Consider the following 144179-nt stretch of genomic DNA (forward strand, 5'->3'; position numbering starts at 1 on the left):
TTCACCAACCCTACATCTGACAAAGGTCTAATATCCAAAATATATAAAGAACTCAAGAAATTAAACACCACCAAACCAAATAACCCAATTGAGAAATGGGGCTTGGAACTAAACAGAGAATTCTCAACAGTGGAATATCAAATGGCTGAGAAACACTTAAAGAAATGCTCAACCTCCTTAATCATCAGGGAAATGCAAATCAAAACAACTCTGAGATTCCATCTTACACCCATCAGAATGGCTAAGATCAAAAATTCAAGCGACACCACATGCTGGCGAGGATGTGGGGAGAGAGGAACACTCCTTCATTGCTGGTGGGAATGCAAACTAGTACAACCACTTTGGAAATCTATCTGGTGCTATCTCAGAAAAATGGGAATAAGGCTTCCTCAAGACCCAGCTATTCCACTCCTTGGAATATACCCAGAAGATGCTCCAGCACACAACAAGAAAATTTGCTCAACCATGTTCATAGCAGCCTTATTCATAATAGCCAGAACATGGAAACAGCCTAAGTGTCCATCAGTAGAAGAATGGATAAAGAAACTGTGGTACATATACACTATGGAATACTATTCAGCTATTAAAAACAAGGAATTCCCGAAATTTGTGGATAAATGGATTGAGCTAGAAATGATCATAATGAGTGAGTTAACCCAGAAGCAGAAAGACTCAAATGGTATACACTCACTTATATCTGCATATTAGCCCAAGGGGCATGTCCCACAAAAGCCTTCACTTACCAGGAAACTGAGACAGAGGGGAGGACATTCTATTGGGACTCTAGATGAGGGAAGCATGGGAGAATGGCAAAGTAGAAGGATCCAGAGGGTCCTAGAAGCCTACAAGTAGAACATTATGATAGGCAGATTTGGGCCCAGGGGTCCCGCTCAAACTAAGGCACCAGCCAAGGACAATACAGGCGGTAAACCTTAAACCCCTACCCAGATCTAGCCAATGGACAGAACACTCTCCACACTAGAGTGGAGAGTGGGATATTACTTTCTCACATACTCTGGTGCCTCACCTTTGACCATGTCCCCTGGAGGGGGAGACCTGGTGGCACTCAGAGGAAGGACAGCAGGTTACCAAGAAGAGACTTGATACCCTATGAGCATATACAGGGGGAGGTAATCCCCCTCAGGAACAGTCATAGGGGAGGGGAATAAGGGGAAAATGGGAGGGAGGGAAGAAAGGGAGGATACAAGGGATGGGATAACCATTGAGATGTAACAAGAATAAATTAATAAAGGAGAAAAAAAGTAAAAAAAAAAAAAAGAGAGAGAGAGAGAGTCAAGGCTGTAAATACCGTCATTTATTTTCCTAATTGAAAACGTGAACATGCACAGCACAAGTAAGAGACATGAGGCAGGATGCAGATATGAAAAGGGCAATTAAATCAGATCATAAGTGGGGCTTGTTTTAAGATTCGAGAAGGGAACGTGTAAAGAAGTTGGGACATACCAGGAAGACTTAGTCCCTTCAGCAGGGACTTCATAGAGGAAGGCTGTTACCACATTTGGTCTGGTTGGGGACAAGATGCGTGCACAGCTGTGTCCATAAGCTAACGGTGGGTGCTATGGTTTTGGTATAGTTTGAGTGTGAAACCCCAGAGATTCACATCATTAAAAGCTTGGCCCCTATAAAACCCTATATAAAGGTCCTATAGTGATAGGGACCTTTCAAAGGTGAAGTATAGTGAGAAGTTGAAGTTGGCCCCTCCCTGTTCTCTGGTGTCCTGTGTCACCTTCAACTGCCACAAGCTCACATTGTATCATGAGCCCATTGGCCATGCTATGCTTTTTTGGACTTAAACCTCCCAAACCATGAACTAAAGAAATGTTTTCTTCTTCTTCTTCTTCTTCTTCTTCTTCTTCTTCTTCTTCTTCTTCTTCTTCTTCTTCTTCTTCTTCTTCTTCTTTTTCTTCTTCTTCAGACTGAGCAGGTTGTATTTTGTATTTTCAGTGTTTGTATGTGTGTGTATATATATATATATACATAAACATGTGTAACAACAATAAACAAAGAGACCATGAATTTGAAAAAGATCAGGGTGGAGATGGAGGTACATCTGAGGTTTTAAAGATAGGAAAGGAAAGGGGAGGAATGATGTAATTATTATAATTACATTATAATCTCCAAAAGAAAAAGTAAACAGAAAACAACATTTCCAATGTGTTCCACAACAGCCAGAGGAGCTATGTCTTTTCCTCTTCCCCATCACCCACTGGAGAAAGAGAGAGAGAGAGAAGCCATTTAGTATGATGTTTGGGAGCCGAACCCAGTGTAACCAAGGGAGCATTTGAAAGGCTCATAGTCCTTGAAAGTTTGGTTGAGAACCTAAAGGAAGGGAATGAAAGAATTACTTTGGACAAATGAATCCTAGTTTTCTTACAGCTCTAACACTGATCAGAGGAACACTGCCACACTCATGATGACTTTTGCCATGTGGATTCTGAACTCCAGCTTATCTTTTGTTTTCTTAGATTAACCAGAGACTACACATGGTATATACCCACTTATAATTGGGCATTTACCAGGAGATTGGGATAGATGTGAGGACATCCTACTGGGACTCTAGGTAAGAGAAATACAGGAGATGGGAAAATAGAAGGACCTAGAGGGTCCTAGAAACCTACAAGAAGAACATTGTGACAGGTGGATTGAGGCCCAGGGGGTCTGCTCAAACTATTGCACTAACCAAGGACAATACAATAGTAAACATCGAACCCCTACTCTGATCTACCCAATGGACAGGACATTCTCCATAGTTATGTGGAGAGCGGGGACTGACTCCAACATGAACTCTGGTGCTCCATATTTGACTACCTCCCCTTGGTGGGGAGGCCTGGTGGCACTCAAAGAAAGAATAAGCAGGCTACGAAGATGAGACTTGACAGCCTATGACTATATAGTGGGGGAGGAGGTCCTCATCAGTCCTAGACCTAGAGGAGGGGAATAGGGTGAAAGTGGGAGGGAAGGAGAGAGGAATGGGAGGATACAAGTGATGGGATAACAATTTAGTTGTAATCTGAATAAATTAATAAAATTAAAATTAAATTAAAAAAAAACCAATTAACCAGAGACTAAAGAACAGTGGCTGGATGTCTTGCAGTAGTTAGGAAACTGAGCCAAATCAAAAGGTCTTGAAGTAGTTATGCAACTGAGGCTACCCAAGACCTCGGGCTACCTAGAGTGACAAAGACACTCAATGTATTCTTTCCAAAGACTGAAAATCTGTGCTGTAATTGTACACACACATTTATTCCGTGAATTAAGGCAAGCAGCCCACTAAAAGTGACTTTGCATAGTCAGAGTTAAGGTGTACAAGGAGTGGTTAGGTGAGCCCAAGATCCATACCATTTTTATAGAGAACGGAAATATTTCCTGCCTTAGAGAAATCTTATGTAAGCCATCTCTCCTGAGACCCAATTCTCAGTGGGATTTTTAGTTTGCTCTTGCCTGGTCTGCTCCCTAAGGATTAACTGCTGCATCCCATTTGTTTTCCTTTTACAGATTCATTGCACAGTATAAAATTAGCAGGGAATTCACAAATCCTCCCTTCTGGGGTTCTCTGTAGTCCTAAATTATTGGAACAGATCACAGCCTCTACATTGTTGGCTAAGCATGGAGTATAGGGGGTGTTCACTTTGAACAACATGTCCTTGAGTGTGCTGTCTAGCAAAACTTTCCTCACTCTGTATGTGGACATATTTCAAAAGAAAATAGCTAGCCTGGCTTTTCAGAGAGTGTTCTGGGAAATAGAAGACTTTTACCTTAAAATTTGTGGTCCAGACTTCTTATGTGTATGTGTGTGTTGTTGTTGTTGTTTTGTTTTGGTTTTTTGGTTTTTCAAGACAGGGTTTCTCTGTGTATCCTTGACTGTCCTGGACTCACTTTGTAGAACAGGCTGGTCTCGAACCCACAGCAATCTGCCTGTCTCTGCCTCCCGAGTGCTGAGATTAAAGGCGTGCACCACAATGGCCAGTGTGTGTATGTGTGTGTGTGTGTGTGTGTGTGTGTGTGTGTTACAGTTATTTTTTTTTCAATTTTTATTTTTATTTATTTATTTTTTATTTTTTTACTTTATTAATTTATTCTTGTTACATCTCAATGGTTATCCCATCCCTTGTATCCTCCCATTCTTCCTTCCCTCCCATTTTCCCCTTATTCCCCTCCCCTATGACTGTTCCTGAGGGGGATTACCTCCCCCTGTATATGTTCATAGGGTATCAAGTCTCTTCTTGGTAACCTGCTGTCCTTCCTCTGAGTGCCACCAGGTCTCCCCCTCCAGGGGACATGGTCAAAGGTGAGGCACCAGAGTATGTGAGAAAGTAATATCCCACTCTCCACTCTAGTGTGGAGAGTGTTCTGTCCATTGGCTAGATCTGGGTAGGGGTTTAAAGTTTACCACCTGTATTGTCCTTGGCTGGTGCCTTAGTTTGAGCGGGACCCCTGTGCCCAAATCTGCCTATCATAATGTTCTACTTGTAGGCTTCTAGGACCCTCTGGATCCTTCTACTTTGCCATTCTCTCATGCTTCCCTCATCTAGAGTCCCACTAGAATATCCTCCCCTCTGTCTCAGTTTCCTGGTAAGTGAAGGCTTTTGTGGGACATGCCCCTTGGGCTAATATGCAGATATAAGTGAGTGTATACCATTTGAGTCTTTCTGCTTCTGGGTTAACTCACTCATTATGATCATTTCTAGCTCAATCCATTTATCCACAAATTTCGGGAATTCCTTGTTTTTAATAGCTGAATAGTATTCCATAGTGTATATGTACCACAGTTTCTTTATCCATTCTTCTACTGAGGGACACTTAGGCTGTTTCCATGTTCTGGCTATTATGAATAAGGCTGCTATGAACATGGTTGAGCAAATTTTCTTGTTGTGTGCTGGAGCATCTTCTGGGTATATTCCAAGGAGTGGAATAGCTGGGTCTTGAGGAAGCCCTATTCCCATTTTTCTGAGATAGCACCAGATAGATTTCCAAAGTGGTTGTACTAGTTTGCATTCCCACCAGCAATGAAGGAGTGTTCCTCTCTCCCCACATCCTCGCCAGCATGTGGTGTCGCTTGAATTTTTGATCTTAGCCATTCTGATGGGTGTAAGATGGAATCTCAGCGTTGTTTTGATTTGCATTTCCCTGAGTGTTACAGTTATTTTACCTTCCCTCCTTTGAGTACATTTAGCTTGTGTTGTGGTTTGAATGGGAAATGCTTCTGACTGGATCATGTGTTGGATTCCTGGTGCCCATTTGGTGGTTCTGTTTTTAGGAAGTTGTTTGGCCTGATTAGCATAGGGGCCACAAGGCGAGATCTCTGCTCTCCTTGCTTCTCTTTGCCACCACTTGAGGCCCCATCAAGATGGACTCTACCCTCTAAGCCCAAATAAGTCGCTTCTCTCAGGTGTTTTGTTTTGTTTTGTTTTGTTTTAATCGGAACACAAGAGTAACAAATACATTCTATATGGTTGTGATCTTTTTCCCCCAACTTGGCAAATTGGAGAATGCATTATCTTTTCTTAATGGAGGTCTTTTGGGACTGTGGTAGTTTGAATAAAAGCAGCCCTCATAGATCCATTGGGAGTGGCCTTGTTGGAGGATGTGTGTTACTCTGGAGGCAGGCTTTAAGGTCTCATATGCCCAAGCTAGGGACAGTCTCCTGCTGCCTGTGAATCAAGATGTAGAACACTCAGCTCCTTCCCCAGCACCATGTCTGCCTGTACACTGCCATGCTTCCTGCCATGATGATAGTAGACTAAAACTCTGAACTTGCAAGCCAGCCCCAAGTAAATGTTTTCCTTTATAGAGTTATCATGTATTATGGGGCTTTTGAGGTTCCTCTTGAGGTTTAATAATAATAAAGACACAGAGGCATTTATAGTTTAAAGCTATTGGCCTTTTGGCTGGGGCAGTCTCTCAGCTGGCTTCTGACTTAACCCAACTTCTCTTCCATCGGCTCTCTACATTTGACTCTCACTGCCCTGCCTCCCTGCCTAACTACATTTCTCCTTCTGTCTCTGGTGCCAGTCTCTCTGCCTAGTCAGGTGGCTCTGCAAGACTTCTTGCCCAGCCCTGGTAGCCAGTTCCTTATTATGCAAAAAGCCATGCTCCTTATTCAACCACTTGGTTCGGGGCTGGGTGATCTTTCCTAGGGCAGCTTGGCTTCCTTTCCCTCTTTTTTATTAAATAAAATAAACTACATACTTCTGTCCATACAAAGAGCAGAGGAGCAGCCTTAATTGTTCTGTGCATTCTGAACACCTCATACAATTATAATTTTACAACTGTATAATGCTTGTGAAAATTATATGTTTTCAGAACAAAAGAACCAGACTCACTGACACTGGATCAGACCTGATAGGATTCATTCCTCTCAGTATGCTGGACACTGATATCCTGAATCTTTCATGTTCCAGCCTCAGGCGCTTCAGTTGCTGTTACCCATCAGAACAGGACAGCTTCCAGGACAGCTTCATAGAAAGCTTCTAATCCCAATTGGTCCAGCATTTCAGACTGTCCCACACAGGACTCCTATTAAGCCTGAAATTTCTCATCATTTAGAAACTGGACCACAAATGCTATCCCTGGCTTGCTTAACCATTTCCCCAATTTTATTTGGGTGCCTTCAAAGGTATTACTTGCCCTAAATCAGCCTGAAAAAAACTTTAAGAGAATGACATCCAATTTCCTCCAAGGGGAGTTGGGTAGATTTCTGTTTGCTTTCTTGGTCAACAGATGCTTATTTTCATCAGTAGTTGGTTTTACGTTATTGGTCTTATTCAGAGAGAAAACTTGACTGGAATCAGGGACATCTCTCTTTTCCTTTATCTTTCTTTCATAGATAAAAATATGGGAGCTAAAAAGAAAGAAAGGGGGATATAGAAATATATAGGGATGATAGAACAAAAAGTGGATTATTGAATCTACTCTTCAACTTAAGGCCTTGTTACTCACAAATAAGGTTATTTTTAATTCATTGGTATAGAATTTTGTATATTGATGCAAAATATAGTTAACTCTGATACATTGGTATAAAATTAAAATTTAAGATTATTCTTCACACACATTATATATTTTTCTACCTTAATATGAGATATTGTACCTATCCAAATCAATCATAATACAATGTTTACTTCCAATACCTTGAAAGTGCTATTGCAGGCTGTTTAGTACGAAAATTAAGTAATACAAGCTAATTGTTAGTTGAGCAAATCATGGCCATGTCAATTGCTAGTCTATCTTTATCATAAGAATATATATCCTGGGCCTAACAGATAGATATAGTTCTATGCATATATAAGGTAAAATAGTTATATGAGGTCTTCAAAGGCCTCAGAGACCTACAGAATATGACATTTAAAGCTGTTTTTATTATTCTAAAGATTCTTTGACAACAAGACACATTGACTCCTGGGAACACCCAGCCCATGTCAAAGGTTGGCTTTCTTTTAAAGGCAGGTGAGGAAGTGCCAAACACTTACATAGCCTGCTAGCCTGGTTCTAGCTCAGCCTAACAATTGAGAACACAGGGAAATGCTTTTTTATAAGTAAATACAATATTTGTGGGTCATCCCAACAGCCTTGATCATGGTGTCTCTTTACAGCAATAGAAAGCCTAACTAAAACAGGATCTGATTGTAATTGTAGACCTATGACTGATAAATAGATGGTATTTTATTGCACTGTAGCTTTGCTAGAATATGCCTTGGGGGTGTGAAAAAGTTAATTTAATTATTGCAGTTGTTGAATTATACTTCTATTGCAGGATAAAAAAGATTAAGAATATTCTTAGCTGTATTCTTTTATGCTACTTTATGGTGACAAGGGAAAATTGTGTGGAATCCTATGACGGTTCGGAGGACAAGCAAGACCCATTCCATATTTTCTCATAGAAAGTCTGGAGAGGAGAGAGATGAGGACACAAAATGGGGCCCAAAATAAAGCCAGATGGGAAGGCTCTACTAAATGGCTACCACCATTTCATTCTGGCAGGATTGAAACTGGGGCGCCCTAAACAAAATCGAGGCTCCCTTTGAAAAAAATTCTCACAAAATAGAAGTCTACGAAAATGCCCATTGAGACTCTTGAATGTGGAGAGAAAACTTACAAGGCTTACCACTATCATACAGCTGTTAAGCCAGGAAGACCAGATAATTGAAATATGATAAATACGACTGTCAAGGCAAAGTACCCCAAGATGAATGAAAGAAATGATGAACAACTGATGCTGATTTCAGAATGAACAAGCTTCTTTTAATTAGCAGTTGTTACATATAAGGTTTTTCACAACAAAGAGCAATGCTTAAAGCCGGAAGTCAGATGCCACTGGTTTCCTTTGTCCTGGCATCTGGAGGGAATGGAAGAGGGCTCATTCCCCCGTGCCCCTCCTCCCCACCCCTTCTGCCCCCCCCCCCCGTGTGTGTGTGTGTGTGTGTGTGTGTGTGTGTGTGTGTGTGTGTGTGTATGTGTGTGTGTGTGTAGTACCGGATGTCCTGGAACTTGCATTATAGGCCAGGCTGCCCTTGAACTCACAGAGATCCAACTGCCTTTGCCTCCCGAGTGCTGGGATTAAAGGTGTGTACCACCAAGACCCTATTTTGTTTTTGTTTTAGATTCTATATGAGTGAAAATATAAACAAACCTTCCTACTATGAAGACCTGATTCTCAGAAGTCCTTCCTTTTATTGGCCTCTATTCCTTACGGGTTCACTGCCTACTGAAAACTGTGCCTTACACATGAACTTTATACTAATCCTACACAAGAATATACAAACCCTCCCCTTCTAAGCTCCTCCTAGCCCCAGGCTATGAAAAAAAGGTCCCATATGGAAGGATAATTGCTGGAAGTATTGTGTACAAATTACACAACCACCAGACACCAGTCACAACATCTGCACAGAAACTTGCCACTAATGTTTTCTTCAGATCTTGTTTACCTCAACTCTGTGGCCGATGTGAAGGAGATAAAAGAAGAATCCTTCAAAAATAAGCCTGTTTGAAACAGAACTGTGGGCACCTCCCTGCTATCGTCTTGAGACCCTGGCTGGTTAGTCAAGCTTTCATGACACACTCTCTTCCCTTCTTTTACCCCCTTCACTCTGCCATTTCATTCATAGACTCAGTAGTCAACAGTGACACGAATCTTCTGTGACTACACTAGTTAGTTCCTATGCTTGTATCTAAGAAACATGTTTTTGGCTTACCATGGGCAAATCTGAACGCAGTGTCTGTTGTGTGTTTCTTGAGTGTTGTATGGATGACCCAGATAGACCTATCCCAAAAACCATACTCCAGCATTCATAAATACCAATTCTCAGGAATGATGCGGACACGAATCAACCTTGCAATCCATGTCATATAGAAGTAAATAATTTACTTCTATATTCACACACACACACACACACACACACACACACACACACACACACACAACTTGGCTGTACTCATGTGCATAAACCTTCCATCCTTCGTACCTGCTAGTGTTACATGCATTAACTTTACTGTTTCATTACCCCATGTGTTCTAATTTGCATTCTAATGCTGTAATAAACATCAAAAGCAACTTCAGGATCACAGTTCTTCACTGAGGAAATTCAGGGAAGAAACTCAGGGTAGGAAGTTGAGGCAGGAAATTGGATAGGAACCATGGAGGAACTCTGCTTGGCGATTCACTCACTGGCACATGCACAGCTGGATTTCTTGTACAGGCCTTGGGATTGGACCACTCAGTTGGCTGTGTCATCCTACAACCGTTAGGAACCAAGACAAAAAATTCTCACAGTGTGGCCACAAGCCAGTCAAATGGAAGCAGTTCCTTTCAAAGGAATCCAGGATGTACTAAGCTGGGAACAAAACTATGCAAACACAGAATTATGGCCTTTATAAAATCATTAACAAACGATGCCCAATTTGTTATTTCAGTCACTTGTAGTGAATATTTTTAGCATACAAATATCAAAATAAGTTATTTATATGATTTTCAGTCTTTGCAACCTGAGGAGGGCTTTCATTTTTATTTTTCCAATAAGCCAAAGTCTTCTTGGTTCTTAATAACTGTCCATTAAGGTGTTGATGTCTCTTTCTTTCCAACTCTCACCTACGCTTATGTGTTTTCCTCTGAGATCATATGGTAGTAAGGGGTTTTGGCGACATAAAAAAGAAACCTTCTTTGGAAAATCTTTTATCTGGGAGACTGGCAGGCAAATGGTGGAAGGTGTTCACTCCAAAGGCAATGACATGAGGAAAAAAGATCAGTGATCCAGTAGGGTCACAGGGGTCCATAGAACAGCAGGAGTCAGTCCTAGTCACAGTGGCACTGGGACAAGTTCCTTCTAGACAGGACAAGGAGGGGTGTGAGAGAGAGGTGGCAGGAGGAAATGCACTGGAGAAAGACACCAGGAAGGAGCGCTGGAACACTTAGTTGTGAGTGTATGAGCTTCAGAGAGGTGAAGCCCTTCAAAACTCAGGGTCCACTTCGCCAGTGAGCCTCAGGGCCTTCTCATAGCACAGCAGGGCCTGCTCCACTTGCCCTTTCAGCTTGTAGACTAGCCCGAGGAGGCTGGTGCTCTCCACCACTCGAATATTCTGCTGAACACGTTTTTTAGCCACTTTCTCCAAAGCGTTGAGTAGGTTCCTCCGGGCAAAGGACTGCTCTTCTACTCTCAGACCCTTTAAGTAGAGGGCGATCGCCTTGTCTTCTGACTTCCGGTGCCGTTCTTGGAAGCAGCCATAGCGGAAATGAATATCCTGCTCTATGTGAGCCGCCAGATTCTTCATGGTCAGTGCCTTCTGGAAGTTTCCCTCTGCTGTTTCATATTGGCACATTTCTGCCTGCACTTCGGCCATGCAAACGTAAGCCATCTCGAATGTGGGCCTCAGTTTCAAAGTCTTTTGAAAATCGCAAATGGCTTTCTGTGCCAAATCCTGCACATTGTCCTGCGCTCTGGGCTGTCTGTTCCTGGATGTCTTCCTCTTCAGTTGAGACATTTGTTTCTTGTAGCAGAGCCCTCTCTGGTAATATAGGATGGCAGAGGTCGGTGAGGCCTGCAAGGTCCTGTGTAGGAGATGGAGAGCTTTGTCTAGGCAGCCTTTCCTGCGGTAATATTTGGCGGCATAGCGAAAGACATAGGGTTGACAGGATGTGCTGCTGAGGGCTTCTTCAATGTGTGTTTCTGCTTCAGCTAGTTCTCCTACATCCTGAAGCTTTAGGGCAAGGAGAACTTTAGTATACGGGTTTTCTCGATTTAACCTGACAGCCTTCCTTAGCGGTTCTAGAGAAATATTATTGTCATCCATGTCCTGGCGATAGGCTACGATGGCATAGCCAGTGTTGTACTCAGGGTTTTCAGGCTCCACTTCCAGAGCCTTTGCAAAGCAGGCCATGGCTCGTGTATAGTTCTTTCCTCCACACTTGAGCAAGGCCCAGCCTTCCTCAGAGTCCATCTCAGCACACTCCATCCTGTAGCGGAAGGGACTTGCAGACTCCTTGCAGGCGTTCTCCACCTTGTCCAGGTAGGTCTGGGCTTCTGCCAAGTTGCCCATGTGGTAATGCACCCAGGCACAGTTGGCCCAGGTCACCAGGCTTCTCTTGTCCAGCTGCCCTCTCTGGACTAAGGCTTCAGCTTCCTCCAAGCTCTGCAGGGCTTCCTTGTCATGGCCTTTCAGATGTCTCACGTAAGCCATCAGATTGTGCATCCCCCTTGGGTTCTTGATGTCAAGGAACTGGACCTGCTCTGAGATTCTCATTTCCAAATCAGGTAAGTCATCGTCTTCGAAGAGCAGCCTCCATGTGAAGTGACATCTCAGCTGAAGCAGATTCTCCTTGACCTGGTTGTGTGTACCGTTCTCTCTGTGAGATGGAAGTGGAAAGATTTCTCAGGTGAGAAACTGACACCAAGCAGAACACGTTGTACAACAATCTTGCTTGCTTACTTCCTTGAAGCCTCACATTTACTCTACCTTTTAGATTTCCTTGATATTTTTTTTCACACCAAAATGTCTAATATCCTTGTGTGGAAGGCCAGAGACTCCTTGTGCGTGCATGTCCATGTACTTGTACCTACAGCTTTAGGTTGTAAGTGAACCATTTCCATCAAGGCTGCTCATGGCCACAGAGATACAGACACACCAACATACATGCCAGGCTCCTTCTCTGAGGTTTGGAACTCTAAGACACGATTTCCTCCTTTCTTACTGTCTTTGAGGACTCTGTGTCCCCAAGTGCATGCTGCCTGAGCTGACATAAATAGGACCATCTGTTGGTTAAGCACTGCATATTGAGGGAGAAAGGCTTGTCCCTTTTTATCTCAGACACAAACAAGGAGATGGTATGATGTTCTCCAGAAGCAGACTGACTCAGAACAAATGGACATGCTCCCTTCCTTCTGACCATAGGGACAAGACTGTTCTCTGATCCTTTCGTATTTGAGTGCTGTAAGCTCAATTTTTAAAAAAATTTATTTTATATATACAAATGTCTGCATGTATGTCTGCATGTTAGAAGAGGGCATCATATCACATTACATATGGTTGTGAGCCACCATGTGGTTGCTGGGAATTGAACTCAGGACCTCTAGAAGAGCAGATGGTGCTCTTAACCATTGAGCCATTCTTCAGTCCATAAGCTCAATTTTTAAAAAACAATTATATTTGATTATGAATTTATAATGAGCCTACCTCCCTTACAACCTGACTAACCCAAACAATAGGAAAAGGATATTAAAGAATACAATAATGAAACATTAAGGATATTAGTTCCAAGGAATGATTCTCCTGGCATAGTCAGCAGGACCTCAGCAAAGTAGCAATCCCTCAGCAAAGTTGCTGCTGGAACCTGGAGCAGCTGCTGGAACCTGAAGCCTCAGCTGGAGTCTAAAACCTTGATGCTTTCCCTGGAGCAGTTCTCTCTATGAGTGTCTCTTGAAGTGTTGCAATCAACAGCCAAAACCTCTTGTTTGGGAGATCTCTCCCCCCCACCCCTCTCTCTATATATATCCTCTCAGAGTCTCTGCTAGCATGTTTTCAGCTGGCAACATCCAAGCTCCCTCAAAAAGTAGCTCGACTTCTAAGGGGATAAACATCCTTCTCTCTCACAAGTCTGTCCCCTATCTCACATTTGGGATCAACACAAAAACATGTTTATCTCTCCTACAGAGTGCCTTAGTTGGGGGAGGGGGCTTCTAGAGAGTCTGTTCTGACTACAAGGAGTCCCTTTATTTTAAGGATACATATACAAGCAGAATGCATTTTCTTCTCTCCATATAGTACTTTCCAGGTGTGTATCATTGCACACCTCAGTGTCATATGGTACCCCATCTGTGAAATGGGAAAAACCTTAGTGTTTCCCATTCTGGGCTTTTTAGGGAACCTAAAGATGTATAGCATGTGACATATATTATAAACCCCATAAGAGTTCCCTTCTGGGCTGTTAGTGTTGACAAAAACCTACAGGATCTTGTCACTCATATTTTGGGTAGGGACCAAAAAGCAATCAGCTTTGAGTCTTGTCCATGCCCAGAAGGTAAAAAGGCCTTTGGTCCTATTGGTACTTGTCTCTGCCAGACCAGAGGTGCCACAGTGCTTAAACCAGATATCTTTAGTTTTCACCTGGCTATGCCAAGAGTAGTAGAATACACAGAGGTGGGATACCCTGTTAGGTCGTTCCCATAATGATGCACCCTAGCACTGTACCCATAAGGGTTGGCCAGTTGAAACAGACAGCCATCTAGACAACCCATGGTTCAGCCAATTTGACTGGTTACGTCACCCATACCTCATCCCTCCATCCATAAATGCAAGAACAGTGTCTTGGGTGCCACTGATGGCCCCCACTTCTGGGTCCCAGTTTTACGATAGTACAGTGTTTCTCAACTTTCTAATGTTAATACAGTTCTTCATGTTGTGGGGACACCCCAACCATAAAATTGTTTTGTTGCAACCTCACGACTGTTTTGAATTCTAATGTAAATATTCGCTATGCAAGCCCCAGAGGCATGAGACTTGCAGATTGAGAACCAGTTGACCATAGGAGCTTTGTCCTCTTTCTTTCAGCTGAGTTCCCACTTGTAATCCCACAGTAAGTCTTTCTGACACACCCCTTCTGCGGTGTGCTAACATCAATTCCAGATACTGCAAGACCAGATCATAGCATCAGTGATTCAATGGAAGCTCTGTGTGTGACTGTGAACTTTGTCAACACTAACAAGTTAAAGTTCACCTTAGTCCAGAAGTCTGGCTCTTAGGGGTCTGGCTTATTGAGTGAGACAATGTTAATTGCAGAACTTCTTTAAGAATGATTGACTTGAGGAGCACCTTGTGTGTGGAACAGGAAAAGGAATATGACGGAAACGACACGATGCTTGTCTAATATTCTTTCTTCAGCTTTTTTTTTACATGTAGAATCTATAGGTTCACACAAAGCTGCCCAGATAGTGCAAAGCTCATCTTTCTCCATCACCTAGGTTCTTTCAATATGTATATCTTATATAACAGTAGTAAATTAACAAGTTAGAAAGTTGAGGTGGTTTCCAACCAGGAAAGGAAAGCTGTCCATTGTTCCCTTAATGATCAGAACTCTGGAACTGTCAGCTCTGCAGACACCAGCTCCTCCATCACTGCTGCCTCCGTTTCCTGCTATTTTTTACACCTGGTACACCTGGAGCCTCCAGCCCCACACATTTTTAACCTGGGGCAACTGTAAGCTTTGTCTCTATCACTGTAATTAGTCATTTCAAGAATGTAATGGAAGTGGAAAAGGAAAACACAAAAGGCTGTTGAATTCATGGAAATCGGTTGGTGCAACAGAGAACGTGGGAGAACGTAAGAGAAAGATTCACTTTTGCATATATTATGCATAAAAGCTGTGCATAATGGACAGCGAAAACTAATATTCATTACGAGAGATTGAAACAGAAATAAATGGAATGATAACCCATGGTCATGAAGTGGAGGGGCATTCAGAGTCTCACTAAAGGCCCATGAGGGCCACTCTAGCTGTATTTTTGCTTTCTTATTCCTCTGCTGAGGCTCTCCCCATCCCCACGCCCAGCCATTGGCTGCTTGTACACCACGTGGCTGTTCTTCATGAAGGCTCGACTCAATATCCATAGAGTCGATGGATATCCTCCTCTTCCTCTTCCTTCTCCTTTTCTGGGCATCTACTGAGATTGACAGCTTGCCTGCCCTAGGGCTTTCCTTCTAAATTCCAATAAAGTATCCTGGTGTTTCAGTCCATTTCTCAATTCTTTTAAAATAGGACTAAGAACTGCTGAAGTTGTGTGTGTGTTTTTTTTTAATAAAACAGTGTTTGTTTCCCTCTTAGCTTATTTCTTAACTCGGCTATCACAGAAATAATAGAGACTCTTTTATAATACAAGGCTTCACAGTACAACTTGAGCAGTTTGAGTCTCTTCTTAACACTGTATGCTATTTTGTCTTACTCCCAGCAAACATCCCAGTGATACTTGCACTTCTGTAGCTTTCCTGGGCTCTACTTCCTTCCTGCTCTTCCTTGGATGTCTCCTGAAGTCCTGGTAGCCCACTCCTCTGGCTTCTCCTCCCGACTTCTCCTGCCCTGGCTGGCAGGAAGTCCAGCCCTGTTCTCTCTTCTGTGCATTGATTGGCTTTAAGCTGCTTTAGTGACATAACAGGGGGATAATTGGGGAGCAAAGTTTATACAACATTTAGACAGAAAATCAGAACTTAAACTACACAATAGCCTTATGCCTACAAAGAACTCTAAGAGGGGACCCAGTTTCCTCTGCTCAGTAAGACTTCATAGTGCTAAGATGATAAAACTATCCAAAGAATCGCAGACTTAGTGCAATTCCTATAGAAGGCCCATGGCATTTTAGAAATGAAATGTTTAAACCCCAAAGTCTATGAAATATTTAAGACACTCCAATAATAAAATCAAATATGAAAACATAGTATTGGACTCACTGTAAATCTAAAATAATCAACACATTATGGTGCTAGCATGAATAGCCCTGAAAGAAAAAAGGGGCATACATACCAAGGGGATGGAGGCACAAAAAGTCCAGGAGACCGAACACTGAATGCATGACTAAGCCCTTCTGCCTAGGCTGCCATAGGAAAGCACTATGGACTCCATGGTGTACTCAACCGAACTTCGTTGTTTTGTAACTTAGCAGACTATCAACCTCAGAGTGATTTGCCTGCCTGTTTCTCTTTCTAATCTTGTTCTGGCACAGTTCACTGATGCTGAACAAAAACACTTGGGTATTTCAAAAGCGCCTCTGGGAAAGTTTGGCGTTATTTCTGGACTCAGGTCTTTAGAAGACCCAGCCAAGAGGGAGACAAAGAACCTAAGCACTTTCTATTCTCTCTGTCTCGGTCCAAATGAACCAAGTGCATGATCATTCCCTCTTTTCCAGGGCACTTAAAAATGATGGAGGGATTTCTATAGCAAGATTAATTACGGCCCAGGGACATCAGATTCAATCCTGCTTTTCTTTGCTTTTCCTGAACCAGTAGCCCACAGCTGACTTGGATTTTGCCCACACTTTATGGGAAATAAAGACATTGGCAGGGCAGCTAAGACACTCTGAAAACTGGACAGCAGCTGACCAGGAAGGTCTACCTGAACAGGAGGCTCACAGGGATCCTGCTGGGGCCCTTGTGGCCTGAGGGAGAGCCACATCCACTTGTGCAGAAGCAATTGCAGCAGGAGAGCTAGGCAGCACAGAGGCAGCAGACAATGGTGGGCAATGGGGACAGAGAGCAGCCAGAATCCCATTGCCCATGTGGTTTTCAGCATCCCCTATACAGCTGGAGGTCCCTAGCCTTTCCAACACTCAGACACTCAAGTGCAAACCACAGTCCTAGACACCTGCTAGAGTGATGGGAACTGGACACCCAGGCACAGCTTGGACACTGACCCCATGGCCACGACTGTCATATGACAGGTTCTACTTTCTTCTATGCTCTAGTTAATTTAGCCCCACACTTTTCTACCACTGTGTTCTCTGTGTTCTGTTTCATCATACCCAACAGTGCCCAGCTCTCTCCTAGTCACTTGTGCTGGTCCTATGCTCAAGGATAGAGGAATAATTCCCCAGCTGGGTGGTGGGGACACATGCCTGTAATCACAGCTTTCAGGAAAACAGAGGAAGGCAGATCTCTGTAATTCAAGGCTAGCCTTGTCTACAGAAGCAGCCTGGGATAGCCAAAGTACACAGAGAAACCTTGTTTTGAAAAACCAAAACAACAACAATGACAAAACAACAAAACAAAAACCTAAAACAAGCTTCTTGTCACTCACCCAGCCCCATGCCCAGAGCACTCCCATTAAGCAAAATCCTTGGAACCCTGAGGACGATTAGCATCTTGGGTCCCTTTTTGGCAATTCAAGAGAAGCGAGAGGAGACAATACAGGAATATAAGTCAACTCAGTCAGACCCTAATCAGAAGCAAAAGTGTCCTGGGTTCACTCAACTGCAGAGCAGGGAAATCCTTACCCCATGGCTGCTGAAGGTAGCAGTAGTTCTCTGGGTTTTCAGCAGAGCAGGACCCCTCAGAAACCTGCCTCGACTCTCTGCTGTCTTGTGGACTCTCCCAGCAATTATATCCTCAGCCAAGGATGGGAAACAGCTCTCTGAGCTGTGGGTGTGTTCTTGCTGTGAGCAAGAGGAAACTGAAACTGGAAAGTGAAACTAAAGCCCGCAGCACAGGGAAAAGGGGATTAATTAGCCTTTCTGCTCTTGCCTCTGAACTGCTGGGGAAAAGGCTGAGAAAGAGGCATATGACAGATCTTCTCTGCTGTCCCAGCAGACAGTAACTTGTTGAAGTTTCTTCCACGCAGTTGTGCTAATGAAAAGAGACAAGACGACAAAAGAAGCTGGGTGCAGTGGCGCATGCCTTTAATTCCAGCACTCAGGGAGGCAGAGGCAGCTGGATCTCTGTGAGTTCGAGGCCAGACTGGTCTACAAAGTGAGTCCAGGACAATCAGGGCTTCACAGAGAAGCCCTATTTTGGAAATCAAACAAATAGCAAAAGTCAGAATAGCCTCTGAGTAATGTAGGCTCAATTTTCTTAACAAATACAGTTTATTACGAGCTTATTAACCGAGTGTACCTGACTTATAACCCGACCAACCTAAACAACAGGAAAAGAAAATTAAAGAATACAATAATGACACCGTAAGGATATCAGTTCCAAGGAACAATTCTCCTGGCGTAGTCAGCAGGATTTCTTCTGTTGGAACCTGGAGTAACCAGATCCCAGAGCCCCAAAGCCTTCCCTCAAGCATTTCTCTCTAGGAGCATCTGTCTCAAAGTGGAGCAGTGAGCAACCAAAACTATCCCAAGTCTCCAAAGGCCCCACCTCTTGTTTTTGGCTCATTTTTATACCTCCTCTTAGAATGTTCTTCAGCTGGTTAATAACCAATCTCCCCCGCATGGTGGTTCGACTTCTAAGGGGATAAACATCACCTGCTCTCTCATAAACAACTACAACTTGTGATCTAAACAAAAAACATGTTTGTCTCTCCTTCAGTGGAAAGCTAAACAGCTGTGGGGTGGGGGAAAAGATAGGGAGGGAGGGAGGGAGGGGAGAGAGAGAGAGAGAGAGAGAGAGAGAGAGAGAGAGAGAGAGAGAGAGAGGCAAAAAGCTCCTAGGGTTGGAGTGTAGGTCAGCAGATGAAAGCACGTAGGAGCTTGCTGGGATTCTGAGCCCAACAGGGAACCACCTTAATCATTTTAACCAATGCAAGAAGTTAAAGGATTTATGTTCACCATTTTGGGCTACAACTCTCATGGAGATATGTGAAGGAGACAAGACTTAGTAAAAATATAACACCCCAGATATATAAAGTACCCAGTGTGCCCTCCACCCCTGTCTGCCTAGAAACTCATGACATCATCCTTGCAGAGCATGGAAATCCTTACTGTGAAGGTGGCAACAGTCTCTGGGTTTTCAGCAAAGCAGGACTCCTCAGAAACCTGCCTTGGGGCTGGGTGGGTAACAGAAAACTAGTTTTCGGTTTTTGTGTAGGCATAAGGCTATTCTGTAGTTCAAATTCTGACTTCCTCTCTAAATATTGTGTTAACTCTGCTCCCCAGTTGTCTCCCAGTTAGGTCAATAAAACAGCTTATAGCCAATTGATGAGCAGGGGAGAGAATGAGGGTGGAGGACTTGGTTGAGGAAGTAGGAGATTCAACCAGAGGATTCAGCCATATGGAAGAGCAGGGGGAAAGAGCTGGAGCCAAGAAAAGCTAGACAGTGCAGGTATCACTGGGATGTTTTCTGGGAGTAAGACAAAATAGCAGAGAGGGCTAAGAATAGGCTTAAATTGCTCAGATTGTATTGTGAAGCCTTGTATTATAGAAGAGTCTCAATTATTTTTGTGATAGCTGGGTCAGGACATAAGCTAAGAGAAGCAAACGCTGTTTTATAAAAAAAAACCTACAACATTTTTGTTTTGGGGCTTTTATTGTTGTTGTTGTTGTTGTTTGGTTTGGTGTTGGTTTTGGTTTTCCAAGACAGGGTTTCTCTGTGTAGCCTCTGTGGGCAAGATTCTGAATACCTCATCTTCTGACCCAGAGTCTCACAAAACCAGGACCATTCTCAAATTCATGGTGATACACACTGCTTTCCCTGACAGTTACTAAGCAATAATTTGGTGAACAAAAGTTTTAAAGTCATATTGTTCTCCACATAAGCCACTTTCCTAGTATCCATTTCAGCTGTTCACCGTTTCTATTTCTTCTTTCTAAAGCTGGGCAAAGGCTAGCACTGCCCTGAAGAAAATATGTGCATCCCAAAGCTCATTTTGGCTTATCAGACACATCCTTTTAAATACAGAACTAGAAGAAGAGACCTTGGAGGAAGTAGCCCCCCTTCCAAAAATCTCCACTCGGCCCACTCTACCTCTCTAGTGCTGACCAGGCTAAAGAGACATTGTAGACACTGTGCTTGGCTGTGTCTAGGGCTTTTTAACTTGAGCCTGAAAATGGAAATATCTACATTGCGCCGGCTTAAAGCTCAGAACAGAATTTTAGCATCTTCCCAGGGACCACATCTGATGCTCTTCTCTCAATGCCTGTGAGGAGGGCTTCTATCTGATGCTTAGCACAGGCTGGACTGATGGAGAGACATGTCTTATTGTCAAGACGATGCTCACAATTCCTGAATGTCCTTGGTCAGCAGCCACACTATCCCACTTGATCTCACTGTAACCCCATAAGGAAAGGCCTACTCCTATCCTGGTTAACATGTAAGGAAATCTGACTTAGCAATGTCAACCAAAGAAGCCAAGACTACATATCCAATTCACAGCAAAGTTCAGTCAGGCCCCCGGGTAACAATGTCTCCAGGTGACCCTTTGCCTCTGGTTAGTCCAGTCAGGTGTGCATAAAGGAAAAAAGAGGACAAAACACATTAATATCCCTAGTTATGTGCGAGCTGCGAAGAAGAGAGAATTTTTCTAAGGACTCTGAGGTTCATGACCACAGCTTCCTGTGGAAAACACAGACTAGTAAAAGGCCCAGGTCAGTAAGACAGTAAGACACCTGCACATCCATGCACAGTCTGGTTTTACCATAGACTATAGAGAAGTAAATAACTATATATATATATGTCATGCTTATACAATGGTTGAAGATTTGATAATAAGAGGTTTATGTTCTTTATTGTTATTAATACTTTTACTTTATTACACATATATAAAACAAACTACATACAGCAGGAAGAACCATGTGACAATCATGAGAATAAGAGTTCCATACATGTTACATTCAGAGTGACTTGGCCATCTGCATTCTTCCCATCTTAAGTAAGTGTCTTTCCTGCCTTGTTGGGTCTAAATTTCCAAATGAAATTCAATACCCATCCTATTTCAACTCTAATAGCTTAACTTCTTTAACTTAATCTAAGGCGATCTCGTCCCCTAATCAACTAAGCTTGTTTGTAAAACTATACTATCTTGTCTTCAATGCAGGCGGTAAACTGTCTTAAGTCAATTTGTACATTTTGGAAGCTGCTAACCCACACTGCTGATTCACTCAGGAATTTAAGTTTTATTCCTTCTCATATAACCTTATCTTGATGCACAGCTGGAAGCTGCTCTCAGCCCTTGCCCTTTTGGCACCACTGGCTACACCGCTGTTTACAAAAGCAAGATACAGAAACTAACAGGATGACTCAGGAGAACTTCAGGACCACAGTTTTTCAACATCTCCTCTTCCTCTCCTAGTTGGACCGATACTTACACTAGCCTTGGTCTCAGAAAATTTTTGATTAAACAACTAAGTTATGTCTGATGGACATTCTGTGGGGATTGCTTTGACCTCATAGCAGAGGGTCCAGTAGAACAGCTTGACAACTATGAGGACAACTCAAAAGGACTGTGTAGATTTAAAATCAGATGCCAGCATCCACACTTCCCTGGGTACTCTAGACTCCATTTGCCCATCACAGTCTGACTGCTGCACATGTTACTATTCACTAAGCACATGGTCTTCTACTGGCCAATTCAAACAAGGTTGTTTGGACCACTGATAAGGTCATGCTTAGTAGTCTAAGTGGACAGTGGTGTGAATTTCACAGGAGGATGTGGGTTTTGTCGCAGTCACACCAACAGCTCCAGAAACCCACAGAAGAGTCTACCTCCTGCAGTCTCATTCTGCCACAAAGGCTCTCTCCAGCATTTTGTTAGACATAGAGATATCCATAAATGAGATGCCTTGTTGAGCTTATGTGAGCATAACAAAACAGCCTGGTATGTTCCATAAAAATATGCAGCCGGCCTCTACTCTTTTTGCTCCAATACCGGGTGTAAAACCTCAGTTATGCCGTGACCAAAGGCCGCACGGAGCTCAGCATGGACATGGCTTCTCACAAAAATCTTGTTAGATTCTTAAATCAAGGGTGTCTTTGTTATCAAAGCAGAGGCAGCCCGCTCTAGGTTTCATATTCTCCAAGCTGGAACTTTGCCAGCTTCACATTGCTCTTGAGGGTGTGGCAAGGCTACGTCATGGTTTTCTCATAGATAAATACCTTGTTTACCCTAGAACCCCTAGAACTTTCCTGACAGAACTTCGAAGGGTCTCTTGGTCTGGATTAAAGTACTATGGAGCAGCTTCTCTCTCCCAGCAACATGAGGTAAAGGCTTTCTCTGCGTTGCTCACCTTGTTTCTGTGTATGCTGACATTCTAAAACTTCAAGCCTTAACTGAGTGGTTCCCAGGCATGCTTCCTCTTAAAGGAGTCATCCTGTTCATGGTTCTGATGTGGATACATTTCCTCAGTCTGCTTACTGGGGGAACGTTTTGGGGTAAGAGGCTAACTACAGCAGTACCATGATTACCATAAGCCTTTGGGGGAGAGGAAGATTCAGTAGAGAAGATTCAGCGGTCCTTAGCTGTAGATCTCAGGATGCTCACAAAAGAACATCAAGGACCTTCCCCTTTCCCTGCAACTAGTTTGTGGGTGATGCAACCAAGTGACTGAACCAAAAGAAAGTGAGAAACGAAGGAGACTGAGGTAAAGAAGCCCATAGGTTCAGGTTTCCCATGTGTGGGAGATAATGACTGGGTGAAAGTGGTCCAGAGAGGTAAGGTCAAAGGTGAGTTTCTTGCCTATATCAGCCTGCTTGGTAAAGGCAGCATTGTTGTGTATGGGTCTAAATAAGAAGGCCCTTTTTATTCCAAAGGAGACATCTCTTTGTAGCATCTTGTACCACAGTGTCGATTTCCCAAAGGGAAGCTTCCAAACTGTCCAGAAAAAGACAGAAGCCTGAGCCTGGGCAACAACTGGCAAGCGGAGAGATGAGAATGATGGTTTCAGAGCAGCGGGGAAAGCGGAGGAGGCTTTGACTGAATTTGACTGAATCTTGGTGGAAAGAAGAAGCTAATTTTTTAAAAATTTTATTTTATTAATTTATTCATATTACATCTCAGTGGTTATCCCATCCCTTGTATCCTCCCATTCCTCCCTCCCTCCCATTTTCCCCTTACTCCCCTCCCCTATGACTGTGACTGAGGGGGACTTCTTCCTCTTGTATATGCTCACAGGGTATTAAGTCTAGAAGAAGCTAATTTTAAGGGTGGACATTTTTTGTTGGTTTTATTGATAGTAGGTCAGAAGTTTTTTAAAAATATATTTATTTTAATTTATGTGTATATGTGTCTGACTGCAAGAGTTTATGTGTATTACATGCCTGCAGGTGCCCACAGAGGCCAGAAGGTGTCAGATTCCTAGAACTGAGTTACAGGCAGGTTTGAATCTCCCAATGTAGGTGCTGGGAACTGAACCCAGAGTCCTCAGGAAGAGCACTAAGTGCTATTAACTACTGAGCCATATCTCCAATCTCCTAGGCCAGAGTTTTATGATTACAATAAAAATATGAAAATGTCATTACCCTAAAATTTATTTTTCACTAAATCAGCTATGCTCAGATTAAGCTCGAGAGTCCCTTTTCCTAAGTGACTACAGTTCTCGTGTCAGGATGGTATAAAACTAACACAGGGTTAAATTCTATTGATACTAATGATATTAGTCAGTTGGGCTTTAGCCTTCTAGTAACCAAGTGCTGGCACCATTAAGTGAGTTGCATTTTTCAAATAGTTCTGTGTCAGCATCATCTGGGTACTCACTAGAGACACAAGTCCCCAGGCTCCACTCAGGACTAGTCACTTGGAGTCTCTGGAGTAAACCCAAAATCTGAGTATTTCTTCACCTAGGACTGGGAAATGAAAAGGAAAGTAAAACTGGGAAATGGAAAATGAAAATTTTCCCATTAAAAAAAAAGTCATGTTTGTGCAGGCACGATGTCGAGATTGCATGGGTGCCACATCCTTCTCAGGTCCAGAAAACACCCTCTCACAGCAAGCCTCCTGGTCCTCTGGCTTTTATAATCTTTCAGATCATTCTTCCTTGAGATTTTCCGAGCCTTAGGTATCATAGGTGTCTTAGTTAGGGTTTCTATTGCTGTGCTTAATACTGTGTGACCAAAAGCAACTTGGGGAGAAAAGGGTTTATTTCATTTCATGGTTGTAGTCCATTACAAGGGGGAGATCAGAGCAGAAGTCAAGGTAGGAAAATGAAGACAGGAACTGAAACAGCAGCTACAGAGAAGTGCTGCCTCACAGCTCACTCCTCATGCCTAACCCAGCCTGATCTCTCATACAGTTCAGGACAACCTGCCCAGGTATGGCACCATCCATAGAAAGGCAGTGCTTCCCACACCAATCACCAACAAGCCTCACAGGCTTGCCTACTGGCCAACTTTTATTTGTTTGTTTGTTTGTTTGTTTTTTGTTTTCCAAGGCAAGGTTTCTCTGTGTAGCTTTCTCTGTCTTGGACTTGCTTTGTAGACCAGGCTGGCGTCCAATTTATAGGCTGTCTCTACCTCCCTAAGTGTTGGGACTATAGGCGTGGGCCACCATACTCTGCTCTACTTGGCTAAGCTTAAGGAGCACAGCTTTTCTCAGTCCAGAGTCCCTTTTCCTAAATGACTCTAGTTTTTGGTGTCAAGATGGCATTAAAATTAAGTAATGCAGGACCAAATTCTATTGGTATTACTTAGTTGGACTTAAGACTCTTTGTAACCAAGTGCTAACACTATTGAGTGAGCTGAATTTTTCAAAGCGTTCTGTAAAATTACTCCCTTACATAAGAGGGATAAATACACAAAAGGCATGGATGCTGGCTCAGGGACACTGGGAAGGAGAGTGTTTGGTGACTTAAAATGATGGTTGGTTCCCAGTATACAGAATGTGTAAAAGGTGTCAATAACTGGGGTCTGTTTTTACAGTGAAGGATCTCATAGAAGTCTCATACATGATAGCCTGGTTCAGCTGAGATGTCACTTTACATGGGCGTTGGTTATAGAAGATGTGGACATCCCTGATTTAGAAGCAAGAGTCTCTGAGACTGAGTTTCTTGACACCAACTACAGCATGAGGATGCACAATCTGCTGGCTTACGTGAGACATCTGAAAGGCCATGACAAGGAAGCCCTGCAGAGCTTGGAGGAAGCTGAAGCCTTAGTCCAGAGAGGGCAGCTGGACAAGAGAAGCCTGGTGACCTGGGCCAACTGTGCCTGGGTGCATTACCACATGGGCAACTTGGCAGAAGCCCAGACCTACCTGGACAAGGTGGAGAACGCCTGCAAGGAGTCTGCAAGTCCCTTCCGCTACAGGATGGAGTGTGCTGAGATGGACTCTGAGGAAGGCTGGGCCTTGCTCAAGTGTGGAGGAAAGAACTATACACGAGCCATGGCCTGCTTTGCAAAGGCTCTGGAAGTGGAGCCTGAAAACCCTGAGTACAACACTGGCTATGCGGTCACAGCCTATCGCCAGGACAGGGATGAAAATAGTATTTCTCTAGAACCACTAAGAAAGGCTGTCAGGTTAAATCCAGAAGACCCATACATTAAAGTTCTCCTTGCCCTAAAGCTTCAGGATGTAGGAGAACCTGCTGAAGCACAAATGTGTATTGACGAAGCTCTGCCCGGACTATCCTCCCAGACCTATGTCTTTGGATATGTGGCCAAATTTTACCGAAGGAAAGGTTTTGTGGAACAAGCTCTCCACTTCCTTGAAATAGCCTTGCAGGCCTCACCGACCTCTGCCTTCCTTCATCACCAGATTGGGCTTTGCCACAAGACACAACTGATACAAATAAAGAAAGCTACAAACATGCAACCTAGAGGGGAGGCTAGAGAAAGAGCAGACCAATCCATCCAGTTGGCTACAGATCATTTTAAAAAAACTTTAGAACTGAAACCCACTTTTGAGTTAGCTTATGTTAACCTGGCTGAAATGTACATAGAATCTGGCCAATTTAGGCAGGCAGAGGACAGTTTTCAGAAAGTGTTGAGCATGAGGGACCTTGACGATCATATACAGCAAACCATTCATTTCCGCTATGGCCGTTTCCAACAGTTTCATAGGAAATAGAAGACAAGGCAATCACTCACTACATAAAAGGCCTGAAAATGGAAGTGACTTTCTATACCAGGGATAAGCTTCTCAAGGCTCTGGAGAAGCTGGCTAAAAGGCGAATTCACCAGAACGTTCGCGTCGTGGAAAGCTTCAGTCTCCTTGGCTTTGTCTATAGACTCAAAGGGGAGCTAAATGAGGCCCTGTTATGCTATGAGAAGGCCCTGAGGCTCACAGGGGCACTGAACCCTGAGTTTTGAAGCCCAGCTCATCAAATGGCATATTAAGTGTTTGCATGGCTCATTACTATTTTTCTTTTGTACATGATGCCTTTTCTGTTTTCTGCCTTTCTACAGCCCTTCTCCTCCTCCTCCTCCTCCTCCTCCTCCTCCTCCTCCTCCTCTTCCTCCTCCTCCTTTTTGTTGTTATTTTGTTTTTTGGTCTTGGTTGGATCTGTGTGTCTGTGATAGGAGCGTCCATCCTCCTACCCTACATTACTACACTCATTCACCCTTCCTGCTGTTCTGGACACCTGTGTGCTTCTGGACCAACAAGAACCATTTTCCTTATGAGTGTGACCTTAGAGTGCGTGACCTACACCTTCAGGCTTACAGAACCCCGATCAAAGGACACTTGATCGAGGAAGGCTTATTTTTCATGCTTCAGGAATTTCTAACTGTCAGCAATATCTGAAAGCAAGGATGAGCACTAAAAAGGAGGGGGATTTGGGATTTTCATACAATATCCCAGTTCATAGTTCTATTCCTATGGGCCCTACTGTAGCCATAACCTGTTCATCAATGAGCAAAACCTTATAATCAATGTAACTTTTTATATACAAGTGTCTAATTTCAGACAATTATGGTATATTTATGTGATCTAAATACACTTGTATTTTAAGAAAACTTTCAATGGATTCGAGGAAGACAGTAAAATAGTAACCTCTTTATAACGTGTAAGCTAAAAGTGACATAAATATCTACATGACAATGTTTAGACTATTCAGAGTTGCATCATATTATCTTGGTATTTTTCTAACCCTATAGCATTCAATAAAACCTGATAATAGCACAGAATTTTGAGTGCCTTTTCTTTGTGACATTAAGATCCATATTCTCTGTTTGTATGGAATCAGAGCACAGCAGAACCAACCTACATAGGGTTAGGATGTCAAATCAAAGAAGTGTTGGGAATATAGACACTGATGAGTCTTAAAGAATACAGGAGGGAAGAGGGAGAAGGGTAAAATATCAGAAAGATGTCTGAAACACTCATAAGAAATCATACTTTTAACTGTCTACCTAAAATGACTTTAATACATGTAGGTCAATATAAACATACAGAGTTTAAATGAAAATTTCCCATCTGGGCTGATAATGTTCCCCCAAAGAACCACAGACTTACAAAAATCCCAAAACCAGGAATGAGAAGCCCTTTTTGAGTTGTCAGTCAGGGTTGTCTAAAAGACTCTCCAAACATTATAGGACACTGCTTTTGCTCTTGCTTGCCCCCTGGTGGTGGAAGGTACATTCCTATTGTTGAAGAAACACATGCTCCTTGAACTTAGGGCCCAACAGACCAAGGCTGGATCTGACCTGAAAGCCTCCCACCTGAGATCTAGCTTTTATGGTATCAGAAGTTGCCATTCAAGCTTCCAAAGTAAGGGAACAACCGATAGTACTACCTAGCTATAATGCTTATAAACCACCCAAGCGACCAGCATGTCACTAGGATGGCCCTAAGGATGCAACAGTGGCATGCATACCTTGGTGGTAACCAATGGTTTTGTAATGGGGCTTATGACTTACTCAAGAAGAGGAAAATCATGCCTAGTACTGGAAAGTTATCCAACTTCTTAGGACTAGTGAAATCATGGATCTTAGAAGAGACTCCTACTACCACTTTACTAAATCAACATAATCCAAACTACTTCCAAAACTATTCTTTTTTAATGTTTTTTATTTTTTAATATTTTATTAATTTATTCATATTACATCCCAATTGTGAGCCCATCCCTTGTATCCTCCCATTCTTCCCTCCCTCCCACTTTTCCCCTCCTCCCCTCCCCTATGTCTGTGACTGAGGGGGACCTCCTCCCCCTGTATATGCTCATATGGTATCAAGTCTCTTCTTGGTAGCCTGCTATCCTTCCTCTGAGTGCCACCAGGCCTCCCCATCCAGGGGACGTGGTCAAAAATGGGGGACCAGAGTTCATGTGAAAGTCAGTCCCCACTCTCCACTCAATGGTGGAGAATGTCCTGTCCATCGGCTAGATCTGGGTAAGGGTTCAAAGTTTATGGCCTGTATTGTCCTTGGCTGGTGCCATAGTTTGAGCAGGACCCCTGGGCCCAGATCCAGCCGCAAAACAACTATTCTTATACCCATAAATGAATGTAGTTCCTACTCCTCATCAAGGATATTATCTTTGTAACAGAAAAAGATCATTATATAAAACTACAACAAATCAATCAAAATGTAGAGATATGAGAGATATGAAGCCTACTCCCAATATATACATGTATCTCATAATTCCTGCGTTTGAGGCTTGGGAATCATTGCAGAAAAGAAAGTGAAAAAAAATTAAAGGTCAAGGAATCAGGAAGTTTGGTGTGACAATATGTCTCTCATAAATATCAGAGGCACTATGCCGATAAAGTCTCACCAATGTAAGTGCCTAAGCATGACTGAGCAAGGAGAACACAATAGACATGCTCAAGTGGAAGTGGAAAAACCAGGAGGCCTCAACCCTAGGAAAAGAACTACAGGCAGCGAAGGAATGCTGAGAGTGGGAGAAACAGCCTTCCCCTGGGAAGAGTTCACTAACTGGCTATCCAATACCAAATGGCCAGTCCTGAAAACATACGAACATACACATGTAAGATTCATTTTACAGACTGAACATGTGTGTGCATGTGTGTGCATGTGTGTGTGTGTGTGTGTGTGTGTGTATTCGCACATGCGCACATGTATGCATGTGTGTATGTGTGGGCGCACGCGCGCGCACACACACACACACAGAGACAGAGAGACAGAGAGACAGAGACAGAGACGGAGACACAGATACAGAGAGACAGAGAGACAGAGGGAAGGAAGGAAGGAGGGTGATGGAGAGAGAGAGGTAGAGAGAGCAAGAGAGTGACCTAGCAAAAAAGAGACTCCTAGAAGAAACAGTGGTAAAAGAACTTTCAAGCTGAATCCAGCCATCTTTCCAATTCAATTTTAAGCAAACAAAATAGCATTCTTATATGCCACAGGTTTGGGATAGTTTGCTATGTCTTGAACTGATACATTGCGCCTTTCTTTTCCTCTGCTTACATGTTTTGTGGGGACATTACAATCACTGCTGTGTCTTCAGCTACAGGAATTGCATACTGAGAAAGAATCTATAGATAAAAGTACTTTGAACCTTGTACTCTCAAATGTGTAGTCTACCACCTTCTAAACTTGTTATTTTACAGTGAGTACAGTGAGAAAAGTTTAGGAACTAGTAACAACTGTGTTTGAGATGACACAATCCTCTTCCTAGACACTCCTATGACTTATGTTGCTGCTGTTTTTCATTTCACTTCCTCTTGCCCATCTTATAATATCTTAGATTTATGATCTGTTGTATTTCTGAGTGACACATGCCACTATATATAACAGTTTATTAGAATTATTAAGTAAATGGCAAATGGGGGTTCCTGACAAGGAACTCTAAGGCTACTGAGTAAATTAATTCATTCTTTATATTATTCTCTCATTTTAAATTAAAAAAATATTGACTTTGCAATTAAAATTATATGTATATTTGCTGTAGTATGATGTTCTGATATATGTATAAGTTATAGAATGTCTGTCCATTAACCTGAATCATCTTAGAACTTATTTTTTTTAATATTAAGAACTCTCAAAATTTACTCTTTCAATAATTTTCAACATTACTGTCATCATCTTCTTGTTTCACTGTCATCTTTCTGTAATTATTTTTTTTAAGATAGGGTCTTGCCGTTTTGTTCCATCTGGCCTAAAACATACCATGCAGCCTAGGCGGGCCTTAAACTTTCCATCCTCCTGGGTTTACAGAAGTGTGTCACCACCCCTGGCTGATTGCTCTTTTAATTATAGCATTTCGTAAATCTCAGAATCTTTACAAGATTCAAGTTTTTTATAAGTTCATTTGGTGTTTATAAGAAGGCTGCTTTTTGAGGGGATTCTTGACACAGCTCTAAATACAGAGAGACAGATTGATAAACTGTCATGGTATCGCTACCATTTACACAAGTTACTAAACTAACCAGAACATCATTTCCAGAATTCATTTCAAATATTTAGTTCTCTATCTAGGGAAAAGAAACTTATTCAAATACTAATCCCACTTATATGTTATTGCTTTATTTATGCATAATCTGTGGCTATAAATTATACTCGTAAATGAATTTTAAAAAATTCCTGAGCTAAGCCTGTTGCTACATACCTGAAATCCCAGAACGAAGGAGGTCGAAGCCAGAGAACTAATGAATTTGAGAATTGGCGGCAAGCTTTGGGTTACACTGCAAATTCCAGGCCAACCTGGCCTACACAGACAACCCTGTCAGAAAACAACAACACATCTACAAGGGAACAGTAAGATGGCCAAGAGAAGTGAAACTCTCAGTGCTGGCCAAATACTGACAAGTTTGAATGACGCATCACCACCTAGGATGGACTCTGGCTTTAGACTAGTGTAGTACTTGTGTTCTCACACACTGATGGGACTTTTGCTCAGGTATCTCTGCTCCCTCCTTCAGTGTGGCCAAAGAATCAGCCACTGACTCTGCACAGACCTCAGGTGGATCATGTGGACTTGGAGAAGAGTGGAAGTTCCTAGACACATTGATTAGAACTGGATTGACTCCATGCAGACATAGATACTAAAACAGACATGTTTTGGGTAGCATGTTATGCATTCCTACCTTTCCATCCTCCTAGCAGAGGAAAGATCTTTAAAAATGTCTTTTGAAAATTTTATACATGTAAAGAATATATTTTATCATATTATGCCCTCATCATTTCTCTCTTTATAGACCCATAGTACTCCCCAACATGTTTCCCTCCCAGCCTCTTAGCCTCTTTTTCTTTTTTCTCTTCTTTTTAATACACAGTTTGTTTATTTTTGGTTAGAAGTGTGTGGCGGAGGTTAGAGGTGAACGGTGGAGCTGTGCAGAGGGATGGAATCACACAGACGTAACAGATCCACTTAAGAGGTTTAATAAGGGGATACAGAGACCATCTCTGGGGACACGCGTGGAGAGAGAGAAAAATGGGAGGAGTTCCCTTTAGAAACTATCTAGCTCATGTGCAGGAGGTACATACACATGCACAGAAGGTGCACTCGTGGCTTAGGGGGCTTGAGTCCTGTCAGCAGGGGGTGGTGGGGTGGTGGTGGTGACTTGCATGGCCTGTTTTCCCGCTGTCATCAGGACCATCAGGGGTGACTGCATTGTTGCCTAATTACTAACATTTTTAATTTATTGACCTTACACCCCCCTCCCTCATCTCCTCCTGGCCCCACCCTTCCTCCCTCTTACCCCCTCCCCCTTAATCTAGTCCTTAGAAAGGGGGAAACCTCCCCCACAAGCCTCTGAACCCAGCCTATCAAATCTCATCAGGACTGCCTGCATCTTCTTCTTCTGTAGGTTGGCAAGGCTGTCCTGCCAGGGGGAGGTGATCAACAAATGGGCAACAGGGTCCATGTCAGAGGCAGGCCCTACTCCCCATATTGTGGGGCTCACATGGAGACTGGGCTGCCTATCAGCCACATCTGAACGGGGGTGGGGTGGGGTCTAGGTCCTCTCCATGCAAGGTCTTTGGTTGGTGCATCAGTCTCTGTAGGTCCCCTGGGCCCAGATTTGCTGGCTCTCTTGTTCTCCTTGTGGAACTCCTGTCCCCTTCAGATCCTTCTATCCCCCAACACTTCCCTAAGTCACCCTGCTCTCTGCCCCAGTGTTGGCTTTGTTTCTTAACAATTAGACTTTATTATACAACCCAACTATCCTATAAAAGAGGGGGAAAAAAGGTTAAAGGGAGACAAGAATAAACCTTCTGGCCTGTGTGCTGGTCATCTCCCCAATCCACATGCGCTGGTGCTCCGAACCGGCAGCCTTTTTCTCTCCTCTCCACCTGCGTCTCTCTCTAGGGTGCAGTGGCGGGTATCCTCTTCGGAACCCTCCTCCCATTGATGTTCAATTAGAAACACAGTAGCCAGGCCAGAGGAGTCCCTGTTTTCTGAATTCTGGACCCAGGATGGTTCCACTCAGTCTATCACAATGTCAGTCTCAGTGGGGTATCTGTGGTATTTCCAAGGGGCAAAGCCTGGGGTAAAGCCTGCAGTCCTTCCACATCTCAAAGTTTCAGGCTCAGCATCTGCTTTGATCCCCTGAGTGAGGTAACCCAGACCCAGAAAAACAGGCATGGTATGTGTTCTCATTTATGAGCAGATATTAGTCAGTTCATACAGGATAAGTACACTACAATACACAGACATAAAGAAGCCCAATAACAAGGGGGACCCTAGGGAAGGACAAATAGAATAGACACTGGAAGCCTCTTTTTCTTGCATAACTGCCGTTATCTCCCCAGAAAGGGGTGTAGGGGTCTCATCTTAGCAGTAGAAACTTTGAGATTTCATATTACTGTCTTAGTTCCATATCCACTACCACCACCACCACACACACACACACAGACACATACACACACACACACACACACACATACACACACACACACAATTGTCAGTATTTTGAGTTGAAACTTTTAGATTTATTATAGCATTTCAATTGGGCATACATATTTACCATAGGATCATTGTCAGTAATACATACAAACACATGGTAGAGTAAAAGAATAATGTGCAAAGAATAATCTAGGCTTAGGCGAAAGCTAATCCTTCAGGCTTTAGACGGCTGCATTGAAATGGAATGAGAAAAAAAAAAGAGTAAATTTTGTTAGCAGGTGCCATATATTACAGGTCAAAAATAGTGCTATGTGGGCCAGGAGAGCTGTTTTCCTCGGTGATTAGTGATAAGACCTGCAGTCTGGAAGATTATATTGTTAGGATGGACAAGGGAGTCAGGAAGAGAAAGCAGGTCTTTGAAAGTGGTCTCCAAAGCAGCTTGCTGAGCAGCACTGGCACGATAGCTGCCTCTCCAGGCCTTTCCTCCTGGTAAGCACCACTCCACCACACACCTCTCTCACAGGGCAGAGTGGAGTGTGTGCACTCTGACACACTTCCTGTTGTCCTCAGGCTCAGATGCTGTCACGAAAAGGCTGCCTGTGCCCTACATTGTGCCCCCCACCCCCCGCCCCGCATTTAGCTTCTGATTTACTCTCCAAGGATGCCAAGAATCCAGCACTTTTTTTTTTTTAAACCGCAGGTTAATACCTGCGTTCTAGGTTGGCATTTCTCCCTCTTCCTTCTCGGCGGATTTTTCATTTCTGGGAAACTGCATTAGATCCTTCAGGGCATCGAGGTCTTCAGACTTCTTGTGATCTTCCTGGAGGTTGCGGTAGCTCTCGTAGAGCTGTTGTTCCTCAGCGCTTGGGCTCACCTTGCTGAAGACCATCTCATAGCATCGCTCTACTTCAAGGGAATCGGCGAGATCGGAATAGGCGCTCAGGGGGCTCCGCCTCCTCTGAAGAGCCTTGTGCATGTACTCCATCACCAATCTTCTCAGCTCTTCCACCTTCTCTCTGCCTTCAGTGGTATCAGCATCGCCTGTGTCCTGCAGTTGCTCCAGTCTTTCCCTGTAACGGCACATGACCAAGCAGTAGAGGGGGCTGTTGTTTGCCGTGGATCTCAGGGCTCTCACAAGGAATCCGATAGTTCTGTTGAGGTTACCCTTTCTCCTGTAAAACTGGGCTGCCTTTTGGAGGACATCCGTTTGATCAGGAGCCTTTCCCAGAGCATCTTCAATCAATCGCTCCCCTTCAGCTTCTTCTCCCATCGTCTGCAGTTTCAGGGCCAAGAGAGCTTTGACATACTGGTCCTTAGAATTCAGCTCCATGGCCTGCTTCAGAGCATCCACGGGGAACTGCTTCTCGGGTTTTTCTTCTAGGTGGTACATGGCGATCGCCTGCCCCGATGAACACTCAGCATCACTAGGCTTCTCCTCTAGAGCCTTTTCGAAACACATTTTAGCTCGTTCATTCTTTCCACACTTTAGGAGTGTCCATCCTTCCTCACACTCAAGTTCTGGGCATTCCATGCTGTAAGGATTTGCGAACTTCTTGCAAATGTGTCTCACCTTCTCAACATAGGCCTGAGCTTCCGAGAGACGGCCCATGTGATAGTAGACCCAAGCGTAGTTTCCCCAGGTGACCAGACGTCTAATTTCTGCTTGATCATCCTGCATAGGCTTCAGTAAGTCTTCGGCTTGCCCTAAGCATTCCAGGGCTGCCTCGTTTTCACCATCTAGGTGTTTTATATAGGCCAGTAAGTTGTACATCGTCGCTTTGTACTCAGAGTTTAAGTGTTCAATCTGGTTACACACCCTGTCTTCCATATAACTTGCGATGCTTCCCTCCCTGAATAAGTTCCAGGTGAAATGGCACTTCAGCTGCGGAAGGACTTTGTCCAGAGAATCCCCCATGACGTCACTGTGGAGAAAACACACATGGTCACTATGATGAGCACCTGCACACCTTGTGTATCCTGTGATGGTTAATTTTTACATGTTAAATTGACTGAGCCCAGGCCATTGAAGAATTTATCACCTTCTTGTGGACGTGAAACTCAGACTACAGTGTGAGCCATGGGCTCTAGGAGTTGATTGTTTTCTGGCTGTGCTTTCCAATTGCCAGTTTCTCAGACATGAAACGCCCATTAACCATTTAAGCTTTGTTTAGGTCCATACCCTTTCCACTCGCTCACCTCCCCTTCTGGTAGTCCCTGTGCACAGATTCCCACATCCCGTGTAGGAGGCATTTTCTACACTTAAGGAACAGGAGACTTGACGGTGAACTTCATCAGCAAGTCAGTGGTGCTCTACAAAAAAAATCTGTGGTCCTATTTAAACTCATCCCATCCCCATGCCCTGCTCCCAGCCTTATTTTAGGTCTATTCATTCAAGAGTTTAGAATTCCCTGCACCTTGCATTTTAATCACCACCAAAGGTGATTATGACCCAGGGCACAAGCATAGTACAATTTAAGACACTGTAGTACTTTCTCCCTGTTCCTAGTTTACGGGGTAAAGGGTGCAGCCCTGATAATGCGCTCCCCAATTCTGAGAGGACAACAAAACTCAAAGCTTAGTGTGATGGCGCACGGCTCCAATCCCAGTACTCGGGAGGGAGGCAGAAGCAGAGTGGTCTATGTGAGTTTGAGGCTAGCCAGGATGACATAATGAGACCCTGCCCCAAAACAAACAAACAAACAAACAAACTGTAAAATAAAAAAAGGAGACTCAAAGTTCTAAGTGACCTAATTGTGAGCTGGAGTTTCAGATGATAGAATTAATCATGAACACACTTGATGAGGAGTGAGAACGCTGTTAAGATAATCGCGGAACAGCAATCCGCAAATGCTGGCTTAGTCTTTTTAAATATAAGAAACTGCAGTGGAACTATAACCTCAGAGGCTGCCTTTTAAGTCTCAGATTTCATGGGACAGATTGCTTAGCAAGAAGCTTGACCTGTGCGTCTTCAAGGCCTTCTGTGCCTTCCTTCAGCTGTCACCTGCTTCTGTCCCTACTCGGACTAACTGTAACAGAGAAAGATGCTGTTGTGATGGTGAATTTTCATTGTCAGTCTGACGGGATTTATAATTACCATAGAAACGCACCTTTGGGTATGTCTAGGATGGTGTTTCCAGAAAGGCATAACTGAGCAGTGAAAAGTTACACTAGGTGTGGGTGGCAACACCCCATGGGCCAGGGTCCAAGACTAAATGAAAAAAGAGAAAGCACCTAGGTACCAGCGCTCACAGCTCTGCTTCTAACTGAACAGCGTGAACAGCTTATGCCATTACCATCATGACTCAAGGTGCTTTCAGCAGGTATTTCGTCACATATACCAAGCAAAGTAAATAAAACAGAGACGTGGGCGTAATACACAGATGCGTAAGATGCACTATGAGAACTTTGGGCAAAGGCACATTTAACCTCGAGACACTGAAAGGCCATCACAGAGAAAGCTCGTCCAAGAGCTTTTCATGAGACTTTGCAGGACGCTCAGACCCAGAAAGTACCAGGTGCCTTCCCAGGTATTGCTTACGGTATTTTTCAATTTTTAACATTACTGGGGAAGAGAGTGCAAGCTTCCTCCATCTTCACAGAACGCCAGGATATAGAGCTCTGGACAGCATCATCCAGGGGCTCCTCCTCAGATCTGCTTAGACTGGTGGCTCTAGACACAGCCGAACACAAAACATAGCAAAGCCTCTTGTGTCAATGGCTAGACATTAAGGTTCTGGCCGGTCTTGGCTTTCTGGTCAACCACACCCAGAATGAATACAGAACTAGTCCCAGGCCCATTTGTACATAGGAAGAAGTAGCCTAAAGTAGTTGGCTGTAAATGCTTTTCACCCACTGGAATTCTAACTCTAACTTTCCTAAATATTTGTAACCCTTGGGGTGAGGGTAGGAGTGACTTGTCTTTTTTCTTCCCTCTCATAGTAGTTAATAGCATCTGGCTTCCTTGGCCATCAGGGTCCCAATCCTTCTCTGACAAGTATTTGGTAGGAAAGCTACTGCTTCCTCTTGGTTTTCTCTGAGGCTTTACCAATGGCAGAACTTCAGAATGTCTAGTTTTATTTAAGAAAATCACATTTACTATATTACGCTTTACTTACCATAGAACACATTTATTTTAAGGGTATAATTTATTGAGTCTTGACAAATGTTTATGCTCATGTGTGCCTTCATATTCATCCTTACCATGTCTAGGCAAGCTTTGCTCTGCTTCCATAGCTACAAATTAGGCAGAGTTTATATTTTTGAGGGACAATTGTTTTCTGCTTGCCTAAGCAGTATTTCACAGTAGCAAAAATAATCTTTAAACTTTGAGATTGGTTGTATATGAGAAGTGAAAAAGAAAAACAAAAACCAAAAAGAGCAAAAACCCTGCTCCTCTGTAAGACGTTTTTCCTTCTACACTCAATCCTGAAGTGATTAAACATTTTAGCAACATGAACTGAGCTTGCAGAACTGATTCCAACTCACACACTACCTGTTGGAAAAGGAGTGCTTTCTCCGAAAAATATCACACACACACACACACACACACACACACACACACACACACACACACGAGCTCCCAGTGACTTTATCACTTTGAATAAAAGAACAGAAAAGTCCAGAAAGAGCTATTCCATTGGTGCTAGCTTTGAGTCAAACTTAACTGCCTGAGTGTATCCAACTGTGGCCATAAAAGCTCAGGTGTTATTAGGGCCATCCAGTGAGCAGTTCTAGAAACTGCAGGATCCTGCACATGCACACAGAGAAATACAAATCAAAGGAACGATCAATAAAATTCATGCCAATTCAGCTGCGTTGAATCTACCAGCAACCTGACAACTTAAGTGACCTCCATGCAGCGAGCAGCTCGGTTTATCATTTACCATGGAGAACCAGATATTGCACTGACCTCATGATGGCGATCTGCTTCTGGGCAGCAGGGGAAAAGCTGGGGATGGGCTGAGCAGTTCACAAACCCCAGTCTGTCGCAGGAGAACACTCAGAGGACTATATAAAGGGGAACATCTGCACCATCTGATGCCGCCCCCACCCCAGCTCCACCCCTACCCCTGTCTCCTCCTCCGCGTCCGCCCCCTCCCCCTGTCCCCCCTTCCCCGTTCCCTGTTTCTATGGACTTGCCTTTGTGAAAGGGAAGAAGAAACTGGAAAGTGAAACTGATTTAAACAGCCAGAAGAGGAAAAGGAAACTTAATGCGGAGATCTCTTATGACCCGGCCACCACAGAGCTTTATTTGCTATCTTGACCCCGAGGCTGCAGTGTGAAGGGTGGGAGGCATTTCCTGGAGCCTGGCGATCCATAGGAAGGGGATAGAGCATTGTCTGCAAATTCTCTTGGGCACTCTAACAGAGGTTTCTGGGGCCCCAGGAAAAACAAACTGTTCTAAACTATTTTGAAAGAAACACTAGCAGTTTCACTTTCTAAGTTCCTTGTGGGAGACAGTTTTTAATCCTGGTTTCAGTTCTCCATGTTCATGTCACTAGGTCTGGAGTTTTCCCAGAGGATAACTGGACTTCAAATAGCGGAACACCATGGGGGCGGCGGGGGGTGGGGGTGGGGGGGTGGGGTGGGGCAGGAGGAGGATCTCTGTGTTATTCAGCTCCTGGAGGTCTGCGATGATCATTTACTCCCTACCCAGGTCTAGAACGAAACTTTTAATATGTGCGTAATTGTTACTGGGTGGGGTACGATTAATTCAGATCATTCTGCTTTGAATTATGAAGTAATGTTGAACTATAATAAGGTAGAAAAGACCGATTATTAGATGTCGATTTGCTGATTTATTTAGTAAGTTAAAGCACGACTTTTACTGCCGGTTAACTAAACATGACATCACTTGCTGCCTGGAACAGAATGACTTGGAGAAAATAGCTGAAACAGGGAGGTCGTTGCCCTTTAAAACCTGCCGTGGCACATGTGCTCTCGAAAATTTCGCTCGCTTGTTTACCCCACCTTTTGTTTTAGAGTATTAAATGAGAACGCAAACTGAACCCAAGACAGTTTTTCAGGAGCTGTTCTAGCTACGGTCCACTGGTTCGCATTTCCTCTCTTCCACTCTCACTGGTGTCAGAACACTTCAGAAAGACTTCCACAACAATGTCACCATGGAGATTTGTAAAGGTTTGGTGGTTTTCTCCAGCCATGATGTAAATCTCCAGAAAAACTACAGCGCAGGGAGCCTGTCTGGTTTGATGATGAATGAATTGTTTGTTAGTTCTTTCCAGCCTGTCGCAGCACAAAACAGACTTTGCTAGCTAAGCTAGCCTGACACACAGTGTTTATGAAAACAGAGTCCTATGAGATATTTCAAATTCAGAGAGTGTTGCTAATGTGACAGGAAGATGGCCTGAACTTACACAGTTCCAGAATTTTGGTTGGTTGTTTTACTTAGCAACTTGTTACTCTTAATGGCACAGACCCACTACGTTTACCTCTAGCCCATGCTTTAGAAGGCTTCACTTAGCAAAGGCACAAAAAGTGTAAACATTTCAGAAGTCTCCTTTGGGTCTCTTATTAAGAGCACAATGCCTGATTTTGACTGGAGGGACTTGAAACCCTAAAACAGCAGCCCAAGGCGGATGTGCCTGCATCCTTTTCCTTCTTTGCTCTGAATAATAGGAAATTATAGGTTGAACATCTGCATGTTGTAAGCAGGTTGAATTTAGAGATGTTGCTTAGGAGTGCAGAAAAGGTCTGAGAAACCAAAGTGGTTAAGTCAGGCAAAAGGCACGTTGACTAAATTGTTTCCTCTTTGCAGAATATAGGAGGTTCTGGCTGACTGGTTGGTTGGTTAATTGATTGACTGATAGATTAATTGACTTCTCTTTCTTTCTCCCTCTCTATTGCTTTTACTCTGCTTTGTGTGCATGTGTGTGTGCATACATGTGTGTGTATGTGTGTGTACCCCCCCCCCCCATGCACAGAGACAAAAAGAGGGCACTGTATCCCCTGGAGCTGTTGAGTGGTTGAGCTGCTCAGCTTGGGTGCTGGGCACTAAACTCAGGACCTCCATAAGAACAAGTCCTCCCCAAGGCCCACCCAGACTCTAACATGACAACATTTTCTACCATGGTAAGAAGAGTTCTGCATTTTCTTGATTCTTGTTTTACTCTAGTTCCTGGCTCAGGACGTACACTTGGCCTGTATTAGTAATAATTGCAAGTGGTTACAAGAGAGCACTATTTGATGTTAATAATTTTCCCCACTAGTAGAAAAAAAATGAAGTTTATTGTAGTAAAATTAAATTTAAAAGTCTCCCCTTTCCAAAAAATGTATAAAAGTGAAAAGTTCAAACTAATAGAAACATTTAAAAGCGAGGGTGTCTATGAGAAGTCTGCCTTCCTGAAAATGCTGCCCCAGCTTAGGCATCTACTCAGCCCTCAGGCAACTGCACTTGCTTATTTATATGCCTACTTCCATGTTTGAGAGAGATGAGTCATAGGCTACATAATCACTCATGTGTTAGGCACTTTCACGACATCCTCGGTCTTAATGAAGATGGTGCATCTGCCGAACATTAAGCTATAAACCTAATTTCTAGCACTTGGCTTTGCTTTAGAGATGGTGTTGGTCACTTGAAGAAACCAACAAATTACCTGCCTTATCCAGACAAAAGAAGTAACAGGTTGTAATAATGATTTATCTTGCTCCATCAAGCACCTGAAGGGCATGAATCCTCTTCCCCTTGGTACCGTTTTCTGAGCTAAATATTAATGAAGGAAAAGAGCCTTTTCATTGACAGCCACTTGGCACTCTATGCACAAAGTCACAGCATGAAGTCATGAAACAAAGATAACCTGTAATATTTCATGAGAGCAGGCACAAGCCTTGGCCTCCCAGCATGTGGGAAGTCATTATAGCCCAAGGAAATTAAACTGGCATGTTGAGGAGCTAGCTACCTGTGCTCTCATGTTCACTGTAACATTATTCAATATAGTCAGTATATGGAACTGTAATGGAAGTTTTGGGTTTGTTGTAAACTCAACTTTGCTACATAAACATGTTTCTGTTTTAATCCCAAGTGTGGGATTTTAGTTTGGACTTCAGTTTTTCCAACAGTTGATAATTGCCTTGTATGGGGCATGGTCTTTGCCAGCTGGTAGCGGTCTGTCTCATGCAGCACAGAGAAGGGCATGGTCTAGGACTCTGAGAAAGATAAATAGGTGAGCCTGGAGAGAGGCAGCATGTGGAGTGTGGCCTGTAGAAGTTTGGAGAGACCAGAGACAAGATAGTGAGGCCAATTGAGAGAAACGTTTCAGTGCAGCAGCTCAGAGGAGGCTACTTGCTGTGTTTGCTCTTGATGGAGATTGGCATTGCCCCCAAAGCCTCCATTGACCTTAAACAGGTAGAAGAAATAAAGGGGTCTTCACCCTCGTCTCCCTACTAACCTTATTTCTCATACCCAGGGTTAAGGGGTTGGCAGAAGGGAGGTAGAGGCTTCAATACCTCAAGTAAAATAGAGTTAAAAAATCAACATGGAATCAACCTAAATGCCTATCAATGTATGAATGGATAAATAAAATATGGTATGGATGCAATGTATATGTACAAGCACACACACACACACACTCACATAAACACAGTGGAATACTACCCAGTCTTTAAAAGGGTAGTGTTTTCAGTAACATGACTGGGTCTGGAGCATCTTACAGAAAGTGAAACAGAGAAAATATCACAGGATTTCATGTATATGGAGAATCTAAAAATGAACTCAGGAAGCTGAGAGTAGGATGGCTGTTACCAGGCTGTGATGGAGTTAGAAACTAGGGGGTCATGAGCCCAAGAATATGTATTTAATTTTTATTCTTCTTTACTTAAATGAGAAATCTTTTTTTTTAAATGAAGATTTCCTTTTATTATTTTTAATTACATGTGTGTGTGTGTTTGTGTGTCTATGTGGAGATATGTGTATATGAGTGATGTCTCCTAGGGGGCTGAAGGTCGGGGGCCTAGGATGCCTAAGCTGGAGATACAGATAGCTGTGAGCCTCTCTGTGGGTGCTGGGCACATGTACCAGAGCACGCCCACGAACACACACACTAAATAAGTACATAAGTAAATAAGTCTTCAAAATGGGAACAATTTGTCCTCAGTTACAAGGGAGTTGCTCAGGGAGTAAAGGTGCTTGCCTTGCAAGCCTAGGGACCTGCATCAGATCCTCAGAATCCAAATGCAGGTGGAAGCAAAGAATCAAATCCACAAAGCCGTCCTCTGACCTCTGAATATATGCTCTGGTACATGTGCCCAAACTCTTACCTATACACATACGATAATAAAAGGATGAAAATAGGTTAGAAGCTGGAGAGATGTTTCAGTGATTAAGAATACCAGCTAATCTTGCAGAGGACCAGGGTTCAATTCCCAGCACCCACAGAGAGGCTTAGCACCATGCGAAATGGGAAGCCAGGGGACTCAAGGCAGGAGGTCACACAAGTGTCAACTGCACCACCAGGCTTGTTTATTTGTTTGTTTGTTTTTGTTTGTTTTGTTGTTGTTGTTACAGCTGCTTTGGTAACAGATACAAGTTTGCATATTTACAGGCCAGCATGTTCTAGGTTATATAAAGCACAACTGTAATGTTTTCCTTCAGAAAAACATCTGAGACCTGGGAACATCATTTGACCCAACTCTTCTCTAGAAACTGAAGAAGACCGCAGGCATTTCTGTGTTCCTCCTCACATTTGGTGGCACTCCAGATTCCCTTCTTGAACAATGTCAACATGAGGTGTTCCCATGTCTATTAATTTGTTACCACATATTACCTTAGGGAGGGGATGCCATCCTATGAAAGATGTGATCAAGCTATGTCTAAAACCCTTCTGTGGTCTTTTAGTGGGTCCCTGCCTTGAACTCCTGTCTTGGTTTCCCTCAACAATAGACTTTATCTTGTAAGCTAAATAAACGCTTTCCTCCTCAAGTTGCTTTGGTCTGTGCTTTGTCACAGCAACAGGAAAGCAAATTAAGACAAAAGTCAAGACAGAATCTGTCCCCAACTGGAGGTGTAATATCAGACATCGAATATAAAAAGAAGAGACACTAAGGCTGTTAAAAATGCTACTCTTTATTATCAGTATTTGCGTCTTAAAAAATGAGGGTACAGTAAAATTTCAGATGAATCAGAACACTGCTTAACATTCTATATAGTAACACAGTTTATTATTTTTCCAGAAGTGGTGAATACTGATGGACTTAAATGCATACAAAACTTTTTAATATTTAAAATAACATGAAACATTATTACAGCTGTTAGAATGCTCAGTTTTAGCAATCTATGGGTCATATATATATATATATATATATATATATATATATATATATATATATATATATATATATATAATGGCTGAATAGTGTTCATATACACTTCAGGAGACACTAAATCCCAGGGCAGAAATATTTTCTACTCCAGCTGGCGGCTGACAGTCTCAGCCCACTTGACCCTGTTGCTTCACACTAACCTTAATGCTTAGGTCTTTCACGATCTACCTAGAAAACACCAAGTATCAATTTTGTGATGTTCCTGAAGATTTTTTTTTCAGAGTTAAACGAAGTATTTATATCCCTTAGTATGTGACATTTCTAGTGGAAGAAAAAAAAAATCAACCTCCAATACATATGCCTTTTTCCAAGTCCTTCCACCATGTCCTCAGTCCCCAAGTTGTTCTTCCATTCAGCTGCCTTCCTGGAATCTGTAATATGGGTACATTACAGCATTTTTAAAAAAATAAAATAAATATTCATTTGACAGAGAAATCTTCCTAATAGTGACTATAAACTTTCCCCTCATGAGTTTATAAGCATCAAGGATAAATCAGCACTCCCTTAATCTCCACTGGAGTTTCTACGTGCTTGAAATAAATGACTGTGGTAGAAAGAAGCCACCTTCCTTCTATGCAGAATCATAACCACAAGGAGGGCGGAGGAGGGGAGAAGCCTCCCCATGCGCCTCCTGAAAGTCTGGCATCGTGGCTGCGCGAGCCTATTGGTTTGTACAGATACGGTCCTTCTAGTTTTCCCTTTCCTCGGTGTTTCAAATTCTGTTGCCATCTGAGTTAATGGAACAATTGAACTCATGTTTGTGGGACACTGCAGATTGAGGACTGGCTGGTAAGCTGGAGGAATGATTTGCTCCCACAGCTTTTGCTGCTGTTTGTTTGTTTTTAGACCAGGAACTCACTATTGAGTTTCTAGTTTGAGCTCGATTAATATAGACTACCTATTTTGTAAGTTTTGAAATCATTCAGTGAAGCAACTGTTATTTTTATTGTTATTTTGTAAGTTTTGAAATTATTCAATGAAGCAAAATCACTACCTTCCGTGTTTATAACTGTGTGATGATAGTGCTTATGTAGATATAAACACACCCAAGCTAACAAGGTAATGTACATAATCCTTAAATATTTACATGTACACTTCTCATCACTCGCCACCATCCTCATTCCAGCTCAGGCTCAGGCTGTCTTCAATCTCACGGTCTCAGCTTCCAAGTGTAAGGATTACAGTCCTGAGCCAGTGGCCCTGGCTCCTCAGCTTTTTGATGGACATGTTATCTATGTAGAACAAGGCTGTGCAATATCTAAAATAATTCAAGGGTGGAAAACTCACCCATGTGAGGAATTTGGTTACTTTGCATAAATCCAGACACAAACCGAAGCCAAAGTCTCCACCGATGGTGATTAAAGAATTGCCGCCTTGGGAACTGTTTTCAAGAAATAGAAAGAGCTCTAGGCTCTTTGTCAAAACCCTGGTCCCTGTCTCAGATTACTCCTGGATCCAGCAAGTCAGGTCTTAACATCTGAAAGCAGGGTTCCCAATAACCGTGGCAAATGCTGTAGTCAGTGTGCTGTAGTCCATACCTACTCCTGTAGGAGTTAAGTATTTTGAACGGCGGCCTGGGAAGGGTTTTTGGTTTCCATCCAGAAGCCGCCCTATGGGTCCCATGTCATTAGTGTTCATCCCCTGCTTCATCCAAAGATGGCGAAGGAGCGTGGTTTGCAGCGTCCACTTCCCCCTCAGAGTCTTTCTCAGCTTGCTTACTTTCTCCGTTCAGCTCTTCAAGAAACGCCAAGATGCTCAAGGCCTCGGAATCATATTCATCTTTAGAAAGCCGCCTTAGGGCAATTCTTTGAAGTTTGCTTCTCATCTTTGCCTTTGGCTTTGTTTCCCGCTTTATTTTTACACCCTCCATATAATGGTGGATGGCCTTGGCTTCACACTTCATTTGAAAAAACTGAAAATTGCCATACCGTAGGTGGAGCAACTGTTTAGCGCCAGGAGCATGCACCGCGTTGAATTCTTTCTGGAAGTAGTAATCCGCTTCCTCATACCGGCGTGCTATGACATAAAGACCAGCAAGATAGCTACAGGAGCGGTCAAGCACCCCCTTGACTTCCTCCGCTTTCCTCAAGTGCTTCAGTGCTAGCTGCATTAGTTCCTCGAAGTTCTCTCTACTTCCTTTCAGTGCAGTTTGGCTTGAGTTCAATAGTTGAAGGACTTTGGACCTATAGCAGCATCCAATGTGGTAGTGCACATAGGCATTGTGGGGCAGGGATTCTAAAGCCTTTCTTAGCAACCGTATAGCTCTGTCTGCGTCATGCCTCTTGTAATAAAACCTGGCTGCACTGAGCAGTGTATCTGTCTCACTTGGGTCTTTCTTTAAGGCTTCTTCAACTAGCTCCTCTGCTTGATTTTCATGCATCGGATCAAGCTTCAGCGCCAACAGGACTTTAATATAAGCGTTGTCTGGAGACAGACTAACAGCTTGCTTCAGAGAGCCAGTGGAGTCATTCGATGCTGGCCAGTAGTCAAGACGGTAGTTCGCGATGGCCCATCCGGAGGTGAATTCTGGGTTCTTCGGGTCCTTTTCCAGAGCTTTCTCAAAGCACACCTTCACTCTCTCGTTTTGGTTTTTGGTGCACTTTAACCGGGCCCACCCTTCCTCACAGTCAAGCTCTGGGCTCTCAATGCTGTAAGGGCTGGAAAACTTCTCGCAGACCTGTCTCACCTTGTCCAGGTAGGCTTGAGCTTTTGAGTGCTGGCCCATGTGATAGTAGACCCAGGCGTAGTTTCCCCAGGTGACCAGGCTTCTGACTTCTACTTGGTCAGGGTGCTGCTGCTGGATGAGGCCTTCAGCTTCCCCTAAGCACTCCAGGGCGGCCTCGTTTAGACCTCTGTGGTGCTTTACGTAGGCCAGTAAGTTGCACGTGGCGACTTTAAATTCATTGTTCCGGAACTCGTTCCTGTTAAACACCCTGTCCTCAAACTCGTCCAAGGACTCATCTCTTCCCATCAGGTTCCAGGTGAAATGGCATTTTAGCTGCTGCAGTCTGCTCTCCAAGGATTTCTCAGTGGTTGCACTGTGAGACAGAAAGAGAGAGAGAGAGAGAGAGAGAGAGAGAGAGAGAGAGAGAGAGAGAGAGAGAGAGAGAGAGAGAGAGAGAGAGAGAGAGAGTTATTTGGGGACACATCACATGTTCGCCTGGAATTAGGGAAAAAATCTTTTCCTTCTGAACAGTGTTTATCTAAACCTAATCAAGGACCATGCTTTCCTGTCCTTTCTTCCAGTATTTGGCATATGTCTGGATTGCTCCACGCGGAAGCAGCAATGACTTTACTCATTATAAGCTGAAGAACTGACGGGGGAGGTGAATCATTCCTAGATGAGGGTTGGGTTTCCTAGAAAGACTGTTTCTCTTAACTAGCTCCTCTCTTTGCTTTGAAAAAATTTTGGGCTCCAGCACAGGCTCTGTTTCTTATAAAGCTTCTCATTATTTAAGAAATAGTATAATCCCAGTTCTCGGGAGGCAGAGGCAGGCGGATCTCTGTGAGTTCAAGGCCAGTCTGATCTACAAAGTGAGTCCAGGACAGCCAAGGCTAACACGGAGAAACCCTGTCTCGAAAACAAAACAAAACAAAACAAAACAAACAAACAAAACAAAAAGAAAGAAAGGAAAAAGAAAAGAAAATTCTTCTTCACTCTTATTTACTTGGGTCTAGAAAGATGCCTCAGAGGTTAAGAGCACTGACTGCTCTTCCAAAGGTCCTGAGTTCAATTCCCAGCAACTACATGGTGGCTCACAGCCATCCATAATGTGATCTGATGCTCTCTTCTGGCTTGCATGTGTACATGCAGGTAGAGCATTGTATACATAATAAATAAATAAATAAATAAATAAATAAATAAATAAATCTTTTTAAAAAGTGTGGAGGCACTCAAAAAGCTGACCTACTACTGGTCACATTCTCAAACACTGCCTTAAGGACAACTGTCTTCTGGTCAAAGTAATTACTCATGTTGCCTGCTAAGTTTGTCAGGCTTTGAGCTACTTGAAAAACTGTTAACAAAATCAGGATGCCAGGTACAGTGGCACACACCTGTAATCCCAGCACTCAGGAAGGCAGAGGCAGGTAGGTCTCTGTGAGTTCTAGGCCAACTTGGTCTACAAAAGAATCCAGGCCAGCCAAAGCTACACTGAGAAACCATGTCAAAAAAAAAAAAAAAAAAAAAAAAAAAAAAAAAAGAAAAAAGAAAAAAGAAAAAAAAAACAAGCAAGAAAAAAGAAAAAGAAAGAAAGAAAAAGAAATAGTAACTTTCTTCTTTTACTCTTAATCTCTTAGTTACCGTTGAATTTTAAAAATCTTAGTTACATGTTTCTATTCTTCTGACATTTCACAGTGCCAAGTTTAAATTCTCTGTTCTCTTAGAATTTCAAAATTTACTGTAGCTCCTTAGTTTCATTTTTAAAAGTCAACTTTTATCTATTTCTTATTATTCTACCAGGTAAAATTTTAAGTGATGAATGTTTTCTTTTGCTTTCTGATTTAAAAGGGTTCCCTTCCCCTTGGCAGAGAAGGAATGAATGGTGGAGCTCATAGGACGGAACTCCTCACGTCTCAGTGGGTCAGGGAGCAAAAAGTAGGAATGCTGGGGATCACCTGGCTCTGTCCTTTAATGACAATATTTTTTAAAGTATGCATGTATGTCTGTACACACATGAATGTGGTGCCCACAGAGGCCAGCAGATGGCACTGTATCTCTTGGAGCTGGAATTTCAGACAGTTGGGAGCTACCTGATGTAGGTGTGGAAAACAAAGTGTATGATGTCCTCTACAGAGCTCTCCATCCCTATTGTAGCTTTTAATGTATCTTTAATATGTTTTCTTTGTTTAGCCTGTGGTTGGGGGATTTTTATCATGTTAGTATTGTCTTTTTATTTAAACATTTTTTGCTGTCTTATGCTGTTGGATTATTCTGTTAGCCCTTTATTATAAAAAATATTTATGTATTTTTGTTTAAATTTGATTTCATTTGGCACTGTATACTTTCCCTGTGTCTTTCCCTGACTTAGTCTCTCTGTGCTTCTGTGCCCTTAAGCCTGGATTAAACCTTCCATGTCTAGTTTTCCCACCTTCATTTTTATGTTACATGGGCTCTCGCCTTCCCTACCCATCTCTTCTAATGGCTCTTTCCTGTCTTCCCCTGATCCATTTCTACTTTCCTGACATCTATAAACATTTACTTGAATATACATACGGGAAGTTAACATTTACATATGAGAAAGAACATGCAATGTTTGTTTTTCTGAGTCTGGACTTTCTTACTTAGTATGATATTTTTTAGTTCCACCCATTTTCTTGAAAATTACATGATTTCATTTTTTTTTCTTTTAAACATACATTTGAATTAAAATATAAGTGTGTCACTTTCTGCTTTGCCTTTCCCCCCCCTTCAGCTCTTCGTTTGTCTCCTCCCTCTAGCCCCTTTTATTCCTCCCCACTCTCAAATTAACAGCTTCTTTTTCTTTGAATATTGTGTGTGTGTGTGTGTGTGTGTGTGTGTGTGTGTGTGTGTGTGTGTACAAACCTATAAATACGATCTGCTGACTCCTTCTTTTGTTGTATGTCTGTTTGTGGTTTCAGGGCTGAACACTTTGTATTGAGTAACCAGTTAAGAAGCTCATCCCTGGGAGAAGCTAATTCTTTCTTTCTTTCTTTCTTTCTTTCTTTCTTTCTTTCTTTTTTTTCCTTAATGGCTGAATAAAACTCCATTGTACTTACCACATCCTTAATATTCATTCATCAGTTGTTGGACATCCAGGTTGATTCCATGTCCTTGCTTTTGTGAGAAAAATATTGTTTGCACCAAACATGGATGAGCACATGCCATTGTAATAAGATTAAAGTCCCTTTGGGTAGCTGCTCATTTTAACTACTTATGTTTTATTTCCAATCATTCTTGGTTTTTACTCATTTTATCACCTTTGGGATATTTCATCTATTAATTGTATTATATATGTTGGCAGCACCTCAAACCTCTATTTCAGAATGAAATGCAGTCTCCATACTGTTGGCATACGGGTAGCTTCACTAGCTGCCTCTTGAGGCTGCTTAGCACCCTATGACATCATCGCCTGGCCACCACCAGGTGTGTGCCAGACAATAAAAGGACAAGCCTGCCACCCCTGTCTCTCTCTCTCTCTCTTCACCTCTCTCACTCTCTTACCTATCTTGCACTCTCTTTAAGGATCTCTCTCTCTCTCTCTCTCTCTCTCTCTCTCTCTCTCTCTCTCGTCTGTCTCTGTCTCTCTGTTTGTCTCTCTGTCTGTCTATCTGTCTCTCTCTGTGTGTGTCTGTCTCTGTCTTTCTCTGTGTCTGTCTTGGTCTGTCTGTCTGTCTCTCTCTGTGTCTGTCTGTCTCTCTCTCTGTGCCTGTGTCTGTCTCTCTGTCTCTGTCTCTGTCTCTGTCTCTCTCTCCCTTGCCTTCCCTACCCCCCGCCCCCCGCCCTCATGGCCCACTTAGAACTGAAGTCCTCTTTCCTTCCTTTCCCCAAATAAATCTCTCAATATTCATATAGGTTGCATGGCATGTCATTTTTAATCATTACACATACCCTTCTTCCATTTCTACTTCTTAGATGGATGATTTCTCACATAGGTTATGTACTAATACTTTTACATATATGTTTTAATTTCCCTTTAAATTTTATTTTTCTCTGTTAGGTTTATATTGTATACCAGGGATCAGATGTAAGGCTGGAGGGGAGGGTTATAGACATCTTAGATCCTTTTCTTTGGGCAGGGAGAACTTTTTCAGATACCCTTGTGACTCTTACAGATTTTTCCTTCCTGTAATATTCCCTTCAGTATTATCCATAAATAGATAAAAAAATAAACAGGAAACAAACTAACCCAGCACAGAAGCCTCTGGAATATTGTATATTCTCACTTATTTTTTTCCATATTGTCTATAGATCAGCTGTGTATTCTAATACAACAGTTTCTGACTTGTGCAGTTGATAGTTAGCTGCATAAGTGGCAAGGACTACATCTGAACTGTACTGACTACACACTCAATGCCTGTACTTTACTTTTTATGTTATACCCTGCAACCACCAAGGTTTGAGTTGGGTCAGAGTTAGGATGACCAGACAGAAAATAAATCTAAGAGGCAGTGGGAGGCATTAGTTTCTGTGTTCTGTTAAGCTAGTAACCCTAATGCAATTCTGAGATCAATTTGGCAATTACAAACAAAATTCCGATTACCAGGAAGCAGGGTTAGTAGCCTAGCTACATCTTTAACAGTAAAGAAATCTAAAGAGAATGCTTCTGTTAAATAATACTCTTATTATATACTCCCAATTTAATCTTGGAGAGAGAGAGAGAGAGAGAGAGAGAGAGAGAGAGAGAGAGAGAGAGAGAGAGAGATGGAGCACAAGAGCATTTCCCCCAGGCTCATCTTTACAAGAAGCCCTTGCTAGATCAAACAACTCTGACCTCAGCTCTCAGCTGCCAGGTGAACAGATCAGGACATGCTGGAGGAAACAACTGAGCATCTTTCTGACATACTTATAACTCTAGGCACAGAGGTCTAAAAAGTCAAAAACCAACACAAAAACAGGACTGGCCTCTCTCGGACCGGACCGTGGCTGTTTAGGATTTGCAGCTGTCATCAAGCCTGGCTACACCTCCCACAGCATCAGAGAAAGGAAAGACTCACCTCATGATAGCCCTGTAACTCTCAGCTGTGTCAAAGGGCTGGGTGTAGGGCTGCAGGCACTCTCCAGGCACTCTCTTCCTCTGACTTCTAATGAGGCGCTAACAGGCCCATATATAACAGCAGCTGCTGGTTTCTTTTCCTGTTTCTCTGCAGCTGACCCCACAAAAGAGAAATGGAAACCAGAAAGCAAAACTGATGTCACTTTTTATGCCAAATGATTGAAAAAGAGCCAAGCCTCTCAGGATCCAATTTCATGCTGTGAGTCATCACCCACTGATGTCCTTGGATCCGTATCACAGAAACTACTTAACTTGGAGAAGGAAATCCTCACCCCAGCATCCTGCTTCATCATTACAATGATAGCCGTCCTCACCCTCATCACCCTTATGATCCACAGTTCCACTGAAAGGAACAGTTTCTATTGCCTGGGGCAGGGGTTTTTGGTCTGTTTCCTCCACTGAGCTGGAGGAAACAGATCAGTGCAAGCTGCACGACACAGCAGGGACTCCAAATGCAGATGCTGAGGGAGAGGACACACTCCAAGCCTGAGCTCTGCTTCCATCTATCTGCACGTCTATGCTGTGGCTCTCTGGCAAGGTGCTGTCTGCCTCTGCTTTAGTTTCTCCTGTTTTGAATTGGGAACAATACAAAAACCTGATCATCATGGTGATGGGGCGGATTTGTGTGAGTGACTGACTGACTGAAATGCTCTGGAGTTATGCCTGGCTCCTAGTAGCTAATATAATTATTAACCAAAATCACTAACTACAGACCAGAAGGCTAAACTTTGGATGTTTGGTTTTTTTCCAGAGCCGGAAATGCTCTCACATTCTGTGACCATGACCAGTCATAGCCACTGATGTCCTGAGGCAAAGAACTCTTAGAGCATTCTAAATATTCCTGTCTTCCTTGAGACCCGCCCTCCCCACCCCCCAGCTGCAGGAAATGATCAAACACAGAATTAGGAATACTGTGAAATTGGTTTTAGGTTTTGAATTTGCATAAAAACTGTTGGATAAAACTGTTAACATCACACACACACACACACACACACACACACACACACACACACACACACACACACACAAAAGCACTGGATGGGGAGATGACTATGGAGAGGCTGTATTCATGGTTAGCGTGTTCTGGAGAGCTCAACGCCCTAATTTACCCTTTAGAAATCACAGTGGCCTCTGTGTTCTGTGAGTATGATGAGACTACAGCAGCCGAGGATGCAGCAGCTGATCTAGCGGCAGGGAAAGGGTGAGCATGCAGGCTTGACGGTAAATGGAAACTGACCCCTCCTTTTAGAAAAAAAAAAAACACCATCCAATGAAAGGCTGATTGTTCTCGCTGCTACAAATCTCTGTGTCTTTTCCTGAGTATGTCGGCCATGGGCTGGCTTAAAAGGGGAGACTGGCTGCTGTTCTCTCAATGAGGAAAGCCACCTTGAGGAGTTATCCCTGCTGTAGGTGGTGCAAAGCAAGGTTTTCCCCCACTGTGGCCGGCAGCCAGTAGCATCATCAGCGCATGGGAAAGAAAAGATCTCAGGCCTGCCCTCAGTGAATGAGACCAAAAGTCACTCGTTAATTATCCTGCCAGATCTTTCTAATGCATGCACAAGTCTGGGAGCCATAAGATATATTGAATGTGAGTGAAAAGAACTCTTTACTTATTTAGAATGTTGGTTTATCCCTTTTCTTAAGACTTCTAAACAAATTGATCCTCTTTTTTTTTTCCTATGTAAAAAATAGTCCACTGATCTTTCATCCACCTAAATGGGCTAGAGAATAGATAATCGAGTGCTAGTCACACTGGCTGGAAAATTATCACGTTTCCAGGTGTGTTGTCTGGATCACACTATGGCCAGCTTGTGAAAGGGGATTCTGGGTTTCTTTCTGTACCACCTACAAGCTGATATGTTTAACGTGATCTTCCAAATGAACGTCAACAATTAGTGTAGCCACTAAGCCAGCTTTGCATTTCTATTTTCTTCCTCAAAACTTACTATAGTTTGATTATATGTCTCCCCCAAAGGGCCATGCCCCAAAGACTTGGTTACCAGCTGATAGTGCTAATGGGGCCGGTGCAAAGACATGATGGCATGTCTTTGAAATGGATTTTTGGAAAATAGACCCTTTTGTCTTATTCTTTACTTCCTGGTCACCATGTGACAAGAGCCTTCTCTGGCCTCTTCTCTCTACTATGTGTTTGCTACAAACCCAGGTTACCACGTACTGAAACCTCTAACAACAGGAGACAAGATACCAAATTACTGTGTACTGAAACCTCTAATACCAGGAGTCAAGATACATCCTTTCTCCTTCTAAGTTGGTTGACTTGAGTATTTTGTTATAGTCATAGATATTTAACTAACACAGAAATAGCCTCACCATCATTTCTTTTTGCCCTGGCTCAAGTGTGTCACTTGAAGTTCATGTTAGAAAACTTGATTCACCTGTGCCAGTATAGTAGAGGGGTGCCTGGTGGGTAGTGGGAGGTTGAGACATAGGAACAAATGACTCAAAATTAATGGATCAATAATGTTATTATGGGAGTAGGTCTCCCTAGAAGAGCAATTCCCTCTTTCTCTTTCTTTCAACCTCTTTGCTTTTTCACCTTGAGCCTCACCCGGAATGGTCTTCCTCCATCTTCTTTATCACAGCCCTCCGAACTGTGAGACAATACGTGTCTAGTCATTATGTGTTACCCAGTCTATGGCATTCTGATATAAAAGAAATGAGGAGTATGAAACTTCTTTTTTAGAAATTAAAAAAAAATGTGTATTTCTGAGTATGTGTTTGTATGTGTGGGTACCAGTGAAGGCCAGAAAAGGGCATTGGTTACCTTGGAGCTGGCATTACAATTAGTTGTAAGCCACCTGATGTCTGGTAGGAACAAAACGCTGGTCCTCTGTAATAACAGGAAGGATTCTTAATCACTGAGCTATTCCTCAAGCCCATTCAGGAACTCCTTACTAGTACATTTTCTTTCTTTCTTTTTTTAAATCAAATTTATTTATTCATTCATTTTACATGCTGATCCCAGCCTGCTCCCTCATTTCCACCTGGTCCCACTCTCTCACATTCTGCCCCCTGTCTCCCCTCCCCTTCTGTTCAGAAAAAGGGATTTTCTCCTGCTGCCCTTACAAACCCTGGCACATCATATCACATAAGGACTAAGTGCATCCCCTTCCATTGAGGCCAGACAAGGCAGGTAGGGGAAAGTGATCCAAAAGCAGGCAACAGAGTCCATGTCAGATATGAGCCCCACTCCACTTGCTAGGGGATCCACATGAAGACCAAGCTGCCCATCAGTTACATATGTGTTGTGGGCTTAGTACAGTCCATGCCTGTTCTTTGGTTGGTACTTCAGTTTCTATGAACCTCATGGGCCAGGGTTAGTTGACTCTATTGGGCTTCTTGAGGATTTCATCCTCTCTGGAACCTTCTATCCTCTCCCTCTCCTCTCAGCATCTATTTCAATCTGCTGTTCAGTGGGGACACTCAGAGGACAGTTACACTAGGCTCCTGTCTGCAAGCATAGTAGAGTATCATTAATAGTGTCAGGGTTGGCTCTCTCCTATAGGGTAGGCCTCAGGTATGGCCTGTCATTTGTTGGCCACTCCCTCAATCTCTGTTCCATCTTTATCCCTTCATGTCTTGTAGGCGGGGTAAATTTGGTGATGATGGCTTTGTGGGTGGGTTGGTGTATCCCTCCCTCCACTGGAAGTCCTGCCTGGCTAGGAGGTGGCCTCTTCGGTCTCCATGTGCCCTACAGCTAAGAGTCTCAGCTAGAGTCCCCTAGGACTTCCTAGGAGCCTACCCTGTGGCAATCTCCAGCTTGTCTCAGAGATGCCCTCCTCCCTCCTTGGTTTCCCTTCTCTCTCCCGGCTCTCTCTCCTCCCACCCCTACTCTGCCCACATCTGATCCCCATCCTTGTTCCCCTCTTCCCACCCAATTCCCTCTCTTCATCCACTTCCTATATCTATTCTATTTCCTCTTCTGAGTGGGATTCAACATAATGATAATATCAAAAATTTATAAATAACTCAAGAAATTAAACACTAAGAATTGAAAAAGAAACTAATTTAAAAAAAATGAGGTACAGAGCTAAACAGAAAATTCTCAGTGGAGGAATTTCTAGTGGCTGAGAAGCACTCAAATAAATACTTAAAGCCTTTAGTCATTAGGGAAATGCAAATCACAGTGACTCTGAGATTCCATCTTACACCCCTCAGAATGGCTAAGACAAAAAACTCAAGTGACAGCACATGCTGGAAAGGATGTGGAGAAAGGGGAACACTCCTCCATCACTTGTACAATCACTCCGGAAATCAGTCTGCCATTTTCTCAGAAAATTGGGAATAATTCTACCTAGAGACCTAGTTATGCCATTCCTGGGCATATACCCAAAAACTGCTTCACTGTACCAGAAGGACACTTGTTCACCTATGTTCATAGAAGCTTTATTCTTTTTTTTTTTTTTTTTTTGGTTTTTCGAGACAGGGTTTCTCTGTGTAGCCTTGGCCATCCTGGACTCACTTTGTAGACCAGGCTGGCCTCGAACTCACGGCGACCCGCCTGCCTCTGCCTCCCGAGTGCTGGGATTAAAGGCGTGCGCCACTACGCCCGGCTGAAGCTTTATTCTTAATAGACAGAAACTGGAAGCAGCCCAGATGTCCCTCATCTGAGGAATGGATAAAGAAATTGTGATACATTTACACAACGGAATACTACTCAGCTATTGAAAACAAAGATATCATGCAATTTGCAGGCAAATGGATGGAATTAGAAATGATCATCCTGAGTGAGGTAACCCAGATCCAGAAAGACACATATAGTATGTACTCATAAGTGGATATTAGCTACATAGTACAGGATAAGGACAGTACAGTCCACAGAAGACTCTAAGGAGGATCGAGAGGAGGATGCGTGGCGATTCGTTAACAGTAAATTTTGAGATTGCATTTGAGCCATCTTTGACTGGGAACTTTGTACAACTAAATGGCTTCTCTATATCCCTAATCGGAAGAGAAACTTCGAAATAAATTTATGTTGGAGAAACTGGCCTCTGTTCCTGATAGAACATTAAGAATATTTGTTTTATTCATTCACCATTCATTCACATAGTCAATAAATGCTTACTGAGTACAATGCACTTTGCAGTTGCATTCTAGGCGCCGTGTGCCAGGTGAACAGGGCAGTACACAGAACTGCTATGGACTGAATTATGTCCCCCTTTTCTCCAGAAAATTCACATGTTGATTGTTTAGCCCCAGGTTGTATGCAAAGGTGTGCAATAAAGAAACTGGTGACATGGCTGCTCCATGAAATGGTTAAGGCTTTTACTCTAGATATTAGAGAGAGAGAGAGAGAGAGAGAGAGAGAGAGAGAGAGAGAGAGAGCGCAGAGGACACCTGGAAGAATCCAGAGGGGAGAGAGAAAAAACTAGATTGCCCATGGCCAGCACAAGGGAAATGGAAAAGTGGGAGATAGTGAGATAGTAGTAAGAGTGGATAGATGGATGGATGGATGGATGGATGAGTACAGGGAGAACAGCAGTAGCAGCCAGTAGTAGCTGACATGAGGTCAGGTGGAAGGAGTTTAGGTAGAGGAGGGGGTGAGAATGGCTCGGATGCTGGCATGGACCTTGAAACATATAACAAGTACCTGTGATACTGGTAGAGCTTCGAGGCTGATAGGGGCCATATGTCCCTTCTGCCATGGATAAGTTTGTGAAGACCTTGACTAAACATGGAAAATCCCATGAAATACATCAAAATCTTGGAAATACGAGAAGAGCTAGACAGACAGGCAGTATTTTCTGAAGTCGAGAAAGCCTAACCTGTTTACATTTGGACAAAGCAAAAGAACAATGTGATTTATAATGCATAATTCCCCCCGAAAAAAGGCTCAAAAATTGTGTACAACACTGCAAGGAGTATATGTAATCATGTATACATTCATGTGTATATGTGTGTGTGTGTGCATGTGTGAGTGCATCTATACATGTATGTTGGAAAAAAAGCTATGCATTAGGAAATCAATATATAATGGCTAAAATGTAAAAGAACGGGAACCACCAATGTACTCACATCATTTAAAGGCATAGTGATAAGTAACAAAAGAGGCGCTGAGTGAGGTTTTCAGTGCCTGTCTGCCTTTGGAGAGTCAAAAATAGGACCAAAGGGAGCTGGGATTCTGCAGTCCCATCCTGAAACTTACTGTTTTTAGCAATTCAACACAAACATTTGATTTAGTTAGGAAATGAATCTGGACTAGAAGAGGAGAAAAGAACTAAGTAACAAAGGAAAAAAGAAGTCAAGAGAATGGAGGAGAAGAAAAGGAAGGAGGAGGTAGATGGAAGAAATGGAAGGAAAGGCAAAGTGAGTGGAGAGAGATCCGCTGTGGCACTCTCATATACAGCATCTCTTAGGTCCAAAAGGAAAAGCCCCGACCACCCCAGAAGGGCCGGCCTCTGGACCTGGTCTCGACTCAGCGCAAGCTGGACTGTTACTGCTGGAGAGATAAAAAGCTCACAGTAGCATTCCATAGGAACCCGTGACTCCAGTTTTTCTGTCTGTCTGTCAAAAAAAAAAGTCACTTCCCTTATCTTCCCTTGCCTGTTCTAAAGGCCACACCTGGCTCCCGGCTGACATGTACCCATGGTCATGTATCAAAGCCCACTGTAGTCTCCAGGCTTCTCTAGTCCCTAGTAACATATTCCTGTCATAAATATCAAAGCCGCTGAGGGCCCTGGCCCTTCTCACCTACTCCACCATGCTGGCTCCCACGCTTTCCCTGGGTACAGCTCACTCCCCTGTGCACTGGTTCTCCTCTCCTACAAAGGCAAGCTTCTCCCCTTTGGACTTATTAGCAACATCCTTATTATATTCATGTCATTAAAAATGTAGCAACAGCCGGGTGTGGTGGGGTAGGCTTTTAATCCCATCACTTGGCAGGCAGAGGCAGGCAGATAGTTGTGAGTTTGAGGCCAGCCTGCTCTACAAAAGGAAGTCCACACAGCCAAGATAACATAGAGAGACCCTGTCTCGAAAAAACAAAACAAAACAAAACAACAAACAAAAAGTAGCAACAAAGGAAAATTTAATGCATCATTAAATGAAAAGATAAAAAGAAGGTATCATGTCCATCTTCAACTATGAAATACAAGGACAATATGAACTTTTTCCTTATGCTCATATTTAGTTTTTAAAGATATCTGTAGTGTACTAATAGTGTTTTTACCCTAAGGAAAATCTTCCTTGAATATGCTTTCTTTTCCTTTTTAAAGACCACTGAGGATTAAAAACAAACCAGCAAGTGGGATGTGGTGGCGCACACCTTTGATTCCAGCACTTGGCAGGCAGAGGCAGGTAGATCGCTGTGAGTTCGAGGCCAGCTTGGTCTACAAAGCAAGTCCAGGACAGCCAAGGCTAGACAGAGAAACCCTGTCTCAAACCCTGCCCCCTACTGCCCCCCCAAAACAAAACCAGCAAGGAGTGGATGGGAGTGGACAGGTTGGGCACCGTCTGATCAAGCTTGGCTTCTCTGGAGGCTTTGGGGATTTCAGAGATATAGACTCTGGCTTATCCACGCACTGTGGATCCTCACGGAAGAATTGACTGCGTCCAGTCCAGAGCTCATAGCAGCTCCAATAATGTAATGAACTGACCCTTTGAAATGCAAAGCACAAAAACAAGAGCTTAGAAGAGTCTGTATGCAGAGGTCACTCCCTTCCCTGATGGAAATGTGGCCAGACAACAGAGTGAGACAGCCCCGCCCCTTTCTGGGACCACACCAGGCATCCTCACTTCATTGAGGCCACTTCATGGGTGAGCTTCTGCTAGTGTTCCTTGCAGAAGAGCTGTGTGATTCTGGAAATGCCATGGGACTTAAACACATATGAATGGACAGCAAAAGACTTCTACTCTCCATTTAAGCATGCCAAGTATTTAAGCAGATATCCAAAGCCAACACTCTGGAAAAATTGTGAGGTTTTCAAAGATACTAGACCCAGTTTCAAAGAATCAATTCAAGAAAAAAACAACAGCATAGGCTTGACCCAGTGGTCACAGGCTGAAAGTTGCCCTGCTGTCCATTTGTGCTCTAGATTAGGCAGATTTGCTGCTCAGAAATCTGAGCTGACTATAGATTCTTGAGAGAAGAAAGCACAGGGGTGTTGAGGAAGGGTAACTGCTCCTCCCACAGACCAGCTCTGGGAACAGTTACAAGGAGAGAAGAGAAAGTCTTGGTAGAGCCACGGTAGGGAGAATTAAGCAGGTGGTAAACACATGATTAAGGGAAAGCAATTGTACAGGAACCAGCTGGCTGTAATAGGAACCAGCTGTTGAGGAGACGGTGAGAAACACAGGAGAGGGAAATACTGGAGACCCAGGCATATGCGGTACAAACTGAAGGTTTTAAAGCCCAGGAGACCTTTATTTCTCTGTCTCCCTCACATGGTTACTGTTCTATCTGTCTTTGTCTTGCTTGCTCTCACTTACTTTTCAGTGTCTGTTCCTTCTTTCTCTTACCCTTACCTTTCTGTCTGTCACTTGCTTGTTGTTCTCCTTGGGCCAACCCTAGTATTTTTTTTTAAGTTAAGTTCAATTTTTTCATTACAGATTATATCATGATTTTTTCATCTTTTACAATCAATAGGACACTTAAAAATCAAAAAAGCAAGAGAACAGTCTAACCAGGCAATACAAACAGTTCTGTATAACGTATAATAATCATATAGCAAAAATTAATCAATTTCCAAGCAATGGTCAGCATAACCTGATTATTATTCTTTAAACAATACTTAGGAAAGTTTAATCATAAATTTCCCTAAGCTTAAGTCACTGTGTTTACATGATTGTCATAGCAACATACTTTGACCTAAATGTTCTCTAATAAAGAAAAAGCTTGACTTACTCCCAGTTTCAAACAAACAGGTATTCTAGAGGTCTTCAATTGTAAAATATCTGTAAAGCATGATGTTCCAAGTCCACCTTCTATTGCTCTCAAAGCAGATTCTAACAAAACTTTTTTATAGCTAAAAGTATCTAGTCAGGTGCTGGTATGTCAAAGTCCTAACTTTCTTTCATGCAGTTTCTGTTTGGGTGCTCATAGTCAGAGAGAGAGAAAATATATATATATATATATATATATATATATATATATATATATATATATATATATATATATATATATAATTTTCTTAAGCCTTTGGCCAGATGCCTTCCTTCAACATTCTCTGTGGGAAAAAGTTTTCTCTGTGTGAATTTCATTAGGGCTGAGTCAAAGTGAGAAATAGGGAGAAAGACAGTTTTAGGAGAAAAGGCAGAATTTTAAGCAAAATTACACCTGGACCATACATAATATTTAAGGGCAGTGGTGATCAGCCACAGATCTTTGGAACTTTGTCAAGCAAAGCCTCAACAGCTGTTTTAGATGTCTAGAGATCATACTGGACAGTCGGAGATCTCCGGAACTCTGTCAAGCAAAGCCTCTACGAGTTGTCCTCATTAGAAAAGTATCTTGGTAAAAAATAAAAATAAAAATAAAAAATCAACATTCAGCTTTATTGGCTTCCTGTTGAAGGAAAAGGATGTTTCAGGAGCCTTGACCTTCCTGTTTGTGAACTCAACGGCAACTGAATAGTTTGGAGGAAGTGTGGGTAAGGAAGTGTAATAAGAGGAAAATGTAACTTCAGGGAGGATCAGAATGTAACACCAGAGAACTAGAAATGTAAAAATGGCTGCTGACACAGAAGACATCAGGAGAACTGTTGTCAACAGTAATCAGTATTAATATTAATATTACCACTAGCTGTTATGAAAGAGAAGTTTTGTTCAGGCCTTTGGAAGAATCAACTACATGAGATATGGCCATTTGCCAAAAAGAAAAGATGTTTTGGGTAGGATAGGGTACAAAGGTCCTGTGTCCACAGGTCACTTGGGAAACAAGGAATGTTAAACTAGGAACCTCTTCTCAATGGAGGAGAAAAAACACCTGTTTTCTGACCCAGAAGGCTGGGAGTAGATTTTGTTAAGAATCTGGTGACTAGCCAGGCATTGGTGGCACTCAGGAGGCAGAGGCAGGCAGATCGCTGTGAGTTCGAGGCCAGCCTGGTCTACAAAGTTAGTCTAGGACAGCCAAGGCTACACAGAGAAACCCTGTCCTGAAAAATCACACACACACACACACACACACACACACACACACACACACACACACAGATAGATAGAGAGGGGGAAAGGAAGAGAGAGAGAGAGAGAGAGAGAGAGAGAGAGAGAGAGAGAGAGAGAGAGAGAGAGAGAATCTGGTGCCTGAAAAAAAAAAAGAACCTAGTGACCGTTGTGCCATCCCTTGAGGCAGACCTCACCCACATTTTTCTATAGAAGCAGATATCACTCAAATGATCCCAGACTCCTCACCCCCTAGGCCATTGCTGATCCTTAGGAGGGATGTCATACGTATTTTTATAGCTTGCTGATCTCTATGCTGTCTGTCAGAAAGCACACTAGATTCTAGACCTTTTAGCTACAGAACCCACCCTCATGGTCACATGTACGTTGTAAAGGAGTTTCTAAGTAGTCACACCTTCAGTTTTATCTCAGCATTTCAGTTCCCTGCTCTCTTTGTACCTGTGAGCTTCCTGGCTGCTGCATCTGTCCTGCATCCCCCTTTACCTCCCCTCCCGCTTCTCCTCACATGGCTCAAGGTCATGTCCACTTGGCACTATTCCAGACATCTCTGCCTCTGACTATGCTCTCTCATATATCTATAATAAACTTTCTCCTCTTTCACCATTCCTTGGAGAAGCAGAAAGCATTTTATTTCTCTTTTTCATTCATTTGGTGCTGAAACCCAGAACCAGAGATGTCCTTTCCAGCGGTGGTTTGTTTGTTTGTTTGTTTGTTTTTTAAGATTTATTTATTTGTCATTTATACAATGTCCTGTCTGCATGTGAGTTTGCAGGCCAGAAGAGGGCACCAGATCTCAGTGTAGGTGGTTGTGAGCCACCATGTGATTGCTGGGAATTGAACTTGGGACCTTTGGAAGAGCAGACAGGGCTCTTAAACCGCTGAGCCATCTCTCCAGCCGCCAGCAGTGTGTTTTAAATATGCTGACAATGAACCACCTGACATTAGACTCCCTGAAGTCTGATCCAGGTTGATGAAGCCAATCAGAACCAGGTTTTCATTCTCATCTCTTCATGTGGTTTGCTTCCCTGACACTTACAGGGAGCCCCTCACAGGTTCAGAGAGCTTATGCAACACACCCAAGGAGGGAAGAGGAGCTAAACTACATTATTTCAGCTCCACCATTCACCACTGTGTGAACATGCCTCAGTTCTTCCCTGCAAAGGATCAATATCACCTATTTCAGAAGCTTCTTTCGAAGCTCAGACTTTCGATTAAAAACTGCCCAAAAAGTACTAAGAGGAAAAATTGTGTCATCTTTTATATTTTTCTCGCTGAAGTTTCTCATTGTAAATTTTGTCTTCCTGTGAGTAAAAAAAAAAAAAAGTAAAGCATTTTAATTGTATTTAGTATTATGGGTTGCTTTTAATAAACAAATGTTAAATGTGTAAGAGTTAATGTGCACTAATGTTATAGCTTTTCAAGGAAAAGTCTACCCGAGGGCCACATCCTCTCTAATTTTCCCAGGCGATGAGGCAAGCAGTTCTAAGAGCCTTCACAAACATCTATCCTCCATATACACGTTGGTAGCCATCAGTGATGAGTACCCTGCCCATGCAGACAAGCCGGCTACTAACGAGTGATAGTTTTAGAGTTCTAGGATGTCTATCAGCTGAAGTCTCAATGTCCACAATATAAAAAACAAAACAAAACCTGAGATTAGATCCATACTGAAATGTTATTTATGCAGAAACTCCAAAAGCAAAGGGAAATGCTGACCCTATTTTGCTTTTCTGATCTTTCCTTTGGAATTGATAAAAACCAAGCCCCATAAGTTCATTTGAGAGTGTGTTAAACTTTAACTACAGAATACTAAATAAAGTTTAAAAAAAGATGATTGTACTTACAAAGAGAAAGATAACCACTATTTGGCTGTCATTTACCAAATATGATTCTGCACTTCCCTTCAGTGAGGATATCATTAAAGGAATTTTGGGGCATCTTACCTCAGAAACTTCCATTTATCTTGGAATAGAAAGAAGAAAAACATATCAGGAAAAATTATCTTTTCCTTTCTAATTTTAAAAAATATGCTTTAGATTCATCTCACATGCAAACTAGATGTTGAAGAAAATTCCAAATCCTAATTTCTGCAAGAGTGTGAGCCAGGGCTCTAAGCAGCAGAAACCTGCAGATCCATTTGAGATGATTTCTTCCTTGTCTGTTGATGACTGGTTGCAGCTTGGACCAGTGGAGACAAGAAGTGGCTGGTCTCAAAGTAGGGAGCAGGGGTTCTTTGTTCAGAAACAACAGCTCCACCTGAAATGAAACCTTTGAAAGCAGTTTATGGTGTTTTTATCTGTGGGGGATATATTTTTAAGGTCCCCCTGGGTTTCTGTGGATGTCTAAGACTTGGGATAGTACCCAACTCTAAATACATTGTTTTTCTATACCTACCTACCTACCTACCTACCTACCTACATACAGGTGATGATTTTTTTCCTTTCACTTTAAAAAAGTACTTTATAGGTTATTTTTGTCACTGTTGCACCATATAGCTATTCTTAAGTAAAATAAGGGTTATTTGGACGTAAGCTATGACACTGTGATGGACCATTTGAGGAGACTGACTAAGTGAATAACTAGAAGGTGGCATGTACAGCATGGACACGCTGGGTGCGCAGCATGGACACGCTGGGTGCGCAGCATGGACACGCTGGGTGCGCAGCATGGACACGCTGGGTGCGCAGCATGGACACGCTGGGTGCGCAGCATGGACACGCTGGGTGCACAGCATGGATACACTGGGTGTACAGCATGGATACGCTGGGTGCACAGCATGGATACGCTGGGTGCGCAGCATGGACACGCTGGGTACAGGGAGCCTTATGTCCTGGATGGGACACAGTTGGGTGCTGGTTGTTTATTTGTTTGCTTTTCACTCTTCTTAAAATGGTGCATTGTTAAGTGAAATTGTTGATGTTTAGTTTTTTTTTTTTACTTACTAGTTTTAGATTGCAATTGACTTCAGATAATTGAATTCTTGAACAAATGAAGCTTTCATTGGTTTCTTAATGACTCTTGGCTTGTTTTATTGCCCAGAATGTAGTGTTGTCTTGACTACGAGGAACCCTGGCCACTTCCTTACCCACCATCTTGTTCTAACTTTAAGCAAAGTTTATCTGTCGATCTTATTTTCTGCCTGGAGACACACGCACATGCATGCGTGCGTGCGTGTGCGTGCGTGTGTGTGTGTGTGTGTGTGTGTGTGTATGTGTGTGTGTGTGTGTGTGTGTGTGTGTGTTGGGGTGAGGGTGGTTGGGGAAGTGTGCATAACAGGGAGTGGAATTTGTGAGTTGTAAGTTTATATTTTTCCATTTTTTCCCTCACAAGGTATGGATAGATTTGTTATCAGCCTCATTTTGGCTTGGTGTATAGTCAAAGCTTACAACCAGCCCAATAGTTTTGGGAAATCTGGAATCCTTTTAGCAATGAGAGTCTTCACCCTGCTATCGTGTCCTGCCTTCTGCCACCTGCCTCTAAGTTTAGAAAGTTCATCAACTGCTGACGACATCTCTGAAACTCTGCCTCAACCCCAGGCCCTTCTCTTGCTCTTCTCGTGTGTGTGTGTGTGTGTGTGTGTGTGTGTGTGTGTGTGTGTGTGTGTTAGTTTCTTCTCCCTCCTGGGCTAGGTGAGTTCTTATGAGTTAACCCAGCTCCAGATGAAATGCTCAGTAAGAAGAGAGAAAAGGATGACGTGCCATAGGAAGAGCAGGGGAGCTTATGGTAGAGCCAGGTCCCAGTTATCCTTAAAGTGCAGGGGCTTCCAATGGACACAGTGTGATTCAAGATCAGTACAGCTTCAAGTGGACTAGTAAAGTTTAGCATATTTCTGACCTTTTTTTTTTTTCCACCTGGTGGCCATTTTCTGGAAACAAATTTATCTTCATGATACTTCTAACAAGCCATTTTATCATTTACTTTATCCATTCTCACATAAAGCACAAGCATTTGTTGTCAAAAACTTCAGTTTTATATTTTTATAATATTTATATTTAGAACATATTTGTATTTTAACTTTATATACTGTGCAAACATAATTATTTTGTTTGTAAATATTTACAGAAATGTAAGATTACTGTGACTCAGTTAAGTATCATTTAAAATTACAAGTAATCATATTAGTATATAGCAGTTATGGAAGTGTTTATTTTATATGTAAGACAATATAATTGACATATGTCAAATAATATACTAGAGGTTACAAATAAAATGTGTGTATTTAGTATGTATTTCATATGCTTCTGTTATTATTGCTTTACTCCTAGCTTAAGGATACATTTTTCAAAAGTTCATTATATTTTATGAGATTTCTTGTTTTCCCAAAGCATAAAAGGTCACTTGATGCCTCTCTTAGTGATTGCATTATTAGGGCTATTGTTATGTCTCTCAGCTGTGAAGTAAATACACTTACTTCCTCTTTGTGTGCCCCTGGCCTCTCAAACACTGCTTCCTGTCACTCTTATAAAGCGATTCAACTGAGAAAAGCTGGAAAGTGCCTGGAAAATTGAGTGTTAACAGGGCCTCCCTCTGGCTTTCTGAAGTAGAGAGGCTCATCTCCAGGCTCAGTGGCTGCAGTCTCAAGTAGTCTCTGTCAATTACTTCTTGAATCAGGCCAGCTATGCAAAGGACAAGTCTTTTGTTTTCCTTTTTAGTTTAGCAGTGACCTCAGAACGGAGAAACTGAAACTAGTCTTGTACCCACTTCCTGAAATAAAATAAGTTAATGTGGTAAGAACCGTGATCCCTGTGACCCCTGTGACCCCTGGCTGCTCTCACTCGGGGCCCTTGCTCCTCTTTAAGTTTCATTCCCACGCACAAAGGAAAGCTTAAGAAATGGGAAGGTACAAAGGAGGGGACACCAATCGGGATGTAGTGTGAAAAAGAGGCAGCATCATGGGAAGGGTTCTTAGTGTCGCTGCACAGCATCCTTTGCGCCTCATGTTTGTGAAGCACTCTGCTTCCAAGTGACCTCCCCATTGAGGAGGAGACCGAGACATTCTCTAAAACAGACACGAGGCAAACATGCCCCTATTAGGATCAGAGAAGGGGAATATTATTTCTATAAAATAACCACAAACTGAACAACAACAACAAAATGAAAACTGTAGACTGTGCTTCTTAGGCTGGGTATGGGATTACCTACACATGTGTTCCCAGTTCTGGGGAGGCTGAGGAAGGAGGCTTGTGAGTTTGAGATCAGCCAGGGTACATGGTGAAACTCTGACTTAACGCAAAACAAACAAACAAATAAACAAAACAAACAAAAAAACAACCAATGAAACAAACAAACAAACGAAAAACAAAACAAAGCCTAAACAAGGTCCCTTACTGCCTCTAAACCCAACCATGACCAAAAGAAGCTGTTTAAAATAGTTTCCTCTATATAGAGATAATTGGATCATTTTTTCCTGTTTTTCTGAAAGATTGAGGAGAGATCCAGGCACCCACATTCGTCTCTCTGTCCATCCCCCTGTCTTTGAGGATCCATTCATCAAACCAATATTTGTTGAATTCCAACCGCAGTTTAGAAAGTTTTCTGTATCTTCAAAGTTCTGAGAGAATACTTGAAGTGCAAATAAAAACAGGGACACCGATTGATCTTGTGAAAGAAAACTATGCAGTTAAGGCTAAATATTTCTAGAGAGCAGATAGGAGATGAGGATGGGATGAACTGATACAGCTAAAGGTCAAACCACAGAGTGTTCCCAGCAGTCAGCGCCCTCAGGCTTTCTACATCTTCCAGCCAGGAAAGCCATCCACCATAACTAATTGATGTCACGTATACGAGAACTGCCCTTTGAAGGCTGGCGTATTCAAGTCCAGCTGGCTTGCCAGCTGTGATGCCAAACCTTAGAAGTGTAAGTTAGGGTGCAGTGAGAACGTCGAATTTTCTCAGGTGAAAAAAGGAACAATTTATTCAATCTCCCCTAGGTAAGGCTATCTAGGGGAGAGGGGGGATGGGTAGCAGAGAGAGTCAAATGCAAGAAAAGACCACATTGGTTATAAAGAGAAACAGGCAGCTGGGATGGCATCGGTGGTGGGGAAGCCTGTAAGCTGGAGCAGCCTGGGGATTTAGGGTAGCTTCCGAAAGGACCAGATGAGCCCTGAGGTGGTTTTGGTGTCCACCATAGGGGTGCCGATGGGGAACCAGTTGCCTCATCAGCAGGAAGCAAGGGGAGATGGGGGAGTGGATCTTCCTAGCAGGAACACTTTTCACGGCTCTCTGGGAGTAGGCTTGATCCACCAGCAAGCCCTCTGTTTCCCTGCGCCTGCTCCAACCTCCCCATCAGCATCTAGCCTAAGCTGAGTCCAAGATACCCTCATGGGCATAGTCAGTGGGCCTTCCCTTTTGGGGTGCTTGGGATTTTTCTTCAAACCTAGCAAAATGGTTATTGGATCAGGAGGGCTCTGATCTAAGTAATAGATCAATCCAGCTATGGGCTCATAACTTGACAGAATCATGGCAAATTGGTGGAAACGAGGGCCGTTCTTAAAGGAAATGGGCCACTGGGGACCGATCCATGTTTTTGGCCCCTTTTCTTCCTTTTCTCTATTTCCTGACTGCCACAAGGTGAGCAGTTTTTTCTTGTCACACCCTTCCGCTGTGACAGGTCTGCCTTGCCACAGGCTTAAACGCAATGGTACCAGGCAACAGTGGATTGGAATCTATGCAGCCATAAGCCAAAACAAATCCTTTCTCTATTCAACTGTGTGACGCCTCCTCCCCCCTTTTTGTTTGAAAATAGTAACCAGTGAGATCAGGTTGGGCAATTTCAGAACTTCCTCCCAGACAATAAATTATCCTCAAAACCAAATGCCCTATAAACAAACAAAAAAAGGCCCCCATGCACTTGCCTAGTGGGATGTACTTAGGGCTGTCTGGCTCAGTGTCCCTGAGCTGCAGTTCCCTTACCTCTTTTGAGCTTCTTTGCAACCTTTTAAAAGTTACTTTCTAACTATGAGCCAAGAACTGTTTTGTGTCTTACATTTATTGCATTTAATCTATGATGTATGTAGTCATTATCTCTCTTTTTAAAAAATATTTATTTATTTATTTATTTATTCTGTATGTAGTGTTCTGCCTGCCTTGTACGAGCTGGCCAGAAAAGGGCATATGCTTTCATTATAGATGATTGTGAGCCACCATGTGGTTGCTGGGAATTGAACTCAGGACCTTCAGAAGAAGAGCAGCCGGTGTTCTTAGTCTTGGAGCCATCTCTCCAGACCCTCATTACCTCTTCTTTAGATGCCCAGAAGGCCTGGAGAGATGGCTCAGAGGTTAAGAGCACTGACTGCTGTGTTCTGGTGCCCTCTTCTGGCCTGCAGGAGTACAAGCAGGCAGAACACTGTATACGTAATAAATAAATAAATCTTAAAAAAAAAAAAAAAAAAAAAAAAGATGCCCAGGAATCGACTCCAAAGGAGTAGAGGGCTCGTATAGGACTATATCATTTGCTTTACCCCTGGTAGTCTAGACTCTAGAACTAGGACTAAGTAAGCTGAACGGGGTCTACAGGTATAGCCAACCTTTGGCATGACAAATCCCTTCTTAATGTATGTGAAGGGGCTGGAGAGATGGCTTCACAGCCAAGAGCTCTCGCTGCTCTTCCAGAAGTTCCAGGTTCAATTCCTAGCACCTACATGGCAGCTCACAACGGTCTGCCATTCTGGTCCCAGAGCATCTGACATCTTTTTCTGGCCCTTGAGGGTACTAAGCATGTGCATGATGCACAGACATACATTAAGATAAAGCACTCCTACACACAAAATAAAAATAATAAAAATGTGTCAGAAGTGCCTTTCTGACCTTACACGTGTGGGGTAATTTCAAACTGTCCAGGACTTGGATGTTTAAAAAATTCTTTGTAGCCTACCCGACTCCAGCTCCTCACTCTACAACGTATCAGAATGGAGTGAGATTTTGTATCTGATCTGTAGTAGCATCACTGCCTCCCATAGCCGTAATGTTATCTCTGTATGTTGCAGAGAGCCTATGTATGAAGCATCCACTGTACCTAGGCACAAACCCAAATCAATTGGCATGCCTGGAGCTAAAGTAGGAAGCAAGAGGAACGTTTGGTAAAACTTCTATATCTTAAAGCCCTCAAGAGTTACAGAAATAGTTCCCACAAAGTGACAGCCAGCTCAGCAGAAGTGAAACTAGATTGCTAGCTTTCTGATTCCCAGCCTTTTTCTGTACCTCTCTGTATCAGAGTTTGGGACAAGAACCAGATTTTTTTTTTTTTTTTTGTGAGGCTCTTGCTTCATCTCCTATGTCAGCAGACACTTTGGAGTCCACAATACAGGCAGTAAGGGTGATGAGCTGGGGAAAGCAAGGATAAGCTGGTGTCTGTCTAACCAGAACCCAGGTCAGCTCCTACTGCTCCAACATCTGCAAAGCTGACCCTCCCCCCATGGAGCTAAGCACACACCTGGATCAGAGCATGAAAAAGTTAAAGGAGTGGGAGGCAGTTATGGGTCTGCCGCATCAGGGGGCTGAGCCGCGAGACAAGCACAGTGTGTTAGAAACTGCCGAAACGCCTGCTCCATGCTTCCAAGCATAGAGATTAAAAAATGGCTGCTTCTTTTTCACTCTCCAAACCGGAGGCCAAAGTGTCTGCTGATTACTCTCACTGAGAAGGACGTTCTGAGGAAGAATCATTCAGACTACCCCGATTGACACATTATGTCCTAACCCAGATAGTGCCATGTGAGCCTTTGGCAGTCCTTCCGAGACAGAACCCTGTTTCCACTGTAGAGCAAGAGGTGAGGAATACAGTACGTTATTTCTGGAATGATGGCAGAAGAAACGAGGCCAGGATTGCCCTCTGGTAATAGCAACCGCTGTCAACAGATTGCGTCCTTTTTCATCTACGAGCACTCTAAGAGAAAGAAAACTCCCTGAAGCTCCACCCTGACACTGGCCACCTCCCTCTCTTCTGAGCCTGCTTCTCGTCCTTTTATCTTATTTTATTTTTTGGTCAGGGCTTAAGAATCTCTTCACTCTGCCAGATTTTGGCATCAATAAACAGGATTATTTGTTGAGTCCATGGATCAAGATAAAAAATGCTAAGGGACAGAAATAGATCAAAAACATTTTTTTTTTCAGAACAAATAAACAAATAGCCTTTATACTGGCATCAAGCTACTATAAGAAGGCGTCTTGAGCTTCTCAGACATCTGGTACAGAGGACTCTCTCTTTAACTGGTGTGTTACTTCTCAGGACTGAGCAGGGCAGAGATGCATCTCCCTTCATAGGAGCACCCAACACAAAGGTTCCCTGGACTCAGGCACCCTACACTAAGCCTGCCATTGGGCCTCTCTGATGAGGTCAGACAAGTCCTCTAGCTAACCCCAACTGATTGACAACGATGACATCCATGTTCTCATTTTGTTCTGAGCATTAAAAATTAAGTTTTCATGTTCTCTAGCACAAGTAATTAAAAACAACAAGTATGCAGATATTCTTATAGAAAAATACAAGACCAGAAGCAACCCTGTATTGTAGAACTTTTTTATTTTTAAGTTAAATCATATCTCAAAGGAAAATACTGAACTATTTCACACAACAAGGCAAACCATGCAGCAGGTCTTCATGTATGTGTCTGTGCTTTGCCTGAGGGTCTCTAGCACATAGTGTCACGTGTGTGTGTGTGTGTGTGTGTGTGTGTGTGTGTGTGTGTGTGTGTTTGGGCTGAGGGTCCCTAGCACACAGTCTTACTTGTGTGTCTGTGCTTTGCCTGAGGGTCCCTAGCACACAGTGTCACATGTGTGTCTCTGCTTTGCCTAAGGGCCCTTAGCACACAGTCTCACATGTTTGTGTGTGTGTGTGTGTGTGTGTGTGTGTGTGTGTGTGTGTGTGTCTGTGTCTGTGCTTTGCCTGAGAGCCCTTAGCACACAGTCTCCAGTAGTTCCTAGTCCTCACTTTTTAAGAATCCCAGGAATGTGCACGTGGGCCATTGTGATGCTCTGACCCTTGCTAAGGGCCCAATAATAAATATTTTCTCTGGCTTTGGAGGCAGCTAGTCCAGTATGCTATTGTAGCATAAAAGAGCACCCGATCCAAGAAAACTTTATTTACAGAAGCAAAGGGCAAGTACATCTGGCCTCTGGGTGGTAGTTTGTTAGCACTTACTCTGTGGCTCTATGTGTTCTTCATGTGCAGAGTATCTCAAAGGAATGGGGTCCTGTCTCCTGGATGGCCTGTTCAGCTGTCGCCTTACTCTTCTGGATAGCACACTTTTCAGGGTGTCAAAGCGTTGTAATTATTCCTTTTGTTTTCTTGGACTTTGTAGTGTTTTTTTTTTCTTTCTTTCTTTCTTTTTATTAGCAAAGTGTGTGATTCAGGCAGGAGCTGTTGGCCTGAGCTGTTGCTGTCCCAACTCTTTATTTACAGGGCTTCCTTTGACCTAAACAGGAAGTTGAAGCCTGTCAGCACTCCCAGATAACCTCCTCACACAGGGTTATACAAGGCCACACATGCCTCATGGTGCCCCCTCGTCCCTGAAATGCTCCCCAGTTCTGGATTCCCAGTCCCTGCTTCTTTCTTTACCAAAGTTTTGAATCCAGAAAATATTTTTTAGAAAGAAAGAAAAAAAGAAAGAAAGAAAATTCCTTGTGTCCTCTCAACCTTCACAAAGAGAATAATTCTCAGATCAGCTGTGCAACCTAGCAACACACACACACACACACACACACACACACACACACACACACACGGAGGGGGGAGGCATCAGGGAGAAGATTACACACTAACAAGTTAATAGAATTACAGAGTTGAGATATTGTGAGGCATTACAAAAAGTTTCTTTCTTTCCTTTCGAGACAGTTTCTCTGTGTAGCCTTGACTACCCTAGACTTGCTTTGTAGACCAGCCTGGCCTCGAACTCACAGCGATCCTCCTGCTTCTACCTCCCAAGTGCTGGGATTAAAGGTGTGCGCCACCACCGCCTGGTCAAAAAGTTTCTTTAATTCCGGTGCATTCCTTCTCTCACAAACAAAGGGCAACGGAAAGAAAAACCACAGTTTGTGAAAGCCTTCCTGAGTGAGTAGGTTCCGCATAGGTCTTCCCTGCCTGGTTTGGACCCGGAGTCAATCCGCGCCCTCTAGTGGGCGGCTGCCGCAAGTCGAGGAAGAGAAGAGCCTCAAGGAGACAGTATTGAGATTTTTACAGATGCTGTTTTAGTCACACACTCATCACCCTTCACTCAGACATCCCGATTCCTCTCCCGGTCTGCTGAGTACAGCTGTAGCCTGGTGGACGGCTTCACACACAGGGAGGCAGCAGGTGTGTCGGGGTAAACGAGAGCAGAAGTAACAATTGTAAGAAGATAGGTGAGATGAAGGTAAGAAGAGAAGCTGTCTGAGGGTAGTGGAACGTGAGGAAAATATGTTCAAAGTACAGTGTATACTTTAATGAAAGCCGCCTTATGTAACCCTGTATAATTTTTTCATTAAATTAAGTTAAATTGGGGGAGGCAATCCCCCTCAGGAACAGTCATAGGAGAGGAGAATAAGGGGAAAATGGGAGGGAGGGAAGAATGGGAGGATACAAGGGATGGGATAACCATTGAGATGTAACAAGAATAAATTAATAAAGGAGAAAAAAAGAAGAGAATATATAGAACAAAGCAAGGGAAAAAAGAAAATTACAAAAGAAAAAGGCGCTTGAGAACGATCCACTTTGGAACAACGTCAATTAGATGCGTAACTGGGGGTCAAGAAGTAAAAGATAAAGCGGGGCTTATGTGGCTCAATGGCTAAAAGCCCTGGGTGCTCCTCCAGACAGAGGCCATGGATTCAACTCTCAGCCCACTTGATGCCTCACACCTGTCTGTGACGTCAGTCCTAGGGAACTTTACCGCCCTCTTCTGGCCTCCATGGGCACCAAGCGCTCACACGCAGCACAGACATAGCTATAGGAAAAACACATAAGAAAATAGTAATTTAAAAAGAGAGAGAAAGCATGAGATTAGAAACAATATTTATTTGAGGAGATAACAAGTGGCCCCTAAACTGCTAAAATATATCAAATTGCAGATTCAAGAAGCCCATAAGCCACAACCAGGAGAAACTAAAAAATGTTTAGCTACTAAGTGTAAATCATAAGGAAAGTGCCCTTACCCTCAGCCCACCCAAACACACCATTTAATCTGTCTTTTTTTTTTTCTGTTTGCTCCCAGAGTTACTGTTCTTTAGAGCTAGGGCACAGGTAGACACCTAAGCCTCATGAGTTACAGCCAGGTCTGGTGTGCCTGCTTTCCACTTACAGTACAAGGACCCTGTGAAGGTAGGACAGGATGAATGAGAAGGAGCCAAGGGGAAATCAGGACACTCTGATGTCTATTTTGCTCATAAACAACAGTTCCAGGAAGAAAAGAATGGAGAGTGTTATGAAACACTTGCTGGCTGTTCCCAGCTGTACCTAAGCTGCCAGCAGCAACCTGTGAGCGTGCCTTAAGTTGACTCAGTGCCTGTAATTGTTCTCCATAGTTAGCGGCTAGGAAATTTTACGTGGTTCCCTTCCTAAAAAGTAATTGTCAAATGAGGAGAAACCCTAGACCCCAACTTGCTAGGAATATCTAATGAAATATGAGTGAAGAGTTTACACTCTTTTTAATGGAATTTACAATTTAATGGAATGGAAATATGTTTAATATATGAAATTAACTTGCTGGATATCTAAACTGGATTCTTTTTTTTCCATTACTTTATTAATGTGTTCACTTTACAGCCTGATCGCAGCTCCTTCCTGCCTCTTTTACCAGTCTGTCCCTCACATCCCTTTCCCTTTAAACTCATCTCTCCTTGACTGTCCCCCCCCCCCGCCCATGGGTACCAACCAACCCTGGCACTTCAAGTCACAGCAGGACTAAGCTTACCCTCTCCTACTGAAGCAAGGCAAGGTAGTCCAGCTAGGGGAAAGAGATCCAAAGGCAGAAACCACCTCCCCACTCCAGTTGTTAGGGGACCCACCTGATAAACAAGCTGCACATCTGCTAACACATGTAAGGGGTCTGGGTCCAGCCCATGCAAGCTCTGTGGTTGGTAGCTCATTCTCTGTGAGCTGCCATGGGCCCAGGTTAGTTGACACTGTAGATCTTCTTGTGGTGTCCGTGACCGCTCGAGTTTTCTCTATCCTTTCTCCTACTCTTCCACAAGACTCCCTGAGCTCTGCCTATTGCTTGGCTGTGGGTCTCTGGATTTGTTTCCATCAGCTGTTGGATAAAGCCTCTCAAGGAACAGTTATGCTAGGCTCCTGTCTGCAAGCATAGTGGGGTATCATTAATAGTGTCAGTGGTTGGGTCTCTCCCATGGGGTGGGCCTCAAGTTGGGCCAGGCATTGGTTGCACATTGTCTCGATCTCTGCTCTATCTTTATCCCTACACTTCTTATAGACAGGACTAATTTTGAGTCAAGGTATTATTGATGGATCAGTGTCCCCCTCCCTCCACTGGAAGTACCACTTAGCTACACTTCAGGCTCCATAGCTCCTGCTGCTAGGAGTCTCATCTAGGGTCACCTCCATATCCTCCCTGGAGCTGCCTCCATCCCAGAGATCCCACCAAACTTTTTCCATTCTCTCTCCTAGTGCCTCCCCCACTTTCTCCCTACACCTGATCTCCACCCCCATTACCCTCCCCACCTCTCTCCCACCCTGTTCCCTCCCTCCGTCTACTTCATATGTCTATTTTATTTCCCCTTCTGAGTGAGAGTCAAGCACCCTCCCTTGGGTCCTCTTTGTTACTTAGCTTCTTTCAGTCTGTGGATTGTAGCATGGTTATCCGGTACTTTATGGCTAGTATCCACTTATAAATGAGTACATACCATGTGTGTCTTTCTGGGTCTGGGTTATTTCACTCAGGATGATATATATTTTTTTTTTAGTTCTGTTCTTTTGCCTGAAAATTGCACGGTGTCTTTGTATTTAACAGCTGAGTAGTAATCCATTGTGTAAATGTACCATATTTTCTTTATTCATTCTTTGGTTGAGGAAAATCTAGGCTGTTTCCAGTTTCTGGCTATTAGGAAAAAAGGTGCTTTGAACATAGTTGAGCAAGTGTCCTTGCTGTGGTTAATTTAGAAGCATGGCCTGATAAATATTTACTATTAGGCTAATTATTATTACGGTGGTATTTTCTAACCCGCTGGCAATCAATGAAAATACAGACGCCTGATGTATTTTAGAACAAGCTTTTACCTGGGGCAAGGCAGATATGACCTCCTAAGCCATGCTCCCATAACTCCCAATCTCCATCCCATCCCATCTGCCTTCTAATAGTTTCTATTTGGGCTACCTCCCATCCATAATCCCAAAATACCTGCTAGTGTTCTGGATCTCTTTCCATGAAGAACCTCAGAGTTCCTCCTCTGGGCCCATGTGGAACTTTTCCAATCCCATGATGATGCTCCTCCTTCTTCCTCTGCCCTTCTCTTCTTCTTTCCCAAGATTCTTTCTGTCTTCAAAAGCTTGTGAACCTTAGCCATGCCTATCCCATTTGTCTGCCCACATGTATCCGCTTTTTATTGGTCAAACACAAATAAGTTTTCAGGCAACGTTACACAGCAATATTTGTGGTACATTAAAAGATAGCAAGCAGTAGTTATCATCAAAATACACCAGACCAACCACCGGTATGCCCCTGTGATGTGGTGGAATATCTTTTGGGTATATTCCCAGGAGTGGTATAACTGGGTCTCAATGTAGCCAATTTTCTGAGAAACTTCCAGATTTATTTCCAGAGTGATTGTACAAGTTTATACTCCCACCAGCAATGGAGGAGTATTCTCCTTGCTCCACATCCTTGCCAGCATGTGCTGTCACTTGAGTTTCTGATCTTAGCCATTCTGAGGGGTATAAGATGGAATATCAGAGTTATTTTGATTTACATTTCCCTGATAACTAAGGATGCACAGTATTTTTAAGTGCTTCTCAGCCATTAGATATTCCTCTCTTGAGAATTCTCTGTTGGGCTGGAGCGATGGCTCAGAGGTTAAGAGCACTGCCTGCTTTTCCAAAGCTCATGAATTCAATTCCCAGTGACCACATGGTGCCTCACAACCATCTATAATGAGATTTGGTGCACTCTTCTGCCATGTAGGTGTACATGCAGGCAGAACACTATATATGTAATAAATACATCTTTTTAAAAAAGAAGCAGATTCTCTGTTTAGCTCTGTATGCCATTTTAAATTGTTTTTTTTTTCATTTCATGGCATTTAATTTCTTGAGTTCTTTATATAGTTTGGATATTAGCCCTCTGTTGGATGTAGGGCTCATTAAGATCTTTTTTTTAATCTGTAGGCTGCTGTTTCATTTTATTGATGGTGTCCTTTGCCTTGCAGAAGCTTTTCAGTTTCAAGAAGTACCATTTATTAATTATTGCTTTTATTGCCTGAGCTGTTGGTGTTCTGTTCAGGAAGTTGTCTCCTATGCCATGAGTTCAAGGCTTTTCCTCACTTTCTCTTCTAATAGATTTAGTGTATCTGGTTTTATGTTGAGATCTTTGATCCACTTAGACTTGAGTTTTGTGCAGAGTGATAGATATGGATCTATTTGCATTCTTCTATATGCAGAAGTCCAGTTGGGTCAGCACCATTTATTGAAGATGCTTTCTCTTTTTCTATGGTTTTGGCTTTTTTGTCAAAAATCAAGTGTCTGTAGGTGTGTGAGTATATTTCTGGATCTTCATTCGATTCCCTTGATTAACCAGTCTGTTTTTATGCCAATACCATGTGGCTTTTATTAGTATTGCTCTGTTGTACAGATTGGAATCAGGGATGGTGATATTTCCAGAAGTTCCTTTATTCTATAGGATTGATTTAGTTATTTTGGGTCTTCTATTTTAGAGAATGTTTCTTAGGCAGTCCTCTGCGAGGATCTGCTGTTGTGTAGGTTGGCCTAAGTGAGGTCTGACTCTTACATAAGCCTCAAAGATGTCAATCTGCTGGTCTGTGGACCACTCTGCCAAGACTTGTGGCCCAGGTAGCCACAAATGGGGTTAAACCCAAAGTCGTGCCTTACTAAAAATTACAAGAGATGTGTCTGTGTGTGTGGGGGGGGTTGGTGGTTGGCAGAGACAAACACAAAGAGACAGAGAGAACTAGAGAAAGATTTTGGGTTTTTTTGGTAACTTGATTATATGGTTCTTGAGTAAGAACTTGAAAATGGTGTCAATGTCTCAATGTCAAACATTTGTACTCCCTATTTAGTCTCATGACATCAAAAGAGTGAAGATATGAAAAAATCAAGTCATACTTGGAAAATCTCGCATGCAAACAGGAAATTTATGTTTTCAAATTGTATGACCATCATAAAGATGGCTCGGAATACTGTGTGAGCATATTAGTGTGTGTCTTAGGAGCGGAAGACCTTAGCAGGTGCCAAACGGCAAATAGAGAGGCCGTGAGCACAGCTTGAGCACAGAGTCTAAGGTTATGTTGAGGTCAGTGGGGAAAAGATTGTGAGCAGCCCAGTCCCCTTGAACTCATACCTCACTGTTCATAAAGTGGTGTGCAGCTGCCAGATGATGAGCCTTGGGTTTTATTTTAGAAAATTGGTGCAATGATGTGTGTACTAAATAAGAGAATTATTAATAATACTTGCCCACAGAGACTACAAGAGCATCAGACATAAAAAACAGACCTCTGAACTCCCATCATAGCATCATCTTCTGCTTCTAGCCAGGCAAGCACAGATTGGGTAAGGGATTTGAGGGAAGGGCAAGGTGTAGGAAGAGGGAAAGAAAAGGCCACACACCTGCTTCCCAGGGCTGCACCCCGACTTCAGCGTTCCTGAGATGGAGAAGGACAGAAACTTTTAAGGAGCTATTGAGAGTGAAATAACCTGACAGGATGTGGAATCATCATTAGGTTCTGTGAAAGGCGAGGTGAGGAGCTCTGGAACAGCTCACCAGAGGGTAGGAATGGGCGGGAAAGAAGGCCGTTTCCTGGTGGATGCGTTCCAGGTCCAGCCTCCTCAGGATAAATGAGCATCCGATGCACACGTTAGAACAAGGAAGAAAGGAATAAGCTGGGAACTTGCTCAATCGTGTGCTTTCGTGGATTCTGTAAACGCTCCACTTCTCTGAAGCCTGGACCTACAAAGAATAATCATAAAACTGACCTAACAGGCAGCAGTTGGGAGGAAGTTACAGTGACGTCCTTTTCCACATTCCCAGGGCTCACTAGTGGGGACCCTGTGGGAAAAGCTGAATCTACTTATCAAGGCCATAATCTGTTTCCTTTCACTCTTTTTCTTGCAAAGATCTTAGGGATTTGGTCCAGTCTCTCCCCTCGCTGCCCCCTCTCCTCCCTGTCTCTGACTCTGTCTCTCTGTCTCTGTCTCTGTCTGTCTGTCTGTCTGTCTGTCTGTCTGTCTGTCTGTCTGTCTCCTCTCTGTCTCTGTCTCTCTCTGTCTCTGTCTGTCTGTCTGTCTGTCTGTCTGTCTGTCTGTCTCCTCTCTGTCTTTGTCTCTCTCTGTCTCTGTCTGTCTGTCTGTCTGTCTGTCTCTCTCTCCTCTCTGTCTCCGTCTCTCTGTCTCTTTCTGTCTCTGTCTCTCTCTGTCTGCCTGTCTCTCTGTCTCTCTGACTCTCTGTCTGTCTCTGTCTCTGTCACTCTCTGTCTCTGTCTCTGTCTGTCTCTCTCTCTGTCTCTCTTTCTGATTCCCCATCAATGCAAAATGAACACTATAGACAAAAACAATTAATACATTCCCTCTTTTGTGTCTTCTCTGTTTTTGTTTGCTCTTCAGATGATAAAATGTTGGTCGACAGAAAACCCCCAGAAAATTTAAGTTATACTGTGATTGACAAAAATAAGCAGCTTGAATGGACAGTTAAGATGTAACTGCAATTTCATCCAGTTTTAAAGTGTCACATAAATGTATAATATAAACACAAATTTCCTCAATAACCATCTATTAAGATAAAACAACACAGCCAAAGAGATGGCTCAGTAGGCAAAGCACTTGCTGTGCAGAAAAGAGGACTTGATTTTGGATTTCCAGTATACAGGTAAAAGGCTGTGCTTGAGTGTGGAAGACAGCGGAGCAGATGCCTGGAACTCATTGGATAGTTGGTCTAGTCTGTTCAGTGGGAGATCTGTCTCAAAAACTAAAGTGGAGAGCGACTGAGCAAGACACTTGGCATTGACTGTTTGCCTTCACACATGGTCACATGACATGTGGACACACACACACACACACACACACACACACACATACATATGCGAACATAACTCTCTTTCACACACACATGAATGAAGGAATTAATGAATGAATAAAAAGGACAAACATTTCCACATCTATAAAAGACAAGGTTGTCCCAAAGTTTTTTGGAGGCTGCAGGCAAAGGCACCCCAGCCACCTTATTCCTCATTGCCCCAGACCTCTGGCAGTGATTTTACAAACCAAGCGCAGAGGGCTCTGCACTCTATCTCCTGAGCTGGGGGTTGGCTTCTTCCTTGCTTTCAGAGTTTGACTCAGTTTTCTTCTTCTTTATGACAAAATGAATCATAGCCTGCTGGCAGCTTAACTTTCAAGAAGAAAGGGGTAAATTGAAAGGGAAACCGCAGCAGCAGCAAACTCCAATTTATTACAAGGATAGACTGTACCAGGATGTGAATCACAGCTCAATGATTTTCACACGTTTGCTCAAGCCCATGTCTTTTTAAATGCCTTTATTGTGACATAAACCACATGCCACAACCCTCATCCTTTTCAGTGGGTTTTACTTTCATCCCTTATCTAATTAATTTAATTCCAAGGTAGTCTCAACACTGTCCAAACAAATCCTACCCCATTAGTGGCCATCCCCATTTTTTTCTTGCCTTCTCCCTTTTTCTGGCAGAGAAGGATCAGATGATATTCAAATAGACTTGTGTGTGTGTGTGTGTGTGTGTGTGTGTGTGTGTGTGTGTGTGTGTGTTTTCTTCTTTCTCTACTCCCCACTTTTCTGAGACAAGTCACAATCTCATGTATCCTGGCTCATGGGAGAATAGTCTTGAACTTCTGATCCTCCGGCTTCTACCTCCTGGGTGATGGGATGGCAGGTGTGTGCCACCAAGCCTAGCTTGTGGGATGCTAGGGAGGGAGCTCGGGATTCTGTACGTGTCCGGTGAATACTGCCAGCAGAGCTACACCCTCACCCAACAGCCAGTTTTGGTCTCTGAAAACTGCCCAGGCTGTGACTGTCCACACTTTCCTGTGCAGGCCAGGAGAAGGGACTTCAGTGGGAAACCGGGACTCAGGGTCAGGCCTCCAGCACAATGTGCGTGGACTGGAGCCAGATATTCTTGCAGGAGGGGAAAGGCAGGCTGTTGAGGGGTTACTGCTTCTGCAAGGCAGGACATAGAACGTACTTGGACTTGTTTCTGGCCCACAGGGAGTGCTCAGTCTGGAGTAAAATTAATATTGTTCATTTTTTTCCCCTGAGTCAGGGTTTTTCTGTGTAGCCTTGGCTATCCTAGACTCACTTTTTAGACCAGGCTGGCATTGAACTCACAGCAATCTGCCTGCCTCTGCCTCCCGAGTGCTGGGATTAATGTTTACATTTACTTAAATGTTCTCTGTCATTGTAGGGCGTGTGTGTGTGTGTGTGTGTGTGTGTGTGTGTGTATTTGTGTGTGTGTGTGTATGTGTGTGTGTGTGTGTGTGTGTGTGTGTGTATGTGTGTGTGTTCATGCTCACATTTGTGGAGGTCAAAGGACAACTTACAGAAATTAGTTCTTTCCTTCTACTGGGTGAGTTGTTCTTGGGCTTGGTGCTAAGCACTCCTTATCTGCTGAGTAATCTTATCAGCCTATTAGTGTTTTAAAAAATTCTCTTACTGAGATAGGATTCATGACGGTGAAGGCATATCTATTTGAAGTGCCCATCTGAGGAGCCTAGACATCGACACAGACCTGTGAAGGCATTAGGATGATGAAGATAATGAGCAGATCCTGTCTTTCTGTAAGGATGCTCTTCTGCCTTGCTAATCAGCCTCCACTTTCACTTACTCCCTTATCTTCTCCCCCAGTAGCCTAAGCTGGTCTTTCCTGGAGTAAATTTACATCTTTTATACTTTAATGTAAATGAAATCATACATATATCATGAGTCATCCATGTTGCTGGGTTATCTGCAAATTATTATTTTGTACAGAAGAATATTCTATTTTATGGATCCACCACACACTCATTTATCTGTCAGGGGAGATTTGTCTTGTTCCAATGTGGAGTTATTATAAGTAAAGCGGCTATGGTTATATGTGTACATAGACTTTCATTTCTCACTCTCTCTCTCTCTCTCTCTCTCTCTCTCTCTCTCTCTCTCTCTCTCTCTCTTTTGTGAGAATTTCTGTCTTAGTTATGGTTTCTATTGTCGTGATTAAAAAAACCTATGACCAAAAGCAACTGGTTTGGAAGAAAGGATTTATTTCAGCTTACATTTCTACTTCACAGGCCATCACTGAGGGAAGTCAGGTCAAGAACTCATGGCAGGAGCTGACGCAGAGGCCATGGAGGGGTGCTACTTTCTGGCTTGCTCCTTGTGGCTTGCTCAGCCTGCTTTCTTAGAGCACCCAGATCCACCAAGAAAGAGGTGGCAAGGCTCTCAGTGAGCTGGGCTCTCATACATCAATCTTTAATCAAGAAAATGCACCATACACTTGCTCACAGGCCATTTTTGTTGGGGATTTTTCCTCAACTAAGGTTCCTTCTTCCCAAATAACTCTAGTGTGTGTATAGTTGACATAAAACTAACCATCCCAGGCTCTCAGGCTGTAGCCCAGGTTGGTGTCAAACTCACAATCCCTCCACTAAAGAGTGGAGTATTTGGGTCAAAAAAAAAAAGGTGTCTTTGTGACTTTTTCTCTTCTGTAGTGGCTACACTATTTTCCATTCCTACCAGGCGTGTATGAGAATTCCACTTGTTCTTTCATCTATTACGAGAAAAGATCTCACTGTGCAGCTCTGTGTGCTTTGGAAATTGCTATAAACTCTTTTCCAAATCACCACACCATTTTACCTCCTAACCAGCAGTGGGTGAGAGTTCAGAGGCATTCGGTCCCCCATCAACGTTTGTTATTATCAGCCTCAAAAATAATTACGGCAGTCCTTGGAGGTCTAAAGTGATACCTCATTATCATTAGAGATGGCCTTTTGGGGATCAAAAATTTTTGTAAGATCTTTAAAAATATTTTGCTCTATCCTCTTTTATGGATTACACTTTTATGTTGTGTTTAAGCAGTCTGACTGTGCAGGAAGCCAAGCTGGAGGGGCAGAGCCATCTATGTCTGTGGATACTGTTCATGCGGCTGCAGCATTTGCTGTTTCCCCTTTTGGGTTTTGGTCTTGATTTGGTCTAGTATTGATTAACTGTAACTCCATTCTTCCCTTTTGGAATGCCGCTATATGTTGAAAGTAAATACTCTTCTTTCTTTTTTCTTTCTTTCTTTTTATCTTAGTGATGATTTACAGTTAAGAATTTGCCTTGAGTCTCATAATAGGAACTGCTCAGTTGTGTGTAAATTTCTGCTCTGGTCTGTAATCTGGAAGTTCTCTATGGGCAATCATTGGGGCGCTGCAGGGCATATTTGATTTGTTTTCTTTCAGTTGGAGCTTGTTCTCCTGCTCATGTGTTGTCCAATAAGTTGCCATTCTTCCTGGTTGTGTAAGATGGATGAACAAGTCTGGTCATTGTTATCACATCATGACTGGAAGCAGAATTTTGAATGGTACTATAGTTTCAGTTTGCCAGTATGGTTTCTAATGTAAACTGCCTATTTTGGTGGTGGTTGGAACTCTGTTGTTTGAATATCACATTACAGAACAAGAAAAGAGAATCCCCCTTGGAGTAGTTTAGACCAAGAGTGAGGCCATGTTTACACTCTCTCTTCTTCCTGCGTCACATGTCTGTGTTCTGTGGTCTATGACCTGACTGTTGTTTCTCTAGTGTGTGTTTGATCTTTCCTCATTTCCTCTCTGTCTCACCTGTTTTTAATGAAGGACTTTGTTCTGTTCTTATTGAACAGCACAAAACACAGTATGAGAAGGGAATGAGAATTAAAAAAAAAAAAAAGAAAAAGAAAAAAAAAGAATGAATTTTACCAGGGAAGACGTTACTCTACTGACCTCCAGCTGACTTGGAAGAGCACTTAAATTGGGCACAGATATTATGAACCATATCTACATGTTGATGCCAACATTTATTGTGCATATTTGTTGTTTAATATTGCTCTCAGCCTCCTGGCAGCAATCCTACCCACAGGCAGGAATGGAAGCAGAGGCTATGCAGGATGCTGGTTGTCACTAACTTACTTCTTCTGATTTGTTCAGTTAGTGTTTTTTTTTTTCTACAGCCTAGGCCCACTTACTTAGGGAATGGCACTGCCCACAGTGGGCTGGTCTCTCCTACATCAATTAGCAATCAAGAAATGATCCTACTGACGGTTCTTCAGGCCAAAAGGATGGAGGCCTTTTCTCATTTGAGGTTTCCTTTTCATACATATGTGAAATCAACAACTGAATCTAACTATGACAACTAGTATATGTGAAGCCTTGGTTTCTATCCCTAGGACAAAAAAAAAAAAAAAAAAAAAAAAAAAGAACCAACCTTTACACATACCATTATCACTACAGCAGCTTCCTCTCATAACATCTGGGTTATTCACAAGTCATTGTGAATTATAACACTCTAAAGCCAGAGGGGCATACGTTTTCTCTCATCTGGATGAAGAAACTTCCCTGTACTTTGGTGGGTTGTTTGCTCATTCCTTCACAGACTATGATGTGAATTTATTTTTCCTGGATTGCATTTTGGGTGATCTAATTTTCTTCTTTCTTTCTTCCTTTTTTTTTTTTCAAGACAGAGTTCTCTGTGTAATAGCCCTGGCTGTCCTGAAACTCTCTTTGTAGACCAGGCTGGCCTGGGATTAAAGGCGTGTGCCACCACTACCGGCTTTGACACCACTTTCTACCTCTGCAACTTAGGGCAAAATAACCTTCTAAATTCAGTTTCTCTTTGTATAAAACAGAGATGTAGAAATCTTGTTGAACATGGAGATCTTGTGGAAAGGACTTAGCATCTCAGTGAGTCGGATTCTCAGTTGGAAGGGCTCTGCTCACAACAGCCATTCCTGGCGCTTGCCGGGCTGCTTAGTTCCTCTCTTTTGGTGCCAAAAGCAATATCCTCAGGTCTCCAGCTTTCTTCTTAGCCTTCATGTTTGCTGAATCTCTAAGTGCTTGCTATTTAGGTTGACATCACACGAGATCTCACCTTAGTTTCATGGCTTCAAATTCTATGCTGAAACTTATTATTCTCAAACAATAGCTTGGAACTTGGCTTTGAATACTAGTCCTAAATATCTAGTTTTCATCAGCATCCTCTTATGAATGACTCCCTTTTTTTTTTCCTACTGGTCTCAGTTCATTTCTTGTGCTTCCCAGCTCTCTCCTGTATTGCAGAGGGTGGAGGGTCCTGCATGAGTGGTGGTCCTTAAACTACTGTGCTCCCAGAGTCAGCCTGCATTTCATCAGCAGGAGGGTTTTGAGATGCCTGGGCAGAGGGAAACGAAAGCCCCATATTTCTAGATCCTTCTACTGTTTTTAGGTGTCTGTGACAGAGGCTGCAGCTCAGCCTTCAACCTCTGATGACATTGCTTTTCCCTACTGTGCCCCAGCCCTTCCCACTGTTACTAGTAACCTCCCAGGCACCTGCCCACTGCTGGCCCAGCTTTTCAGCAATACCTTTACTTTTGCAACCATTTCTTATGTTTGGCATACCCCCAGCAGTTTCCCTTTTTTAGATGTGACCTTGCCCGATGAAATTCTTTAAAGTCAACACATCCATTATACAACAAGCTTGATTTCCCTCTCACCTCCTTTTCCTGGTATTCTCTGCATTTTAACTCCTGGTACTGCTGTTTTGCTCACTGTGGCAGTGCCATCCTTGGCTCTGTTCTCCCTCTCATGCCTCCCTGGAGCCCACTGGCAAGTCCTCCTCTGCCTTCCTGAGCACAGCCTCAGCTGACTGCTCTCCCAGCCCACTCCTACCACTGCCATTATCCAAATCTTTTCTGGAGTAGCCTGATGGTCTCACTGTCTCCACAGCTGGCGTCAGTTACCAGAGTAACCATTTTGTTCAGCTGCCTTATACTGCCTTCTGTGGAAAAACCCTCCACTAATTTATTTTCTTGGTCAGAGGAAGAGGGAAGACTGATCACCTAGCCCCGAGCTAACCAGCTCCTCCCAGTATTCCAGGCTTTTCCCCTCTGGGTACACTTGTTCTGTTTTAGTTGTCCTGACCTCATTGCTTCAGCTAGAGGCCATGTGACTGTTCCAGACTCAGGGCCTTGGGTCTTGTCATTGTCATCCCAGTGTCTTTTTCAAGTGTCTGCACGGCTCCAGATTGCCTCTTTCTGTCTTGCTCAGATGCTGCTTGTGCAGAGTTCTTTGCTGGTTGTGTACATGCGTGGTACACATCACTTTCCCTTATCCTTCTCTCACAGCACTTTGGAACACCTCACATATTATTATATAGTTATTTATTCTCAGTGTGCCGCTTCCCATTAGAACGTGAACAGAACAGGGTTTTAGAAAGTGTACCCTGTATAATCAAGATTACGTCATATCAGAGTCCACACTACGCATGTTATATGAAGCTTGTAATCTGTCTTTCTTTATAAAGTTCATGTGTTCTATCTTCTAACTTTTTAATTTGTAGGTTACAACCACACATGGGCGTGTGACACTTTTACACACACACACACACACACACACACACACACACACACACGTAACAGTAAAAGGTTCCTGAATGTGCGGTGACCAAACATGAATCTAAAATCAAACGTGTAAGAAGGTGATTTGTTTCTGGCAGCACTCGCCTATGTTATTTTGCACATCACTGCATTTTTGGCTCTGGACATGTAACATGTGCAGTTTGTCTGTGTGTGCTAGCACGCAGCACAGACAGAGTGCCGGAAATAGCCTTGTTCATGTTAGTGACTATGTTATGACTTCATACCGGCACATACAAAGGACTCTGCTCTTATAGAAAGATAACAGTTAAATTACAGAAGGCCAAGGGTTTTCCTATTTTCCAGCCATTGCTCCTCAGATTATAAAATCGGCATACCTTTGGATCCTGTTGTGTCAGTGTTTGATTTTAATATTTGATTGTGTTCCTGAGTGAGTTTCATAAAAAGTTGGAAACTGAAGTTTAGCTTGAGGTAGGACAGAACGTCGGCAATTTTTGAAAATGGCTCTAAACATACTTGTGCAATTCTGTCCTACATATCTATGTGCAGTGGTTTCATTGTCGATAGTTATAACATCATAATATCAACCAATCCTGAAAACTGTGGGTGTGGCTGAATGGGTCCTGCAGTATCAAGCATTCAGCCAAGATTTCTTTATGTTAAAAAATAAGCACATCTGTTTCACTAGTACACAAATTTATTTTTGTTTTCAGAAAATGGTAAAATTATACATATATGTAAGTATGTGTATATATAATGTATATATAAACCAAAGCATTGTTTTAAAATAATTTTCTTATAATTTATTATTTAAAAAACTGCTTAATTTTATATCTACTTTGTAACCTATCTAGCGCAGGTTGAATGACAGTTTCTGAAGTGAAAAGGGGTCATGAGAGTGAAAAGTTTAGGATGGCCTGCTAAGTGCTTGGAGTACAGGGCACTGCCAGTTTTGGAGCAGCTCTGAGAGGCTCAGCTGGGAGCAGGGCCTGCCTGGGTTGGGTCCCTTGGGCAGACAGAAGGCGCATGCTCCTCGGAGTCCACTTCCCCTGGGCTAAGCAGATGGCTGGGAGGGGTGGAGTCACCAGAGCACTTCCCGGTGGTGGACTGCTCTGATTGGCTGTAAGGAGGCCCTGGGCGGGGAGGGGGGGGCGGCTCGGTCCTCCCATCAGGTCGCTGTAGTCTCGGGACTGGCCACGCTCGCCTGGCTGCAGTGGGAAGCACTCCTGGAGACAGGTTGGAAGACCACACCGGGTGAGTGATGGCCTCAGGCCTGGCCTCGTGCAGCGGGCTCGGGTGCTGGTGCCCTGCGGGTCTCTAGGGCTGGGAGGGGAGGCCCCACCTCGTTATCTGGCCTCTAGTTGCTCTGCTCCCTGGGCACTTTCTATGTCGGGTACCTGCAGGTGCTTTGGGGGTGGCGATGCTCTAGGTCGCTCCAAGAAGTGGTCTGTCTTTCCCTGGCCACTTTCCCGCTTCCTGGACAGGAGCAATCGCCGGTCAGGGACCCTGCCCAGAGTTCCTGATCTGAGGGACAGCCAGAATGCCTGGTTCTCAGTCCTCTTCGTCTATTCCTGTTAGCTCTCCCAGGTAGTGTTAGCCAAATGCATGGCCAACAGCAAACTTGGGCGTGGGTCCAAGTTAAAACCCCAGTGATAAGGCTAGTCCTTTGCTTCCAGTTTTTGACCCCCCAAAACCAAACCAAACCAACCAAACAAAAAAAAAAGGGGGGGGGGGAATGAGCCTAGAAGTAATGCTGAGTTGGTACAGAAGTGGTAGACAGTAAGAGGCGCTGTTGCGGGCTGGGCATTGCCCAATGGCATTGGCCTCTTGTTTTCATCTGTCACAGAACTGCGGGGCTGCCCCGGCCCATTTTTCAATAGCAGCATTTGTACATTTAGTTTGTGCAGAAGTTGGCAGAGTCCTGGAGGTTCAAAGTTGAATCCGACTTCAGCTCTGCCCCCTTCTTTGTCTCTTTCTGGGATGAAATGAAGGCAGAAAGGTTTTGACTTGGATTGTTGCAAAGCCATAAGCACTGTGGCGAAGGTGTTCTCTTTTGTTTTGTTTTTGTTTTGGAGACAGGGTCTCTCTGTGTAGCCTTGGCTGTCCTGGACTCGCTTTGTAGACCAGCTGGCCTTGAACTCACAGTGATCCGCTTGCCTCTGCCTTCCCAGTGCTGTGACTAAAGGCATGCGCCACCACGCTGGGCTGGTAAAGGTGTTCTAAGAGTCCAGAATAGCACACTGAACTCACAGCCTTCTCACACAATCTCTTAAGGGAGATTTGCTTGTCAAGTTTATTGATCGACCATGCTGTGTTGGAAGGAAAGTCAAATGGGTGACCTTCCAGGCTAGTGGCTCCCCCTCAACCCCCTTCTGGAGGGAGTACCATTTGGAGATTGTATCAGGGTCACTTGCTTATTTTAAGCTGTGCTGAGAACCCTTATTTTTTCACACCCTCCTCTTTTCAGTTTGCCTTTTGTTCTCTAGTCCTGAGGGACCTAGGGATCAGGGACCCTAACATAAAAGATAGCCTTAGGCAGTGCCACATCACATCCTGTGGTAACTTAAAGCAATAGTCTTGCTTGGGCAGCTCAAACTCAAGATAATGCTGAGATTCATTATTGCTTGGAAAAAAAAATAACTTCAGGAGCAATTGCATCAACCCAAGGGAGTCAGTTCTCTCCTGCAATCTCCTGAGAGCCAATTTCCTAAGAAATGTGAAATACTTGGCTTTAATATGGGCAATGGTGCATGCTTTTAATCTCAGTACTATGGGAGGCAGAAGCAGGAGGATCTCTCTGAGTTCCAGGCCAGCCTGGTCTACAAAGTGAGTCCACTACAGCCCAGGTTACACAGAGAAACCCAGTCTTTAAAAAAAAAAAAAAGCCTTTATTATTTTCAGACAACAGTATTGAGGTATTAACTTTGACTAGCAGGACACATTGTAGAAATTCCTAAGTTTTGACCCAGGAGTCCCTATGCATGCTCCACCGGGAATTTTCCCTCCTACCCTTTCTTCTACTCAGATGTTAGTCTATTTTCTGTTAGTATAAACTAGGTTACATGTTCTCCAAGTTTTATCTATGTTGGAATAATTCCTTCTCTCTCCTCTCTTACCCTCCTTGCCTGACTTCTTAGATGTAGCAGTTATTTTGAGATTGGTCCATACTGTGTGTTCACTGCTGACATAACCATATGTACGTATATATATGCCTTATTAATCTAGTCACTCATTGGGTTCGGCTTTTTTCTCCCTTAGCTTTTGGCCATTAAATACAAAGCTTCTGAAATTTATGTACAAGTCTTTAGGAATATGTGATCCACCCCCCCCCCCCCCCAGCAAAATGGCTTTATTAGAGTGCCAGGATCACAGTAGGATTTAGGAATTAGCATTGGGGCCCTTCTTCTTGCCAAAGGTGGATCCCCTCCTTTAAAATGATTATATGCATTTAAGGGCCTGGATTACCGTCCCAACATTGTTCTAGCCTAAGTCTGAACATTGTTAGAGACCCATGCCACTTCATTCTTAGCATCCCCAGTGCTTTGCTACCCTGTAATTTTGAGCATTTTTTTTTTTTTTTTTTAGCCATCACTGGAGTGATCTTTGTTGATGGTTGGAGGGTTTCTCTTTCCTTTCCCTTCATTTTTGTTAACAGTCTTGAATCTTGGCATATAATTTTGGGAATGAAAAAAATTTCGGATATAGTGGCAGGCAAGAGCTAATGTTGGCTGAGCTTAAAAATATCTTTAAATCTCAAGCAGAGGGCGGAGCAGTGGGGAATTGTATGGCTCTTCCATTATCTTATCCTAAGTTCCCCTGTGTGCTGCTTCTCTAGAAATTACTTAATTTTGTGAAGAGGTGGTAGGTGGGTGTACAAGGCTGCGTGTGTTAACTGGGAGTGGTGGTTCTGGAGGCTTCCTAGTAAGAACAAATTGGTGTTTTCCCCCCCTCCACCCCTACAGACGGCTGGAGTCATTCAGTGGGACTTGATTTATCCCAGACTTGGTTCAAGACTTTTGAAGAGGGCCCTGCTCTATCGATGTGTGTTTTGTGGTAGAATTCAGAGGGCTGCTTTAAGCAGAAGGAAGATGCAGCTCCTGGGCCTGGTGGTCTGCGGCGTTCTTGGGATTCTGCTTTCTGGGAGGCCCATGGGGACTGTATCAGCTGTGGACCCTGAAGTAAACATGAATGTGGTGAGTTCAAAAGTCACGTGCTTTCGAAATGCAGCGATGACGCGCGTTGCTTTCTTACCATAGAGCTATACGGAGTCGTAGCTATAAGCTCTTTATGGCTCATTATGATTTTCACTAGTTATGAATTGTAGATGACGTTTACTAAAGTTTTTTCCACAAGACACTGCTTACGTATAACCAGCTTCATCAGGCTGCTGAGCAAGATACACAACTTACGCTCTATAATGTGTGTAATTTCATTTTTAAATAATTTTAACCATGCTTTAAAACCGATAAAACTGTTGTAAGCCCTTCACAAGGACTCCTTTGAGCTCAGCTGAACCTGAGCTATGCTTGAGAATGCTCAGGAAATGTAACTCAATACAGCTGTGAACATGTTAGAAGGAACTGTTAGAAACTGTTTGCGCAAAAAAAAAAAAAATGCCCGAATTAATTATAGCATTTCAAAATTATTAATCTTAAGTAAACAGTGAAATCTGGAAAAACTGCACGCAAGAATGCAATGGCAAGAAAATATAGCAAGCAGCAGCATTGAAACAGAAGATGGATTGACCCAGCTGAAGAATGGCTGACTGCAGAGACAGGAACAATCCTTGGAGGCAGGAGAGTAGGGCATGGCACAGGCCAGCATTACGTTTTCTTTTAGCCTCCTGCCTTCTTCTTCTTCTTCTTCTTCTTCTTCTTCTTCTTCTTCTTCTTCTTCTTCTTCTTCTTCTTCTTCAAAAATATTTATTTAATTTGTGTACATTGGTGTGTGGGTGTCAAATCTTGGAGTTACAGACAATTGTGAGCTGCCATATGGATGCTGGGAATCGAACCCCGGTCCTTTGGAAGAGCAGGCAGTGCTCTTAACCACTGAGCCATCTCTCCAGCCCCACCCCTCCTCCTGCTCTTCTTAAGGGAATACTAAATTAAAGTCTTCCAGGTAGTTGCAGAGAGAGAGGCTAGTGAACGCTTAGAGCTTCCAATGAGCTGAGTTCAGCATTCCCACTGAACTCTCAGTGACGTTTGCGCCGCGGATCTCTCTTTCCTTGTGTAGAAGTGAATTTGACGGCAGTTTCCCATTTTCCCTCTCTTCGTCAAACAGTTTCATTTTCTTCACATGAAGTTTTTTTAGGCATATTACTAGGGTTAGGACCTTTCTAACATGGAAAATGTTCACTGACATGTTTAGAAAAGCAGTCTTGATTGGTGCCTGGCAGGCCTGGTGGATGCAACAAGGGCCCAGGTCTGATACACCTGGTGTGGAACGTGCTAGAGTGATCAAATCCCTGTGAGAATAAAGACCGGATCTTGAGATGGGATCTTGGTTACTAGAAGGAGTGGACTCAATCAGCAATGATTTCTTTTAAGTAGCTAAAAAAAAAAAAAAAAAAAAAGGTCATTGCGTTTGTTTTGTGCTTTGTGTTTAAATTTTGGAGACTGAAGGATCCGCATCTGCCGTTGAACGCCCACTGTCCCTTCTCTCCCCAGACAGAAATAATCACCTACTGGGGATACGCGAGTGAGGAGCACTTGGTCCAGACAGAAGACGGATATATCCTATCTCTTCACCGAATCCCTCATGGGCGCAAGAACCATTCTGAGAAAGGTACGGGGTGTTTCCTGTGGCAGGATGGAAGGACGTTTGGAAGTCACTGCTCTGTCCGACTTCACTTCACAGTGTGGCCACAGGATGGCTGGAGGCCAAAGTACCAGCTAAGCTGACGCAGCTGTTTTAAACCAAGGCTGGCTTGTCTAATATCACAGTCTGCACCTGGGATCTAAGGTCAAATTCCTGTTAGAGTGTAAAAATGCCTCCTTATTTTGTTTATCAAGGAAGGATTTTATCCAAGTGACTGTTGTGAGCATTAAACAGTTGGCTTTTGAAATTTAAAATGTACTCAATTTGTTGAAGAGGTCATATATTCAAATACTTCAAAACAAACAAATAATCAAGTCAAAAAAAAAAAAAAAAACAAAAAAAAAAAAAACAGAACCCAAAACCAAAACCCAAGAGACTGGGAAGATATATATATAGTAAATACTTCTTTTTCTATCTTATTTTCTAGTTCTTTAAGAGTGTTCTTGTACAATATCTTCATTTAAAATATTTGTACTTTCCAAACTCCTATTAAAATCAATATGGATTATTTTTCTGTTGCCACCTTTTAAATTCAAAAGGTACCATAAAAAGCAGCCTTTTATTCTTTGAATTATTTATTTATTGGCTATTAGCAAACTCACAAAAATGGATTTATTAACTAAAAATCACAGAGATCTTTCCAGTAGTTCATAGAGCTCTTTTCTGAAGATACATAGTATTTCATTGCATATTTGTATCATGATTTGTATAACATGTATCATGACTTATTTAATGAACATTTGTGCTAGTTTGAATTTTTGGCTAACAAATATTGCTGCCCAAACAAAACAAAACAAAACAACAACAACAACAACAACAAAACATACCTGTATATTATGCAAGTTTATTTAGGAGATAAATTTTCCCCCAGAGAATTCTGAGGTCAGCAGATGTATGAATTGTGCTTTTGACAGACTTTTAGAAAATTGCTGTCTATGTGTGCATGTATTGATGGCGACTTTCACTAGGAGTATATAATAGATTTGCATTGGAAGTATGTACCTGGGCATATAGTTACATCCTTTTTTGATCAATTTATAATTCAAGCAGAACTGTGGTCCTGATGTGGGTTATGGAATTTCTAGACAAACTAGCTGAAAGTCGTAACAGGTATCAGGGTAATAGGGCCTTTAGTCATCTCTCGGTATATAGCCTATTGCTTTTTTTTTGAAAAAACGAGGTCTGGGTTAAAGTAATTGGCTAGCTCTCTCTTCTGTCAGGGTTTGACCATGTAGAAGAGTGTTTCTTATCTCACATGCTTCTCAAGTGACTATTCAGAGCAAAGTACAGATCTGGGGCAAATGTGAGCTCCGCGTCAGCATCTGCCTTCTGTTTCTCTTTATGTCATGTGATTTGCCTGTTTTCTCCCTCCCCATCACAAGGCACTAAATAATGCTTACATGGCTATGGCGGTGCTCTTTTCGAAACTCATTTGAGATCTTGTAGTAGTGTTTGTAGCTCTATACTGCTATTTTCCCTTGTGAATTGTACAGAATGAATGATGAATCGCATTGATCCGCTTCTCCTGCTCTCAAACACATAAAGCACACATGTTATGCAAGAGTGAGCACATGGTCTTAGTTTCCTTCCTTTTTTTCCTTACAAAACAAAACAGCATCAGGTTTTAGTCTGTATCTAAAGACAAGTAAGTATGCATGCTATTCCCAATAATGTCCTTAGTCGAGTAGAATTACTAACATGAGCCACCGTTCTAAGGTTCCATGTAAAACCATGCTGAGAGAATGGACCACCTCTGTTTGACATCCCACCCCAGGCTGCTGTCTCCACGCTGCAACTAAGGCATTCTGGGCTCCTGTCTTGTGCACACACATCACACTGTGGCAGGTGGAGGTGCTTCCTGTGAAGGAAGGTGCCCCTCAAAGAGACTGCAGTCCTAGGAGGTGATCCTCTTGCAGGCTGGGGAAGTCTTGTTTTCAGAGTGCAGAACACAGACTGTGAGTGTCCTTAGTCAAATCTGTCATTGGCTTTCGGCCCCCAGTCTTCCTTCACCCTCCACTGGGGAGGTCCATGATGTGTATGTTTACAAGCCATCCTCGGAGGGGGCTTTTTGAAGGAATTCTGTGACTCAGTTCTCTAAAGGAGTTGTGATTTTTCTAAGAACTCCAAAGGTGCTTTTCCTATGGCTCCTCTCCATGACCCAAGCCCAGGGACTGGACAGAGCCTCCTTAACTATGTCTGTCTATTCAGGAGTAGTGTGCTCAGTGCTGTTAATCTACCTTGCTAAAAGCCAAAAATAGCCAGAAAGAATACACACTTCCCTAAATGGCAACAATCCTGTGACTTTCACTTCCCTTTTGAATTCCTGTTAATAGTACATCACCCTTATAGTGACCCAGACTAGAAATTGCTAAGTCATTTTCCTTTTTGTTTGTCAGAGCTGGGGATTGAATACAGGTCCCAGCACTGCTGCTAAGCCACACCCATAACCCCTGCAGAATCTTTCTTGATTCCCAGTCTCTAGGCCATCCATATAATATCCCTCATTAATACTGTTCTCCCCTGTTATGACCACACTTACCCTTAGGCTCTTGTGACTATGCATGTTGACACCCAAGACAGCACAGAAATTGAGTGAATTATTTTGGGGTGGGAGGCTCCCCCATATACCACAGAAAATGAATTACAAACAAGGAATATGGAAACTTAGTATTGTTTTGTAAAATTACCATATTTTTTGGACGATAAAATGCACTTCCCCCACAAAAGTAGGTGTCCGTGGAGGGTGAAATTAGGATGCACTTTATGGTCCGATTGCTGTTTTTACTGTTTTTTTCTTGTTTTACTGCTCTAAAAACTGGGTGCGTCTTATAGTCCGAAAAATACGGCAATGCTTTTAACATACAGAAAGTAATATCCTGTCACCTTTTCCGTAACAAGTAATTATAAGATACATTAAAATATTAGTTATTTATTGGGATGATATTCTTGAGGAGCAGTAGCTTACAGAGAAATGGGCTCTACAGACAGTGTGGACATATTCACTGTGTCAGAGGTTCTGTGTGAACACAGGGCTGAGCCAGGAGTCTGCTCTGCCCATGTCCTCCTGTAAGCTAAGCTGCTTACTGTGTCCTTTGCCAAATCCTCTGTCTTCCTCTGTCCTAGGCAAGTTTTGCAGAGGAAGTTGATTAAAGCTCCCCTATTAGGTGATTTTGTTGGCAACCATCTTTATGGATCTAAGGGATGAAGATGCACACAGTTCCTTCCTAGGCCATCCTAGCTGCTTATCTACACTTTTCAGTCCCTCCAGAGCAGCAGACTTTTGGAGACTATGCTTGCGATTTTCCGTTTAAAATACATTCAGTGAGGGTGTGTGTGTGTGTGTGTGTGTGTGTGTGTGTGTGTGTGTGTGTGTGTGTGTGTGTGATGTGGTAGAGGGGACATTAGGTATTCTTTGCTGTCATTATCCACGCTATTCCTTTGAGACAAGGCCTCTTGCTGAGCCTGCAGCCTGCCGGGTACCTAGCAAGTCCCAGCGATCGTCATGTCTCATACAATGTTAGGGTTTGTTTGTTTGTTTGCTTGTTTTAATGTGGATGGTGGGGGATTTGAACTCAAATCTTCACGATGTCACACAAAGTACTCTTTCCCGCTAGGCCATCTTTCTCCGCTATTAAGCAACCGGTCTCATCAAATGTTGAGCTACTACTGTATTTGCTAAGTTCTTAAGAGAACTGAAACACAGAAATGAAACATTTATAGAGAAGTGGTGGCTTTGTTTTCATCTGCTTGGTCTTAATGCTGAGTGTTAATGCTCCAAGTCTCTCATTTCTTGCTTGGACCACGGATTTGAGAAAGATTGTCCCTTTCAGACATACTCCTGGCGGATTTCTAGGAAACTAGATCTTTGTGTTCCAGATCAATATAGTCATTTCCTGCTTGAGACAGCCAAGGCAGAGAGGGCGGACCTTGGGCATTTTGGCTACCGAGGCAGTTAGTATTCCTTGAATGAAGACCATGCCCTTATGTAATAAGTATTGAACAGGCTGATCCCATGACTCTCTTTAGCTAAAACAAGGAAATACTACTTGGGCCAGGATTAAAAATAAAACATGAGGCAGATTTACTTACTAGTTGCCTAACTTGGAAATCGTCCAGTTTTTAAAGAGAACTTCATTTGTATCTGAAAAATTCTGCATCCAATGACCTGGTGGATGAGGTAACATTTTGGGCTATGAAGACGGGAAACAATTTCACACAACATGAAAAAAATAGACTTCTCAACTGTAGCCTTGGCACAGCTTCACAAGGAGTGCCCAGTGAGCCATTTGAGTCATAGGTGAAAGTTTACAACATGGCCTGTGAGTTGTCCTCCAAAGACAAGACTTTGCCTTTGTTTTGATTTGGTTATTTATGTTAGCATCCTGACCGATTCTAGCTTTTTCTTTCTTTAGAGAAACACTCCTTTTGAAAGAAACCATTTGTTGGCTTGTGGTTTTTATTTATTTATTTATTACTTATTTATTTCATGCAGCTAGGCCTACATAATCTGGCATCTGATTTCTTGTGCCAGAGGCACTGAGTGTGTGCAGGCCGAACTGAGCTCATGGCCAGGCTTTCTGGGCTTCTGATGGTGCACTGGGTAGGGGATTACATTTGAATCTTTTAAACTCGGTAACACAAACCATGCTAGCTGTATAGTCTGTTGGTTCAACCCTGATGAGATGGGAGTGAAGGGGAGGTGTAGCCCCGAGGAGCGTACAGGGTTCGGCCTTTCCTTTCCCTTTCCCCACACTCCTCCTCTGCTTTCAAGCTGTTGCTATTGTCTTGCATCTGGGAGAATACCTAATGTGGCATAACCAAGGATGTATACACACACACACACACACACACACACACACACACACACACACACGTGCATGCGGGCACGTGTCTTCATGCACACACTTTTGAGATAACTGTACTTCATATGGAAAGTCACAAGCACAGTCTCCAGTAGCCACAAGTACAAAAGTCTGCTGCTCTGGGTGGAGTGAAAAGTGCATGCATGTGGCTAGGACAGACCATTAAGGACTGTGTGTATCTTCTCCATTAGATCCATAAAGATTGTTGCCCTTAGGAAGATCGGGCGTCTGGGGCGGTGTCTTCTCAACTCTCTGTGTGTTTGCATCACAGGAGTTAAGTCAACAATTGATAGCATGTGCAATTACTGTCTTCCCCATGGGCCCAAGTGAAGCTGGAGCCCAGCGGAAGCCAAAGACTTTTCTGACTCATTTTGCTTTGAAAATGTTAGAGTGCAAAGACTTGGCCTTTCTGAATTCCTCTTAGGACTGGAGTGAGCAAGGCATTGAGATTCTAAAATGTTCCTTTTTCTGGGTCACATTTGGGACAAGCCTGGAAAGATCTGTGGGCTTACTGTGGAGGCTAAAGCTAGAGGCTGGGTCAGCTGGTGTGAGTGCACTAAAAGCACCAGCCTCAGGTAACCTGTGACCGTGGCAGTTCGTTTGAGCTCTCTGAGTTTCAGTTTCTTCTTCTGTTAGATGAGAACAATATCTACTCCATCATTACCGTAAGGCTCGTGAGCCATCTTACCTCACACAGTGAGACTACCTCACACAGTGAGACTACCTCACACAGTGAGACTACCTCACACAGGGAGGCACCTTACCCCGCACAGGGAGGCACCTTACCCCGCACAGGGAGGCACCTTACCCCTCACAGGGAGGCACCTTACCCCTCACAGGGAGGCACCTTACCCCTCACAGGGAGGCACCTTACCCCGCATAGGGAGGCACCTTACTGCTCACAGTGAGGCACCATACCCTGCACAGTGAGGCACCTTACCCAGTGCAGTGAGCTATCTTACCTAGTGCTCCCCTGCTGGTGCTCCCTCTCTAAGCCTCTCTTCCACCCTCCAGGGCCAACTCATTTCTTAACATTCATCTAACTGTGAACTCAAGCTGTGGTGCTGTGCCCTTCTCTGGTCTGGAAGGCAGGGGAAGGCAAAAAGGCAGCTCAACACAGGCACGATGGGCACCTTGATGTTGTATGACATAGATTTTATTTACCATATACAACTGTGTGACCCGGGGGGCATTGTCATCTCTCCAAATTTCAGTCTGCAAAGTGAGAAGAATGATCCAGATGGTCCCTCACCAGTCTGACTGTGCAGTACAGTGTCCTATGTGTCTGTGCCTGTACCTAGATAACTTTTAGGCTCCACTTAACAATGGGTGATGTATTCCAGGATCTCAGGTGGAAGCTTGAAACTGGGTACTTCACTGTTATTTCTATACAAATATATCCATTTAGTTAATTTAGTTAATATGCTAGAGATGGTAGGGAATTAGCAAGAATTATAATAAACTACAACAACGGTCACAAAGATGGCCAACATTGTGAGTTATATACCAGGGGCAGTCATGAAGGGAGTCTTAAGCATCACTACTGCTAGACCAGAGCAGTAGACCTGCAATTGGCACAGCTAGTCTCTAAGCGGTTCCTGAGTGGGCCGTGCACACAGTGTGGACATGATGCACAGGGGTGGCTCCTGATGTCAGTGGGTGGGTAGGCATCAGCATCTTGGAATAACAGGAAAGTTTTCCTGTACTTTCCTGTATTCGCCCTGTGCCGGCTTCAACTTCAGCTGCTACAGGTGAAGAATGTGGCTCTCGCTGCTGCCTTCCTGTTACTTAAGGATCACAGGGACTGTCACCAGGGCTGTGGACCGCAGCACTGTGTTAGATGGGACCCGGTGTTGCAGAGTCTTGGGTTCAGTCAGGCAGTGCAGGTCTCTATCTTTACTACAGGTGGACTTTGAAATGTGAAAGCAGTGGCCTGGACACTGACAAAGGGTGCTTGTCTTTCTGATTACTACCTGTGGACAAGCCAACTGCCCCTTGTCACACATGAGTCATCAAGGGAATCGTTAGGACTCTGATTAGTCTGTTTCACAAAGGAGGAAAACGAGGTTGTAAGGGTTAACTGTACTGTACTACTCCCAGCCCCCATATAGAACAGCTAGGGGCGACATAAAGGCAAGCTTCCTATACCTTGTGCCTGAGTTCCCTCCCATTCAGACCTTTTTGTTAGCCCGTGGGATTGCAGTATTATCCCTGGTACAGTAAAAACAAAAACAAAAACAAAAAACCAACCTGGTAACTTGTATATTGGATTTTGTTGTTCAGTCTTCTGGGATCTTTGGACCTAAGGGCTCCCCTCCCTCAGCTCACACCTTGCTCCTTCCTCCAGACAGGTCAGACCTCACATCTTCTGTTGGGATGTGCCTTTTTACCCTTCTCCCACTGCCGTGGGATAACAAAGATAAATGGTTCTCAAGGGATCCAGGCTCTCCAGCCTTGGACTTCTGAGCCTTGAATTGGAAGTTGTAAATTTCTGTTTTTTTTTTTTTTTTAAAATAAATTATCCATTCTTAGGTATCTTGTCACTACAACAGAAAGGCACTAAAATCAATAGTACTTGAACTATTGTTTTAAGACCAAATCTTCAAACTAGAATTAGACTATAAAACTTCACTCCAGAGCCCTTGTTTTGGATAACTGAAGCTCAACTGTTGTTTCTAATTTGTGTGGAACTGAGGGACAGACCTGGGGGGGGCGTAACGCACTAGGCTTTGCTGTACCTGGGAGCTACCTGCCTGCCCCTCCCCCACCTGCTCTTACTAATCATTGATGAGGAGGGCCCCAAGGTTCCCCCTGGAGGGTTGCTGGGGATATCTATGTCTTGTGGATTCTTCTAGGGCATTTTAGGCAACTTATTCCTGCCTAGCCCAGCTTGCTGGATCAAGTGGCTGGTAGAAACTCCCTGGAAGAGTTGAATACAGCTCTGAGGAGCTGATTTGGAATAGACAAGGGACTTTCAAAATCAAGTCCTTGCAGGCCAGGCTCTGTGCATAGAATTCCTCATTCTCCGGGTGAGGGGGTGAGGACCAGAGCCAGTAATGTGTCTGTTTCACAATCACTCTGTTGTTTCAGTACATAACCAGTTTTGGCATAGGCTGCTTGGCTTGCTGTGAGCTAGCTGGAGACAGACCTAGTGTTTATGTGCATGCCTCATCTCTACTGTAGTTTTTAGTAATTATTATTATTTTTTTTAGGTCATTGGCTAAAACTGAGGCTTTTGAAGTGAAATAGGCTTGGATCTTAGTGTTGGCATACTGCTTGCTGGCGGAGTGTTCTAGAACCACTTGCTTTTTCCACATGTGGGCCACTGTTAGATCTCAAACCCAGGACAAATGGCTGAGGTGTCAGGTTAACATCCCAAAGCACATCCGGCTGCCAGGTTCTTTCTACATCCCCTCACTTGCTATCTGTTACTGGGTATTGCTGGCATACTCTGCCCCCTACCTAAAACTTCTCCTACTCAGGGGCTGGGCTGCCCTTGTCCCAGTTGTCCTTCACTTGCCAGTTTGGTTACCTGGTCCTTTTTGGTCTACCTTTTACCTTCCTGGCCTCTTGGTCTGGCTTTCTTCTCTCTCCTTCCTCCTCTCCTCACATGGGTCATGCTCACTGCGGACTCTCCCAGATGCCTATGCCTCTGCCTCTGCCTATGTCTGTGCTCTGTCTTTTATCTACAACAGACTTTCTCTTCCACCATATGGGGACCAGTCATGTCCTTTCCCTTCCTTTTTTATTTCTTTCCTTTTTTTTTCTCTCCATTCAGTCACCTCACCTTTACCATAGATATGAAAATGTAAGCCATATATGACTTGCTGCCTGGCACGTAAGTGGTAGCTGTTTTGAACAATATTAACAATAGTGCCAAACTATCTAAACTCTAGAAGCTTGCTTGGGCTAGTATGTGGGTAGAGTTCATTTAAGAAGCCCTTAGGCCAAAGCTTATCTCAGGAAGGGTTGTACTAACTTTTGGACATTGATTTTGTCCAAGGCACAGGGCCCACTTAGCTGGGGGCTGAGCGCCCGTGAACTTGGTGTGTTCTGTGGCCCTTTCAGGGAGATGTGAGCTGAGGGGTAGCTCTACCTTTACACTGCCTAGTTCGGAACCCCGGGAGTGGATATGTACCACATACAAGGTCCCTCTTAGCATTTGGTTTAGAATCTGCCATTGTAGAAGCATGCAAACCCTTTTGGGGGATCTGCAGGCTCTTCTCAAACTAGCAAAGATCTTAAGATTTCAGGTTGAGGAGGGCCTTGAAATTCCTGGGTCGGGCTAAGAAGTCTGCCTTTAAAGCTAATTCCCAAGGTGGGTCTGTCAGGCTAGGGTCTTAACCTATCCCAGGAACTTCAAGGCCCCCCTCAGCCTGGCAGTCTAAGATGGCTGGCCCTGGCTACCAGTTATGAAGTTGAGTCAATCCTTTGAGACTCCGTGTGAAATCTAGGTTCTGTGTCATGCTGACAATGCTCAACTTTGCCCTCCTTTCTCCTCGCCCTTGGTTTTATTACTTCCCTAACCCCAGCTGGTTCCCAGTGACTTTTTGGAGTGAAGGAGCCTCCCATGTAGACTCTGGTCTTGGGAGGCAGGAGGAATTCCGCCCACACCAAGTCATCTTCCTCTTTTGAACCACAGTCATTGTCAGGCCTGCGTCCACCCAAAATTCACCTCATCAGGCAGGCAGCATTACAGTGAACAGTCATGTGGGTGCTGTCCCCTCTAGCTTGCCTGGTGCTAACTGTTTAGGTGACCAGGGTGAAGTCATTTTGTGTCTGTCCTTGGCTAGAGAAATGACACGTCAGGGTCTTTTTGTTTGTTGGTTGGTTTTTGTTTTTGCATTAGCTCCCAAAGGCAGGAAGTTTGGCCATTATTAGCCTGGATTTATAATTTCAAACTTTGAATGATTGTGTTTCACATTTCCCAAGATAAACTAGAATCTTCATTGAAGGCCGAGATGGCACATGTAGCACAGCCTTTGAAGGTAGAACCTCGACAGAAGATTTAGTCTTGCTAACATAGCCTTAAAATGCCATTAGAAAGCAAGGAAACACAGATAACGGACCCTGGGTTGGCCCATTTTCTTTCCCATCTTTCTCCAAGGTATTTTCTTTTGCTTTTGCTCCTTGGTGTATCTCTGGTACCAAGAAGGACCTTTCATAGTTGCTGCTGAACAAGGGTTTGATTGGTGAGTGACTGCACGGTCTCCATCCTGTAGGGTTCTTGAGGTTAGGTTGTTTTTTTCTCAGAGTTGGGGTGAGGTGGGGTGTGTTGCTCATTGTACACAGTCTTTGAGGTTTTCTTTTTCTTTTTTTTTCTTTTCTTTTTTCTTTCTTTCTTTTCTTTTTTTTTGTTGCAGTTTAACTATCTTAGGAAGAAGTGAATAGAAGAAAAATTCATACACACATTTTGAATTCATGTGTGTTTTCTATTTAAGTTTCTTTAACTTTTTTTTTTTTTTGAGGAGTGAATTCATGAGTACATTGTCTGTTTATCACCCTTCCCCACCCAATAGTTCCTCTGTGTTCCCTTTGGATTCTTATCTCAAATTCATGTCTTCTTCTTCTATAAGACTTTATTCTAAAACTATACATTTTTTAAAATTAGACTTTGCTTTTTATAGGATTTAGGGTCACATCAAACTCGAGCAGATGCAGGGTTGAGGAACCGAGGCGCCCAGCTTTTGGCAGTTATGCAGTAACCCACTATAAATATTAACATGTGGAGACTTCCCTTCTGCTGTCTGCTCCTGTGCGTGCATGTGTGGCCTCGTGTTTTATGAACACCCTCAGCTGTACACACCGACACGTCACTGTCGCCCACCATCTATACTTAGTTCTGCTCAACTGCTAGGCACAATGAGCAAAGCTGCAGTGAGCATCATCGGTGTGTTCCTGTCACCAGTGGAGGAGGTGGCGTCCCATTGCCCCGCATCTTGGCCAGCAGTTAGCCTTATCTCTGCCTCAGGCTCGGCGGTTGTCCCAGGTCTACAGAACCATCTCATTGCTGCGTTCAGCCCTTTCCTCTCAGTGTATTTTATTTGGAGTCATTGTCAGCAAACTGTAAAAACATTGTGCAGGTCCCCCCCACCCAAGTCTATTAAAATTTTTTTTTTGATGCTTGGGTCAATGTTTTGTTACCAGACATGAAAAAGAAAAAAAAGTGGAGTTTTGCTGCATCCTTGTCAACACTGTTAAAACTAAAACAAAAAACCAAAACCAACAAACAAACCCATGTCCCTCAGCTTTTTACAGGCACGTGTTGTCAGCTCCATATGTTAATTTGTTTCTATTGCTTTAATTGCTTTGGTCTTCACAGTTGACTGTTTAGCCACGGCACCATATTTGTGGACAAGGTTGGAGCTAACGTCTTATAAACACCAATGTTTTTCAGGTCCCAGACCAGCTGTGTTTCTTCAGCATGGCTTGCTGGCAGATTCTAGTGTCTGGGTCACCAACATTGACAAAAGCAGCCTGGGTTTCATCCTGGCGGACGCTGGCTTTGATGTGTGGATGGGGAACAGCAGGGGAAACACCTGGTCTCAGAAGCACAAGACTTTTTCCGTTTTTCAGGAGGAATTCTGGGCCTTCAGGTATTTCACAGTTGGTTGTGACTTGAGTCTGTATCTTTAGCATTCTGAAGGCAGAAAATGTTGGAATTTAAGTGGGGAGGCAGGTTCAGGAGTAACTTTGAAGTTTTAATAAAAGGGAGCTGATGTCTTTTGAAAAGTTGTGAAACTTATCAGGAATGTAAAAAGCAACCTGAAGGTAAATTTAAATAAATGATTTCATAAATGATTAGGTTCTTGTTAGGAATTCTTGTTATTCTTAACATTCCTGGCTTGGGGGGCGTGCTGTTAAGTTAAGCCTCGGGCACCAACTTCCCATCCCCATAACACACATGTTATTTTATTACCCAGATGTTCATTTTATAACCCTCTCTCTTACTTCTGGCTCTATCGTTGAATTGTTCTGTGACACTTGATACAACATTACAAATATTGTGTGTTCATTTCCTTATCTATAAAATGGAGATAATAAAGTCCTATCTTATAAACTCACTGGGGCCTCAAGTAAGAGTCAAGGAAGAAGCCCTTGGGGTATTCTAAGTGTGTAAGTGAATTCTAACAATCCAATTGTCACTTTCCTCAATACACATACAGACACAGACACAGACACACACAGACACAGACACACACAGACACACACACACACACACACACACACACACACACACACACGTATTATAGAAGGTTGTCTCAGTAGATGGTTAAAGGTTTGCTTCCCTTTATGAAACCAAAGCCACCCTGGTCCTGAATCACAATTTATTAGAATATGTTTGTTATAACATGGATACCCAAATGCAGGTCAGCAGTAAATTCAATGAACCAAGTATGGCAGATTGACATAGTGAGATAAGGATACATAGCTATAGTCACATGCCAACATGGAGGGAGCCAGAAATGAAAGGAGATATGTAATCTAATCCCATTGGCAGGAAATTTGTGAACCAAGTTAATTTATAATATAAAAACTTAGAGGTGTTACCTTCAGGAGGGTCAACTGGAAGGGAACGCAGGGGGCACTTCCTTGGTCCTAGACATGGTTAGTGTTTTGAATTTGCGTAGGATTATTCAGCCATGCTCAATGTGTGGCAACATACTCTGTGCTAAGGATTTGTGTGCTGTTCTATTTTTGTGTGCCATTTCAGTGAAAAAGTCCTTTGTTTTTTGCATTATAGTTTCGATGAGATGGCAAAGTATGACCTCCCTGCTTCAATTAACTACATTGTGAATAAAACTGGCCAAGAACAAGTGTACTATGTGGGCCATTCTCAAGGAACCATCATAGGTGTGTATGCAACAGAGATGGGAAAAGCGAAATGTCTTTGAACACAAAAATTATATTACTTCAAATACAGTTTCTTTTTAAATGCCAAGCAGAAATCAGGAGTAGGACAAGGAATTTCCAGTAATAATCTAGAGAAATCCAGAATTCTGTGTCAATTGTGAAGTGTCTTAAAACTGACAGAATTGGTGTCAGCTATATCCTGTTAAGCTTTCCAACTCAAGCCCCATAGGGACGGGAGAGGGTAGGCAGATGGGAAGTGTTCTAGTGTCCGAAACCGTATAGACCTGGTAAGAAAATATACTTGTAAATGTCCAAATTTGGGCAGTTATGAATAAACCCACTACAAACATAAATATATAGAGATTTGCCATATGCCTTCTGTTCCTGTACGCAAATAGCCTCAAGTTTCATGAACATCCTCAGCTGTACACATTGACGCATCACTATCACCCAAGCTGGGGTTCAACTCAGTGTCCAGTGCTTGCCTACCATGTCTGAACCCCGTGGTCTAACCTGTACCACCGCCCAAAACAATTAAGTCAGAAATTAAATAAAATTAAATGAGACATAACAAATGACAAGAACAACAGCTTATACTTTGTAGTTTATGAAAGATATTTGCATTTTTTTTCATGGTGGTATGAAAGTAATGTTTTCATGTGCATGTACGTTTGTGTGTGTGTGTGTGTGTGTGTGTGTGTGTGTGTGTGTGTGCAGGACAGACATTAGCTGTCAGTCTTCTCTGGCACTGTCTGTCTTGTTCTTTTGAGATAGAGTCTCTCACTAGCCACCATTCCAGCGCTGAAACTAAAAGTGTAGACCACCACACGTGGCTTTGTGACATAGGCTTTGGGGATTGAAGTTGGGTTCTGTTTGTAAGGCAAGTGCTTTATGGAGTGAGCTTCTCGGTTCAATATGGGTTTTTTTGCATTATAATTTGTTATTAATTCATTCATATTACATCTCAATGGTTATCCCATCCCGTGTATCCTCCCATTCCTCCCTCCCGCTTTCACCCTATTCCCCTCCCCTATGTCTGTGACTGAGGGGGACCTCCGCCCCCTGAATATGATCCTAGGGTATCAAGTCTCTTCTTGGTAGTCCACTATCCTTCCTCTGAGTGCCATCAGGCCTCCCCATCAAGAGGACATGGTCAAATATGGGGCTCCAGGGTTCATGTGAAAGTCAAATTGTTTTTTATCATAAAGAAAAGTACAAAACTTTGGAAAGATTGAAAAAAGCAAATCAGCACTAATTTTAACAAGCAAGTTTCTCTAACGAGAGGCTGAGAACGTGTTCCATAATTTATTGGATTCTGCCATTTAGTGCTCACTGACACCTTCTTGTTCATGGCACGTGTTCTCCATAGAGTGCGTTCTTCGAGGAGATTCACCAAGTGAAGAGTTTGTGTGGGAACATGTTAAGTTGCCTCGTCCTCTTCCTTATTTACGTTACTTCGTTTCTGACTAGGCGACTTGTCTGTTAGGGCACATTGTGTCTAATGTGTGCTAAGGACCAGTGGCATGGAGGGGTCTAAGAGGGGCGTAAGGGATACTTTACAGCTAAGGGAGTCTAAATAAGGCATTCTGCTAGATGGTTTGCAAATTAGGAGTGGAAAGACAGGGAGGAGTAGAAGTGTAGGATGGTGCTGTAAAGATGCACAGTGCCGTGGGAACGGGAGAGACTTTTTGGTTCTCTTACCCTGCACCTCTTTCCATGAGTATTGTAGGCTTAAATCTGGAACCAAATCCAGATATGTTGAGCCAGAAAGTTTAAAGAGCTCTGTTCAAGTGTACAAGGGAAGTGTCACTTGTGTGGTAATGGGCTTTCTCTGGAGGGTACGATGGCTAACCTGTCTCGTGTTTGTTTTGTTTTGTCTTTCGAGGAAGTCCTAGATCTAATTCTTGATTTTACTCCACAGGTTTTATAGCATTTTCACAGATGCCTGAGCTGGCAAAGAAGATAAAACTATATTTTGCCTTGGCTCCTGTGGTATTTCTCAATTTTGCTTCAAGCCCTGTGGTCAAGTTAGGACGTTTGCCGGACCTTCTTTTTGAGGTACTTGGATCCCATCCCCCTTCTCCTCAGATATCCTATTCGGAGCTGGGAAATTGGTCACTAGAGAAGACTCGGCAGTGTCCTCTGTATATGCTATTTACTAGACAGTGGGTGTGCTTGCCTTTACCCCCCTTTCAGCAGATGTACCTAGGGAGCCATAATATCAATTAGACATGCAGTTACATGTATTTGTAGTTAACATGTTAGTCCAGCTTCCTACCACCATACAAGGAGGGTACAAGGAAGTCTTTGAAAAAGTAAAGTTAAGTATTCCTAGGCTTGCTTTTCATCCCTAGAGCATATGGGTGTGCAGGAGTGGACAGGCGGTGGGAGACCGGAAGTATTCCATTCCTCTGTATTTGTTCCTATCCACGCTGAACCTGACTGAAGACATTACTTTAACATAGTATATTTGATAATATGGCCCTTAGCTATTAGTGCTTAGCCCTATATCTATGCAACTGCAAGCTGTATTCAAAGGGAAACAGCACTCATGAGAAGGGTTTTTAGCTTATTAAGATTGGATAATCCATTATTCCTATATTATATGTCAGACACACACACACACACACACACACACACACACACACACACACACACACACGTGGAATCCTGTACAGCATTATATGCAGTCCTATGCTGTGGATGCGTTTTTGATGGTTTGTTTGTGAGCCCAACCTTTAAACTGAGCCATGGCTCCAGTCCTGTAATGGGCTTTTGCAAGTGAGCAATCATGCATTGGATTATGGTCCCAACAAATTACAGTGAATCCTATCATCTAATGATATTGTAGTCTAACATGACATTCACATGTTTGTGGTGATGCTAACATACAAAAATCTACAATGACAAGAGTTATCTAAAAGTGTAGGCCATATAGTTATGCATATTATTTATGTCAAAGTTGGCTTTAACTGCCAACTTGATACATCCTAGTATCAGATGAGAAAAGAGTCCTAAATCACAGTGGCCTGTGACATGTCTGTGCGGGATTGTCTTGACTATTAATTGATACGAGGGGCCCAGGCCACTGTGGGCAGTGTCATCCTTATGCAGTGGTCTTGGGTTGTATAAAGCTGCCTAAGCAAAAGCCTGTGATGAGCCGGCACGAATCTCCCTGGTTCTCACCTTAAATTCCTTTCCTTACTTCCCTCAATGATGGAATGTGACCTGCTTGTGCAAGATGAAATAAACCCTTTTCTCTCCCAATTTGCTGTTAGTTAAGAGTGTTTGCTGACAGCAACAGAAAGCAAACCAGAACAATGTCACACTCGATAATGACTGTCGCTGGTTTATTTATATCCTAGCTTTTCCGTCATTATTTTAGTATGCGTTAGGTCCTGCTGCAGGGCATGGCTGGCATACACTGCCCTCTACCCAGGGTGTAGCAACCTCGGTTCGAATCCGAGTCGCACCACCAGATGATTGGTTAAAACGGAATGAGCTAATGGTGACAAAGCTATATTATATAAATTCAGGTTTAGTGGAATGGTGTGAGAGAGGGATGGGAGGAAAGGAGAGAGGCATGTGCTGGGGAGGGGGGGTGGGGAAGGGAAGAAGGGAGAGAGAGAGAGAGAGAGAGAGAGAGAGAGAGAGAGAGAGAGAGAGAGAGCGCAAGAAGGGGGGAAGGACAGGAAGGGGTAAAGGGGAGGCAGAACCAAAATGTCTGCATTATATACCGAAGAGTCTCTGAGAGAGGGGGAGCCCTGCCCTAGGTAGAGGGCAGGCCATGCCAGCCACCCCCTGCAGCAGGGCTAACAGTATGTACTCCTTCATCTTGCAAAAATGCCTACTGTCAAGGCATGTGGCATGATGTGCCCACAGTGGACTTATGAGCCTCTTGTTCACCGTGTGTTTTGATGGCGTCATGAAGTTGTGTCAAGTGATTGACCTGTCCACGTAGAACTGTGCCAGGGCACTATGTGGTGGTTGCAGGGTGGTGGCGCTACTTGAGAATTTGGTTCTTAGAACTAATCCCTGCTATTAAGTGACTCATTACTTAAAGGGAGGTGTAACAAATGTGCTTGCTCTCTGCGCTCTCTCTCTCTCTCTCTCTCTCTCTCTCTCTCTCTCTCTCTCTCTCTCTGTTTAAAACCCTTCCATAGGAAGAATTATAATGTTATATACTTCACAGTTATGCAGTACATTTTGGGTTAGAAAGAGCTATGAGAAGTAACTTAGTCAGACTCTTGTAGGAATTCATTGTACCAGCAAACAGGCTGCTGAAATTTTCTTTTACTGTCTTTGCTAATAGTATCGATTACATGACTACAAGTACCTCCTGACTATGAGGCCTCCTCCCTAACTCCTGCTCTAGAATGGCTCAGATTGGAGGTCTTTTCTAGAGCCACATATGAGCAATGCATCAGGAGAAATATATTTTTGTTACAGTGTAGACGGTATCCAACTCTGTAGAGTGTTCTGCATATTGAATGTTTCCACAAGGAGAGCTAGCTGGTTAGTTGAGTTTCTTATTAACCACTGCATAGGCAGTTTTTGATTATGAAGACTTGCTATTAATTAGCTGGAGTCCTGTGGTGGGCATTCAGGCGGGGGTGGCTCTGGAGTGGATGCTGGGGATGTGGTTGCGGCTGCAGGAATGCGTGTTATAAATCTTGCTTGTCCCTTAGACATTATGAGTTAGCTTGGTGGACCTAGGAACGCCACACCTCCCCACCCCACTTTTGAAATTGCATTTTGTAAATTCTGAGGTGGGGATCAAGGATTTGTGTTTTTCTAAAAACATTCTCTGTGATTTCTGATGAGGACTGTGGGCCAGGCATGTGGAACTTAAGGTTTCAGACTATAGTGCTTTATGGCACACACATGCAAAGTTAAAAGGAAAAAAAAAAAAAACCCGAACAAACAAACAAAAAATAAACCCTCACAAAACATGAAAAACAAAACAAACAAACCAAAGTGAATAAATATTTGTAAAATCTCTTTTACTTAGTTGCTCTGAAAAAATACTTGTTGCTTTTGTGGAAAGAAAGTGTTCCCCTCAAATCCTTTGAAAAAAAATTCTAAAGTATAACTTACTGACATATCAAATGACCATTACGTAGGCACTAAGCCAGGAGTTGTGAGTGGGATGGCTTTCCATGTCACATGACCTTTTCTCCACCTGGACTTTACTTCATGGTCCTTTTTAGCTACTTCTTATGTGGCTGTTCTGGAGATCACTCAGACCTGATGTCTGTTCTTAGGTATTGCTACATTGTCCAATAGAAGATTGATCTGACAGTAAGTATGTTGGCTAGGTTTTATGTCAACTTGACACAGGCCACAGTCATTTGGAAAGAGAAAACCCCAAGTGAGAAAATTCCCCTATCTGATTGGCATGTAAGCAAGCCTTGGGGGCATTTTCCTAATTAGTGATTGATTAAGGAGAGGCCACCCCTGGCCAGGTGGTCCTGGTTGCTATAAGAAAGCAGACCTGGCAAAAACCAGGAGGGAGCAAGCCAGGAAGCAGAACTCCTCCATGGCCTCTGTATTGGCTTCCTGCCCAGTGTGAGTTTCCGCCCTGACTTCCTTGGAGAATGGACTGTGGTAGGGAACTATACGCTGAAATAAACGCTTTCTTCCCTAGGGTTTTTTTTTTTTTTTTTTTTTTTTTTTTTTTTGGCCATGGAATTTTTACCAGAGTAATTGAAACCTGAATGAAGACAGATGGGGATCACAGCCTGTCTATGGAGAGCCAGATTTTCTGGGAGAACCTAGAATACAGGGCTAGCAGATCAGATGACTTTTTTTTTTTCCTAAGGGAGGAAAAAGGAAGCTCTGCTTCACCATGCTGAGGGTTAGTGATAAGCCAGAACAAGGAGTAGTTACTTGTAGCATTGAGCTCAGCAAGAACACTCAGTTTCCACAGAGGTTGTTGATATTCCCCAGTCATGCACTCAGGGGCGGGGATCAGCCTGCATGGGCAGGTTCATCCATTTGCGCTTACAGCTTCCTTGCTAGCTCCTACAGGCACGTATGCTGCCTCTCTTTGGCCTTTTTGGCTTGTAGAAGCCTTGTCTTAGTTCCTGCCTTCGTCGTTGTTGTCATTGTCAGTGGCTGTTTCCTCCATGTACGTGTCTGTCTTTATGGTCAAATTTCTCCTCTTTAAAAAGATACTTGAAGGCCCAATCTCTGTTTCACGTGAGTCACTTGAAAAGAGCCAGTATCCTAATAAGGACATTCTCGGACAAGGACATTTTCGGATACGGACAGCTAGGACACGAATGTCTGCCTTTTAAGGGGTCATAATGCAACCCGAGACATTTCCTTTGTAGATATTGGGGTTTTCTATTCTTGCTTGTCCTAGAGTTGGTGGGTGTGAGCAAGAGTGCAGGGGGACAGAGCTGAGTCCCCTGTAAGGAAGGCCTGTCTCCTGTTGCACAGTACATGAAGGTCTGCCTTGAGAATGCAGTGATGGCCCTGGTTGTACTTGAGCACAGATTCAGTGACTATTAGGGACAGTGCAGACTGAGAATTGGAAAGTTTGGGGTTTTTTTTTGTTTTTTGTTTTTTGTTTTTTTTTTAAATACAGAGCCAGAGAGCAAGTGAGTCTGAGTCTGGCCTTGTGGGCTGAGCGGTTTTTGTTCTTGACTAGTCCTGTCTGTAGAAGCACCCAGAGGTAACTCATAAACTATATTCATAAATTGGCTGTATTCCAGTAAAACTTACAAAACCACACATGGTGCTGGGGCCAGGGCAGGTGAGGAGTGATTAATTGTCTAATGGTTCAGAGTGATTGTTTCATGGGTACAGATGCAAGGATTTCGAAGGTGGGCGGCAGGGGTAATTGCAAAAAGCCTGACTGTTCTTGCCACTGAACTGAACAGCTAACAATAATTCAGGTGATAAATCTCATGTGTTTTACCACCACAAAGTAATTCTGAATAATGTACAATAACCACGCAGGGTGGCTCACACCTATAATCTAGTCTTTGGGAGACTGAGGAAACAGAATTCCCATGAATTTGTGGCTAGCCTGGACTATATAACAACTTTGAGGCCAGCCAGGGTTATGCAACAAGACCTTCTTTTGAAACAAACAGTAAACTGCCTGCAAGGGATGGTGGGGTGGACTTGGCCCATATTGGGGTAGAGGGGAACACACCCGCTTAGGGCCACAGTATCTTCTCAGAGGTGGAGAGAACCATTTGGGAACCGCCCTTCTACAAATGGTCCTGGTCACGTCCCTTTATTAGCCTACTATAAACTTACTCCGCTTTCTGCCTCTGGCTTTTCATTTTGGGAATCTAAGCTTAGCCTGCCTCTAAACATATATGATTTACTCGGTAAGTATCTCACAGGTTTCCTGTTCAGAATGTTGGTTGAGGCCATCCTGTTCTGGACGCCCCCGTCCCCCGTGGAGACACTTGTATGTCTGTGCTTTGGAAGGCATGTTGAGCCCAGTACATGGGATTGAAATGCTGACCCGCCCTCTGGTTTCTTTTTCCTTTGCAGGACGTGTTTGGACACAAGCAGTTTTTACCTCAGAGCTCGACAATGAAGTGGCTGAGTACTCACATTTGCACCCACGTCATCATGAAGGAGCTTTGCGCAAATATCTTCTTTATCATATGTGGCTTCAATGAGAGGAATTTAAATATGGTATGTATGTACACCACACCGAGGCTTGATCTTAGCTGTCAGTTATTTTCTATGGATGTGCTTATTTGTATGAGAGATACAGACCTGGATCCATCAGACATTAAATCTTTCATTTACACTGGCTGCAGTGGAGCATGCCTGTTATCCCAGCACTCAGGGAAGCAAAGGCAGGTAGATCTCTGTGAGTTCGAGGCCAGCCTGGTCCACAAAGCGAGTCTAGGACAGCCAAGGCTACACAGAGAAACCCTGTCTCAAGAAACCAAAAAGCAAACGAAACAAAACAAACAAAAAGGCCCTTTCAAGCTAGTTGCTGTGACACACGCCTGTAATTCCAGCACTGCGGAGGCGAGACAGACAGATATCTGTGAGTTTCAAGGCCAGCCTGGTCTACAAAGTGAATCCAGGACAACCAAGACAACACAGAAAAACAACAACAAAAATCGCTTTCATTTAAAAAACATAAGAGTCAACTTTAGCAAATGGCGCTGTCTGCTGCAGCCGTTGGCCTCATTCCTATCAGCTTCCTACACAGAACCTATATAGAAACAGCTAATGCATTGATCTGTCAAAAGTCATAATATTTATATAACATTTATTCTTATAGTGTATTGCTTATAAAATGTGTGTTTAAATCTGGAATGTCTAGATGTATGTATGTATGTATGTATGTTGGTTATGAAGTGTAAATCTCTGGCTTATGTTTCTAAATGTATTTGTGTTTAAGAATGTTGGATTGGGGCTGGAGAGATGGCTCAGCCGTTAAAGGCTAGGCTCACAACCAAAAATATAAGAATGTTGGATTGTGAAAACAGATTTTAAAATTCTGGAGTGAATCCAGGCATGGAGGTGCATTCATTTGGAGGGCTGAGGAAGGAGGACTTGAGTCCGAGTCTGAGTCAGATCCTTTCTCCCACAAAATACTCTGCAGCGACGGTGGTAGACATCTATTAAAAGAGTTTAATTTTTTCCTAATATTAAAACAAGACGTGAGACTTAAACATTTGGAAATGTAGGAAAGCATGAAGATGAAGATGACGTGTGGTTGCAGCCTGCACACCATCGCACTTACCCCACTGTTGCTTTTCCTTCATAGGCACCTTGAAGATGCGGGTTTTTTAACAGGATGTATTTGCAGTCAGATATAGTCTGATCTCTCAGAGATTAGTATTTTGAAAAACCGTGTTTAGATTTGTATTATCTTATTCTTTGAAGAGAAAGATGTATTTTTTTTGGGGCATCACCTTAACGCTATTGTCATTCTCTAAATCACCATGTTTATCTTTCAGTCTAGAGTGGATGTGTATGCGACACACTGTCCTGCGGGAACTTCTGTGCAAAACATGTTACACTGGGGCCAGGTAAGCACACCAGGGGGCACAACTAGGCTCATGCGAAGTTAGTACCAAGTAAAGTTGGTGCTCAGTAAGCCATGGAGTCCTAGAGCATTGCCGTTCCCAAATAAAAAACAACAGATCGGATCTGTTTCCTTCCTACAGTCCTGGGTGCTTGTCACTGAGTTGGTGCCACTTTTGCTTTCTTCCATGATAGTCACCGTGTTAGGCAAAAGCTCACGGGGCAGGTGGCCTGATTGACTTGTTCTTTCTTCTCTCCCTGACTTCTTTCTCCTTTATTCCCATCTCAGGTTTCTATATCCCTTTCCTATGCCCCTTTCCTTTCCCCTCCCTATTTTTTTTTTTTTTACAGATATATTCACTCATGTTTGATAAAATATGATTTCCTAGGGACAGAAGCTGTCATTTTGTCAATAATTCACGAACACCATGTGCCAGGCACATCAGTGGATAAACCAGCCATTGGCACTCATGCCTGATAACGGGGCAGTGGGGGGGGGGTCACAAAGTTTTATCATTTTATCACATAAGCAATGTATGTCAGTTCCAGGGCACTTAGAGTTCAAATATAGATAAAAAGTATCTTAAAATGGAAATAAAATTACTCTAATAGTTCCATACAGATAGTAAGTACACATTTGAGGTAGGGAATATCTCCATATTGGGGGTGGGAGTTTTCTCTGACTTGGCTTGGTGCCTCTTGCTGAATCAATTAAGAAAAGAATCAGTTATCGGGATGGACACTATTTGATGTAGAGGAAGATTACTTTCCTTTCTTGCTATGGCTTTACAACTTGCTTGTCGTTTCCCATTTGACAATAAAGGGGGACTTGTTTCCACTTTAGAACGTAGTTTTGAGAGTGGCCTTTTCCAACTAGCTTCATCCTAAACGCGAAATGCTTTTGCTGCTTAAGCTCAAACCAAGAGGCTCTAAAGGTGTCTTTGGTAGCAGTTTCTGAGTACTGGGCAGATACTACCTGCCTCAGAACCACTACATTCCTCTAAGGATATTTAATTAAGCCCTCTTTGAAATAAAAATAAGAAGTGGGATTGCAGACCTCACCGTAAACACCGACTTTTAATAATGAAGTATATGAGGCTAGGAGATGCCTCAGTGGATGAAGGCACACTGCCAGGCCTGATGACCCGAGTTTGGTCCCCAGAACCTACAGGGTCTAAGGACAGAATGCACTCCAAGTTATCCTCTGACTTCTATATGTACGTACACACACACACACACACACACACACACACACACACACACACACACACCCCATACGTAAACAAACTGAAATAGGTAAGATATTTGAATATAAAATAAAACAAAACCTGTGGGTCAGCGGATGGCTCAGCAGCTAATGTGCTGGCTGTGTAAGCCAGGAAACTTGTAATTGACCCCCAGAACTCACATAAAGGTAGAAGGAGAACTCCAACTTCACAGAGTTGTGCTTCGACCTTCTCAAGTGCATACAACCCCTCCATCGTGTACACACAAAAATAATAAGCAAAAACTAAGGAAAAAAAAAACAGACTCCTGTGTCCTTAGACATCCTATTTCATTTGGACTGGGGAATCTGTGCTTCCGGCTCTTATTTTTGCCTTATTATAGAGCTATAAAGCTTTACAACTCCATACATTTTGTCATAATCTAGAATGCCATTGCTTCAAGTATGAAAGGGAACACCTGTCACCTCCAAGAGTTACCTCACTTTCCTGGGTATAATACCTTCCCCAGCAACAACTGACCTGCTTTCTGTCACTGTATTTTACTTTGCCTTTTCTAGGGCTCATGTGAGAAGAGGCCTCTAATACAATGTATTTATCTGGCTGTTTTTTTTTTCTCCCAACATAATTATTTTGTGATGCTCCATGCCGTGTTTGTCGGTAGTTCAATCCCTTTTATTCACAAGGGTCTGTATTTTTTAAAAGTCTGTCATCAGCTTCTTCCACTAGCCTGGTGTGCAAGTCCCTGATGGCGGATGGCCCTGAGAGCACCCTCTTTTTCCCAGGAGCCTTGTCTAAAGAGGTGTGGTATGAGACATGGGCTGACATGAGCTGCCCTCTCGAAAACATCTCTTTAAGGAACAACCTTTCAGGTTATTGTTGTGTCTGGCAAGCTCAATGCAGGTGACAGAGTTTGCTGTAGCTTAGAACAGGGGTTCCCCAGAATGCCAGGTGACAGAGTTTGCTGTGGCTTAGAACAGGGGTTCCCCAGAGTGCCAGGTGACTAGAGTTTGCTGTGGCTTTAAACAGGGCTTCCCAAGAATGCAAGTTGTGGGCTGGAGAGATGGCTCAGAGGTTAAGAGCACTGACTGCTCTTCAAAAGGTCATGAGTTCAATTCCCAGCAACCACATGTTGGCTCACAACCATCTATAATGAGATTTGTATACATAATAAATAAATAAATCTTTAAAAAAAAAAAAGAATGCAAGTTGTCCGTGCTGTGTCTGCAGCCCACAGCTACCACCTAAACAATGCTTTAGACCTTGGAAAGCACTAAAATTCACAAATACCCTTCTTTCGGGTCCTTGCTACTCTCCAGTTTATTTCTGTTTATGGTCATTTGCTTTCTTCATTTATTCTCATACTAAAATTCCCCCAACATGTGTGAACATTTTACCTTTCTGTTTGGCCCCATTTCTATCACCTCAGAAATCAAGGATGTCTTTAGGCTGACTGAGGTACCTCAAAGGCCAATAGTGAGCTACACATTAGCTTAGTGGCCACAAAGACCCATGTGTGGTATGCCCTGTACTTAAGCAAAGCGGAAGTAACCACTCAGCCTGTTGAGACTGTGGCAGCCCTGAGACTATGGCTTTAGTTGCGGAGGGGTTTTACTTCTCTGTCAGTGTCCCTGGCCCCGACTGAGCACTGAATTTGAGTGGGAGCAGCTGAGCTGGCTGCATTCCAAGTATTTGCTCTGACTCCAACCGCTTTTCTCTGCCCTCTGAAGCAGCTGGTCGGTCAGGGTCAAAGACTGCAGGCTGAGGCCCACAGCATTGCTCAAGGCCAACTCATGACCTTATGGTTTCAACATTTCCAAATCCACAGCTTAGTGGAGAGCGCGCCCTTTGGCCTTCTGTTTACTGTGACGTCCCTCTGTCATACAGGAGTTCTTGGTGTTTTTTTTGTTACTGCTCTCTCCCTGGGCTCTTGCTGTGGCCTTGATGCCTGTGGTCAGATAGCCTTACTTGCTCATAGTCTGCAATGTCAGTATGCATGCACAACTCCAAGTAAGCTTGTTAACTCTTTGAAGCAAAATTTTAATGGAGAACCTCCACACAGATAAAGTTCATTTCATAGGGGTGACCCTTGTGGTCATAGCTGTTTTCCCAGCCATTCGGTCAGAAATTCCATCCTGTGGTAAAGCAACCCACCGTACTATTTAAATTTTATTTTAAGTAATTATTTGGAGGTGAGAAACAGACTTGGATTTGGGCCTAACTTGATTTCTGAGGATCTGATTGACCTGAGCAACTCTGATGTTACCTCAAACTTTAATGTCCGCTAACTTTTTTCCCTTCTCCAAATGTTATTATTTTTAGGTTGTTAAACACAGCAAGTTTCAAGCTTTTGACTGGGGAAGCAGTGACAAGAATTATTTTCATTACAACCAGGTAAAACTTTTCATTAAAATGGACTTTGAGAGCTCACCAGGGAAGGCAGCCTTGGCTCCCCAGAGCTCAGGTGGGCTCAGCTGATGGGGGATTCTTCTTGGCGGCAGATTGCCTAGGCAGGGTGTTCCCTCGGTCCACTCAGATCTTTCCAGATCTGCCAGTGATGGGATGGCCCAGATCTCCTGTCCCCATCCTTTCTGGCTGTAGATAAGGGGTCATTGTCCTTCAGTAGGAACATAAACATACCCTTTAGAACCAAAGCTGTTGCCAGCTTGCTAGAGGGGAGCCCTCAGACATATTACATGGCTTAAGCCCTTTCTTCTCGGTGCAAATAAAATGTCCACTTTTTTGAGCACTGAGTTGCCTAAAGTATGAGACCCCTTTTCTCTACTTTTCTTAATTCTCGAGATAGCCCATGTCTGTGGTTGAAAATTTAGAAAATTGACGCATGGAGGATTTGTGTGGCTTCTCTTTCATTCAGAGGGAGAATGACCCCACAGCCCCTCCCTGCTCAGTTGACTCAACAGCTTTGCCTCTACATCTGGGAAAACTGACACTCACTGGAGATTAAATCGTCCCTACAGGGCAGCAGAGGGCAACATCTCCACAGCTCCAATTTCCCCTGTAATGACTACCCCCAAAATATAATGAAAGCAATTGTCAAAATGTATTTTTTGTTTGTTTTAGGTTCAGATCAGACTTAGAGATGTTTGTTTTCCAATGCACTTACTACAATTTAAAGATTATAACAAGAAAAATTGCAAAGCTTTCTATGATTCTTTTTCTCTCTCCCTTGTAGAGTAATCCTCCCATGTACGACATGAAAAACATGTCTGTACCCACTGCTTTGTGGAGCGGAGGCCGGGACTGGCTGGCAGACACCAGCGACGTCAATATCTTGCTGACCGAGATCCCCCACTTGGTGTACCACAAGCACATCCCTGAGTGGGAGCATCTGGATTTTCTCTGGGGGTTGGATGCCCCCTGGAGGGTTTATGATGAAATGATCAGTATAATGAGAAAGTACCAGTGAATGCCAGGCTTGTTATACATACCCCTCAGGAGGGGAAGAAAGATGTTTGCTTAATTTTTGGACAATACCTGTGTTTTCTTTGCCTAGATCTTTGGTATTTTATGTGCAGGCAAATGATGACTTGGAAGATGCCTACTGCTCTCTGGTTAGTGAGGAGCATGCTTGCTGTCTTGTGCTTAATTGTGACTGCAAACGACTAACAAACCAGTGTCACAAGCCGTAATGCCTTTTTAAGCCTTTAGAAAGTATGAGTGAGACGTGAAAAAGCCATTGTGATAATTTTTGTTTACTTTTTATGATTGTTTTTGGTGTTCATGTGTTGTAGGTGTGTGTGTGTGTGTGTGTGTGTGTGTGTGTGTGTGTGTGTGTGTGTGTGTGTGTGTGTGTTGTGTGCTTGCCAGACTTGCTTGTGTGGAGGTAAGGGCTTGTATCCAGGATGTCCTCCTCGGTTATTTTCCATCTTATTTTTTGGGACGGGGTCTCTCTCACTGAACCTGAAGCTCACCATTTCAGCTAGATTGGTTGGCCTGTGAGCCTGCCGGATCTGCCTGTCTCTACCTGCCGCCTCACCAATGCTTGGGTCACAGGAGCCTGGTGCCCCACTCGGCATTCTTACATTGATTCTAGGGACTGGAACTCAGGTTCTTCTGCTTGTGTTGCAAGCACCTTCCCCATGGACCACCATTTCCTCAAACCCTCCCTGTGGACCACCATCTCCTCCCCATGGACCACCATCTCCTCAAACCCTCTGTAATTTGAGAGCCACTCAATTTGTATTCCCACCCATCTCAAGTGAACACACACAGGATATGACAAGCTAGCCAGGTACTTGGGAGACCAAGGCAGGAAGGCTGCTGTGAGATTTAGGGCTCATCTAGAAAGTGAGACTTTGTCTCAAGAAAACCAAAGACATTTGGGAATTAGCAGCAGCAGCAACAACAACAACAACAAACCAAAAACCAAAACAACAACAACAAGCCAAAAACCAAAACAACAACAACAAACCAAAAACCGAAACAACAACAAACCAAAAACCATAACAACAACAACAACAACAACAACAACAAACCAAAAACAGAAACCCAAACCCAAAGTCCTCAGTTCCTATCTCTTTGCCTTAGAGGGCTTTCCAGCCGAGTGTTCCTGTGCTTACCTATGCAAACATTTTTCATGTGTTTATGCACTAGCTACCCAGTCAAATCCAGTGTCATCCCAACTTCTCCAGGAGCAGTCTCCCTTCAGTTTTATCAGACTTCAGTAACAAGCATTTAGCAAAATATTTGGGTCTTCCAGGCTAAACCCCTCTACTCCCTCCAAAAGCCCAGGATCTTGAAAAGCAGTTTGCACTGATTTAAAAAAAAAATCTGTTGTAAATCCTTGAAGATTGATACAATATACTGCGTTTGTTCTGTTGTGTGTGTAATTGGGTCACTTTCCTGTGAAGCAGCATTCTGTAGAGGGACAAACTACTAATTTTCCAGAAGTGGATGTGACTGCAGTGACAGTGCCTGCGTGAAGCCCAAACTGGCTGCCTTTGGCAAGCGTCCTAATTCATTTTCACACAAGTGAACTTTCAGACAAAGTTCAGCCTAGGACTTTCGCTTTGGGAGCTAGTGGTGTACACACTGTGTTTTAGTGACTCTGCTTTGCACCCATGTGCTGGACACCCATGTCTGTCTGCTTTGCTTGCAACGATGTCACTATTGTCAGCTGGAAAGTTGTTAAGCTTTCTGACCTAGTTTCCTTAGATGCAATGGTATGACTTGATATCAGCTCATACATGTTTTAGGTTGATACAACTTGGTAATATTTTAAAGGTTTCTATGTAAATGTTTCAATAAACCTCAGCCTCACAGGCCTGAAAGATGGTGTGGTGGTATTTACTTTTTAATGGCTAGCCTATACTTTTCCTTTTGGCAGGACACAGAGTTTTCTTTCTCTACTTTCACCCCTAGCACTGGAAACCTCTCTTACATAGTCCATGAACAATTTGGGGAAGAGAAAGGGCCCAGAGCCTAAAGAGAGCTGGGGCTGGTTGCCTGGCCCGTGCTAGGGAGGCTCTGAGTGCAGACCAGGCAACACTAAAGCCCTTCCCCAAGCTATGGGTAGCTGCAGGCAGAAGCTTGCACTACCTGCCACCTCCTTCCTTGAACAGACGAGGCAAATGAAGCCAGCAGAGACAGTTCCTGCCTTAGTGCCTAAACAAACAAACAAACAAACAAAAACAAAACAACAACAACAAACAAACAAACAAAACCACATCAGCGGACTCAAACTATTCTTAGTTACTGGGAATGCACCATTGCTCATCTTTGCGTGCTGAGTCCAACAAAGCCTTCATTATAGTGACCATATGTGGATGGACACAATAGGTACATGCTTTGATTTACATAAACACCTACATAGGTCCAAAGACTGCTATAACCTCTGTGTGCTTTTTTCCTGGCAGCCTCAGAACTGAAGTAGAGAAAGCAGGGAGTCACCCTCCTCCCTGACCACAGGTCTGCCCGCTCGCACAAGGAGCTCTGGTTTTTTTTTTTTCCCTTCGACCAAGGCAAACTGGCTTTGCCAATGAAGTATAGAGCCAAAAGAAATGGGCAGAGGGCTGGAATTGCTAGCTGTCATTTCCCCCAGAAGTGTGGCCAACACGCTGGAGAGTGACTTGGTTTGGCCAGCTGCAGTTGCTGATCAAGGGCCTCCCAGGTAGCCACGAGTTTTCTACCGTCTACTTTTCTCTCTGTCTTTGCACTGAGAACTTTTCTTTAGAGAAGTAGGTGGTTTACAGGCGCAGACACCACACAGTTGCTCTGGTCACACTGGCTTTCATGGCCTGTTGGCTTCCATTTGTAGTCTCCTGTCCTGGATGCATAAACCTTTGTTGCCGACATTCCCCTACCCCGCCCACCCCCGACCCAGGCCTAAGGAGCAGCTTTGTGTATTCTAGGCAAGCACTCCACTACTGAACCGTATTTCCATTCTGACTTAGTTAATCTTTTTTTTTTAATTTTTTAAATACATTTTTATTAATTTATACATATTACATCTCAGTTGTTAGCCCATCCCATGTATCCTCCCATTCCTCCCTTCCTCCCACTTCCCCCCTACTCCCCTCCCCTCCCCTAAGTCTGTGTCTGAGGGGGACCTCCTCCCCCTGAATATGCTCATACGGTATCAAGTCTCTCCTTGGTGACCTCTTATCTTTCCTCTGAATGCCACCAGGCATCTCCGTCCAAGGGACATGTTCAAATATGGGGCACCAGAGTTTGTGTGAAAGTTAGATCTCCTTCTCCACTCAACAGTGGAGAAAGCCTACTACACAACAGGGACATATGCTCAACCATGTTCATAGCTGCCTTATTCATAATAGCCAGAACTTGGAAACAACCTACGTGTCCCTCTATAGAAGAATGGATAAAGAAACTGTGGTACATTTACACTATGGAATACTACTCAGCTATTAAAAACAAGGAATTTTCAAAATTTGTGGACAAATGGATTGAACTAGAAATTGTCATAATGAGTGAGTTCACACAGAAGCAAAAAGAGCTAAATGGTATATACTCACTTATATCGAGACACTAGTCCAAGGTGTACGTCCCCATGAAAAACTGTACCTACCAGAATAGTGGGTAAGAGGGGAGGACATCCTATTGAAACTTTAGGTGTGAGAAGCCTGGGAGAAAGAGGAAATGGAAGGACCCAGTGGGTCCTGGAAAACTACAGGCGAGTCTGGGCCCTGGGGCCCTCCGCAAACTGTGGCAACAGCCAAGGAAAAAATAGGCAGTAAAAACCTTGAACCCCTACCCGGACTAGCCGATGACTTAGTTAATCTTGTACCTGTGAGTTGGGACTCACCCTCTGACAGTTTGGCAGGACACTCCCGAGTCTTTTCAACTGGCCAGGAGAGGGCGTCTGATACCCGCCAGCTGCAGTGGCAGGCAGTTGGCAAGTCCTATGTTGAGCAGAATGGAAAGATCTCCACAAGCCTGCAGCCCACAGAGTGGAAAAGTTAAGTATTCGATTTCCGTGGGATTCTTGCCCTGTAGCCTTTTGGCTGAGATGAAGTGTCTTATTATCTGTCTATTTGTGGTCCTTCTCTAAAGTGTATTCCTTCCTCTGAGGAAATAAATGAAGAGTGGAGAATGAAGAGGAGGGAAAAAAAAATACCGTTTTTTCATCACAATGGAGAATGGGGGAGGAGGGAAAGCAACTGTTCTCATCTCCACAAGAGGGCGCTCTTGACTTTGTTGTGAATCTTGCCAGCCATCCACCCACACTTCTTGGTTTTTTGTTTTTGAGACTCTCACTGCACCCACGCTGACCTGGAATTTACAGTCCTCCTGACTCCCCTTCCGAATTCGGGGATTAAAAGTTTGCATCACTAAACCCAGCTCCTACAACAGCTTTTAAAGAAAGCTTTGGCAGTTCCCTTTGGAACTTTCCTGAAGTGTCATGAGCCACTTAGTAATTTGCTAATGGGTAGGGCTGTGGCTGTGGTAATTTCTACCCAGGATAATAATTAGTTGTTATACAATGGATATCATCTGAAATGGTTTCAAGGAATAGCTGTCCACCCAAATGCGACTTTAAAATAAAAATTGGGTGTGGGCAGTGGGTGGGTAGGAAATAGAGAAGGCTTTAATAGAGGACTCACATTATTCAGAAGTGCCAAAGTTGATTTATTTCATTGTCAAATAATGAAGATTTTTTTGTGTGTGTTTGTGACCACTAAAGATGTTGATTTCATAAATGAAGACACTTGAAATGGACAGTAAATTGATGTTTTGTCGTTTTAAAGAATGATTGGTACTTATTTTGTACCTGAGTGTTTTGCTTGCATGTAAGTCCATCTCATGCGTTCATTGCCCAAGGAGGCCAAGAGAGGGCAGATACACGACAGCTGGAGTTGCAGGCACTTGTTAGTGTTCATGTGAGTGCATGAGGCTGAGCCCGGTTTGAACAGGAATCTTTTTCAAGAACAGTCAGTGCTTTTAAATGCTGAACCAATTCTCTAGCCCTTATCATCTATTCTGTATATATATATATATATATATATATATATATATATATATGAGAGAGAGAGAGAGAGAGAGAGAGAGAGAGAGAGAGAGAGAGAGAGAGAGAGAGAGAGATTTTAAGACCAGACGCCACTCAGATTTCTTGTGATGCCTGAAAGGAGACTTAAGGAAGCAACTATTCTGATGAAAAGTGTAAGTCATCATTCAACAGTATTTGCAGTGCTGTATTAGGTGCAGATTTCAAGTCCAATTCCAAACTAGTCAAGTGAAACTTTTTGTGTCAATTACATTATAAAAATGTACTTTTCGTGCTTTAAGCTATGTGTTCTCGGGTTTTTAAGCCTTCTCCTGAATCTTCTATGACTGTGGCAACCTGTTTGGTGGGGGAAGAGTTGCGGCTGGAGTGGAGACATTTTTCTTTCTTTTACAGGCAAGGTGTGCCTTTTTGATTAGGAACAACTGTGTATGTCTGCTTCAGAGAGGTAGTGGTAGTTCCAACAGCATGGACAGTACTGACATGTACAACATGATAGATCGAAGCCATTAGCATGTCAAGGTTAATTTATGGGCTCTGACTCTTTTGAAAAAATTACTGCAGAAAAAGCAGCTTCGATGTTCTTTTTGAGAGCAAGCCTCGCTAAGGGCTGATGCTGAGCTCAGCTGTTGGTTCAGCTGTAATTTACTGTTTAGCCTGAGCTGTTCTTGACATATCTGAGATGGAATCTTTAAATCCTTCATCTTTTAAATGCGAGGTCACAGTATGATTTTTAAGAGATAATTCATCCCTTCAGGTCTTGCTGCTGATCTCTGATCTCGAAAGAGAGTGGTTTCAGTCAGATAGCTGTCCAAATCATCCCACCTGGGAAAGAAAAAAAATCACTGAACTCATTTAAAAAGAGATAGTTAACAACAGGCTTTGCTAGCTACATGCTCTATTGGTTGGGGCTGCCCAAAGAGTTTTGGTTGGTTGGTACCAAATAACTTTGAGACTGAGTTAATTGTGTTTGGACTCTGAGAATAACTGAAGGGGAAAGGATTCCTGGCTCTGAAGGCTCTCAGAGGACTCAGGCCAGGATGAAAATGATAAAAAGGAAGTCTTAACCAAATGGAAAAATACAAGACACAGTGTGGCCAATGTGAAATCATAAAACAGCCATTCTTGTGGGCAAGTGTTCCTGAATATGAGACCCAAACTGCATCTACCACTGTTCAAAATAAATACATAAAAATTGATAAATATAGAAATACAGAAACATTTTTTTTTAATCTTCAAACTTGAGTTGATATCATCTCTAATGAACTGCAGTATCTTTTGGGCATGCTCTACATACAGGGTACTATGTTTAGGATGGGTGGGAGTTGGAGGTCAGTGACAAAGTGGGTTCTTGGTATGTAGGTATCCTGGTTCCTCTGTACTTCACATAGAGATAAGGAGTAAGGGAGTGGTAGCTGGAGAGAGGAGGGGGAAGGGGCGGATTTTCTTGGCTTTGTGGAAATAAGCCCTAGGATCTGTACTCTAAAGACTCCACTCACTTAGAAACTGTAACGTTTTTGAGTCTGCAGAAAGTCTATGAGGAGGAGGCTCGGCAAATTCAAGACTACGCTTCACCTTAGCAAATGCCGTGCGTGACTCAACTTAGTTCAGATTCATTCACTCCTGTTTAGTCTCCTGGTATATTATGCCTGCTTCTTTGGCATCAGGCTGCGAAGCTTTTAACCAAGAGACTCCTTGAGATGGTTGCATCTCTGTGTTGGACACAGTATCTGTCCCAGGAGGCTCACAGGCAGGGACCACAAGAGGACAGTCGTTCTTCAACAGGCCTTGAGGAGCAGGGGCAAGGAGACAGGGCATCCTGAAGGCCTGGCTCCCAGGTTTTGCTTCACAGGGGACGTGGAGACCACAGGGCATGTGGAGACCAATGATGTCACTGAAATAGCATGAGCATGAGTTGGTTTGGGTCAGAAATACAATGTCATAGCAGCAGAGATAATAGTTAAATGCAAATCAAGCCATACCACCCACCTCGTACAGTGTGCAAACAAACCCAGAACATGCAGGCAGGACAATGAAAGCAAAAGCAAAGAACAGTGTGTGTCTGACAGAAACCCGGGTACATCTGATGACCATAGCACATTTGTAACTCTGGGATCGTAAGCTCTGCTGGTCCCATTGGAACCTTGAATGGCCCAAATTAAAGGAGTTGATTTTTTTTCCCCCTTTAAATCAACCAACCTCAAACTTTCCTCTCATCTCTGGGGTGTGCATCAAGTGGAGTACCACATTTATCAGGGATGAGAAGGACGAAAGTTCCTACATGTGGGGATGGAGACAGCATGGGCTTATAAGAGGAATTAGGGAGTTTAACTGGAAGAAACTCATCAACAGAGAGGCCAGAGAGCTCCCACTCACTGTTTTGCCACCCGGAGAAGCAGTAGAAACTCTCTCCTCTTTTTTTTTTGTGCATTGTCTGTCAAGATGCTCAGAGCTACTTCTTAACCCTGTCTCATCAATGGCAGATACACAGCCAAGGGTAGTTAGCTTCCCTGGCATGCTGGAGCCTTTCCTTTCCTTTCTTTTCTTTTCCTTTCCTTGCCTTGCCTTCCTTTCTTTCTTTTTCTTATTTTTGAAGACTTTAGTAAGTTTATAGTTTTTTTCTTTAAAACATTAGCATCAAGGCATTAGGTATTATTGTGGTTTTTTTCTAACAAAGTATATTTTAGTAGCTTCTCTGCCTTCTCATTTCCTCTATTCCCCATTTCTTTACCTCCCCAGAATCTGCCTTGTAAATGTCCCCAGTCTCTTTTCTGTTTTTATGTTACATATGTCCTTTTGGCCTCCACACCTTCCTCAGCCTCCCCCTTTTGGCCCCCTTTCTATGTTTTTAGGCTTCATCTCCATTTACCCACCATTTATGTACATATACATGTACATTACAAATTAGGACCTATATATGAGGGACAACATGTACTTGTTATCTTCGGAGTTTGTATCAACTTGTTTAATGTTACACTTTCCAGTTCTAGCCAGACTCCTGCAAATCCCATGAAGTTAATTTTTCTTTACAGCCAAATCAAATTCAGTTGTATGTACATATCACATTTTCATCGCTCGGTCATCTGCTGATGGACATCCAGATTGGTTTCATTTTTTTGCTATTATGACTAGAGCAGGAATGAACATGGATGGACAAGGATCTCCATGGTAGTGTTAGAAAAATAATATTCCTTCCTAGTGAGAAGCCACTCCATATACTTAGAAATGGAGGGAGAATTTAAATAGTATTTGTCTGGCTGGGCTAACCCCTTAGCAAGAGCCAGCTTCCAACACAAGACTTTGTTAGCTTTTATATATATGTGTATGTATACACACACACACACACACACACACACACACACACACACACACACACTCATTTTACATACTCTGCCATCCTTAAATTTCTTTCAGGTCTGGCCCCAGGCTACACTTTGAGCAATTTAAACAGAGGCAGGAGACTGCAAGTCTGGCTGCTTAGGCAGATAGGAGATTTACACAGCAAGGATATTACACATTGTCAGAATTATTTTAAGTAAACCATTATTATTCTTTTTCAAACAGTTGATACCAAGGATCACCTTGTCCATGTGACAGAATTATGTTTTTCTTGATACGAGCGTAGGGGACTTAATGGCAGAACAGAACTTAATGGTGGCTGTGCCCCTACACATGAGCTCTGAAGATAACTTCAGAGTTTTCTTTTTGGAATGGAAATCAGGGCTTCATAGCTGGTCATAAGTCACCCAGCTCCCTCCTTTGTCATGGCAACCAGAGACCAATGGCTGGTCAATCTGTAGAGTAAGCGTGTATATTCTAGCATCCTAATTTTCCCTTATCTTGAGCAGGCCTGGTTGGCAGACTACTTATCTTTAGTGTATTTTGAAAGCAGCATCCTTTAGCTAAATTAGTCTGGGGTGACTAAATGTTTCCCACACAAACCCTTTATAGTGCCTGTTTTATCACTACCATATATGGTACTTTTGATCTGAGACAACTCCCCACTGATTTCCATAATAGCCCTTATAAATTTTTTGGAGGCTGCTGTATGGCCATAAGCAACAGTTTAGGGGCCTTGGAGAATGAATAAGAATTTGCATTTTCCTTTATCAGTGGTAATAGGTAGTCTGGGACGCCTACCAAGTATGTGTGTGTGTGTGTGTGTGTATGTGTGTGTGTGTGTATGGATGTATACATGGATGTATACACCCACACACTAAACATTTTTATACCATAAACACATACACACACCTGGATATATATTTATTCTATATTTTTACAATATGTGTTTGTTCCTTATAACACATCCTTTTATCTTTTCTTCTTGTAAGTAATCTCATTTGAATTTATTTCCACACATCTTAGTAGTCACCTGTGAAGTACAGCGCTAAAGCGATATGTGTGCTATTTTCTTTGGTTGTGTGTGTGTTAAGCCCTTAGCTCTAGAGCTGTAAAACCCCTGTAATGGGAACACTGCCTCCTTCCTGAGAAATGTGGGAGCCAGCTGTTGCCTGGCAGGGAGGAGGCAGCTGTTAAGGTCCACATTTTTTCAGGGCTTACAGCAGGTTCCTAGGGTCACTATGCCAGCTTCCAGCAGAGTAGATCCGCGGTAAAGACACACATTCAAGACAGAAACACTGGAAGAATGTCCCTGGCTTTCCTCTGGGGTCTCTTGTGCCATGTCAGCCACTTGGGGCACATGAAGAGGCAGATTTCGGTGCTGGTCTTCCTGGGGACTTTCCCTGAACATAATACTGACCCCCTGTGCTCACTCCCTTGCTCCACGGTCCCAGTGTCTGAGAGGGTGTTCAGAAATTGAGGAGTAGGGAAAAATTGAAGTCCAGTAAAAAGTCGGAGCCTAGGGGACCTCCAAGGAAATGGCGGGAGATGGGACATGTTGCACATCTCTCCTGCCTCCAGGGAGGTTGTAGGGATTCATAGATCACTCCCTCCACTGGGCTTTGGGGTGTTTTGGCCCAACGGAGTGGCCCTTGGTGGGTGTAAAAGCCAGCATCCTCCGTTCTTCATCCTAGAGCAAAGGCTCAGAGTGGCTGCCCTCTTTCTGGACTGCTGTCTTGCAGGATATGGTTCTTGTTCAAGGCACCTCGGCTTCAAGGTAGCGGAGGGTGGTCCGCGCCTACGGGCTGTGAGCCTGGCTACTCTTTTTAGCGGAGGACGCCGGGTTCACCCTCCATAAAGAAGTTAATCGCTATTTGCAGCGCATCCACTAGCAGCACCGCGGAGTGAGACGCGCACATACAAAGATCTTCAAGATGTAGAATACATCTTCACACAGTTAAATACGGACATTTTTAAAAAACCAGGACATTCTGCTTTGGTTGTGAAACAGCACTTTCTGGGAGCGATGAACACAGTGGTTTACAGCGGTGATGGCGGGGGAATTGTTCCAAGGCAGAATTTCTCATTCCTGTGTCAATAGTACGCCAGCTGAAAAGTCAGCAAATAATTCTTCGTGCCTGGGGACCGGCTTTAAGGGCTCCTGCATTCATTAAGAGGCGAGTTGATGCAGCTATGAACCAGGGCATAGACAGCAACCAAACTCACAATTCTAGTTATTTAAGCAAGATTTTGTAGTTGGGAAGGGAGGGAGGGAAAGGAGGGAAGGGAAGCTGACATCACTGGGGGGCGGGGCCGCAGTCTTAAGAAAAGTCGGCGCCCCGACTGGGGAGACAGCAACTGTGGGGCACAGTCTCATCATGGGCAGCCACAACGTTTCGGAGCTCCAAGACCTGGGCTGTCCCAGCCAGTTGCTCCTGCAGCCCCTCTGGGACACCATGAGGACCAGGGAGGCGTTTGCGCGCTCACCCTTTTTCCCAGTCGTCTTTGCTATCATCACTTACGTGGGCTTCTGCCTCCCATTCGTGGTGCTGGACATGCTGTGTCCCTGGGTGCCCACCCTGCGACGCTACAAGATTCACCCCGACTTCTCGCCGTCAGCGAGGCAGCTGCTGCCCTGCCTGGGGCTGACACTCTATCAGCATCTGGTGGTCGTGTTCCCGGTGACGCTGCTGCACTGGGCGCGCAGCCCCGTGCTCCTGCCGCGGGAGGCCCCCGAGCTCTTTCAGCTCCTGAGCCACGTCGTGATCTGCCTGCTGCTCTTCGACACCGAGATCTTCGCGTGGCACTTGCTGCACCATAAGGTGCCCTGGCTGTACCGCGCCTTCCACAAAGTGCATCACCAGAACGCATCATCCTTCGCGCTGGCGACGCAATACATGAGCGTCTGGGAGCTGATTTCTCTGACTTTCTTCGACGTGCTGAATGTCGCGGTGCTTCAGTGCCACCCACTCACCATCCTCACGTTTCACGTGGTTAACATCTGGCTGTCGGTGGAGGACCACTCAGGCTACGACTTTCCCTGGTCCACTCATAGACTTGTGCCCTTTGGCTGGTATGGGGGCGTGGCTCACCACGATCTGCATCACTCTCAATTTAACTGCAACTTTGCTCCTTACTTCACACACTGGGACAAACTGTTGGGCACTCTGAGGTCGGCGCCCCTCCCAGCGCGCCTGTCTGCCTGCGGTGGGCAATACTTGGACTCTGGAGAGCTGTGCAGTTCACATTTGAACCAGGAGAAGAAAAAGACTTGAGTTATTTTTTCAGAACTTAGTAAGTCTTTAAATAATGAACACTACTGTAAAATCTAATGTGTTTTTTGCATTCTGACAAAGTAATTTATATAATGTTTGTGTGTCAGTTTACTTGTAGTCTTGGTGTCAAATTTCAAATCATGCCAGTGTCATTGACCTTGGGACACAGTTTGATATTAGGCATGGTGTATCTGAATCATTATGACCTTCAGAGTGATTTGTTTGTAGAACCAAGACTTTCCTACGTATGAAATCGCACTGGAACTGGGCTAAACACATAGATTGATGGAAGACCTGATTTTGACTCTTTAAATGATCAGACTTGTTCCTGCTGGGCAGTGATCAAGGTTATATAGTATATTTTCTCTATTTTTGAATGGAATGATATATTTATATTGAAAGAGTTTTTAACTTGTATTTTAAAAATAAAAAGAACATGAACTAAACAAGTTCTGGCTCCTGTTAGACCTGATGGAAAAAAGCTAAAAAAAGAAGGGGAAGGAAAGAGTCTGGGCTGCTCAGTGTTCTTTGAAGCATTTACCAGTCCTGCCATGGGAAGAGGAATCTGGTGGTCCCTGTTGGGGTGGGGTGGGGAGGAGGATAGGGAAGAAGGCTCAGGATGTCTGACTGCTTTGATACAGAATGCTTTTTGGCTGGTTTTGACATAAGACACACATGATAGACTTATTCTGTGTATTGTTTTCATAGGGGATCGACATTGATTACTGTATTATTGGAGTGGTATGTGTAGGGCAATTAAGATACAGAGCAGCAGAGTAATATTTGTTTTCAGAAAACTTGATAGGTCAGGTTTGTGCATTAGCAAGGCTGATGGATTAAGCTCCCTTTTCAGGCAAGGTCCATTCTTAGCTAGGACAACTGACACTTAAGAGGCTGTCTCAGCAGCCTGGGGTTTTTGTTTTGTTTTGTTTTGTTTTTTTGTTTTTTAGTTTAGTTTATTTTCTTAATGAAGACACACATGCAAAGTATACAGCCCTTTCTTAACCAAGGGGTGAGAAATAAATTTCAGTCTTAGACCCCTTGTTTCATCATCTGTAAAAGGTGATGGTATGCAGATTGCATGTGAAAATTAGTATCAAGATAAAAGGAGGGAGCTGGGCTGCTCAGTAATAGAAATTATTGGCCATACAGATGCTGCCATCAAAATCCCACCTACCTGTAAGTTAGTTACTTTAATGTTAAATTGACGGTGTAGTTCACAAAGGATAAAGTTAAAAATGGGAGATGTCAGAAGTCTGCAACTTTGCATGTAATTGTAGGTTCATCATATATGAACCTAAATGTTGTTATTTGGGGTTAAAAGTCATCCAAATATGTACTCTCCAGTGTCTTGTCGGAGGAGATTCTTGGGAAATATCTTCAAATCTTTCAAGGGATGCAGCTGTGGTGTCTGCTGATGTTCTTACATTGGCTCAGATGTTCACATTGGTCTGGCTTCTGAACTGGCTGGAACATAGAGATCTTACTTATTTATAAACCATGAACTTCCCAGAAAGAGGAAGAAGGATCCAAGTGGGGGGCCCTGTACTAAACAGGCTCTATCACCTTGGTCATGTGCACAGTAGTGCGGGAAGAAGCTATAAGCAGGCAGACGGGGAATACTTGGTGCAGCTGTTACTACTGTGAAGGGCTCCAGGCACACAAAGCCACACTAGTGGCACAATAACAACTTGTCTCAGTTCACGGTCAGAGTGTGTAGCAACACTTCATGCCATCTTGCTCTATAAGGGAAATGAAGCAATTGTACACATGGAAAGTGTTAGATCTAGAAACACTTTCTCCAAGTCTCATGTCAGCAACTTTGTTCATGAAGATAAGAAACTTCAGAGGGGTGAAAGGCCAAATGACAAAGGCAAACAGACCACATGTGTATGCTTTTTTCATACTTTATTTCACTTGCTCTTTGAAACCCCACCATAAACGATGTACCTTAGTTACCCTCCTCTACATCTGCAGCATCTCACATTATAGATGGAAGATTGATCCCACATAGGTTTAGGATCTTTTCCCAAGTAGGAGCAAAACAGGTATTGGAATATTCCTAATTAACACATCCAAAGAGATAGGATTTCACCTTCTTAGTTGTTCTCTCTCCTCTGTCTCTCTGTCTCTCTGTCTCTCTGTCTGTCTCTCTCTCTCTCTCAGTCTCTCTCTCTTTCTCTCTCTCTGCCTGTTAGTTTCTTAACCTTCATCTTAGCTTGGCATTAGTGAGGCTTCTCTGAAGCATTTACTTCCTAAATTTCTGCCTGATTCTTTTTCTTTTAGCTGCTCACCACAAGAAAAAAGGAGGCCAAAGGCACTTGGGTTTTTTATTTTTAAAAATCTATATTGTGTAGAGCATGTGTCCTTTCTACCACCTCCTAAAGACCCTGGAAAATTCCTATTAATTGCATTACAATATGCACACATGCATGCATACATACACACATACTATTTATATGTGCATATATACAAAATATATAATACTGTATATTGGTATGCATGGATACATTCTAAGCACAAATTATACAGATGCCTACACATGACTACATATGTATAAATACATGAATTGTGAAATATGTATATATATTCTATATATAAACAAATTCAATATATGATATATGAGCATATATATATATACATACATAGCTAAGCTATGCTATATATATATTGTACATACACACATACATATAAACCATATATAAACACACACATATTCTCTATTCACATGTATACTCTGTTCCATTTTCCATTTTTCTGTTCTCTCTCTACAAACGCACATACATCCATTTTCATTCTGCTCACTAATTGTCTCCTCCTTCAGAATGATACTTGTTTCTTGATATACTGTGATTCAGTGTTACAGGAAACATTAGTCATGTCTTTCTTCATCTATTTCTTCTTTTTCTTCATCCTCCATCACCGGTCCAACTTAGCTATGCTCACATTTCACAGTTCTGTTCTAGAGAAGCTAACAGCTTTCTGGAAACACATTAGATAAACAAATTCAGCTAATTCAATGTGATACACACTACCAGAAAAACAGTAACAGGCTGTTAGGTGATCCCAAAGAAATGGACCCATTTGGTCCAAATTACGAAGGATTTCTGTGGGTTCACAAAGCAAGAATGCAGGCACAACTGATACCTCGTGAAAGAAAGACAGTTGTGGGGAGGCCTGGTGGCACTCAGATCAGAAAAAGGATAAGCAGGCTACCAGGATGAGACTTAATAGGCTGTGACCTTATGGTGGGAAAAAGGTCCCCTTCTGTCGCAGACCTAGGGGAAGGAAAAAGGTTGAAAGAGGGTGGGAGAGAGGAATGGGAAGATAAAAGTGAGGTGATAACAGTTGAGATGTAATCTGAATAAATAAATAAATAAATAAAAGAAAGACAGTTGTAGAGAGATGAGGAAACTTGACATACTGAAAACGTAGTAGGAGCCAGCACGGTGGCTCATGCCCATAATCCCAGCACTCAGGGAGATGCTGCAAAGGCAGGCAGATCTCTGTGAGTTCAAGGCCAGCCTGGTCTACAAAAGTGAGCCAGGAGCAGCCAAGGCTACAGAGAACCCTTGTTTAGAAAAACAAAAAAACAAAAAACAAACAAAAAAATAAAGAAGAAGAAGAAGAAGAAGAAGAAGAAGAAGAAGAAGAAGAAGAAGAAAAGAAAAAGAATATATAGCAGGAAGCTCAGAGACTCTAATGAGTCATATAGGAATTTTAAGGCACATTTGTAGCAAGGCATCCAGGGCTTGGGTTTAAGACCCAGCATGGTTTATCTTACCCCTTCACAGCCATCAAACTGTTCAGGACTGTGACCACTTGCCATGTCACAGGGGTGTCGGGGACCACATGTAAAATAGAGGAGAAGCAAAACATATTGGGGCTGGCTAGGTGTGTTGATACATAATGAATGGAAACATGAATGTATTGAAAATTAGACTTGGGCAATAGAAGTGATGCCCTGTGGAATGCATAGATGTTTAAGCAAAGGAGATATGTGACAGTATATGTTTAAGATGATAACTCGGAACAGAGAATAGTGGTACTTATTTCAGTTAGGAGGCCCTGGTATTCCTGTCTTCATTCTAGACCTGGCTCTTGTGTATATTCACTGTGTGACCAGGATGGGTGTTCTAGTGCTCAATTTCCTCATCTGTAAAATGAATGGTTACTTTTTTGTTACTGTGACAAAATACCAGGACTAAAAGCAATTTATAGAAGATAGAGCTTATTTTGGATTACGGCTCCAGAAGAAGAGTCTAAATGGCAGGGGAGGTATAATACCAGGTGGTAGGAGCAGTAAATGCATATCTCTAGCTACACACAGGAAGGAGAACACAACCATCAAGTTAGATGAGGCTGTAAACCTCTAGCCTGACCTCAGTGGCATATTTCCTCCAGCAAGACTTCCCCATAGTCTCTCCAAACACCACCACCAACTGGGGAACAAGTACTCAAATGTACCAGCCTATGGAGGACATTTTGTCATTCAAAGCACAACAGAGAACACCAGTGACAACTTCCAGAATCTGTTTGGACTGAAGAAGAAGATACTTAGTGTTCTTGATACATTTCTTGACAAGCAGACAGCCCTCTATAGACAGAAACTCTCGATAACTTGTTACAAATTTGTTACAGAAGAGAGATAGTGAGCTGCACTCAAAGTAGCTTTAGGTGGGGTAAAAGGGGGAAGGTGTGGATTTCTCTCCCATCATAACAATTACTCTTCACAAAAGTGATACATGCATGTGGCAAGATTTCTAGCACTGGAGAACAATGAAAAATATAAAGTTCCATTCATATTCTGTTAACTTAGTGCCATATTGCAGGTATCTTTTGTCAACACTTTCTTGGGAGCCAAACAAAAGGTTGCTTGGGTCCCCCTCCTATTCTTCTTGCTCCTCTTCCTCCTTGTTTTTTTGTTTTTTTGTTTTTGTTTTTTTGTTTTATTGGCTTGCATACAATGATTTAAAAAAATATTAGTATGAACAGCATTTCTTTAGGTGAAGCCACCAAGATGTTTTCCTTTAACCATTTTTTGTTTATTTTCTTTTCCATACTTTATTGAAAATAAATGCATTAATTTTAGTAATTGTCACTTACTGATAAATACGTAAAAATAGCAGTGCTCTAGAAATCATAGAGTAGATTTCTCCATTCTTCTAACCTCTTGGGTTCTTTTCTATTGCTGTAATACACATCAGGAACAAGACAACCCGAAGAGGGACTGGTTTATTTGGGTTTAAACATTTTAGAGGGATGAGTCCATCAGAGTCATGGTGGACCAGTGTGGCATCAGGGAGGCATGGCAGCTAGATAGAGCAGCAGCTGAGAGCTCACAAACAGGATCATAAGCAGGAAGCAAAGAGAGCAAATTCAAAATGGTGGGAGTGAAGAGATGCTGAGGTGAGAAGAGAGGAGACTCTCTTACCCTCGCAGCTTCCTTCAAGTACTACAGAGAGTGCCAGAGTTTCAACTCTCATGAGGTATCACCCACCTGGGTGGGCTTTTGGTGATGTAGCTGCCTTTGAGTCAGTCACATTCCTGTAAGTAACTCTTCACCCATATACAGCAAATAGCCTCAATAAATTCATTGGTTCACCCAGTTAGACATTGGTGGTATTGCTCCCTTGGGTTGACATCATTTCCTTGTATGGTGTGAGTAGACATCTTTCCATCTTATCCCAAGAATAGTGTCACACAACGGGTAGGCAGTGCAAAGGACTAAAATTGAAAGAGGTTGGATCTGGTACCACGCTGACAGCTAGGGTGGCTAGCTGTAGTACTTTTGGAAGCAAGAGGCCATGTCAGTGTCCAGGGTGAGATTACTGCACCAGCAGGAAGCCATACTCTCTCAAGCCAAGAGCAGATGCTTGATATATAAGTGGACATTGGTGGCAAAGAGCATTAGAGTTGGGCATCATGTGGACAAAGTCATCCCTACTTTTCAGTTTTCATGAGAAATCTGTGGGCTGGATATGCTTCCAATCTAGCACTGCTAGAGGAAGACAGCTCATGTGCTGTCAGGAGAACCCAGAAATGCTAAGGCTGAGACACCCTATCCAGTTTCCGCATTTTGTTAATAAGGAAATGGGTTCAGAGACAGGAAGTGACTTTCTTTGGTTTGCACAGATGGTCTGGAACACAAAGACCTCTGTTTATCCTTTCTGATGTTTTTCTCCCACACTCTGGGTCTACAAAGTGTCAAAAAAAAAGTTGTTGAGTGTCAAAAAGGAGCTATGGGAAACTGCATAGGTATTGTTTCAATCCATTTTGTTTGCTAAGGTTTTGCTTAAACTGCTGGGTCAACATGTAGAAGTTTAATGACGTGCTTCACATCTGTTTTGTTACATATTTTTCTGAAAAACTTAATTTAGAACAGTTTATGAAAGCTGTGAAATACCCCTCAGCAATAAATAGGAATAAAGCAACTAAAACATGCAATGTTAAGGATAAATTAAAAAAAAAAGCTATGCTGAATTAAAAAAGTCAGCTAGGATATGTATTAGATTGTTCCATTTACATATAATGCATATGAAATTCACTGTGACAAAATAAATTAGTAGCTGTGTGGGAAGGGGGAAAAGTGCAAACATGGACTTCAAGGATGCTAGAAAACTTTGAGGGGTTATGAATACATGCCCTTTCCTTATTGCTGCGATGGCTTCACGGGAGTATGGGTTTGCCAAGTTTTCTCTGTTTATAAATTTCAAGTATTGTACTTTGTTATATGTCAATCATACTAAATAATAATGATAATAAATCAACACAAGGGCCTCATGTTGTAAGATTTAACTTTGAAGCCAAAATATGGCAGAAGACTTACACACACACACACACACACACACACACACACACACACACACACACACGTCCTGTAGCCATGATTGTGTTAAATAAAATGTTAATTATGACCATTGTTTTCTAAACATGGGTTGGAAACCTGATCTATTTGTAAATAAATGGACCATCTCCTGGAAATTTAAGATATGTAAGCAAGAGAACTGAGATGATACTGTTGAGCCTATTATCCAAGGCACGTAAATGATAATGCTTATCTATGCAATCAAGGATGGATGAGTGGATTTCCAGAGAGGAAAAAAGAGGAACACTTCCCTCAAAAGAGAGGAGCACAAAGCTAAGTGTTCTAAGAACACTTGGAAGTTTCAAGTTTTGGAATCTCCATGGACCTCAGTTCTAATCATAATTCTGATGTAGTTTCTTCATGGTGTCCAATAATCCACTGGTGAAATGTCTTTCTGATTCTTGTATTTAAGAGGACATCATGAAAATGTGGTGGATTGTTTCCGCCTTTAGGTTGGAGGGGAAACTCCCTTTTGTGTAAATGAATCTAGGAGGTTGTAGGTGGTTTTCATCAGTGGAGAGTGGAGAACCACTTCCTAAGTGCTGGTCAGAAGTGTGGTAGCCCACAGGCTATGTAGGCCAGTTGACTGTGTAGTTGTTTGAGGCCAAACACAAAGTGAATGCTGTGATGTTATTTCATAGTAGCAAAGAACATCTTGACCAACTACTCTCCAAGGTGGACCAGGGGCTATTTTATGGCGACTTCATTGAAGAATTGACTTCATGGTTTTATGCTCAGACATGCCCAGAGTCACAGAGTCAGTGTCTACTTTCTCCTCCTGCAGAACCTCTCTCTCTCTCTCTCTCTCTCTCTCTCTCTCTCTCTCTCTCTCTCTCTCTCTTCTCTCTTCTCTCTCTCTCTCTCCTTTCACATTGTTCAGGCAGGAAGATGGAACCTGGAGCACATCCTTGAGTTTTCAGCTCATGGTAGCAGTCTCTTATAGCCTGACTTCCTCTGAAGGCAAATAGTCTACTCAGTGCAGCCTGGCTCCTGTCTGTGTCTCCACCCGGGTGACTCCTGCTCCTGTCTTTGTTTATTTTCGTCTTGTCTTGTTCTGTAGCTGACACCAAATACTCCCACTATATTAGATTCTCTGACTCCCTTTACAAACTACCAATCCACGTGATTCCTCACAGTGGCCTCATGACTGGCACAGAGAGGTTCAGGAGCTCCATCAGCTAGTAACCATTGGAGTCATGGTCCACACAAGTCTTCCAGGTCTCAGAATCCCCCTTCACCCTCACCATGTTCTGCTGTCCCACAGCAGCTCACTGTCTTCATCACATCTCTCTAAACTCAGAGGGAAAATGATTCCACAGTTCGGAAGACTGGATTCTGGCTTTATGTTTGGAGATTTTCTGGGAGACAAAGATGAGGTCCCCCATGCAAGGACTGCACATTCTTAAAAGGAGGCTAGACTGTAAATTCCCATGAGGGTCCATTCCCACAGACAGCTACTGTGACATAACTCACTCCTCAGCTTACCAGAGGGGTCCTCTGTGATTGGGTGTTAGGGTTACTACATCTGATGTTCACCAATGACAAAGGAAGTAACTGATCATCTGGTGAGCAAATTTGCAAAGAAATGTGCCATGTGCAATAGTGCAGAGATGGTACCCGTTATTCTGGCAGGACGATGTGAATCTTCCTGAAAGGTGAAGAAGAGGGATTTGTAAACAGGCTGCAGATGTGAGTCTCCAGGGTGAGTCCTGGTATCTAGGCAGCCAGCCAGAAACTAGTGGGGCTGGTGATCCAGGATCAGAACTTCTTGTTTGGCCTACTGTTATGGTCTAGTCTAGTGGGACTTCTTTCTGACCGTTACATCTGTGCAGAGCCTAACACAGCAGACCACCCTGAATTCCTTCTCTATTTTGCTTCCTGGGCCTAATCCTGAGCACATGTTGATGCACTGAGTCATCAACAGCTTAGTGAGCTCTACACTGTGATAATAAAGAGTGACCATAACAGATGTGCTAATGACAGTTATTATATACCAGGCCTTTTAACGGTTTGTACACAGTGCTAACTGCTTTGTACATACAACTGCTCTTCATCCTTAAGACAACTTTGTGGTCAGAGTCAACACATTCTACTTGATTTAAAACACTACTTTTGTGTTCTGACCCCTTAGAGCCAGTCTACACATTAGACCGGTAAGGAAACAAGTCCATTTCAGAACAGACCAGCTTGATGAGGAAAAAAAGACAGAAGGATGTGGAAAAGAGGACCTGGGAGGAGAAGAGGAGGGTTTTTATACTGTTGAGTAAAAGACCAATTTGTAGGTATTCTATTCTATTTTGGTTTATTAATTTTCTTTTACTGAAAATTGATTTTTTTCATACAATATATTTGGATTACACTTTTGTCTCCCCAAAGCCTCTGAGATTCTCCACGCTTCCCCTCCCATCTGACTCCACCCCTTTTCTGTCTCTCCTTAGAAAACAAACAGGCATCTAAATAGTAAAATAAGACAAATTAAAAACAAACAGGAATAGAACAAAACAAACAAGCAAAAGACAAAGGACCAAAAGGGAGACGGGAATCACAAGAAACGCATATAGATGCAGACACACACACATGTTTGTACACATATAAATCTTCTAAAACCGACAAAAATTGAACCTACAATATATGTGCATAGGATCTATAAGGTAAAATAAATTCTTTAAAAGCCCTGACAAAACAGTATGAGACATAGAACCTCCAAAGATGCCACCGAGTTTGAGTTGTGTTGGCATCTACTGCTGGACACGGGACCTGGCCTTGAGAGTGGTTTGTATCTGTACTGAGACTCCATTGGGGGAGAACTAACTGTTCAGTTGCTGGTTATCACCTGGTCACAGCTTCTGGGCTAGGGGTGGGGGGCTTGCTTGTATCCATTTCTCTCAGCATGCGGACTCCATCTGGCGGAGACTCGTGCTAGCCTTGTACATGCTGCCACAGCCTCTGTGTGTGAGTTCATATGTGTGTTGGTCCTGCTGTGTTATAGGGCCTCATTTCCTTGGTGTCTTCCATTCCCTCTGGCTCTTACAGATTTCCTGCCTACCCTTTCCCTGGGTTGCCTGAGCCCTGAGGGGGGGGGGTGTTGGGATTTAATGGAGATATTTCATTTAGGACTGAGTGTGCTAAGGTCTTCCGCTCTCTGCATATGGTCCAGCTGAGGGTCTCTGTATTTGTTCCTGTCCACCGCAGAAGGAAGCTCCTCTGAGCAAGGCACTGATCCACAAGGGCGGCAGAATGTCATTAGGAGTCACTTTTTTTTTTTTTATGGCGAGGTGCCTCTAGGTATTCTATTTTAAATGTAAGTCCTAAGTGAGAAGAGGGAGACAACGGGTGATGGTTGCTGAATTATTCCTATCTCCCAGATAAAAAGAGAAGGTTAGTTAAATTGCCTAAGACCAAACACCTGGAGGTCTTTTGCTTCTGATTTCATGCAATTCCAGCTCCTTTCCGGTTACATGGTTCTTTTCTGACCAATTCTCCCAGTTAAAGTTCACTGACCAGTTGTTAGCCATGCTTCCTCCTCACCTAAGACATCCCCTGCGATGTCATCTTAGTTAACATGGGCCCTGGGTTGTGTATACAGGTCGCCACTGGCTGCAACAGGTCTGCAGGAGGCCCTTGGAGTTTAAGGACGTTCATCCAGTTCTGAATTCCAGCCTGCAGAGTAAGTGTGATAGTAAAACTCCTTCAGCCTGGAATCCAGAATAGAGGAAAAACAAGACAATAAAAATATGTAGGCAAATCAAAGCATCTCACTTCCCTTCTCCCTCTCTCCTCTCTCCCTCCCTCCCTCCCCACCCCCTGCTTTGACTAGAAGCCAATGAATTCAGTAAAATACTGAATAGAAAAAATCAGCGAGGGTGTCCTTGTCTTAATCCTGCTCTTAGTGGGAAAGTATTAATTGTGCCTCACTAAGTTTGATACAATTAAAAATGTTTATATATCCCCATCATCAGACTGAATAGCTCTCCTTTTATTTGGGACCTCAGCGAGTTGCTTTTTCACGTTGGTGATGCTGTCCTTCGATGCACTCAAATTTGAAAGGCTGAAGTCTGGATATCTCCCTTTTTGTTTCTGTTGCTTCTGTTTCTAGTGTCATATTTAAGAATCATTATCTAATCAAAGTTTATGGTGGTCTGTACCTATGTATTCTTCTAAGGGTTCTATAGTTTTAGCTCCCAGGTTCATGGCTTTGATTCCTTTGAGTACCTAGTAACCTGGCAAAATTTCTGAACAAGAATGTGTCCTCGATAACAACTGAGATGTAATATGAATGAATGAATAAATAAGTAAATTAATTATAAAAAGAATGTTGTCCTCACTGACTGGCCTTAGAACCCTCATCAAAAATTAATTTAACATAGATGTGGAACCTATTTCCAGACCATTCATTCTGTTGCATTGATATAGCTGTCTGTCATCACTCTAATACCACATTACTTTAAACATCGTGTCCTTGTAGCAAGTTTTAAAATTGGGAAGCATTAATTAATTACTTTTGTTGTTTTTCAAGATTGTTTGCCTTATTCAGTATCCCTTCCATATCCTTAGAAATGTTAGCATTGGCCTTTACAATCCTGAAAAATGAAGAAAGAAAGAGAGAAAGAAGGCAAGAAAAGCAGACATACATTTGGAACACTGAAAGAAATCACTGTGGATCTGTAAGTTACGTTGAAGCCTAATCGTCTCACTATTAAGGCTTCAAGTCCATAAACATAGGCTGTCTTCCCATTTATTTAGGATTATTATGTCTTCTTTTGATAGTTTTGTGGTTCTCAATAGTTTACTTTTTTGGCTGATTTATTCTAACTTTGTTTTTCTGCTGAAATTATAAGTTGACTCACTTTTAATATTTCATTTTTTTCTTAACAATTGCCTATATGGTGAAACTAAAGTCATATTTGCATATTGACTTTGCAGTTTTGTTGAACTCAGTTATACTCTCTGTACTGACCCCTGGGCAGGCTGTCTCCACATAGCCCAAGCTGGTTTCAAATTCATGATCCTCTCATCTCTACTTCCTGAGTGCTGGGATTACAGGTGTGTTACCATAGCTGACTCCTTGAGTATATAGATTCTTTAGGGTTTCTATATGGAGATGTTCATATCATCTGAATTTAAATTTTGAGTACATAACATGAGTGAATCCAACCGGATCATAACATTTTCAATATGGCAGTAGTAGAAATGCTGTCATTTGATCTAGTGTTTGAAGGCTTACCTTTCACATGTCTCTAGACGCCATAATATCTCTAAAAGTCACTGTGAGACTGTGAAAGAAGTTGTTTAACAGGATTTAACCAAAACATAGGCAAGAAGTGGTCTACTCTCCCCAAATTCTTCTTTGGGAACTTTCATCATATGCATATATATACTTAACCTATTAATATTTTTATAATAACCTTCTATTGCATAACCACTTCCATAATTAACTTTCCAGAAAGTGTAAATTAATTTTAGCTTTGTGTCCTTGGTGGCAAGACATTTCATTATACATGAAAGGAAATATGACTTTGGGAATATAGTGGAGGGAAGAAATAGTTTTCATCTGGGCATGTTTTTCTCTACTATGAGAGCCAACTTCCAAAATGCTAAGGTTGAAACAAGTCTTTCTCCACTAGCTAAATCAATGCGATTGTAACAGCAACAAGAAGTGAGGCACTAAAGGCAACTTAAAACAAAACTGAAGAGGCTCTATGTCTGGCCAGGCCCAAGCTAATGATCTCATTTAATTATTTTAGTAATAGTTACCAAAAGTGTTACCATGGCTATGGGGCTCTTCGAATGAGACGTGTCTTCCATAGTCTCAGGCATTTAAACACTTGGTCTGCACACAGTGTTTGAGGAGGCTTAAGAGGCCTGGAGGATTGTGTTGTGGAAGGTGGCCTTTGAGAGCTTAAAGACTCCTGCCTTTTCTACTTACCTCTTTCTCTCTCTCTCTGATTTGTGCTTGCAATTCAATATGTAAGCCTCAACTTCTTCTTCAGCTGCCATGCCTGTCTGCTCCCCTGTACCATGATTCCCCACCATGACAGACTATTAAACTTCTGGAAGCATAAGCTCAAATAAACTCTTTCTTTTATGAGTTTCCTTGGTCAAGGTGTTTTATCACAGAAATAGAAAAGTAACTAATGCAACTTCGCTTAGGTTTACAAATGACTTGGAAGAATGCATTCACAGACAGGGATATTTAGATATGTTATAAACTTGTGAGGTTGGATGTACAGATACTTTTATGCCTTGAAAAAGATAGATCTAAAAACCAAAGCATAGCAATGTTAGACAAGATGTCCAAGTCAGGGCTAGAGAGACGGCACGGTGGCTAAAACCACTTCCTGTTCTTCCAGAGAACAGGAATTCAGTATTCACTACCTAGATCAGGTGGCTTGTAAACACCTGTAACTCTAGGCTTAAGGGATTTAACTCCCTCTTTTAGACTCCAAGGGAATTCCCAACACATGTGGACACACACACACACACACACACACACACACACACACACACACAAAGCAAAAAAACTAATAAACAGAAATCTTAAAGATTTCCAAGTATACATACACACAAAACAAAACTAAACAAAACAAATAAAATTCTGAATCCCTTTTGGCTGTCTCAACTCCAAGAGATCTAGAATGACTGTGTGGCCATTTGGAAGTCATGGAGCCATGGATCCTTTTCATTCTCAGATCTTAAACCTGAACTTAACAAAGACTATCACAATGCGGAAGACATTTCAACTCCCGTAAGTTATTCCCCTAGAGATTTTATTCTAGAGAATTGAGAATGACTAATCCAGTAAAATAAAGCCATGACTATGCAAGGGAATTGATCCCGAAACCACTTTTCTTATCATCTTTTCTCTCACTCTCAAGTGTTAGCATGAATAGTAAATGGCAGAAGACCAGCTACTGGTAATTAGGGTTTGCTTTAACAAGAACTTCCCTCAGCATGGGTAGATAATGCACACTCCAGTGTAGATGTGAAGTCTCTGTTGACTGAAAGATAAGAGTAGAAACAGCCAAGCCTATTAATTGTTACTCAACTAGATTAAAGAGTTCTATTTATACTCAGGCACCCACACAAAACTACCTTCTTAGAGAAATATGTCCCTAAACCCATGACAAGGGTGTTCTCTGTGATTTCCATTGTTGCTATCTGTCCTTACTAAGAACATAAGTATTTCGTGTGTAATCAAGTAGGCTCATTGAAACACATATATGAATGAATATGTACAATTAACAGGTGATGGTTTTTCTTGCTTTGTTTCAGTATCTCGGTTCTTGAAAACAACTGGACAAATTTGAAACAAGGGCCTGGATGTACAAACCAAGTATTTTAGTAAATTGAAAGATGTCTTAATTCAGTGGGAATCGGCTCTGACCTATATCTCAAAGGAGACTAAGCAAGACTGGATAAGATAAAACTGGAACAGGTTGGAGCAAGACAATGTATGTTCAAGAAATGGGAGAATTTAAGTATGTGACTAAAGTATTCCTTTTCTGGCTTGACCATGTTCCAAAACACCTTCTTCCTGGCAAGTGTCAGAGAGTGTTCTCTGAAGGTCAGTGTTCTCTTTCAAGCATCCTGATTGAGATCAGCTAGTCAGGAAACAGTCGACACCAAGTAACTACTAATCTGCCATGTTTTCTCTGATTTATAGGAGTATCAGGAGAAGACAAAATGGGCTTGGGTACATGGCTCAGTGTCTGGCCTACACAAGGTCCTGGGTTCAATTCCCAGCAAAATGATTAGGTAAATAAAGGAAATGGGAAAACTGAGCTAACAGAGAGAGTAACTAGACTCCTGATGCCTTTACAGTGTAAACAGTGCTTTTCTGAAAACAGGTGATTTTTATTATACTTTATTTAGGTTTTTTTTTTTTGTAAACACGTCTT

At 43.0% G+C, this 144179-nt stretch overlaps 5 protein-coding genes across 8 annotated transcripts; 3 read left to right on the forward strand and 2 right to left on the reverse strand.

Moving 5' to 3' along the window:
- Positions 1-8416: 8416 nt before the first annotated feature.
- On the reverse strand, positions 8417-37646 carry LOC311592698 (interferon-induced protein with tetratricopeptide repeats 1-like). The gene is made up of 4 exons (XM_084773419.1): positions 37510-37646; positions 37265-37347; positions 33323-34522; positions 8417-11854 (listed from the first exon to the last, which is right to left on the reverse strand). The coding sequence occupies exons 2-4, from the start codon at positions 37315-37317 to the stop codon at positions 10462-10464; spliced, it is 2646 nt and encodes an 881-aa protein (XP_084629545.1). The 5' UTR covers positions 37318-37347; positions 37510-37646; the 3' UTR covers positions 8417-10461.
- LOC311592720 (interferon-induced protein with tetratricopeptide repeats 1B-like) lies at positions 22019-26998 on the forward strand. Its single transcript, XM_084773455.1, is given in 3 exon segments — positions 22019-22125; positions 24778-25919; positions 25922-26998. Coding segments are annotated over 3 exon segments (1419 nt in total). The 5' UTR covers positions 22019-22093; the 3' UTR covers positions 26167-26998.
- Positions 37647-42654: 5008 nt separating the features above from the next.
- Positions 42655-51227, reverse strand: IFIT2 (interferon induced protein with tetratricopeptide repeats 2). 3 transcript variants are annotated; one of them, XR_014777496.1, is made up of 3 exons: positions 50613-51227; positions 44223-45973; positions 42655-43306 (listed from the first exon to the last, which is right to left on the reverse strand). XR_014777496.1 is itself a non-coding variant. In XM_084773457.1 (3 exons), exons 2-3 carry the CDS (start codon positions 50615-50617, stop codon positions 44563-44565), a joined length of 1416 nt encoding a protein of 471 aa, XP_084629583.1. In that variant the 5' UTR covers positions 50618-50765; positions 50944-51227; the 3' UTR covers positions 43341-44562. The 3 variants fall into 3 exon arrangements, 2 of the variants coding, with proteins under 2 accessions (XP_084629583.1, XP_084629582.1); XM_084773457.1 differs by lacking the exon at positions 42655-43306 and having other exon boundaries at positions 43341-45973; positions 50613-50765; positions 50944-51227; XM_084773456.1 differs by lacking the exon at positions 42655-43306 and having other exon boundaries at positions 43341-45973.
- Positions 51228-86697: 35470 nt separating this feature from the next.
- LIPA (lipase A, lysosomal acid type) lies at positions 86698-119611 on the forward strand. 2 transcript variants are annotated; one of them, XM_084772238.1, is made up of 11 exons: positions 86707-86803; positions 88687-88745; positions 89510-89742; positions 91216-91333; positions 102626-102824; positions 103973-104082; positions 106004-106140; positions 111598-111744; positions 113031-113102; positions 116643-116714; positions 117514-119611. In XM_084772238.1, the coding sequence occupies exons 3-11, from the start codon at positions 89638-89640 to the stop codon at positions 117745-117747; spliced, it is 1194 nt and encodes a 397-aa protein (XP_084628364.1). In that variant the 5' UTR covers positions 86707-86803; positions 88687-88745; positions 89510-89637; the 3' UTR covers positions 117748-119611. The 2 variants fall into 2 exon arrangements, with proteins under 2 accessions (XP_084628363.1, XP_084628364.1); XM_084772237.1 differs by lacking the exon at positions 88687-88745 and having other exon boundaries at positions 86698-86803.
- Positions 119612-128477: 8866 nt separating this feature from the next.
- On the forward strand, positions 128478-129862 carry CH25H (cholesterol 25-hydroxylase). Its single transcript, XM_084768910.1, has one exon. It carries the CDS (start codon positions 128517-128519, stop codon positions 129411-129413), a length of 897 nt encoding a protein of 298 aa, XP_084625036.1. The 5' UTR covers positions 128478-128516; the 3' UTR covers positions 129414-129862.
- The last annotated feature ends 14317 nt before the right edge of the window (positions 129863-144179 follow it).

Source organism: Acomys minous, assembly GCF_964271855.1.
Source record: "Acomys minous genome assembly, chromosome: 2".
Lineage (NCBI taxonomy): Eukaryota > Metazoa > Chordata > Mammalia > Rodentia > Muridae > Acomys > Acomys minous.

What these genes read in the sequence shown, in the direction of transcription:
- LOC311592698 (XM_084773419.1), bottom strand. Translation starts at nt 37,317, where the DNA reads ATGGCCCTAATAACACCTGAGCTTTTATGGCCACAGTTGGATACACTC. An exon ending in CAGTTGGATACACTCAGGCA is followed by an intron (nt 34,523 to 37,264) that starts GTTAAGTTTGAC and finishes TTTTCTCCACAG; the next exon opens with TGACGTCATGGGGGATTCTC. An exon ending in AAGGAAGAGGGAGAAATGCC is followed by an intron (nt 11,855 to 33,322) that starts AACCTAGAACGC and finishes TCCATCTCACAG; the next exon opens with AGAGAACGGTACACACAACC.
- CH25H (XM_084768910.1), top strand. Translation starts at nt 128,517, where the DNA reads ATGGGCAGCCACAACGTTTCGGAGCTCCAAGACCTGGGCTGTCCCAGC.
- LIPA (XM_084772237.1), top strand. Translation starts at nt 89,638, where the DNA reads ATGCAGCTCCTGGGCCTGGTGGTCTGCGGCGTTCTTGGGATTCTGCTT. An exon ending in TTCTCAAGGAACCATCATAG is followed by an intron (nt 104,083 to 106,003) that starts GTGTGTATGCAA and finishes TTTACTCCACAG; the next exon opens with GTTTTATAGCATTTTCACAG. An exon ending in TGCCGGACCTTCTTTTTGAG is followed by an intron (nt 106,141 to 111,597) that starts GTACTTGGATCC and finishes TTTCCTTTGCAG; the next exon opens with GACGTGTTTGGACACAAGCA.